The sequence below is a fragment of the Lepisma saccharinum genome, chromosome 26, assembly GCF_977018435.1.
Source record: "Lepisma saccharinum chromosome 26, izLepSacc3.1, whole genome shotgun sequence".
Taxonomy (NCBI): domain Eukaryota; kingdom Metazoa; phylum Arthropoda; class Insecta; order Zygentoma; family Lepismatidae; genus Lepisma; species Lepisma saccharinum.
In genome coordinates, this window is record NC_139254.1 from 32,107,479 (window position 1) to 32,251,657 (window position 144,179).

At 37.8% G+C, this 144,179-nt stretch overlaps 1 protein-coding gene across 1 annotated transcript; it reads right to left on the reverse strand.

Annotated features, from left to right (window-relative positions):
• Positions 1-47,808: 47,808 nt before the first annotated feature.
• LOC145979414 (clavesin-2-like) lies at positions 47,809-106,635 on the reverse strand. The gene is made up of 8 exons (XM_083112297.1): positions 106,510-106,635; positions 93,137-93,335; positions 91,828-91,919; positions 87,858-88,008; positions 82,136-82,332; positions 79,874-79,984; positions 73,339-73,483; positions 47,809-48,472 (listed from the first exon to the last, which is right to left on the reverse strand). Exons 1-8 carry the CDS (start codon positions 106,519-106,521, stop codon positions 48,396-48,398), a joined length of 984 nt encoding a protein of 327 aa, XP_082968423.1. The 5' UTR covers positions 106,522-106,635; the 3' UTR covers positions 47,809-48,395.
• Positions 106,636-144,179: the final 37,544 nt, after the last annotated feature.

Here is a 144,179-nt window from a genome sequence, read left to right on the forward strand (position 1 = left end):
CTAATTATAAAACATAGAAATATGAAAAATGACACAACTACAGTTTGACCAAAGCCTCACGGCGAGCTAGAGAGTTGGTATAGTTCCTTTCTCTTTCCATTAGTGTACCGAAGTTATATAATGTCAAACGTCATTATGAGCAATACAGAGCTTTTTCAACCAATACGAAGGATTAATGAGGCAAGACAAGCTGAGAGAGTTGAAGACAGGATTAAAACAGCAACAAGGTATGTTTACTTAAGTAGCTGAAGAAAGCGAAGCTGCGGTACGCGCAAGCTACGCATTGTCGGAGTTCATAGCTAAACACTCAAAACCTGTTGCTGAAGGAGAGTTTATTAAACGGTGCTTGGTAAAAGCTGCTGAAATAGTTAATCCCGGAAGTGTCAAAGCTTTTCAAGGCATTCCACTATCCTGCAACACGGTTGCTGAAAAAGTAACCGAACTAGCCTGTGATTTGAGTGTTCAAATTAAAACAAAAGTGTAAAGTTTCATTGCTTATTCCATCGCTTGTGATGAGAGTACAGACATCGGTTGTGTAGCTCACTTAGCTGTGTTTCTTCGTGCTTGTGATGAGGAGTTCAACATTTTGGAGAAGCTATTGGACATTGTACCGTTGCATGACACTACTACCGGTGAGGATATATTTATTGCTGTTCGTGAACTTTTGCGGAAGTATGTCAAAGTTATCCTGTGTAGCTACGGATGGTGCCCCTTCAATGACGGGAGAAAACAATGGTTTTGTGACAAAACTGCAAAACGAATAAACACATGTTCCATTATGTGCATTGCATCATTCACAAGGAGGTCTTGTGTTCAAAAGTAATCAACATGGAAAGTGTGATGAAGCCTGTGAAAAAAAGCTATCAACAATTTTCTGCTTTCTTAGCAGATTTAGAAAGCGAATATTCTGGAGTGCCCTACTACACAGAAGTGCGCTGGCTATCGTGTTCTATGGTTCTTGAAAGATTCTGGAACTTGAAAGATGAAACATGCCAATTTTTGGAAATGAAAGAAAAAGACAATAGCCTTTTTAAGCAACCAACGTGGTTGCAAGATCTTTCCTTTCTTGTTGATATAACGAAACACTTGTCGGATTTAAATTTTAAACTGCAAGGAAAAGATCAACTAATCACCAACATGAATGATCAAGTCAAAACATTTGAGCGTAAGTTATTGCTTTGGGAACAACAGTTAACAAACAAAGACTTCAAGCACTTTCCAACTTGTTCTAAATACAGATCAAGTTCAAAGGGCCCTGTTTTGTACAAAAAGTACGCCGAAAAAATTCAGCTCTTGAATACTGAATTCAGGAAAAGGTTCCACGATGTTCATTCTTTCCAAGACAAGATCTCCTTGTTTTCAGCTCTGTTTACGACTGACGTAGAAAAAGTGGCAGCACATTTGCAGATGGAAGTAATTAAAATTCAGTGCGACTCAACTTTGAAGCAAAAGTACAGCGAAGTGGGTATCCCTGACTTTTACAAGTACCTACTTGCCTGCACGTTTTCCAAAAACCCTTAAATTTGCGTGTGAAATAATTTCCATGTTCGGTAGCACTTGTCAGTGTGAAACACTTTTCTCACTCGTGAAAGTAAACAAGTCACCAACGAGATCCAGATTATCAGACGTTCATCTTAGCTGTGTTCTGAAAGTAGCTGCTTTAAATAAGATGTCTCCTGATATTGATAAGTTGGTGGCAGAAAAAAGATGCCAGCTGTCAGGCAAGAAGCAATGATCAAGTTTCAATGAATGTTCAATATACAGGGTTCTTCGCTTTATATCCGACCATTTTTGACGGGTACTCACGTTAAGAGATACCGCGCCGCCACCACCGATCATGTTCTATTGGACCCCCAGCATTGTGGACTATCGCCCGGCATCGCAGTTTCCATTGCAGAAAGCTCCGGCGCAGGACAGGCATGGGAATTCTTTCCCACTCCTCCCTGCAAGATTTCCATGGACCATCCAGGGTGCTCGGGCGGCGATGTTGAAGACGTCGTTTCAACAGTCCAAATGCGCAAAAATCCATTGGACTGGCATCTGGGCTTTTCACAGGAATGTCTTCAAACGGAATGACACGAATTCCTAATTCTTCTGCCATTTCCTGATAAAAACGTAGTGATGTTCTGGCGGTATTACTCGAAGCCTTCTCCATATGGATCATCACCTGGTTCGCGTAAATTCCATACAATTGTGGGATGTCTCTCCGATAGATAGGTGTTAGAATGGAATCTTGGAAGTATCTGGCATTCACCTTCACGTTTTTGTCCACCTTGCGTATCATCAACTTACCCTCATATCCTAATCCCGTCACAACCATAAAGCCACGAGGGAAACTTTCCCTGCACTGACGAACGCCCCTTGCCGTCGATGTCACGGTATGTGATCGCCCGAATGTGACCACCAGTAGTGTCACTTTACTTGCAGCCCTTCTCCTGGTGGTTTTCGTGGGTGATTGTTTCGCAAGGGAGCCTGTTGTGTGTAACAGGCCGCAATAGCTGTCGCAGTAGTCATCCCGAGTGTTAACCCATTCTCCCAACACTGTTTCACAATGCGTACGTATGAAAACTTAGCATGGAAAGGGCCATTACGTAACCCTCCCAATACTGGTTGATTTTCGGCGCCATTTGATAACATTCACTACCAACACTCACGCACCTACAAGGTCAGACACAACACTGCTCCCGCAAACTGACCCATAGTTCCAGCATGATATGCCAGGTGGCAGCACCGAATCAAAAATGGTCTGATATAAAGCGAACAACCTTCTGTACTTTATTAAGTGTTATGTTAGTCATTCTTTAAAATAAAGTATTAAAGATAATTTAATATTTTCCTTGTGGCCCGCCCTATCTAACACTACTGACTCTTTGGCCCAGTTCAGATTTTGAGTTTGACATGCCTGCTCTAGATGATTGGATATTCATCGATATTCATCACCAGATCAAGCCATATCTATCCTCCATTTCTCCTTCACGGTCCAACGAACCACTTGAATCGTTCCTTCCACCCGTTCCTAGAGAATCGATTCCGCTCATCGATTCGCTGAAAAGAGTCCATTCTTCCTAGTGCTGCTGCTTCCATCTCAATAGTTAAGTTCGAGTTTCCACATAAAATCAATTATTTGAATATCACATTGCTCTCATAGCAATTTTTATCCCTGAGATTACAGAAAAAGAACCAATATCCTGTTTAGATTCGGCAAGAAAACCGAAAACCCTTAAGTATGTGAACGGTCGTAATGAACCGCTCCGCTTGATCCCGTACGCTTCTGCCATCCAGGGTGCAAGGTTTGTACTGGTACGCCCACCACAATGATAAACAAGCGTACAGAGGCAGTTTTTAATAAAATTTGCCCAAGAGTGATCATAAATCACTGAAGAAATTTACAATAACTACATAGAAATAAGACCCTTGTGCCATCATTTGTCATAACGTGATTAGCAGAGAAGGAGCAGGCCATTGGCGCCACTCATCCAACGTTTTGCTGAAGATTTATCAGGACGAACAAGTGAGTGTTGTATTCCCGTTAAACAGATAGCAGAGATATTACAATTCATTTACGTCGTCAGGACATAGCTGGATAGTGAAATAAATTTGAAGACTAAAATTGGTAAACGCTGTAAGTGCCACTAGAATTCAAACAACGTTTTCCACGTTAAACTGTGAAATGTGCCATGCATTATAATGTGGTAAACGTGAAATGTGGCTGCTAGCCCTCTAAGTAGTTCAAAGGGCGTCTAAAGAGGTCGCTAGTGCGAACGTTCTTGCGGGCTGATGTGCGAAATGATGAGATTTCCCAACACTTTCGCTTTTGGCACTTACAACGTTTACCACTTTTAGTCCTCGTTTATCACCACAATTTTGTAAGATCTCCTTTAATATAACACGCATTATTTGATAGATCTCACATAGGTAGCAAATAAGAAGTTTTCAAACCCATGCTCTACGAGCTTGACTGTTGCACTTCTATAGTTGCTTTGTATATTCATGGCAGGCTTACCATCTGGTGAGGTTCTGCAAAAAAGTGTAAAAAAATTCATCTGGACGTTGTGGTGTAAGATAGCGCAATATGGAGTGCGGCAAATAGAGCGCTCTTTTATGTCTACATCGACGGTTACGAGATCAGTAAACTGTTCAGAGTCTGATACTATATTTGTAACATACTTAAACCAAATTGTCTACACGTTTCGTAACCTCAGCCTTTACCTGTAGTCCTACTAATGCATTCTTTCCATTTTTTTGCAGAAATATACCCAGAAAGAGAACAACGGAAGGAGCATCTTGGATGGAGGAACGACTTCAAAATGCTGCGCAGCGTGTGATTGACGACAAGATGGAAGTGCGGGAAGCGAGTCAGGATTTCCACATACCGGAGTCTACTCTACGAAGGCAACTTTTTCCCGAGAACTTATGGAATTGCCGAAGGTAAGGCTGCCGGCATATTTCCCCTTGCTGAGTCTGTTATTCCAGGCCATGCATTTGCAATTTCTGATGATTGAAGTGGATGAACCCTCACTCCATCCTCCAACATTACAACCCAGAACATGTAGTGATACTAGAGGGGGAAACGATAATTAACCATTGACTTCAAACAAGCGCTAGTGAATGTGTTGAGTGCTTGGAACTCTACTAAGAGACAACGTCCAGAGCAGATTGGATACAATGCATCACATGCACAAGTTAGAATATGAAACTTGTTCAGATTATACCGATAAGTGCTCTGCGTGTGGAAGAGTGAAAAATATGGAACTACAGGCTACCAAGAAGAAGTTGTGCTGCGCTAAACAATTTTATTCATATTGCATTCTCGCTGCGCAATCTTACCCACCCAGGTGGGACAGATGGTTAGAAACTATTATTTTCTTGCGTTCATATTGTTGCTACGTGGCGATACAGAACTTAGCCTATGTACATTTTTATTGTTCCTAAAGAATTGAAATATGATAAAATTGAAAATAAATAACAAGATTAATGATCAGCTTTTCTTCGTTGACTGAAGACTCTCCCCCCTTGAAATGAAGTTTCCGTTGAATACTATGTTACTATCGTCTATTTAGGTGTGGGCGACTCGAAGTTGCTGACTGGCTGCGAAAGCCATTCCTGGTCAGCTCTGGCGTTGTCAGGTAGCTGATCTATGGTTGAGAGATTATCTAAGATCACTGGCAATAATTGTAATTGTGGTATACAATTGAATATTGTGATTTGGCATTATGTGTGTATTTCTTTTTACATTTCTTCCATAGTATGAAAGATAACTTATTCAAATAAATTGAAGAACATTCGTAAGCAGAACTGACTCTAGGGAGAGGCAACTATTCGCTTCAAGGTGGCCCATGCCACTTGCAAATAATGTTAGTGAAAGGTTTGTTACTAGTTTATAGGACCCTACTGATTTCAATTAAACAAGTATGATTTTTCTTGAAGTCACTGAAATTACTTTCTAAACAAAGAATTACCTGAAAATCGTGTTCAAATATTTCAATCAAAAATAATTATTATGCATTATCCATTTAATTTTAGAATGAATTCATGAAGTGAACATAAAAGACGGTGCAGATATTAAAGCCAATCTCGACAAAATTTGATTTTTCTTTTATTGTTGTATCATATACATTGAAGATTGTATTAATTCATCCAACGTCAGACAGTAGTCTATCTCGCCCCTAATACTCTGAACCTTGTTTTAGAATAGGACAGTCCACAAACTCGCCCTTAATTTTCGGAACGCCTTATTTTAGTTAAACAAAGTAAATTCACTACAGCATCAAAAAATTGAAAAGTAATCAAAAAGAGAATGGTGATAAAGAATGTTATTGGGTATGATCATAATTGCCACTCTAATACGTAAGATAATAATTTTATATAGAACACGCCCAGTTTTGTAATTAAATGTAATGATCGACACACATTGGAAACGAAGAGGAACACTCATTTCGATAATTTGTTAGCCTGCCATAATTCTTCGTTTTATCCTTCAACATGATCTGCTTATTCCTCTTTGATAATAACAAGATATATACAAGTTAATTGTTTATTAATAACAATAATGCTTACATTGAAATTATATGGGTTGCATGTACTTCATACTAACGCACAAAAAGATATGATTTTCCAGACTTCTGAAAAATATTGGTTATAGACACCGAGTATGCTATAGACCACGCACCCAAAAAGGCTGGCCCTGTTCGCATGGATGTGTGTTTTATTTTCGTAACTTTGTTTTTAATATATTATGTATACTCTGTCCCAGCTAAGGAAATCAAGTCTCTCTCGCAAGTAGTGACGCGAGATGGCTCAACCAATGAATACGTGACAGGAACGGAATTCCGTGGAGTGGGGGAAAGCAACTGCCTTCCCAGCAGCGTGCACTGCTTATCTCTGCCCACTCGATTTTACTCGCTTCGCTGACGCTATGGGCATCCTTGCTCCACAGTCAGCTGGGACACACTATAGTTAAAGAATTATGACCTAAGTTCATGTTCTGTGAATATTTGTGCTTCAAATGCAATTGGAATCAAGTTTATAAGTGTAATGGTAATAATTATTTCACCATATATAGGAAGGTTGGTAAAGTTTGCTGACCGCCATTTTTCAATCGATCATTTCGATTTGACTCAGATATGTGATTTTTGGTAAATTTTAGCATGACCTTCCACAAGGTCCAAAGTAACTTTCGGCATTTTTTTAGCTGTACAATATATTTACTAAGCCCTAATTATGAAACACGTAGCAACGATCAGTTAAGTTTATGCTTGCAATTCTTTTTAATTCTTTTTTGTGTAATTCCCGAAATATCAGTAGACAGAAATGGATACCTAAGAGAACACAAACGGGAATATCTGCTCTCTAAAATAGTAAATTCTATTCAATATCTTCACAGAAAGAAATTACATTAAGGAGGGAGTTATGAAAGTGTGCACCAATTTGTAATTGTCCTCAACTGTTACACATTCCTACAGACATTATTGTAAAGTATTATTAATTTTGGACATTAATCTTGAATGTTCAAGCACAAAAATGATGCCAGTTACAAACGTCATAGAAATGGGTATGATAAAGTAATCTATGCTAAGCGATATTAGATTTGTAAACAAATCTATGCTCCAAGAAGTGGTCGACTTAGGATTTGCTTCCCAGGCACGCCACAACAGATATTTTTTTCTATTTTAGCCATATGAGAGTGTTTCTTTGTCCTAATAGGCTACAAACCAATATAAATTAAGAATATAATTTTGAATACATTACCTGGATTATGTTAACAAGAGCTCTCACCAACTTTGGAGTTGCAAGTTTTGCGTGTCGGAGAGAGTAGTTCATGAGATCAACGATCACAACCATTCCAGCAACTTGGGTGATTTGTTCCTGACTCAGCCTCTCTACAGATGTGTTCAACATACTTATGAGGTCATCGTGTATCACATTGTCCATATTAATGTTACCTGGAAGAAGTAATATATTTATGTTAGAAGAGATGCAAAACGATACACTTAGTAATGCTGTTGCTGTGAATATTCAGTATATAATTTAAATTACTGTGATATTTCCCTCATTGCAACAAATTCCAATAATTCATAACCAACTGTATTTTCTTTGTCATATATAACACTTGGAATTCCGAACGTATTACCAATCGCATCACTCTCTACCAAAAACTCATTTCGTTCCTTACCAGTGGCGTTTCTTGAATCTCAATTTAAGGTGTTGGCATGGAAGGAAAGTTTTAACCCCTCCCTCTCTTTTTTGTGACAGAATGTTTGAAATTTTCTCCAAGCAATTATTTACTTTTTCTTTCAGTGTAGTATTAACATGATTCAAATCCGCGTAACCCTTATGTTAATAGTTAATTGATTCATTGATTTATTTGCTTTATTTTACTTCGCTTTTTGTGCCACTTTTGGCTAATTTGCGAAAATAGGGAAGACTGATGATATGATGAAATTGATGAATAGACACTCACAAACATCCATGCTCAGGTCAGAATTCGAACCTGGGACCCTTACGTCGTAGCGCGATGTGCTAACCACCCCGCCACAGCGGCCGTCTATTAAGGACGTTAGAATCCTACCCACTCAGACAAACGAACTGTATGTGAGACCGCTGAACTGGGCTCGGATAATGGTGGTCGTTGAAAACACTGAGAATTATAGAAAAGCCTTTCAAAATCCTTATATTGAAAGAAATATGCGTCTTTTATTATTTAGGTCTCCTTTGGACCTTAATACGTGATTTACACACACACACATATAAAACTCCACTCTTCTTACTGCGGCGGACAATACCAATTCATATTAACACTAACTATTATTATTGAATATTAGATGATAATAATATTTTAAAATATATGTATTAGAAAATGATAGAAGTTCAGAAAAACTGCCATTGGGTCTGTTAGTAAAAATTCACAGGAGATATAGTTTCCTCGCATGATGGATGCAATAATGGCAAAAAATTACATGTGGAGTGTTTTGAAATGTGTAAAATTGTAAATTAGATAGGTGTAATTGTTCGGCAACGCTAAATTCTTTAACAAAATAAATTATTTCCCAATATATTACCAGAGTGTATAGAAGAGAAAGTGTGCACACTTCGGTTTCTTCCCGTAAGCCAAGTGAATAGAGCGGTGTCCCACCGAAACACTGGCAGCACCATCGCTTGCGACGAGCGTCTTCTGCTTGAAGTGCGGCCGCGCTTTATATAGAGCGTTGTGTTTTGTTGTGCTAGAATAACATTGTGTACTTTTATTAATGACAACGTTGTTACGTTATTCTGTTTAGTGTCGTTAGATTTGTGATAGATCTGTTGTGACTAGTTTGTGTTGCGTTCAAAGCATTGTTATTGTGTTTGAGACAGCAGCGAGCGAAAACTGCAAGATGCCTACGTCTTTCGTACCCGGCTGTAGAACTGGATATGACCGCTGTTCTTCAGGTAGTAGACATTTTTTTAGGTCACCTAAGACGGTAATGGTTTCTCAAAATGGCAGAGTGCCATCCCTAGAAAAGATAAAAAACTAAGTCATAATTGCTATGTGTGTGATATTCATTTTTCCACTGACCTTTTAGTGAAAGTGATTCGTTCATAGTGGATGGCGAAACACAAAGGTGGAAAATAAAACCAGAAGCAGTTCCTCATATATTTCGTAATCTGCCCAAATACCTCTCTAAGACAGTTAAGAAGCGAAAATCTCCCATGAAAAGGCAATCCTTGCGGACAGATTATATTGAAGTAAGTACTCGTCGCAATGTATCATTAAGCTTATCAGTAGAGGATGATTTGCTTCACACTGCGGATGCTAGCAATACAATAGCATTGATAAAGAAAAAACTTAAGAATCAGAAACGCAATTTAATTAGAACGCAGAATGAACTAAAGGTCGCACAGGCTAAAATAAATGTGCTTGAAAAAGGTGTTTAAGATGCTAAATTAAAGACAACGGTCATACAGTCAAAACAGTTCGCGTCTCTTAGCAAAAATAAAAAAAAAATGTAATTGCTACAATCTTAAAGAAATCCCAACTGAAAAGTAAGACATAAATGAGATACAGTTCTGAGTTTATACTGGATTTTCTTATTTTAAAAATTAAGTCCCCCAAGGAGTATAGACACTGTTTGTATCACGATTTGCTACCTTTGCCTTCTGAAGCTCGCTTGAGAAAATTGGTGAAGGGTCCTAAATGTCCTTATGGCGTAAATTCCCATGCCATCCACGCTATAACACATCTTTTTAGTGAAAAGAATGAGAATGAGCGTAGTTGAATGCTGATTTTTGATGAAGTTAAACTTAGGTAAGCAATTCAGTTTAACTCGAATTCCTTAAGAATAGACGACTTTGTTGATTTGGGAAATCTTACTCCAGACGATAGCAAGAATCAATTAGCAAATTTTGTTCTTTTTCTGTATAATTGTATTCAACCCATAGCAGTATATGCTAGCAGGAATGCCACCCCTGGTGACATTCTCACAAAAATACTTTTCCAGGTTATCATACATTTGGAGAAAGCAGGGGTCAGAATTTTTGGTTTTATATCTGATGGTAGCCAATCTAACAAAAAGTTATGGAAATGCTTAGGAATTTCCGGAAACAGAATCAATCTTAAGTGCTCTATACCCAATTAAGCTGACTCTAGTAGAAAGCTTTTGGCATTTTCAGACGCACCACATATATTTAAATGCATAAGGAATAACTTCCATGATAAAGTGCAGGTGTACTATAATGGTGATATTGTTGATTATTCATTTTACAGAAAAGTGTATGAACATGATTCATGTACTCAATTTTCCGGTATGAAATATTGCTATATAGTAACCTCTGCTCATTTGGATTCTAATTCATTCCAACGAATGAATGTAAGACTCGCACTGCAGCTGTTAAGCAGATCTGTGGCTAATGGAATAAAATTTTATCGGAGTATTAATGCAGAAGGGTTAGAAGGCAGTGAAACAACGGAAAATTTCACAATGGACTTAAACTGCCTGGTTGACGCATTAAATTCATTCACTCCTGCACAGGGACTATATAAAGGATCAGAAGCACATACAACTTTAATAAAATGGAATGCTGTTCTTAGAGATAATCGAAATTCCTTCGCTTCAGAAAAAACGCTCGAGTCCTTAAGAGTGACTTTAGAAAGTAATTTAGAAGTGTCCGAATATTTGTGGAAGAACAATTACAAGTACGTTTTGACAGGAAAATTTAATCAAGATCCCCTAGAACGCCATTTTGGTATATTGCGGTCATTCACTTGTGATGATCATCCCTCCACTGTGGATTTTCTGCACTTACGTATGCTGCAATCAATTTACGTACCAGCAAAGCTTGCTTTATTTTCGGACGGAAACTGTGAATACAGGACTGAATCTCCTCTGACGTCTTTTGTTAAACAAATGCGAACTCTGGCAAGAGCAATCGAAAATAAAAATCTTTCGGTGAAGAAGAAAGCTGAAAATAAAAAAGAGGGAAAAAATCCGTTGTTGAAGATGAAATTCAAATACCGGACTGGGAAAACAACATACCAAACTTAAATGAACAAAGTTTTGGTAAAGAATACTTAGTGTATCATTTTGCACGATACATAGTGTGGTATATTTCAAAAGAGACAGATTTTAAACTGTGTACAACTTTTCTGCACGCGGAACCAACTAATATACCTGCTTCACTTACGCTAATCTAAGACTATGGTTCGGGCGACGGCTGTAAATACCTTACCTATGCATCGAAAAGTGTTTATAATGTGCTGTTACACGTGGAACAAGTTGTTGCAGAAATATTATTATGTGCTAATAGTTTATGGGGTGATATACTTTTTGAGTGTTTGGACAATTTAATATAATTGCTGTAAGAACTTCGCAATTAGGATGCTGTGAAGATCATGTGCTGGGTACGCTACCTAAACTCGTATTTCACTATCTGAAATGTCGATTTTTCTTCCGCACCAAGGAGATAGGAAAGGAATTAAGTGCCTCGAAGACAGCAAAATCATCTCGGAAATTCTCCAAACTATCCAGCTGCTGAGCTCTTCTCCAAACGTAAGTAACATGCATTTTTGTTTCTTATGTAGTTAGTTATGTAAGCAACGCGAGCATCTTCCGCGACGTCTCAAACGTCACCACTTCCATCTAGGCGGTGGACCACGGCAACTCAGGGAGTGCGCACACTATTATTTCTACACGCTATGATATTACTTTATAAAATTAAAAAAAATGATTTTTTATTAATAATATGTAATAAAACACGATTTTGCAATGTATCTGAAACTCTACTGAAATTGGAGTGAACCTTTGTCATAAAATTACTGAAATACTGCAAAATAAAACATGTCAACAGTATCAATGGGATATAATTCTTAGTTAAGATCTTATATATAATATTATATATTATATATAACTATGTTATATAGTATAATATAATATATATATATATATATATATATATATATATATATATATATATATGATATCATCAGAAAGTATAATTCAAAGAAAAAATTAGTCAACAAATTTGCAAAACAAATCTATCATTCCTGTATTATGTATAAAAATAAGCCAAAAAATACTATTTCCGTGTTAAAAATGTGTAAAAGTTTACCAAATAAATATGTATTTATTAGTTATTTCTTAGTATGCAATCCGTGTTTAACATGTGCACTTACCTTTATCAAAATTTGAATGATGTTAGGAGAATTAATATACAGGGTGGCTCAAAAAGTCACTTAACACCCTCGGTACAAGGACACTACAGCGTGCAACGTGGAAATGCTGATGACAAATCGTTGCCAGGCCAAGGGGGAACCACATTGACGCCATCTGCACGGTCGGCGGCCATCTAGATGTCCGCCATCTTGAATTCAACTTTAGAATTTTAAATGAGAAGGGGGTGATATGATATATCGCATAAGGCTAGAATTTCACGAGAAATGCAATGGTGAACGTTTTTTTGACATCTTTAACCAGTAAAAAGTTATGAGTGAATTCTTGTACCAATTTGCTCCTTTTCGAGGTGTTAGAAAAATGCCTTAAAATTTGTTTACCGCATCGGTAATGCATCAAGATCAAAGTGACGTCTAGGAATAAAAGTTCGCATGGCATTGCACAAGATTTTAATCGGATACATCCATGAAGAGCTGTGCATTATGAATGCTTGTCGCGAACAATTACAGTGTGACGCTTCCATTAAATGAAAAGTCCTTCACAGTGACAAGGCTAATGTATATGTTCATAAGCAAGTTCATAAACAGAATATTCGATGCTTTTTATCTGATAACTCATTTTGGACAGATCAAAACTGAATGGTTAGTGCTGGTAAGTTAATGGTGTGGTGTGCTGTGAGGAACACGATTTGTTACTCAATTTTCCATCAACAGAATCTTAAATGCTTACGGCTACTTTGATTTGTTAAATAAACAGGTATTTTTATCCTTGCTTATGGAAGAAGGTACTTTTTACAGAGTTTTTTTTTCAATAGGGAGGAACACCAGAACACTATGGGAACGTTGTGAAGCAGTTTCTGTCCAAAGTTATTTTATCAGATGACAAGGGTCGCATATTCTGTTTATGAAATTCCTTATGATCATAAACATTAGCCTTGTTACTGTGAAGGACTTTTAATTCAATGGAAGCGTCACACTGTAAATTGTTCGCGACAACCATTCATAATGCGCAGCTCTTCGTGGATCTATCTGATTAAAATCGTGTGCAATGGCATGTGAACTTCAGTACCTAGACATCACTTTGATCTCGATGCATTACCGATGCGCTAAACAAATTTTAAGGCATTTTTCTAACACCTCGAAAAGGAGCAAATTGGTACAAGAATTCAGTCATATCGTTTTTCTGGTTAAAGATCCGTCGAAAAAACCTTCACCATTGCATTTCTCGTGAAACTCTAGCCTGATTTGTTATATCATATCACCCCTTTCCCATTTAAAATTCTGAAGTTGAATTCAAGATAGCGAACGGCGAACATCAAGATGGTCACCGACCGCGCGGCTGGCGTCATTGTGGTTCCCCCTTGGCCTGATAACGATTGGTCATCAGTATTTCCATGTTGCGCGCTGCAATGGCCTTGTACCGTGGGTGTTAAGTGACTTTTTGAGCCACCCTGTGTGTGTGTGTGTGTATATATATATATATATATATATATATATATATATATATATATATATATATCGGGTGTCCATAAAATCCCTTTACAACTTCAAAAATTCACTACAAATGCAAATGATGAGATATTTGAGTGAACTTTTTTATTGTACTCATTTATTATTAAAGTTTGTACTAATAGTCAATTTGTGTATTTCAGGTAACATTGTGAAAAAAGTGAGGTCCTCGAAAGAAAAATGGCTACTCCACAAGAAAAGGCACAATGTGTGGCGTGGTTCATTGAAAAAAAATCTGACACTCAAACTCAGCGAAACTTCAGGACTAGGTATGGGAAACAACCACCAGCACGTCCATCAATTCGTGAATGGCACAGGAAATTCATGGAGACCGGTACAATTTTGGATAAAGCAAGAAGTGGAAGAAAACGAGTTTCAGAGGAAGACATCAAACTTGTAAGGCATGGCTTTGTCAATTCTCCAAAAAATACATTCGCACTGCTGCCAGACAGTTACAGCTAGCACGATCAACAGTGCACAAGGTCCTACACCACAACCTGCGATTGTATGCGTATAAAGTGCAACTGTTGCATGCTATCGAGCCCAATGATAAACCGAAACGCAATGTTCCTCAACCGAGTGTGTTTTGCTGAGGAGGCAACATTTCATGTTTCCGGTAAACTGAACACATACAATGCAAGAATTTGGGGCTCCGAAAACCCCCATGCGGCAATGGACCTCAAACGAGACAGTCCAAAGGTTAATGTCGGGTGTGGACTGATGTTCAATCTAATCATAGGTCCATTTTTCTTTGCGGAGCAAACAATTACTGCAACTGTTTACCTTGACATTTTGACTGAATATGTGACACCAAATCTGGCTGACCTTCAACCAACCGTCCTTTACCAACAGGATGGTGCACCACCACATTGGGGATTAAATGTTCGTGACTTCCTGGACCAAAAATTTCCTGGTAGGTGGATTGGACGGGACGGCCCTATTCCCTGGCCACCTCGTTCACCAGACATAACGCCCCTAGATTTATTTCTATGCGGCTACGTTAAAGACAATGTGTATCGAACAAAGGTACGGAACATTACTGACCTCAAGCAAAGGATCACTGATGACATTGCCACCATTGATGAGGCTATGCTAGAGCGGACATGGCGCGAAATCGATTTTCGCCTTGACGTCCTTCGTGCAACCAATGGTGCCCATATTGAGGTGTATTAAGTTATGGAAAAAAACTTCAATATATACTGCTACTATGTGGCAAATTTAATTTAATTATCTCTTCATACGTGTTTGAAATAAAAGCTTGATTTTGTAAAGAGACTTAATGGACACCCTGTATATATATATATATATATATATATATATATATATATATATATATATATATATATATATATATATATATATATATACAGGGTGAATTCTTAAGCTTGACACAACGAAATATTTCGAAAAGTACGCATCTGATCAAGAAAAAGTTCTGAATGAAATTTGTTCTTCTCGAAGGGGCTCATCCAATGATGCCAAACTCACCCCACCCCACCTCCCGGGGGTGGGACGAGGGGCAACTGTAAAATCTCAAACGGGAACCCTATTTCTTATTGCAGATTCGGATTCTCCAGACAAAAATACGTTAGTTTTGTCTGAAACTGTTTTTTTTCCTGTTTTTTTTTTTTTTTGATTTGTGATAGCTGGCGCTGTAAGCTCAAAAAGTAAGATTTGGGTCAATTCTCGAGAAAAACACTGTCCTCTTCGTCAGGCTTCGTGGCAGATTATGCCGTGTCTGTTTCACCAGGAAACAAGGTGTAATGGTTTGTAAGATAAAAAATGTAATCCTGAAACATGCTCGGCAATCTGTTAAATATGAGGTTAACCAATTATAAAACTGTAAAACGTTGAAGAAAGGTAATGTAGAGAAACGATGGGTAAATATGGTTTAAAAAATGGAAGAAGATAAAAACGAATAGGCTTTAATGTAACGAAAGAAATGACACGAGCGTTCATGATGATAGAGGAGTTTCAAGGCAGGGGGATGACGTAATAATGCAGGAGTAGCGGGGAAAAGGAGGGGTAGGGAGGAAGCAAGTGGGTGGGGCCAGTACCAGCCATTGGCAGCACATCAGCAGCGCATCAGCAGCACCACATTAGCTGTAAAGACGACTAACTCGACGATCCATTCCGCAGAAGTGAGATTGTTAATTATTACATGGTCAAAGGTTTTTACGGAGCTTTGAAATCTTCAACGTTTTACAGTTTTATAAGTGGTTAACAACGTTTTGAACAGATTGCCGAGCATGTTTCAAGACCACATGTTTTCTCCTAAAGACCATTTGACCTTGTTTCCTAGTCAAACAGACACGGCATAATCCGCCACGAAGCCTGAAGAAGAGGACGGAAGTAGTGTTGTTCTTCCTTGACTCCATTAGTGGTTATAATGCAGGCTATAACGGTGCAAGAGAAAATTGAAATGGTGTACATTTATGGAGAAAGTAGCAGGAATATCAATGATGCTGTGATTCTTTACGCTCAACGTTTTCCAGACCGGGTGCGATCGCACGCCTCTTTTCGCAGAGTTGTTCAACAGTTCTGCACCGAGAGAACTGTACAACCAAGAAAAAAAAGTAATTGCTGGAGAAAATAATGAAATTGCTGTATTAGCTGCATTGACTCTTAACCACCACGTTAGTATTCGACAAATAAGTCGTGAATCTGGAATTTCGTAGACTACTGTGTGCCAAATCCTGAAGCGTAGAAAATATCATCCCTTTCATGTTTTGTTGCATCAAGAACTTCATGAAGTGTTTTTCAGAACCGAGTGACATTCTGTTAATGGGCGCTTCAGCAAATACAAGGTGACAAAAATTTCTTTACTCGAGTTTTCTTCTCTGACGAGTCGACTTTTACAAACCACGGTACGATTAATCGACACAACATGCATTATTGAAGTGTCGAAAATCCGCATTGGTTACGCCAAGTTGAACATCAGCTCTCTTGGAATGTAAATGTTTGGTGTTGAATAATTGGCGATAAACTTATTGGTCCATATTTTATCGATGGGAACTTAAATGGTGAGAAATATCGAAACTTCTTGCAGAACGAACTTCCAGTATTGCTTGCAGACCGTTCCTTAGATGTGCGACAAACAATGTGGTTTGAACATGACGGTTGTCCAGCACATTATTCCGTTGCAGCACGGGAAGTATTAGATCGCGTGTACAACCGTCGGTGGATCGGAAGAGGTAGTCCAGTGTCTAGGTCTGCAAGATCGCCAGATCATACTTCGCCTGATTTTTGTTTGTGGGGCTACGTGAAGAGTGAAGTTTATAATGAACTGCCAACAACGCGTGAGAACATGATTGAGCGAATCACCAATGCATGTCGAAAGATTACACCGGGCACGCTTGTCAGTTGTGTCCAATCATTCCAAGTGCGGATAAATCCGTGTATCGATGTGGGTGGTGACATTTTCGAGCACTTATTGTAAAATGATTATTAAAAACAAGCACCCCGATGGTGAGAGGCGAGGGGACTCACCTAAAACAAGCACTCCGATGGTGAGAGGCGAGGAGACTCACCTTAAAAGAGCACGCCGATGGGAACACAATACTGCTATGTCCGCGTCGTTGTTCCTGGGCTATGTTATAAATGCAGTTTCTTATAAAAATGCAACATGCCTCACGTAATTTTGCGATTAAAAGTGCATTTTTTCCCATTTCCGCAATATTTCAATTTTGCGATTACAGCGCCATCTATCATAAATCCACAAACAAGTTTAAGACAAAAATTACGTATTTTTATCTGGAAAATCCGAATCTGCAATACAAAATGGGGGTTCCCATTTGAGATTATAAAGTTGCCCCTCGCCCCGCCCCCAGGAGGTGAAGTGGGGGTGGAGTTTGGCATCATTGGATGAGCCCCTTCGTGACGAACAAATTTCATTCAGAACTTCTTGTTGGTCAGATGCGTACTTTTCGAGATATTTCGTTGTGTCAAGCTAAAAAAACTCACCCGGTATATATTCGGAACGTTATCATTTATACCATCGTATTTTTACTACAAATTTTACCGTATCGTTTTACGCGTACACATCTAGTACATGAATATTTATGCTAAGTAATTTGAATTCTTTACAAGTTGTCTCTAAGACACTGAGATCCGCACTTGTTGTCAGAAAGAAATTAGATGTGCTTGTATAGTCAGATCTTTTCCAAGTTTGAAGAGTTATTGTGCACCTGTCTTCTTGTTGTCTAACATTTTACGAGTTTTTTACACTACAATTTGCAATGTAGTTCCATCACATTGAATGTTCCACCAAAATATGGAATTTTAACATGATAATGTCCCTATATGTATACGTTACTATTGCCTACTTTCGTTAATAATGGTCATACAATTTCCGGGTTTAACGAATGAGAAAATAATTAAGTATGAAGACAATATTCTTAAGTCACTCTATGTTTATGTTTGTAAATACTGCATAAAACACAGTCAAGTTAGGGTACTGGTATGGAAGCTCTAAAAACTGTTGCTGGTGTTCGACCATTAGTGTTTCTGCCTTTGTAAGTCCAGTTAGAAAGAAGTCAATAAAACGTGCAGGAAATTCCAAATTGGAGCAAATGATGAAAGGATCACACATGGGCAAATATCAAATCGTCTTCGAACACGAGGTGTTTTGTATGGTATGTACCTAGGTATATTCTTAGCCTTCTCTGCAATGTGGTAAGATCAATGGGAAGGCGTCGAAACAAGAATAGATGAATCATCCATATTGGATGTTGAAATGTCACATAGTACACCTCCTGTGTGTACCTAATCGTTATAGATGGAAGACAACAGTATAAAAACCTCAGATGTGTGTCATAGGATACGGAGTAGTTTGACAACTCCCACAGAAGAGGACTTTAGCTAGAGCAGTGAGCTTTCCAGGTAAATTTCTTGTCGAATATGATGCTAAGAAATTTAACCTCATTCATGAAACGCAGAGGCGTTCTCCCTATATACAGGCCGGGTTCAAGTGCAAGTGCATTGACGACAAAAATGCACACATGTGAATTTTTCTGGTTAGAACTTGGAACTGGTTTGTATCCATTTTATCTATCAGTTTCCAATAATTAGTTGACGTTTTCATTCAATAAATGACCTATCAACTGATCGAGAATTTTATTTTTGAATCAGGAAGATTGTATTGTACTTCAGTTCATTGCGATCTCTTACATGATGAATTTATCAGTGACGAATTCAACCTCAATTTAAGCGCTAAGAAGATAAATACTGAATGTAAGATCTTTGGTGACCGCTGAATTGATGTCAAAGTACATATTAAGGTTCAAGTAAGTAGTCAAGACAACCATTCTACTTCTTCTTCTACTACTACTACTTATTATTATTATTATTATTTGGTGACACATGTCGGAAAGCCATACGGATATTTTCCTGTGAATATACACGATTGAAATTATTCTCTTTGAACGTAAAATATGTTCATAAAAATGTGATTTCTTAGTTCATACATGATTGGCAAATAAATAATATAATGGATTCTTGATATCAAACGTTGTGACCAAGATGGAGGAGGGAAGGACCCCCAAGCAGTTCTTGGAGGCAAGATACAAAGGAAGAAGGTCCAGCGGCAGAGCAAATAAGACATGTGAAGATATGGTGGAAGAAATAGGAAGATAAAGAGGGAAGGCATTCCAAGAAAAAAAGAAGATGGCCAGGGACAGAGGAGAATGAAAAAAAAAAAATAGGTCGACTTATCCCAGAAGCTGTAATGGCATGAGGGGTAGAGAAAGACGAAGATACGAATCGTAAGAATAATCATAAGATAACAAATGAAGATGCAAAGCATGCTCTAACAATTGGAAGAATGGCAGAACTTATACAAAGAAGGAGTCAGGTTTCAAGAATGGAAGAGAGAGACAGAGAGAGAGAGAGAGAGAGAGAGAGAGAGAGAGAGAGAGAGAGTGAGAGAATCTTGAACAATATGATGCAAAAGACGAGGACGAAAGTGGCACAAATTGGTTCGGCGGTACAAAGAGAAATATAGACAATAAAGAAGGTAAAATTTGCACAGTTAGCGTTTATGTGTGGTATAAGGTTAACCTCTTCGTAAATTTTAATTTTTTTAAACACTAACTTCTAGAGTTTACTGTTACTATTTTCCATACAGGAATATTGGAACGTTAAGAGAGGAGAGTGACATACATATCAAGCAGTCTAAGACCCAGAGAACTTTTATTGGATCACTGTATAAAAACAGACACACAAAATACACCGAAATACGTGAAAGAGGTACAAACCTAGTCTAAGAACAAGAATCCTTCTTCCAAGTGCATCCCTGTGCCTGAAAACATCAACAATTTGATCCTTATACAGCTCGCGGGCGGTGGAAGGTAGCATGGGTATCCACAATTCTGGTAGCTTACTTTTCACGTCAAAGTGTCGCTTGAACTGGAAAACAAACATTTGCAGGTAACGTTAAGAAAAAAAAGGAAAAAAAAACATTACATATATTTGACCATTGGTTTTTAGGTACTTGCATTTATTACTTAACCTGTAGACTTTGTGGCCAAGGGATTGAACTTCGATCTCGCCTCCAATATTCCTGAGTTCGAATCACGGACTGTTCATGGGTGATCAATGCGAGTGTCTCATCATTAATTTCATGTAATTACCCTCGCCGCCGCCACAATTAAAGGAAAGTGTCAGAAAAGCGCCAACAAATTTAAAAACACAAATGTATATTACATACATAAGTACCAATCTGTACATTGCTATACTACAAGGATTACTGATTACATGTTAATCTGATTTCTATTTCTGTTATATTACTTCTGTTTTTCTACCTCTTGCATTCGCATTCTGATGACGAGGATTAATTATGAACTAATGAAATAATGATTGAACAAACACTATGAGACACCCATTTTAAAACAAGATATCGAATCTGTGGCCTCTGGCTTCGTAAGGCCTGTCCACTCTGCCATGAAGATCGACGGTTGTACAGTACATTTGTAACAAACTGTTAATGTGACAATGTATATAATAGACTAATGAATTAGCAAAAATTGTTTTTCCAGCACTTATAGGTTCCTCAATAACCAAATCAAAATTTGGATATAAAATATATTCAAATTTGTATTTGTTATAGCTCTTTTCCAATCTTACGGCGGGAGCTCTGGATGCAGGCAAGGGAAGCGGGGAGTGAGGAAGCGACCCACTGAGTGCGATAAGAAACACAGCAGCCTGAAGAACGAGGTTCACGTAGTAGTTCCTCCCCGCGACGTCGTAATTCTCGGCTCCACCCCTGTTACCTGGTTGCTCTGCTGCGTAATCCCAGCTCTCCACTTCCTTTGCCAGCATGTAGAACGCCCGCCGTGAGAGTAGAAAATACTTATAAGAATGGGTTGTTATAATATCAATTGTCTTTAATTTTTGACTCCCATTGGTAGGCAGATAGACAAATCGATCGATCACCTGGCATATAAACAATACAGTATTTTTTTTTTCATCATATGCAATTGTTACCGTGCCATCAAGAGATATCGAACGATTGGAGTGTTGAGATGAACAGACAAATGGACGGATCGATCGGAAAATTGTTACAGAATAATTTGATATTTTATTTATTTGTTTGTCACTTCCATATATCGAGGATTATTTTGTTGATTTTACTTTGTTTAGCTGCAGAGACAATCAGATTCATCAGCTTCATATCACCTTAGATTAGAATTACTTTTGTTACTGTCCACCTAACTTTATGTTTCCATCTGATAAATCTACAAGTATCTATTGATTTCCAAACTTGACTGGAACAAGTAGATGAATAGCATGGATATTGCATCAAGTAGATAATTTTCATTTCTTTCTAATTGCCGAATTTCTAATAGAAAGCTTGGAAAACTTTGTACATATCGCAGAATTGAAAGGTGTTCAGTGTTGACTTTGAATTGTTGAGACCCTATAAACAGACGGCATCCTAGAATAAAAAAATATGTTGTATTAAACAATGATTTACTATGAGATCATTTGCCAAATGAAATTAGACCTTTATATTTTGTAAGTTTCCGACTAATAAATCCAGCAGCCAACTTTGTTATATAAGTGCTGAAATCTTGCATATATTTTTAGAACAACAATAGTATTATATTTTATTATCTTAGAGGCGTGTTCTGTTTGTTATTAATGCTTAATTACTTACAAGTTTAAGAGCTCGGTCTTGATCAAACTTCTTAGCTCTAAGAAAAGACAAGCAAAAGCAGTCGTCTGTGCGGCTTCTTATAGATGTTTCAGCTGAAATAAATTTATAGAGTTAGGTTTATAATACAAGGTGTACAACTTTGCTTCCGCCGTTTTCCGACAGGTGGCAACAACAGGAAGTAGCGGTCGAAAGAACCAGATCGCAAACGTCACGCAGTTAGCTTGGACCTCTGTCAAGATAACCCCATTCAAACATTAGTCGAGTGGTGTGTGCATCGTGAAGTTGTTCGCGATTGAAAATGTCAGTGTACGAGCCAAATTGTCGCCATTTGCGGGAGATTCTACTTTTTTGTTTCAATATGAAGAAAACTGCAGCTGAGGCTCATCGAATGCTCTCCACTACGTATGGTGAGGACGCTATAAGTGAGAGAACCTGTCGTGAGTGGTTTCAACGCTTCAAGAACGGTGACTTTAACGTCGAAGACCGGCATAGTGGTGGAAGACAAAGTTTTCGAAGATGCAGAATTGGAGACATTGCTGAGTGAAGACTCGCGTCAAACTCAAGAAGAATTGGCACAATCATTGAGAGTGACACAGCAAGCCATTTCAAAACGTCTGAAAGCCATGGGTATGATTCAGCATGACAACGCATAACCCCACGTTGCCAAAGTGGTGAAAACGTACTTGGAAACATTAAGATGGGACGTCCTACCCCACCCACCTTATTCTCCAGACATCGGTCCCTCTGATTATCACCTTTTTAGATCAATGCCTCATGTTCTGGCTGACCAACACTTCCGATCTTATGAAGAAGTCAAAAAGTGGATCGATTCGTGGATCGCCTCCAAAGATGAACAATTTTTTAGACGCGGCATTCGTACGCTGCCCGAAAGATGGGAGAAAGTAGTGGCCAGCGATGGACAATACTTTGAATAATGCGTGGGTAAGCAATGTTTTTCATTCCAGCGTCATATTTTTGGGGAAAAACGGCGGAAGCAAAGTTGTACACCTTGTATATTTTCATATTAAAATGCTAATGTAACGACTGGACCCTATTCACCAATTTCGTGTAATTAGAAAAGAAGAAAAATGTAAGAAATGTGTATGGATTTTTTAAATGAAAGTGTCGTCCCTTGGGACTGAGTGATGATATGGAGTAAGATCTACTTTGAAATCCTATAAGGAATAACTGTGTCTTTGTCCTGTCATCTACTTCCTTCAATGACGGTGATTGGGTACCAAAACCATGTGCAAGGTTCCAAAACTTGGGGCGCCAAGAAAGTATATTTCCATTTGTATATATGATTTAGCATAGTTGGGGGCGAAAGCGGCAAAAAGTAGGGGGGCAACTGCCCCCATAATCGCCACCACTGACTTCATTGGTTTAATTTTTATCCTGGCTATGATTTACATTGAGACCAGTTTCACAGGAAAACGATAAATTTGAAAACAATAACTTACATTAAAGTAGCAGTGTAGAAAAAAATATAGATTTTTTTAAAATCTTGTTTCCACGAAAGATACTAAACCCACCAGGAGAATTTCACATAGATTGTTTAAATATTCTAAAGACTTCGGACACTGAATTTATTTTCTCTTAAATTAAATTTACAAGAAATTTTAAAAGTTGCTTGTGTCAACCATTCCCATTTTATTTATCTAACGTTAGGTATTTAATTTGTTTAAGGTTAGTAAGCGAATCAATTACATCAAATATGATTATGTTACAAAAGAGTTGTATGTACATAGTTTGAGCATACATAAATATGTTTACCTTCAATTCTTTCCCTGAATATTTTAATAGCTTCATGGATAGTCTCTGGATCTTCTCCTAACTCCGATCTTGCTATGCTTACCCATTCCGATGGAAGGTCGTATTGGTATTTCTTGGAGTCGAACACGGAATATTTCCTTTCCTTTTCAAAGTTATGGAAGTTCCGTCCCATATCGAAGTCTGTAAGAGTTAAAAATATATTTACTTGTAATGTAACATTACTGTAGCCTTCGTTGCACCTGTACTCAATTTGCATTTATATTTCTAATCTGCAACTGACTGTATTGCAATAATATTCTAAGCGAAATATTGGATCGAAGTGTCATAATAAATTTTAGTAACACCCAGGGTCATCCACTTGTCACTATAGAATAATATATATTTATATTTTAAAGGTAATTCACATAAAGCACATGGTGACATTATTTTCTGCTAAATTTTTATTATGAAAATTATTTATTATTTTATTTTAAAACAAACTAAAAAACATTAACGTTTGCATTAATTTGTACATTATGTTAAATTCAATTCATTTCATACTCTTTTATTTCCTTATTCAGAGGCCTCCCAGATGCCATAGGTGTAACGTCGTCCCGGGGTAAAATAAGGGGTCTCGGGTATTGATTGATTCATTTGATTAATTTGCTTCATTTTACTTCGCTTTTGTACCACTTTTGGCAAATTGCGAAAATGGGGATGAGTGAGGATATGATGAAATTTATGAATGGGCACTCCCGGGTTCGGATTCCACTTTAAACTGTAGGTCCAGTTCCGATTAACCTATCTGTGCAAAAAGTGAACTTAAAACAACATATCAGTCTATCAATCAATCCTTATTTACAATGGAGGTGTTGCGATTTTTTTCTAATCAATTATATTTCTATTGTGGAAAAGAATAATATGATTTTCAAGTATTGGTTATAAAGCCTATAAATGTTGAAATGTACCTTACTTACACTTACCTCCACATATAACAAACGATTTAAAGAAATATTGAAATGAAAACTAACAAAATAATAATTGACTAAAATTAATGGCACACACTTAAACACTGTTAAACATCCATGCCGACAATCAGTTGCGGTGATAAGATGGTTTTGGTGGGCAGTTGTCCCCCCTTTTTGCCTCCATACTATGGCCTCTTAATGCTGTATTTCTACTATGAGAAAGTAAAGTGTCGTTAGTACCCCCAATCGCTTTGACACCCAATCGTTGTTACTACCCACAATATTAAATGTAAGATGATATACAAATGGGAATAAATATACCTACCACAACATCGCACACACATTTGTAAATACACATTTTAACACATGACGTAGGTACATGAACCTTTACACTACATACAAAGATATCTGTGATATTTCACTGTAAATTGCGAAGAAATACCATCAAATTGTTATTTTTCAATGTTCTTAAGTACTTTTAAAAAAGTAATTTTTTAATTTCTTTATTGGAACGAGCCGGCAGAAGAAGAATTTCTGAGACAGTTGGGCTCGTCGTTCCACGATCTAGGTCTTTTCAGTTCTTACGGCGGACGCTCTAGAAACTGGCAAAGGAAGTGGGAAGCGGGAAGCGGGGAAGCGACCAATTAAGAAGGATGAGAAACGCCTGTAGAACGAGGTTCACGTAGTACTTATTTCCGCCAACGTCGTATCTCTCGGCGTCACCACTGTTGTCTGGTGAGTCTACGACGAATTCTCCGCTCCCCGCTTCCCCTGCCAGCTTCTACAGCGCCCGCCGTAAGAATTGAAAAGAGCTAAAATTCCTTCAGAATTTTGAGTTCATGGTACTGCACTACAGTGAAGAAGTACATCGAGGAATACTCTCTACTTCGTATGAAACAGTTTCATCACTGGCTAAAAACACATCTCCGGAACAGCAAACATCAAACATTTTTTGAAAGCGAAACCGTTCTATTTTGTCCTATAAAAAACCACTACATACTTTACTCTTCTGATGCAGGTCTGATGCAGTGTCGTAGTGAAACGATAACTGATGTTTCTAGTTCTTTCATCTGTGTTGCAGATCTATTGAGGTTATGTTGTTCTGACGTAAAGCACTCTTGTTTTTCAAAGATATGAGGTCAATGTAACTGTGTCAGCGTAATATTTTCTATGATAGAGTTCATTTAAACATGAAGTAAACCAGGTTTGTAAGTCAGTAGCTGGGAACTATGCTATTTATCTGCTTGATCTTCTTTATGGATGAAGGAAAGAACATATCTACCTACCATCAACAGGCTACAACGTGTCCGAAATAATGCCTCAAAACAATATCCACGCTTCTGTCACGAAGCACATACACAAGAATGGTGAATGATTAAGAATACGTACACCGTAATGCAAACTATAAGAAACAACACTCAAGATTAAAACGATACAATTATTCTGCATTTTTTGCAATCAACTAGTGCAATGAATTATTGATTGATTGATAACTTTGTAAAATATATTATGTATTTTCAGGTGTATTCCACTGTGAGCTGACATCGTACTGTTGAAGGCAATTTTGGCCATAGTTGAGGTGGTGTCATCAGGCCTAAATTCCTGCCCTTTTTACCTTTATCACAGTGCTTACTAGAACCGATTTAGTAGTAATTAGTGCTCTACGTCGTTTTTTTGTATTTTAGTATGTTCTGTTCTCCGATTAACCTGTATTTAAGATTTCATTCAATCTTGTTGCTTAGCTGTGGGAACTTTTCACCAATACAAAAGTATTCGTCTGAAACAGCCATAACTGCAAGGTACTTTTGAGAAATTGTTGCTTGCACGAAATTTGTATTTTTATATAATTTCAAAATGAAAATATAATTTTAAAAATAACACTGTTCGGCAAAATTAAACTTTTTGTCGCTCCCATGAACCAAAATAGGTGATTCTTATAGATTTCGAGCTCCTGAATTCGAATCCGCAACCCGTTTTTCTCCAGGAAGTACCAGTTTTGAGGGAGGGGTTGGGGGCGGGTTTCAATGACCACGCAAAGGTGCTATACTCCCCGCATATAAATTTCCAGGCTATCAACAGAATTTCCATATAAAACAAGCAGATACAATTTTACATAAAGAGTAAAATTTCAGCACTTACATGTCAATTGTTGTTCCTGCTCCTCTTGTAATTTGTACAGGGTGTCTCGCGTGTCGCATTCCAACAGAAGTCTGCCAACATATTCACACTACATTTCCCACTGTAGCGCCTCTCCATGGTAGCTATTTGTTGATGAAACCTTTCACCGTGTTCATCGGAGACCTCCCCCAAGCTGTACTGTTGAGGGAGGAAATCCGAGTGGCAATGCAGGAAATGTAACGTGAGGGACATATTACATCCCATGGTACGAAATGAAGTAATTAACCTTCCCACAATGTCTTTGTACTTAGGTGACTTATGATTCCCGAGAAAATTACTGCACACGTCTCGAAAGGCCTCCCAAGCCTCACGTTCCACATCACTCAGCTTAGAAAGAAATGTAGGATCCTTCAAAACGTCTCTGATTTGAGGCCCTGTAAAAACACCTTTTTTCACCTTGGCCTCGCTAAGTCTTGGGAACAGTTTTCTGAGATGAGTAAATGCTTCACCATCTCGCTTCAGGCCTTTGACAAATACCTTCATTAGACCTAATTTTATATGGAGAGGTGGTAAGAATACTTTCTCCGGATCCACAAGAGGTTCATTAGCCACGTTCATCTCTCCTGGGACCAGTTGGTTCCATGGTGGCCATTTTGTGATGGTGTACTGCTCTTTGGCTCGACTGTCCCAATGACACAAGAAACAGCAGTGTTTGGTGTAACCACCTTGTAAACCGGTGAGGATGGCAATAACCTTAAGGTCAGCACATACACACCACTTAAACTGTTCGTAATTTAATTTCTGTAGTAGGTTCCGCATATTCTCGTATGTTTCTTTCATATGCACAGCATAAGCAACAGGGATGGCAGGATATTGATTGCCATTGTGTAGTAACACTGCCTTTAGGCTAGTCCGCGACGAATCTACGAACAGTCTATATTCTTCAGTGATGTAGTCAAATTTCAGTTGTTCCATAAGCGACGGAATGTCACTGCAATACACTCAATCACCATCCTTTGTAAAATTAGGAACTAGGCTCACCTCTCTTTTTCTGTACATCGATATATTCACATCTCGGTCAAGTAGATTCCATTGTTGAAGTCATGTTGCAAGCAACATGGCCTTGGTCTTCGGAAGGTTTAAGTCTCTGATCAGATCATTCAGTTCTTCCTGACTTATCACATGTGGTTCCTTAGTGTCAGACACTGGGGCGTAATTGGGATCTGAATGCGTACTCGAAGATTGTGCAACATCCCGACAAGTCGCAGGTTCTTCGTCGGATGAAACACTGCTCAGTGTGTATGAGTCTGTTGGTACGGGTACAGGCAGAACAACATCATGTGGGACAGGTCTCCTCGCGGAATCCAAGTCAGGATACTGTATTTTATACTTCGTGGCTTTTGAGAAACCTGTAATATTGGTCAGGCAGAAGTAACAGTCTGCAACATGATCCCGGGGCTCGCGCCAAACCATAGGTACGGCAAACGGCATCGATGTATGTGTACCTTTCAACCATCCTTTTAGAGTACGCGCACACGAGTTACAACTTTGTTTGGGAGCCCAATCGCGATCCTGGTCGCCGACTTTACAGCCAAAGTACAGGTGGTACGCTGTCTTTAGGAACGGTGACAATGGCCTACTTTGTCCCTTGAAGACCACTTCCCCACATATGTAGCAGAATGAATCTACCGAGTTTTTGCAAGTTCGTGGCATTTTGGTTTAACACAAATGTCAATATTTTACGCAGAAATATTTTTCCTTAACGGTATACACAGACACAGAGTAACGCGTCTTTCTTACACCACGATCACCTCGGAAGTAAAATTTCTGCTTCACGAGACAACGAGGTGGGTGTCTTGGCAACTTTTTCCAACCACATCTGGTTTGTCGTCTAGACAAGGGGGTGCCAACGAATGACCACAAGTTGATTACGATTCCTTTTACCTTGAAGGAGGCCGAGGTGAAGTGTAGGAAGAGTGTAACGAAAATAAAACGTTGAATGTACACAAATAAACCTGTCACACATAGTTAAAAACCGTAAGATACCATTCATTTTAGAGCCAGTCACTTATGGCTGATGGGACATCGTGAAAATATTTCTTCCAGCAGTAATGTTAAAATGCAATATTATTCACTTTTTTTTACATTTATCTGGAATTCTCAAAAAAATGTTCGTTGTGGCCGAATTCACTGTTTTTTGGGGTGGGTGGGGTGTATTTGGTACTTTTTCCTATTTCGGGGGGGGGTTGTGGAGGCAGGGGAAAGAATGTTCCTAGGATATAGTAACAATTCTTGGATTGAGATAAAAAATACACAATTATGCATTCCAAGCATAAAAAACACAATTTAATTAAAAAAATACAATTTTTCGGTAATTTTTTGTGGAAAATGCCCCCTAAAAAAAACTTACGTGCTGGAACTTTTTCAATACGATATTCGTAATCAGCGACTCGAAATCTATAAGGTACACCCTTTGATGCTCGTGGGAGGATTTTCATGCCGATCAGTGTAATTAAATATTTCTGCCCTAAGAACCAATAAACAATGAGAGAGCACACACACACACCTCCCTCACACGCACACAGATGAACACACGAAGTGTGTCTGTATCATTGAAGTATTCGTTCAAAGCATCTAGCGAAATATAAACTTGCTGTTCGATTTTGTTAGTTTGTTCGCCACTTTGCAAAGTTCTTAATTTTTTCTAGATATCATCCGATTTACTCTCATAATTTAAAAGGTCATTTACATTTGTGCCAGGGGCCAAAGGTAAGGTGTTATTTATGTAACGTATCAGTTTCGTAATGTTCTTGGGAAGATACAGCTCGTCAAAAAATAGCATGTCGTGATACGATATTCGAGGTACAGGGGTGTGTCCTTGAATTACTACGCCCGTTTTGTTATATTCCAAGATTAAATAAATCCACTACTTGGAAGTAGGAGTGTGATAATTCAGGTCAAGGAACAGACGGAAAAAGTCAGGATGGCTAATGACGTAGCTTATTTATTCGTCGAGCAAAGATCGACATTAAAGTCTTATAGTATGATGGAGTAGAGTTAGTTTCGAAACAAATCTAGATTGCGTTCTCGAAGTTTCTAAGAAAAGTACAGAAAGTCATTACACTAGCTACTGATTGGTGTTACAAGTAGAATTGAAAGCGGTAGAAAGAAAAACTGAAGGATTTTTTAACGGTTTTGTTGTTTTACATTTTTAAGCCTTTTCTTTCGCTTTTTTTCCACAAAGTGTTTCAAATCAATGAAAATACTTTGTATGTTGCATTTTTATTCTTCCACATCTTTCATTTATCTCTCTACTCCAAAGCAGCCGTGTTGCCAGCTTCGGCCCAATGCCGTAATTTCGGTTCTATCGTCAGTCCTATTGATGCCGGATTATCCAAAATTTGAGGCAAGAGCGACAAAAGACCACTCTATGGCAGCGGTTCTCAAACTTTTATTCTCTTTGTATCCTTTTAGTCGTAGCTAAACGTCTAATGTACCCCCACCATAGGTTTTCTCCGAAATGTGATTTTTGGGGAATTTTGTTTGGCTCCCTTATTGATGGGAAGTTTTTGGTATGTTGCAGACGTGTATCTGCTAAAGAGAAGGATGCCATTCGGGCTGTATGTGGAAAGATGGTAAATCCTGCGTTTATTGTTTTATTGGCTGTTCCTAAGTTTACAATCTTTATGACTAGTTACAAAATTATAAATGTGAAACATATGTATGCTAAGAAGCATATACATATATAAAACTTGTTTTAATATATTTTTCCAGTTAATGAAGAAAAAGTATTGATCAAAAAATATTTTGTAAATAAACTAAACTGTGAATCACAATTTTGGAGACTTTAATATTGTAAATCGAAAGAGTTTCTAGTGAGAAGGATGCGCCTGACAGATTTTTTTTTTTTATCTGTGGTTGTGTACTTTACATTTTCAAACGGAGAATCGGCTCAAAAGTTACCAAATTATAGCTTTCTAAGGATTATTTTAATTAAAAAAATTGTGAAACAAATATAAGATTCTCACTGACAAAATCAGCCTTATTTTCCTGTTCGGTGTTAGAGCTATGATGTCTGAAAATATGAAGTCTGCTCTACAAACCTGCAGCAAAAATGTTGTAAATATTCTCGACATTTTACTTCTGACCTGATCGCGCACAGGCTTCAAGTCGTTCATGTACCCCTGGGGGTACGCGTACCACAGTTTGATTACCACTGATCTTTGAGGATACGAAATGCTAGCGCTGTAATTTTAAATAAAAACGGAATTAACGGCGTTCGGAAATTTTGTGTAAACTTCGAACTTTGGCCTTTTCCCTGCTTCCCCCCCTGGACCCTTATTTGTCCGATGTTACATAAAATGTTGCTTCTTGCTCATTCATATAATTATCATTTAATGTTTTTAAAAAGATGAAGTGGTTTAGCAGTTATAACTCTTTATCTCCAGTTTATCCCTTAGCAACACAATGGAAACAAAGAGCTTTTTAAACGGCGCTTGTTATAATAGTAAAAATGGATATATGGTTTTGTAATCTGTTTATGTAATGCCCTCAGAGGTATTTATTTACTTATTTCCCTTCAACAGAGACAATTCTCCAATTACAGAAAGGTAATATCAAAATATTACATTTTCATTTACAACTTGTATGTACACACGTACACATTCTCCCTCCTTTCTCCTTTACACACACACACACAAACACACACATATTCACAAACATAGACAGATAATACATAATATATATATATATACAGACATCTTGGTGACAGATCATGTTTACTGCTTAACTGTGACAACAGAAATTATCATACATTTACAGATTTCACCTGAATTACACAAAACAAGTATCACAAACACTGGTACAATATATCATTACAACAAACTTCAATATGACAAATCCAATTCTCATAATAAATACATTATTAAGAGAGATACCCCTTTAACATATTCATAAATTTGGTTCGTGTCATGCCGAAATCCAAGTCCACCAAATGATTTGAGATCTTGTTATATTGAAGTGTCATGTTTTGTATTGGTGAACCTTTATACATTTCTGTTCTTGGGATTTTGTATGAGAGTAAACGTATATTACGTAAATGACCCTGTCTCACATTAAACCATATTATCTCTAGTATAGAACTAATATGAATATGTCTATTTATTATTTTATACAGAAACATTTGTTGAGAAATTTCACGTCTATTTGACAGGCTTACAAAATCAAATTCATTTAATAAATCATTGTATGGTATTTTAAGAATTATTGGCGATATTCGATACTTCTTATAATATTAAAATCTGAGAAATTTCTTCTGTATACGTTCAATAATATTTTTCTGGGAGTCACAGCATATTCTAATTTGCTTCTAACTAAACATTTGTAGAGCATACACAAAGAGCATATATCATTTAAACGTTTAGCATTTCTTATTAGAAATCCAAGATTCCTGTAGGCATTCTGGGTAATGCAAGAAATATGCTCAGTAAAAGTCATATTATGGGTAATAATTACTCCTAGGTCTTTAATTGAATACACTCTTTTTACAAATTCGCCGTTAATAACATACTTATCATTTCGCACATTATTTCGTGCTCTAGTAAATATCATGTATGAAAATTTTTTAATATTAAACTTGATATAATTCTCTACACTCCACCTATGAACCATGTTTATATCAGTCTGTATTTCCTAGTATCCGTAATATCCCTAATTTCTCTATATATTTTAACATCATCTGCGTACACTAAACACTTTGAAAATTTGATTGTACCTGGTAAATCATTAATATAAATTGCAAAGAATAGAGGACCCAGATTTGAACCTTGTGGAACCCAGATTTAACATCATAAACAAAAGACTTTGCTTGTTTATAAGTTGCATATTGTTTTCGATTAATAATGTAAGATTTGAAAAGATTTACATATTATGTTGATAACCCAAAACTTGCAAGTTTTCTTAGAAGAATATTATGATTAATTCTGTCAAAAGCTTTTGCGAAATCTATATATATTGCATGTACACTAAGTCTCTCATGGAACGCATCATGTATATCTTGGACAAAATTTATCAGATTTGTTTGTGTTGATCTACTTGGCAAGAAACCATGTTGATTGTCACTTAAGAAACATTTTACATGATTAAATATGCGATTGTATAGGATGGACTCGAATACTTTCGCCGGTGCACAGAGAATCGATATGGGCCTGTAATTTTCTATTTTAGAACTTTCACCAGATTTTAAGATGGGGCATACACGCGTTTCCTTCCAGATATCAGGGAACATTTGTGTTTTCATTATTAAGTTATAAATTCTAAGTAAAGGATACATCAATACCTCAGAGCATCCTTTCAAAATGTAAGGTGGTATTTCATCTGGGCCGCTAGATCGTTTGCCTTTTAACTGTTTTGTATCACTTTCATATTCTTTCTGACTAACTGGCGAAATCGCTAATGTGTATGATATAATGGACCCAGTGCGTTCGTCTATTATACATGGTTCAGATGTTTCAGCATATACGGACCTAAAATATTTATCAAAACCATCAGAAATATCTTCTGAAGAATTTTCTTCAAAATTCATTGTGCTGTTACAAGCACCATTATTACTTTTCTTATTTCTAATAAAACTCCAAAACTCTTTAGTATTTGATTTCAAATTGCTTTCCAATTCCTTTATGTAGTTGTAATAGGCACTACTTCTCATTGTTTTTACCTGCTTTCTAGTTTGTCGAAACAATGACTTATATCCTTTTCTAAATTTTATATTTTTTCTGTAATACTCTTTTAACTTTATCAATTTAATGATATCATTATTAAACAAACATGGGTATTTATTTGTTGTCATTCGTCTTCTTTTATGGGACTGTGGCAAGAAATACTTCATGAACTCTATTACAAAAAAAATTAACCGCCTGATTTACATCAGTCATATTATCTAATGCAGACCAATCTACCACTCCAAGCGAATGATACATCTGCATGAAATTGGCTTTTTTAAAATTGTAAGAATAATAAGTTTCATCTGTTATTACATCAGTAGATTCCCTTACAGTTAGGTGTACAGTCAATACAGGATGATGGTTACCTTCTTTTACAAGTGGCATTTCTTCCCTACATATATTCACATTCTTTGAAATGTTAGTAAGAATAAGATCCGAAGTTCTATCGAGGCAATTTTTAATGTTGTTTACAGAATGAAGGTTATAAAAATTCAAATAAATTAACGAAGCTCTACAAGATGGTCCACCATTCTGTAACTCATAACCTGAACTGGTAATCGTGGGTAAATTGAAATCTCCAATTATAAATATATTCGAGCCATGAAATTCCACGAAAGAATAAAACATATTATAAAATGACAAATATTTTTCTATACTGCATGCAGGCGTAAAATACACTGTAGTAATGTAATAAATCTTATTGCGTGTACTTATTTTAACAACCAATGTATCTACCTCACAATTCAAATTTATTACTTCCGATTTCAGTGATTCCTTTATTCCTATATAACTCCCCCTCCCCTCTTATTTCCAGGTCTATCGCGACGGTACACTTTGTAATTGCCATTAAATAATTCATTACTATTTACACTCTCATGGAGCCAGGTCTCAGTAACAATTATAATATCAAAATTATTACTCAAAACATTAATATAAAAAGGTTTAATTTTTTAAGGGGACGATAAGACCCTATAGATCATTATTTTGTTTTAATAATATTTTGGTTAGATATTATAATTATATATATTATTAATTAATATTTCGTTGGGGTGATGGGAACATAATAATAATTTACTCTTTTTGTTTAATATTCAATAATATTTGTTATTTTGATCCACTATTAGTGATTTAAAGAATAAGTTACCTTAGGGACAACAGCGTAATCTTTCTTGAGAGATCATATCGACAGGAGGGGTTGTGACCTCGATGTTGGATCAAGATATCATTTGGGGGTAGTATTTCACATTTGATGGTCTGTTCGACCTTTAATTTCTTACATGATCTGAGTTCAAACCGGCGTGAGCCAGGTTGGTTTCTATCTCTTAATATTTAGGATATTTTAGTACGAAAGGACCAAATATTTATATTACATAAAATAGTATTGATTAATAATAATTACTATAATGTCAGAGAAGTGCATTGAATTTAGGATTCAAGAAAAAAGATATATTGTTTTTTTTGTAGTAAATGATACTAGATTGATTTATTGGAATAATTTCTTTTATTATTTTGGTTGTATGTGTTTTGATTAAAGTACTAATGAACAAAAGACAGATCGGTGATACATGCATATTATAAAGAAAAGGTAACCAACTTTATAGTCTGTGTGGGTTACCAGGACTACAAGATTTTGTAATATGGATAAGAGGAACCTGGAGTATATTTATACATGAATATGTATTTATTGTGATACGTCATGTGTAAATTTAACACAATGAAACCGGTGTTGTCATCATTCATCGTCCGGTGTTGTACCTGAATACCTTTATTTATCATGCAATTAGTCTTAGCAACGGGGAGCTAGACGACATCATTTATGGTTGAAAGAAACTGAGGTAATATTCCTTTCTTCTGTCTGGACAATAGACGGAACGTGTTGTTGCACTTCTGGGGAAGAAAAACCATCACTCCAACTCATATCTTCTTTGGAAGAGTTATCCCATCTACTAACCATCCATCGAATTTGTACGATTTTATGAGTGCCATCTCACATCTGAATTTCATAGACAAGTGGAACATATTTTGCTGTGTACAACTTCCGGCGAAAAGGCAGGTTACACAAACTTAGGAGATTTTACCCAGACTAAAGCATCTTCTCCATAATCTGGCGACGAGGATGGGATGTTGCTGTAGTATCTTGTGAAGGTGATCTTTGACCGTTCGAACGTATCTCTCTGCCAACCCATTGCTTGGACTGTGGTATGGGGGAATAGTCAAATGTTGTATTCCGCACTGTTGACAGAAAGTCTCCAACTTAAGACTATTAAATGCATGTCCATTTTCAGACTTCAATGATTGAGGCATGCCAATTACCGAACAAGACTGTGGTATCCACCTTATAGTTTCAGAAGAATTGAGAGAATGCACTGGCCACACAATGGATAGCATTTAATAGTCTTAAGTTGGAGACTTTCTGTCAACAGTATGGAATACAACATTTTACTATTCCGCCATACGACAGTCCAAGAAATGGGTTGGCAGAGAGATACGTTCGAATGGTCAAAGATCACCTTCACTACATACTTCAGCAACACCCTCTCTTGACGCCGTTTCAGCTCGATATAAAAATTTTGGAACAGTTACTGCTGTAGCATAATCCAAGATTATGTGAAGAAAAACTCTACCTTCGGCTACATATTTGCATTTATCCCTACAACTTGGTGGACAATAGAGGATAGTTGTGGGAACACTATAAGAGGCGATAATGCTCCATTTCTAAAGTCTAGAAAGTTAGTAATGCTACCAGACGGAGATTATGGAGAAGGTGATTTAGTCTGGGAACAATCTCCTAAATTTGTGCAACCTGCCTTTTCGCCGGGAGTTGTACACAGCAAAATTGGTTCCACTTGTCTCTGTGAAATTCAGATGTTAGATGCCACTCATAAAATCGTACACATGCATTATGATCTCAGCTAATCTTCATGATGTTGAGCAAAGAACAACCACAGGTCCTTTCCCGGTTTAAGATGATGCAAGACATGGTTGTTAGATAGACACGATTGCCCATATGTATTCGAAACACTCATTTGAATATATGATGATAGAGGAAAAGAAGGACACAGGATGTTGTGTGTGACCAGAGACGCAGTCATTTTAAAGTCCGACATCTTTGATTCAAGTTCGCTTTTCTTAGGTGGGCATATGTTATACGAAAACAAGTTCATATGCTTCATGTTCGTGTATAACTTTAATCTTAAAGCTGTTGACAACCCGACTATGTCACATACAATATCCGATTTTCCTCTTTCCCTGTATCGCCCGACCCTGTGGCCGAGCGGTTAGCACATCGCGCTGCGACGCCAAGGGTCCCGGGTTCGAATCCTGGTCGGGCTTGGTTGTTTGTGAATGTCCATTCATCAATTTCATCCTTTCATCACTCATCCTCATCTTCGCAAATTAGCCACGAGGCACAAAACGCGAAGTAAAATAAACTAAATCAATCAATCAAAATCCTTCCCTGTATCATGTATCGCAATGTTTTATTCTTGTTTCACCATACGGCTTTGTTATAAGTTGTGTTTTCATGCCTTTTACTACCCTGTACATAAGGGTGAGTCGTCTGTGATATTACCCCAAATACATACGATATCATGACCTAGAGTGGATCGTGTGAATGTAACAATATCTACATATCATGGAAGAACGAAAGTTGAAAATATGAAGTGAAGCACAAAAATGCTTGTATATTGATATGTGTATGTATTTTTTGTTCGAAATTACTAAAATTCTTTACAGTTCTTTCTTTAAATTGCTGATTTTTAGATAGAAATAAAAGTTGTCAAAATGTGTAATGGAAGGTAAGCATTACAGGTGTGCAGATCCAATATGTTATACCTTTAATAAAACAAAATTACATACATATGGGAGTTTCTTAACTGAAAAGCAAGTAAATACTGTTATATACAGAATAGTACTATAGATTCCAAGGAATACGGACAGGACCGTACCAAAGAGGCTGGCTGCATGGAGTCCATGACCAGCCCTTGAAATATAAAATATTTTAATTAGAATGTATGCAAACTTACGAAAATAGCGTTCATGACGTCAGAGTTTCCAAAATTTTGATATTGTGCTTTCAAAATTGTCCCGCTTCTTTTCATTCTGAAGTAGTGATGCGAAAAATCTCTTTTTTTGGTTATCTCACATTCATACACGTTCTTCACTCTAATTATCAATGCTAAGACGTATCATTTAATTTACAAATGTATTATTTTCTAAACGTAATTTTATGGGATAAGAAAATTAAGGGAAATTTGAAAATCTTATCTATTTTGCGGAATACAGTATCCTTCTAATCAATTATAATATTCGCGTATTACGGATTACTCTATTACTTATAATAGTAGGGGGCAAATGGTAGCTTCTAAGCCAAGGCGAGTAGTGTGAATGCTCCTGTTTTTGCAAGATATTTCGACTGTGCGAGGGGAAGTTCTCTCAGTTGCATGGGTGAAATTGGGGGAATTCATGCGTCAAAAGTGAGTTTCTCATCTCGCCCTTGTCTCGGGTCGAGTACAACTATGAGTATTAAAAATTAAGTAAGTGTTTTGTTTAGTGGCAATTACAAACCCTTATTTTATTTTCTATGATGTGAAAAAAAATAATAAAATTGGTTAGTTTCATGCTTGCCTTACCATCCAGCTTTACCGCACTTTGTGGGCTTTGGCATCCTCTACTAAGCGCCTCGAAGCTTCTCTGTTCTTCGCTCTTCCCCTCCATCCTTGGATCTTCATTGTTTGAAGATCCTAAATTGCATAAGTAAATTATTTTTTTATAGGGGTGCATGTTCTCAACAATGTGATGCATTGTTGGTTGATTTTCCTGCTACATGTTATATTTCCTACTTGTGTTCGAATATTTTGCTTGCTACGTAGCATGGCTAATAAATGCCTTTGATTTAATTATATTTGTACATATTATGTATAGTAGATATTTTTTGATTCAAAATACAATTAGAAAAAAATGTCAGTGTAGGAAAAAAATTAAGTATAAATTATTTAGTATTAGTACGAAATTATTTGATAGCGCAAAGTAGTATGAATAATTGTTACTTTTTGAGGTTTTGGTTATAGTGAAAAAAATGCTGTGTTTTAGTGTTAATTTGTGACATTTTTAAATGGTACAAGAAATAATATGAAAATATTTGGTACTTGCTTTATTTGAAGCAGTTGAGACTAATCATGCAAGTGGATTCCACACAACTTCTGATTTTTTCCACATGTCCTTCTTTCCCCATTTAGAGTCTGGATGTAACAAACTAATAACTTCATTTTGCTTTTGTAGGAGTCAAGCTTGCCTGCATTTTTAACACTGTTCGGTCATCCTTTCGTTCTTGACGTCGTACACGAAAGTTTTCTCCGCGATGAGGATGACGCTACACACGGTTTCGGCGGGCAGGGCGTCGTGGAACTTGCACACACTCTCAATGTTCGTACGATCGTTGACCACCACCTGCTTCTTATTTGACGTGTTGATGATGAACATGGGTCTGCGAGCGATGAACTCGTTGGGGGTGTAGTACACGTCCACGTTGCCAGAGGTCACCCTCTTTTAGGCCGAGTACGCCTCATACAGTTTCAGGTAGTCGTCGTGTGCGATATTTAGGTTATAGTTCTTGCGCGGGAAGATCTTGTTCCTACCGTTTTTGAGGTAGATGTTCTTGATCTTGCAGTTGCCGCACTGGCTGGAATCATTCTCCTGGTTGTCGTCCCTCCCGGTGTGGAAGAGCACGGCCGTAAACTCTGGCATGTCTTACCGTTGTCACGTCGAATTCGAAATGATATGCCGGAAGCAGGTTTCTGCACGTACTGGTAACCGTAAAACTGGATGGGCACTTGGGATCCTTCAGGATGTCAGCTTTGTACTAAGGGCATAGTTGTATTCGTATACCACCACGGGCATGAGCAGTTTAAGGACCTTATGAAGGCATTTGGCAGCATCGGGTAGCGTGTTGGAAAGTTGAGTGGTCCCGTCCGAACCCAAGGTGCTGTAGCGCATCAGCGCGTCGTTGTCGTTGGCAGATCTGCGAAATGTGACGCGCAAACCGCTCTTCCATATGATCTCCGTGTAGTCGGAGAAGAGACCGGGCAGCAGACGCATGGCGCAAACAGAACCGAGTGGCTTTTGGTTTTGATCTTCGACCCCCCCCCTCCCCCGCCTGGTAGTAAGCGGCATCGACCTTGGACAGTTTCAGCGTTCCCCCGGTTGTTGAACTGATACGGGGGTAGTCGACTCGATCGATGACCGTGCCATGCTTCCTGACTTCCACCTGCAAGAACTGGTACGGCATAAAGTTTTCCTCGAGGCTGAGGTTTGCGTTGGAGGGAATGCCTTCCCACTCTCTCTCTTTCTCTTGACCAAGTCGAACTTAACGTGCAGATCGGCTTAAGGGGCTGAACGAAGCCGTCCCCTACGTCCACGTCGAACTCGATCTCTCTGTTCGGTTCGTTGAGGTTCACGAACGTGCGACGGTTGGGAGCGAAGGACTGCAACTCGAAACTATCGATTTGCTCCATGATGGTTATTTATTACACGTTCATCTCCACGACGGCAGTGGTTGTGGCTCCTGGGAAATCCACCACCTCGCCTTTCTCATTGATCACCGCCAACCCTATGTTGTCTATGCGGTTACGAAACACGGGAAAATATATCGGTGACGATGGTGTGTAGATGATTGGCTCCATGAACTCCGAGTTCGGTTTGAACGTGGCGATGATCCCCGTCTGCTTGTGCCTGCCCGGGATGCGTTTCGAGACTTGGTGATCATGCCTTCTGCCACATTGCATTACACTTCAGAGTCTCGATGGCTAGAAATTTAGGAATGTTGATGCTGATGTGCTTGATGCCAGGTTCGAGCTTGGTGCCGTTCTCGAATCCCAGGAGCTCTCCGTCAGTACCCAGGTCCACAGTTTACGTCCCAGACACCAGTTTCATCCTGTAGGTCAGAGTTTTGCGACAGCAACGCGCCTTTCGGCAACTGAGCCTGCAAGGTAGACAGGTTGTACTTGCCGGGGGTGATACTGATTTCTTCGCTGCCGACCTTGATGGTGTTGTAATGCACAGTCACTTTGGATATCAGGTACATGCTGTAGAATGCGCGATGGGCGTTGGATTTAGGATAGATGATCTTGTCGAGCAACACGAGTATCAGGACCGAACTCTCGCTGGTGAGATGGAACATTCCCATCGTGCTTCAGATGCCACAACGCTTTATGGAAATCCTCGATGGTCGGGTTATTTATTCGAGACAGGAAAACGAGCATGGAAACACAGAGATGACCGCAGTTCACTTCAGCGAAACCTTGCATGCGGTGGCACACCGCCGAAAGAATCGAAAACGAAAGCATTGCCGTTTGCTTGCTTATGGTAGCAGATCGCGATGGTAGTGAGGCAGGGCTCCATCTTGCTGCAGGTAAAACAGTTCATCGCCAAACAGGGTTCGGATGGTGGGCAAAATCCTTGACTGAGGCATTTCAAGATACATCTCACCGGTTACGGTACCCTTAAAGAAGAAGGGACCAATCAAACCACGCGATGATATACCACGCCACACGTTAAGCCCCTGTAGATTCACTGCCTTCTCCATATAAACGTGAGGATTGACGGGCGACCAGTAGACACAATTGTGGCGATTTGAATTGCGTCTCGTCAGACCACACAACTCTCCCTGCAAATTCACCATCCTTGCGAACCATGTGCTCAAACCATTCGCAGTATTCGACCCTACGATCCGGATTGTCCTCGTTGATCCCGCGTAGCAGTCTTGGAATGTACACCTTCCACTGTGCACCATTCAGAATGCGTCTTGCGCTAGACCGGCTCACCCCACTTTCGCGCGCTCCCTGGTTTACTGATTTTTGCGGTGATCGGGTGTAATGTTGCAACGTCGCAGCACTGGACTCTGTACTTGTAGCTGTTCGTGGTCGGCCGGATCTTGTCTTGTGCACATCATGATAAATTCCGTCGGATTCGAACTTATCACGAATACGGGCTATTGTTCCACTTGTTGGAGGCCGTATTCCAAACTCATTCTGCCACTGCCTTTAAACGTCTTGAATGTTCTCGAACTTCCAGACCTATTTCAATACAGCCTTGCGTTCCACAAATGATAACCGTATCGCAGCCATTGTTGCTACTCGACTGTCTTCCGGTGTACTGGCGTGATCGTTCAAACACTCGCGCATGCGCGAAGCAAATTTCCAGCGCCACCTACCCGCGACAAATTAAACAGTTACACTACACGTCCACATGAGATTAGTACGTGTAAGTGTGTTTCTTTCGAAATTATTGCACTACAAACAGTGAGTACATTTTTTGGTCCCCTCTGTATTGCGAGAGGGGAAGAGAAAAGTTTTCGCTTCGGACAACACAAGGATGTGACTGATAATATCATTGGTCTCCCTGTTCGACGCGTATCAGTCGTTGGTAGGTAAACTTTCTTCTCCCTTGTCTCCACTCGTCAAGTTCGTCTGATCTGTTGTGTCCAGCTTTCGTCCGGCTGATCGTAAGAGGTTCTCAAGATCGGCACACCTCATTCCGCTTATTTATCAGAGGTGATCCAAAATAATCATATCGACGGCGAGCGGAATACCGGAATTGTTTTGACCAGCAGCTTGACGAGCCTTTTGACATCCTCGTGACCACCGTCGAAAGTGAACTCAAATATCTTGTGCAGCAGTTCGAGTGGTAGGTCGGTTATACTAGTTGCTATTTTCACAGGGTGTTATTTAATTACAGTCCCCACCCCAATTTCCGTCTTGTGTTCATGACGATTGTCGTATCCAAAGGTGCAACCTGTTCACCCAGCGAGGCGTCCCTGCTGAAGAGTCTCCCGAAAGCCGCGTGCTCCAACTTCCTGTCGGTATCGTAACGTGCGTTGAGATCCGTGTGAGTGTTGTAAGCGATGTCGTGATCCTTGCATGCAACATTGAGGGCATTCACACCCTTGCCGCCTCTCTCCAGTTGCTGTTCGAGTTTGGTACCCGGACCGAAGTTCTGGTAACCTGGCAGGTGCATCTCGAAGCGTAGCTTGTTGTTGATGTCGTTCACAAGACCTCGACCCTCGACCACGTTCCAAAATTTCGGAGGCAAAGTGTTGATGATGTTGATAAGGTACCCTTTGCCTTTATTATCGTTCATACACTCACACACGTGCATTATCACACCATTTCATTAGGGAATAATGTGTTTAATCTTAAGACATTACCATTGTGTTAATAGTATCTTTACTGAGCTCCCTTAGGTTCATAGAAAAAAGTCAATCGTCTTATTCTTGGTTAGCAATTTATTATAGCTGGTGCACATTCTCCACAATGGAGATTTCCTTTCAATTTCCTTTTCTAGCCTTCCTTATAAGAAAAACTTCATTCTTGAGTCTAGTTTTCGTCGACGGGATTCGAAAATTAATCTGACAGAGTAGATGTTCAGAATATATCTCGTGATTTAGAAACTTCCACCAAAAAAACTATTTCATGTAACGTTCTTCTCTGACACATCTTTGTAAACTGACATTCATATATTAGGTTTTCGTAGTGTTCAAATGTGGGGTAAACTTCTTGAAATGCGTATTTTAAAAATCTAAGAAATCTTGATTGGACTCTTTCAATTGCTTCACTGTACTTTGATGTGCCTGAATTCCATATAACAGTTGCATATTCGAGTTTTGGTCTAACATATGAATAATACCAAACATTAGTGTCTCAATACTCTTGAAATCCCTCCTCATTCTAAGAATAAACCCAAGGTTCTTGAAAGCTTCACTAATAATTTCTTCTACGTGTTTAACAAAAGTAAGATTTGAATAAAAATTACTCCCCAATCCTTGACTATAAAATGTCTTGCTAGAGTATATTTGTATATTTGATATTGAAATTCAACTGGGGTTTTCTTTCGAGTATATGTTGCAAAATGGTATTTATTGATATTTAGTGTTAAATCATTGTTCATTGTTCATGTTTCTAACTTTGTAATATCATTTTGAAACACTGTCATCTTGTTTGCTTATTTTCCTGTAAAATTTCAAGTCATCTGCAAACAGCAATGTGTGTGAATTTTCAAATGAATCAGGCAAGTCGTTAATAAGTAATGTGAAAAAGAGTGGCCCAAGGTTATACCCCAGAGGTACTCCTGAGGTGACGTTTATCTTAGAAGATGTGTGGCCTTTATACGTCACGTACTGCTTACTGTTCTGCAAATAGGATGCGAACAATTGGAGCATTGGTTCAGAATTATTGAAGCATGCTAATTTACATAATAGGATATCGTGGTTAACCAAGTCGAACGGTTTGCAAAAGTCTGTATATATTCCGTGAACTTGTCCTCCTTCGTCCAAGGCTGAACTTATAAAATGGTAATACTCGTATCGGAGAGATTGGTCAACACTGTTCTACATGGTACAAAGCAATGCTGAAACGATGGTATTACAGATTTTACATGGGTAAATATGTAACAGTGCATGCTTTTTTCGAATATTTTTGCTAGGGTGATCGGAAGTTTTGTACGCCATTAGTGTTATTGCTTTTCGGAAGTGGACATATTGCCGTGGCTTTCCATTTTTCAGGAAATTTGTGTTTTGCAAGAATAAAATTGAAAAGGAGATATAATGAGTATTTCAATATATCACTTCAACCTTTGACTACATAGGGCGGCATCTTGTCTGGTCCGGCTGATTTCTTAGGTTTTAAATTTTTAATTGCTTTTTCTCTGTCTTTAATTCCTATCTCTGTAATATTAAGATTATCCAAATTTTCATATTGTTTATGGTTAGGCAATACTTTCATGTCATATGTAGGGGGATCTTTTGTATACACCGACTGAAAATGCTGTGCAAGAACTCCAACTACTGAACGTCGGTCTGACAACACTTTATCTTTCAACTGTACAGGATCTTTGTTGCTTTTCCTGCGTTTATTTGTAACAAACGACCAAAACTGCGTGTTATCTTTTACAATATTTATTTTCGAATTGGCAAACATGACTGTTGCATGTATCAATAATTTCCTTCCTGACTATTGTTCGAAATTCTCTAAATTTATTGTAGTGGTATCGAAAGTCTCCCGCCTGTTGTTTCAAATTCTTGTGGTGGTAGTGTTTACTACTCATATTTTTAATAATGCTGCTCGTAAACCAACACGGGTACTCTCTTTTGCGAATTTTCTTTAAGGGTGCACATTCATGAAATAATTTATATACAATTTCATAAAAAGAGTCTGTAACTTGATCGACGTCATGCATTGTTTTCAATATATCCCAGTTCGTGTTAAGCAGCTTGTGATAGATGGATGGAAAGTCGGCTTTACTGAAGTTGTACCGTAGCTTATGACATGTTCTATCGTGGGTCTCTTTGACATGATTAATATCTACTAGCAGCGAGGGATGATGTGTCTCTTCAGGAACTAGTGACTGTGTGTTTCGTGTTACTGTTATTCCCTGCTGTTTGCTCGCTTGCATTCCGACCTGTGGGTGGTCCTTCAGGAAACTTCAGGACCGCGTGTGCAGTTGCTTCGCTAATTTTTGGTGCTGACAATATCCTTGCTCGATAAGGTTATTTCTCGCTTTACAGCACGTTTGGCAACATGTGGTGGACCCAACGCTCATTTGTTTCGTCTCGCGAACAATGTTCGGTACCTTGTGACACAAAAACGCCCGATCTCAGTCGAAGAAAATTCAACTGATCGGTGATTCGCTGTTTCCCAGCCGCCAGTTGGAATTGTGTTCGATATAATTGTTGTTGTAGGTTACCACGGCCGTGTTAAGCTACTCACTCTTACACTTTCCGAAATCTCAGGAGAAAAGTTGTTGTGCTTTCCCCCAGTATGGTCTCTGGAGGGGGGTACTTTTAAAGATGACATGTTCAAATAAGTATTTTACAATAAACGATTTGGTAAAAAAAATACAAAGAAAACGGTCCCGGTCATATTTGAATGCCCTAGTATCATACAGAGGAATGCTATTTATTTCATGACACCTTAGTTGTATTTTCACAGTGTAAGGCATGGCGTGACTACAGGTATTCAATATACCTTTGACAATTGGAAACAGTTTTTTTCAATACAAACATAGCATCACGCATCGCGCATACCAAAGAAAGGTATACCCTCCCAATAATATCTGAAGCAAGGGAACGAAAACAAGTAGTGACGAGAGACGGCCCCACCAATGAACAAGTGTGAGGGAACAATATTAAGCCCCTATCACACGGAACTGGATTTCTAGTAGGAATGCTCTAGTTGGCGCTGAACTAACTTTCCAAGTAGCAATCATGGCCGCCTGGCTGACTGATTGACTGGTTTGGAGGAATAGGACATGTTCTAATTGCTACTTGCTTTCCTCGACTGGATTTGGTGGAACAGTCAATCAGAGCAAAGTTTCGCCATGTGAAGATAATCTGTGAGTGTGAAAAAGAGCGCTTTTGTCTGTGGTTTCCAGCAATGTATAACATATACAGCATGAAAGGCGCGTTGAGTTAGACCATCTATGCTGAGTGCACGGTGTTTACATTTGAAAGAACTAAAATATTCTTCCATACGTGTACAGTAAACGTTGTAAAGTATGTATTTAAGCAGCGCCATTGTTTTGTACCTAATAACGTTTTATACGAAACGTTATTCCTCTCGGTTGAATAGTTATGGGCTTTTAAAAATGTGAAGTGACTGTGATACATTGTTTACATCTCACGCGGCCGCCATTACAACTTCCTTCCTATGGTAACAAAAGTCTATCGACAAGTACGCAAAAACTAGCTAATTGGTAGCCAGTGCAGCGCCAACTAGGGCATACCTACTGGAAATCCAGTTCCGTGTGATGCGGGCTTTAGTCCCGATCGGAGGGCGAGACAACTTCAAGTTGGCTTGAGGATCTTACACGTTTAGCATTCGGCGGGAAGAAGTTGACGTCACGTCTTACCAGTCAATGCGTCCGGCCATTCAGACGGCTTATAGCCATCTTGCAGCAGGAGGAAGTCAAGGAAAAGTTGACTCGTTTCGCCTGCACAAGATCTTGCAAGATAGCGGCGTCCGTGGAGATATACGCGATTTGGGATAATGTTATTGCGGAGATGGCTATAGTTATACTTGGCGATGTCTGACAACATTCTCTGTACTCAAGAAAAGTAAAGGATACTTTGAAAATGTTGAAATATTGGTTTGAAGTGAGAGTAGTTCATTGGTTTATATGAAGTTAATGTTCACTGAATATCTCGTCTGCTTCACAGAACGAAGAGTGAGACTTCAACACAAGATTTGAAAAATACAATTAACTTTAACGAATGCTAAGTATATATCCATAATGAGACCTAACGTGGTAATATTTTTTCTACTCAGAACAATTATTTTGATTGAACTAGGAATATTATGAAGCTGAATATGAAAATGAATTCAAAATTGATTTTAATTACTTAAATAGAATTAATCGTGAAAAGATTAATACCATATTTACCCCCTTTCCGAGAATAGTAGCTTTTATATAAATATATCTATTCTCCCTAATTTTCCCCTTTGCAGCATTTATGCTAGTTGTTGCATTGACTAGTTTCATCCACAGACTGCGTGTGACTTTTTTGTCGTCCGGCGATTCAGCTAAGATGATCTTAAGCTGGAAGTTGTTAGTCACGTGTTTCCTCTCAGATACATCTTGCAGTTGTCTGGCTCGCCGAACGGGGACATTAAGTGAAGGGGGGAAGCAACTACCGTTACCAGCCTTCGCAGCAGCGTGTATTGCTTCGATTTCTTCCCCTTCTCTAACGTTTTGCTCCAGAGATAACTGAGACAGGGTGTATCTGAGGTAGGTGTTACTGGTCACTGCTATACTTTGTGTATATACAGCAGTGACCAATAACACCTACTTAAAATACATTGGGGGGGGTAAGAATGACATCGAATATTTTATTGTAAATGATATTGAACAATAAATCATTGATTGAACATGCAACATTTATGTAACTACAAAATAATGTCTAACTTTATTGAGAAATTTGCAATGGTCACAAAGCGTCTGTCCCCTCATGAAAGTAACAATAAAATAGGAAATCGAAACTCTTACAAGACATCAAGCCAGCTAAATTCCAAACTTTGAGAACCAAATGGAAGGCACCAGTAGCGGCGATTTAGTTCCAAAATTATGGGGTACGATGCCAGAACTGGTGGGGGGGCAGCTTACTTTCGCTTGGTAGATAAGGTGGTTTAGCACCTTAGTGGGTAGATGTTGACATACCATTTACACGCCTAAAGGAAAAGTCACGGCTTGTTACCTCAATTAAGAACCGTTTATTCAGTATTAATAAAGTTTGAAGTTCTTCTGCCAATTGGATACGATTTAATTTTAATTTAATTGTATTAATAAGTGTGGATTGCATAGTTACCCACAAGAGAATAATAATTAATATCCTGGTGATGATTATGACCATTTTGTAAGAAAATAATATTATAGTAAATGAATCGAAAACTATTTACACAAACATAATTTATTAAATATATGTCAATTAGAAAGTAGTGCTTATAATGAAGTATGAGAGCATAGAGTTTTATATCAGAGTAATATGTATGAAAATACATTTTCTTAGATTACATTTCAGTTGATACAGTCTTTGTAATATTTGTTTTTTACAACCATTTGATCTACATAGAGAAGTTCTCAAAATTATCAGAACTTGGTTAATTGTAAAATATGAGGTGAATAAGGAAGAAACAGTTTCAGAAATCATCTACATCAAAGCATTTTTCAAATACATACCCACATCACAATTCCACATACACAACTTAAATTGGTGCAATTTTAAACAACAATGTTTCTTAATTATAACAATTTCCCAAAAATTACTTTCCCACAAACTATTGTTCTCTTCAGTAAATAGCTTACGCCATTTTCATACATTTTATACAGATAAGAATTTAATTAACAAATTCTGAATTTCATTCCATCCATGACTGAAAATATGTACTAACTGAAAATTGTTAATCAAACCGTGCAGTGTGTAAGATATTGTGAAGCCAGTCTATATTCGTTAAATAACTAACAGTCTTTTTCATCATGAGTTACTCTTCGGTGCTTGATGTAAGATCTTCATCACTGTCTGGTTCACCTGGAGATTTGTATCCATAAATTCGGATTTCTAAAAGAAAATTATTATGCTTGATTATTCAAATTGATTAAAATAACTTCTTATAAACCACATGTAACTTTTCAATTTCTGATTTATATGATACTTAATATATATTTATAAATATATTATATCTAAATGTCACTACTGTGTTTATGGAAATATATTATTTTGTAAACTGATTATATTTATATATTTATTTCATTTTGACTATCAGATATTTTGTGAGCTTCATTTTCAAATAATATAACAAGAAAATATATTCATTTGTTACATATTGATTGATTAATTGATTGATTTCCTTTATTTACTTTGCTTTTTGTGCCACTTTTGGCTAATTTGAATCTAATATGATGAAATTCGTGATTGGACACTCACAAACATCTATGCCTAGGACGGGATTCGAACCCGGGAGTTATGGCGTCGTAGCGCAATGCGCTAACCACTCCGTCACGGAGGCCGGCATTTGAAATTAATAGGTTGTATATAATGTAATCAAGTGTTCCCGGGTTCGATTCCCGATGCAGGCACATAGTGGTTCTGATCCCACTTTAAACTGTAGGTGCAGTCCCGATTAGCCTTTCTGTGCATAAAGTGGACTTAAAACACCAACTAAATCAACCAAGCAATAGGATGTAAACATCTCATCAATTCTGAAAACATTATCTTCTTTAGATTACAAAAATATTAAATCATTGCAGTTTTATGAAAATTTTCAAAAGTATTTGTCTATTAATATTTTTGTATTTGATATTTGAAATATTTGCAATATTATTAAAGAAACAAATGTTCATTAGCAAATATATCTTGTATATTTAATGTTTTGGTATGCACATTTACGATCACATTATATACACACATTACTGTATAATCAACCTTCTTATACGTACTACTTTACCGGTAACTTAACAACATGTTAGATTTAAGAAACTCCTGGTTACGTACATTCAGAGTATGATGTAATGTATCAGCACACATTGTACTCTATTAATCAATTACAAAATGTAAATTGTACTCTCCACATTATTCTTACTTTGAAAAGTAAACTTGTAAATAACTACGTTGATGGATCAACAATGAAAAATATCGTACTGGAGACTTCTCCTCTTGTTGTTTAAAGGAGGACTGAATAAAAAGAGCCACTGTCGTTAGGGAAGTTAGCAAATTCGGGAACCTGGTACACAGTCTTTAGGTATTTCCATCATTTCTATCCCATGTATAGAACTTTTGAACTGAATAGATCTAGTGGTGTGTACTCAAGAAAGATTGATTGATTTGGTGTTTTAAGTCCACTTTAAGCACAGTAAGGCTAATCGGGACTGGACTTACAGTTAAAAATGGGATTCGAACCACTTGTGGTTTCACCGGGTATCGAACATTCAAGAAAAAGACTCGGACGTCACATTCCAGCTTTCATCGTCCTCCCAGGGGCATGACTAGGCTGGTGTAGTCGATGATGTCTCCCGGGACCCCCGAATTAAGGAGGCCCCTAAAATACCGAAGATTGTAACTGATTTTCCTAACTTGTGTTTTTGTTAGACTTGGCCGCCTCAGGCACATTATAGTGACATGTGAGGCCCAAAGCTGATGGTTTCGTATAGTTGCACGTCTCCATGGGTGTCCGGAAGGGTGGGCAAGGTGGGCCGTGAAAGTCAACCAAAAGTTATGTATTTCGTTTTAGCCACAATAATATGTGTTAATTATTGCATAAACATTATAAATTCAAATTTAAGCAATATTTTGTTAGGGAACAAGACTTTTGTTGGAGAAAATGTGCCTTGTTTACCCCCCTGGAAAAAAATACCTTCCTTGCCCCTCCCTGGAAAAAATCCTGCGGACGTTCATGCACGTCTGCAGTAATTATTCCACGATTTACCACTATGCAAAGCAATGAATGCTGTAGGAGTAAAATTATGGAAGTTTTAAAATAATTAGGTAAGGATCGCAACGCGGCCCTGGAAATCTGTTTACGTAGTACAAAATCGAAATTTGGTTCTTAATGCTGTATAAGGTAACCGGGAAAAAGCCCTGATTTTTGTAAAAGTTCAGAATGTTTATATACTGTACATTTTTAGTGACAGTATTCTGCAATGACAATATTTAAAATATTGAACAAGAAATATGCCCAACCCAACTCTCAAAACACTTAATTCAACATGATAGCCAGTAACATAAGAAGTTGTGTCTGTTCTTAAAGAGACGCTTTTTGATGATTTAAAACTTTATTTCTTATATAATATTAACGAGCAGAAAGCCAAATGAAATAATTTGGGCTATTGGCCTTCAGGGAAAAAGAGTATCTTTCAGTTTCATTTTATTATTGACTGTTCAATGTAAAGTCTTCGAGATGAATATCACTTCCTAGTCATTACAAACAGACTCTCTTCATATGCCTGCATACGATCACTTAGAGTTGACTGAGCTTCGGGGATCATTTGAGTCACTTGTTGAAATGATAAATATATATATGTGCCAAGTAGGAGGATTTCAAGTGAATTCTCTGACAAAACGATCAAAAAGATAAAGAAGCTCTTTGACAAACTCTGTTCAAAGACTTGCCAACGGAGAGAGCTGGTAAAACGTATCAATATTTTACCCGATGATATAAACAATTTGCTCACAAGTTAACAATCGTTTTAAACGTATGAAAGTAGTTGTAGACACATAGAAAGTGATACAACGTTCCAATGACCTTGTAACATATACCTTTTCAATATTCAGTCCTAATCTTCGCATTTTTCCTGGATTTGACGTTCTCTTCTATGTATTTATTTTTAGGAATACTGGGCCAAAGGATGGTTATGACCCGAACAACCCCCCCCCCCCTCCTCACACACACACACTGGTCATGCCACTGCAATCTTCTATTTGTCAAGATCTATAGACACTGATCTTCGCAAAGAACCTGAAAAATTTGCAAAAAAAATCATTTCTAAACCTTTATTTCAGTCATTAATATTAGCAGAAGTTCTTTGAAACACGGACGTGAATGATGTGAAAGAGCTTGCTCATAATATTCTTATGACACAACATATGATAACTTCCAGTTATCCTTATGTGTGAACGGCTTGTTTCATGGACAGTCACTAGCAATAAATGTGGGACAACTAGATCCTGAAATACAGGCTTCTCTGCAATGCGTTATGTGTGTCTACGGCGATCAGACGACTTCTATATCAACTTTATTCTATCGCCGTAGAGATTGAGAACACACACTCCTTAATGTTCCTCTTAGAGTAGCATAGACACAGAGATCGTTTTCTAAATTTAAAATTACTAAAACCTATTTTTGCAGCACTATGAGTCAGGAACTTGTTAATAGTCTGGCTTTAAATAAAACTGAAAATAATAGAACCAAAAAAGTCATGTTTAACAAAACAATCGATGCTTTTGCGTAAGTGATAATAAATTAATCTATATTTTAAGCACTGAAATGAATCATTAATATTAATGTATTAGTGCATAAAGTGATTACACCCCGTATTCTAACACGCATTTTTGTATTCGTAGACCGAGGGGCCCCGTTATAGTAGTCTCACTATTCCCCTGCGTCCCCTTGACTCGGTAAATTAATATGTGAATGTATTAGAGAGCTAATAACCTTATATTTTACGATTGGAAGGTACTCATTGTCTATCTCCAGTTTGTCACTCCCCTTACTACAGCATAGGCTTTCTGCCTCGAAATACCTTATCTTCCCATCTCGATATTCACCTCCACTGTGGCTTCGCTAAGATTAGGAGACAATGGTATGTGTTTTTCCTCATCCTTCACCGTAGGTTTTTCATGCATAAAATTCTAACAAACTCTATGCAATACAAGACCTAACAGAGATTTACAAGCTTGCTTAATTTATCCTCGGAATTTATATCATCTATGTTCTTGTACTAGTCTTATTCTGTCAAAATTCTCTACCAGTAGCACAAAAGAAGAATCCTATCATATCCTATCCCTACGAATTTGACTAGAAAGTGATTGCACAATTTTAAGGCCCTTCTGGAAGCCATTGAATGCACTACACCGTCGTACATCCTTGTAGGGCCCCACCCCGCACGGCCGTTCCTTGGGGGATGCATTTTCAGTAGTTTTCTTCTTTACATTCTATCACTGTCAATTAACCTTAAAGATGCATCAACGGTCAGTGTTAGCTTTATTGAAAGCTTGAAGATTATAAACATTAAAGTAGTCGACTAATTCTAGAAAAGACCCCAAGACTCTGTTACATTTTTATATGTTGGAAATGGTTCAGGGAGTTTGTTTCCAGTAACATAACACACAACGGTGCCCACAGCTATAAGCTACCCAATCTGAAATTGTTCTGTTTCAGAGGATAACCTATACAAGTTAAGTGTCGCTGTACTATTCTCTGTAGACTTTGTGAAATTCTTGTCTTCTATTGTATGTCAGATCTAGGTCTAGGTCAGACACAATTTTCAAATTACCCTCTCTTTGTTATTTCCGTCTAAATTTCAATTGATATTTATCTTCAGAGAGTATATCTTTGGAGTATATACGAATGATTTGACTAGATTCTATGATTCAAAATAAATATTGAATTTTGAAAGCGCAAGTATTGTTAGTAGATTATTATCTAAGTTCCCAAAAATTAAAATTGAACTCCATCTTGATAAATCCTTTTGAAGACTACGGAACCCTTCCAAGCGGCTTTCTGTGGAGTATGATCAGTGAATTGATTGCCATAATCTATCTATATATGACTATCAACACTGAATTCCGTAAATATTTCCTTTAGTAGATCTCAAACTAGCTGTCGATGCCGTTTGACATCATCACAAGATCAACACTACCATCGATTACAACCTCTATACATCTAATGTTCTTGATTCTCGATTGTTCCTCCGATCTCGGCAGGTCAGTAACTGTAAAAATACTTCTGATTGTGCAGTAAAAAGAAAGGAATTCCAGACGAAAGTTGCAGTGAAAATAGATTCAGCCCAAGAAGAAAAAGATGGATAGGTAAATGATAACTGTAGGTTCCAGGTAACCGCAGCGAGGTAATACCTACGGGCGTTCGTACGATATTCAGCATCAGCTTGAGTGTACCCTCCAACGTTTTATTAGCTGAATTCGATGAGTACGAAATCGACCCCGTGACAAGTAAGACCTGTGTGGACTTTGTAAAAAAATCTTATGCGCTAAATAAAATTACGTCCCTAACTTTACGAGGAATAAGCGTGTACTCCAGGCTTTTCTTTCGCCGAGACCAGGTTTTAATGTAGTGTAGTGGAACAAAAACGTTCATAATATGGTTGATATGACGTATACCGCATTTTGTGCTTCCGTTGCATGACCTTCAAGATATCCCCTGCACGCAACAACATCCTTCGATCTCAACACTCTCTGTACCGAGATAGTTAAGGCTGCTTCCACCAGAGACCTTCACTATCCAGTCATACTTAGAGTCCCTGGATGTATGACTTGACGTCATATACGAGTACTCAAGACGTCAAGTCATACATCCAGGGACTCTAGGCATACTCAACACCAGTGACCTATACTGACGCTCCGCCTAAGTTGTCGTCTTCCTCCACTCAGGCCATTAGGCGTTGTTAGCTACCGAACTGAGAATTACGTCAATTCATTTTAATGTAGGGTGGGATTTGAGATGATTAATCTTTCCTTGTGTCTTGAAGAAGCCCAACTTCTCGTTATGAATGACATATGCCCGCAAGGATAATTATTACTAAATATGTTGTAAATATAGACTTCCAGTTTAGTTTAGTTATTTCAGAACCTCATGGCAACATATCAAAATATTGTTAAAATATTTATGGTGGATGTGTAACATATTTAATGTCTTTTAGATGCCGTGAATTCTGTATTTTCCCGGAATTCTACAGAGTATTTCAGAATAAATTTTCCATCGGACACTAAAATTGTGCCTTGTTTTTGACGTATGTTGGGATGCTTCATCATTTAATGCTATTCGAGCGCTTGTTGAGAGCTACAGCGTTTCGTTGTGGAGAAAGAAATGAACTGAGACCCGATGGTTCTCGATCGACTCGCGAAAGGTCCAAGATTAAAAGACTGATACAACATTTGACAAAATAGATATTTGTAGTTAAATTTGCTGCACTTCGCGAAGCTCTACTCGATAAAATTATGACATATTCAATTGGATAATTCTATTCCAATATTTTTTTAAAAAATCACAGGAACGAAGGTCAGTAATACTTATTTGAAGCAAATTTATATGTTATCAGCCAATCGACTACTTCTTAGAAAAGTGTACCCCGACCTATGGAAAGGAGCAATAGGTTGCAGTGTTATTTCTTGAATTAAATGTTGGCTCATTCCATCGTTTCACAGTCATTATAAACAGTTTTAATCTCTTTGGGATGATTTCTGAAAGCACAAGTAAAGTGAAGCAACTATATTCGGTCTCGGGAATCTCTGTAGCTAACAATCGAAAATATGTCTCTGCGCAAGTAATGACTCGAGAGGGCTCGAACAAGAAACGTCATTGCGTGGAGAGGGGAAAGGAACTTCATCTACCAGCCATTTGCAGGAGGGTGTACTGCTTCTATCGGCACACTCGTTTTCTACTCTTCTCTACCGTTATGAGTGACCTTGCTCCAGAGATTCCCGGGATAGAGTTATGGTACCACAATGTAGTGCAATAGGTTTACAGTGGTTTGAATTCTGTAAGTAAGGAACCGATGTGAACATTTTCTTGTGTTGAGCTATTGGAAAATGTGTTCTTTTAACAGCAGCTCCCTGCGGCTGCTAAATTATTTGAAGGTGCGGTACAAGGTGTACAACTCGCATCTACGTATTTAAAGTTGAAATGTACCCCCTTCGAAAATTTAGGGGGTACCTGTGCCCCCAACCGTTCCTGCACCACTGATGGTGTGTAGCATACTCCAACGGATTACAAATATATTGTTATTGGGGTTAAAATTTATATCCAAATACCCTTGATATTTTTCTCTCTGGAGTTCCAGTGCTATCGAATAAACACATAGCTAGGGTTAAGGGTAAACTTTTGACATACGATTAAATGGCGTCTTATCCAGACTAAACTACAACACAGACTATGAAACGTTGCACGACGGAGGCACATAGTGCCTCGGATTTAATTTTAAGCTTTACGTCTAGTCCTCAAAGCCCTTATGTGCCATGAAGTGGACATACAAATTCAAACATCTCGTCACCATTGTTGATGTACATTATACTATACTAGATTTTCTATTCCACTGCAGAGCGTCGCTGTTTTACTTGCGAAAGCAGTGGCGTGCCCCTTCTTTGACCCAGCATTCCTAAGAATAAGAACATGAAAGGCAGGAAAAATGGCAAAATTAGGACTAACTTCCAAATATATATATATATATATATATATATATATATATATATATATATATATATATATATATATACATACACACATAACTCCCTCCCCATTTCAGAAATTCTGGGCACGCTACTGTGCAGAAGGACTACAATAATCATAATAATAAAGCTACAGGCATGAAAGAAATGCTAATTTAATCTACTATTGGAATGTTGTATTCAACTTCTACGTGTAGTTATTGAGAAAATACATGTTTCGAACTTGTTTGGAGGTCTCGCTGAGTGATTGGACACCAATAGTAAATGTTATCTCTTATTAATTAATTTTCTGATAAAACTGATAAAAATTACTATTGTAAAATTAAAGTTTAATTGAAGAAATGTGCTTTAGAAGTACAGTGCAAATACCAAGAGGCCTATAAACTTTGTCAAAATCAATAAGCCGGAAATTGCCGAAAACCAAATATAGTAAAATTGCATTAACAAGATTTAAGTCGTGCCTAAAATAGTTGAAATCTACTCGGATGGATCAGTCTTGAATATTCAGACAATGCAGGAAATTACGTCATATAGAGCCCCTAGATTTTGTGACGATATTTTTTTCATAGCAATAACTGTTTATGTAATCAAATTTGTCATATATACACGTTAACTTGCGTTAATATTTTTTTTAGGAAATGATGTACTCCAGAAGTAACACCAGGTGAACATTCTGAAGCCCTTCGACCTATATCATACGAAAATTGTTGAACATATAGAGGCCGATGAAGGTTGTGTTTCATCCTTTATGAACACAACACAAATGTAGAAATACGGAGCAGAATCTACCTTAGTAGTGTCAATATGTACTTCTGAAAACAACTCTGATTTCTTGACTAAACGACCACAAAAAGTTGAAAAACTCATTTTCTCTCCCTGTTCCGCGCCTCATTTATTACGCTGACGATGTTTCACGGGTGCAAAAAGGCAGTGATGAGTGAAAGAGGAGCTCTCCTCTTCTCCTCCTCTCCTCTTCTCATCTTCTTATTTTCTTATTTTCTTATTTTCTCATCTTCTTATTTTCTCATCTTCTTATTTTCTCATCTTATCATCTTCTTATTTTCTCATCTTCTCATCTTCTTATTTTCTTATTTTCTCATCTTCTCATCTTCTTATTTTTTAAGGACCAAATGTTTGTAGATCGTGATCTTCGTAAACCTCTCTTCTCATCCTCTTATTTTCTCATCCTCTTATTCTCTTATTTTCTTATTCTCTCTATTTTTAGAATATTGTCGTCAATATTAGAGATGAAGTTGGAGTGCTGGAATCAAGGGGGCCAAATGTTTATATATAGTGATCTTCGTAAATTTTTCTCTCGGGGGGGAAGGATGTGGCATATACACACGCGCGCGCTCTCATCTTCTTATTTTCTTATTCTCTTATTCTCTTATTTTTGAAAGATGAGTGTATTTTATCGTAATTTTCCAAGTCCGGGACCAAATGTTTATATATTGCGACCTACGTAAACCTCTCCTCTCATCTTCTCATCTTCTCATTTTGAAAAATGAGTGCACCTTATCGTAATTTTCCAAGTCCGGAGCCAAATGTTTATATATTTCGTGATCTTCGTAAACCTCTCCTCTCATCCTCTTATTTTTGAAAGATGAGTGTACCTTATCGTAATTTTCCAAGTCCGGGACCAAATGTTTATATATATTGCGACCTACGTAAACCTCTCTCTCGGGGAGGGAACGATGTGCCACACACATACGTGCGCGCGTGCGTATGCCTCTTATTATTTTCCGTATTGTGGCGCAAGCAAACAAAATAATAATTGTTGTTTTTTAGGATCCCTGGCCCCTATATAACCTCGCCGGGGGTGCATGGTGGCGACGAAATCATCACGAGTTTAGATTTGTACTGTGAATGTTGTCAAAAATTTAATCAATATTGTTTATTCTCGATGCTAGAATCTTACATAAATTATTCTCTAAAAACAAAAATCGATAATCCTATGCCAAGCCCCCAAGGCATTCAGGCAATTTCTAATGTTCGCGTGGATAGCGACGCTCGGTAGAATTTTTCCTGTCCCACTGTGGAGCAATTGTGTTTCGTCGCCCAATGTAACATTTTCATCACGGACCAAACTATCCACAGCAACCCCTCCCCGAACCCATTCATCTTGCATCCTTTTTCGCCCGAAGAGATTCTATTTTTTTTCAGCTTTCCCACGGTTCTGAATGAAGAATCCATCACATCCCCGATAACAATAGAATCAGAGGGGAATATGACGGAAGCAAACACAGCAGCAACTTCCGCTTTTTGAGTTTTATACTGGGAATTGTTTGTTTCACACACCACACCCTGACGGGGCGTGGAATAGAGGCCGAGGGGAAATGATCGACAATACATACATGGGTGGAACTATCAACGTCCTGTTTATTGTTATTTGTCCCCACAGGATATTGTGCGCATCACAAAATTTTTTGTTGAAAAAAATATAACATGAGTAAATCAGTCAACAAGGGTTTTTATTTGCTAGGATATTGACTATAGCGCTTATTGTGTTTTCACCAAAGAGAGTTGCGTGGAGTAGGAAGGAGAGAAGGAGAAAAAAGGAGAGGAGTTCCTATATAACCTACCAGTTTTTTTGTACGTCATTATCATAGTGAACGTCAATCGTGGCAGTTCAGTATTCTTAATTGTTTATCTGGTAGTATACATATATATCATCGTGGAAGTTTTAGTGAGCTACAAGTTTTATTTTGAAGTTTCTCTATCTCTCTTGAAAGGTGAACGTCAATCGTGGCAGTTCAGTATTCTTAATTGTTTATCTGGCAGTATACATATATATCATCGTGGAAGTTTTAGTGAGCTACAAGTTTTTATTTTGAAGTCTCTCTCCACCTCTCTTGAAAGGTAAGTTTTTATTTTCATGATATATTAATATTTTTGTTTTGCGTCTGACACACACATATTCAGAGGAGTCATAAAAATTGACACACTTACATGTCGTATATTTTTAACCCCCTACAACAGTGCACACACACATACATACATACATACTGTTTGCGTCTAATATATATGTGGAAGGAAAAAATATCTAGCATTTTTCAATTTTTTTTTTCTTCTGTTTCAGTGCGCTTTCCACTACCATTACCACAACCCCCCAAAAAAATTTCTCTGTATATATATAAATAACAGAGAGAAAAAATGGAATCGCAACCAGGTCCCTCCGGTCTTTGCGTTAAAGTGGCATGTCGCAACTGCGGAATATTAATTTCTAAACGTAATATTGCCAGGCATTTGAAAAAATGTCGTCGACCGGATCATGATGTTGTAGTCCCGCCGGCAAAGAAATCTCGCACTGATGGGCATGAATGCGGTGCTTTGAATAAAAGTGCACGCATCATGACCTATAAATCTGGAAGCGATGAAAAGTATGACTCGAGCATCTTCCTCGACAACGTGAAATCTCTGGTAGTCGATAAATTACGTGATTGCCTCGTCAATGTTGCAATTAAAATTCATCTCGTCTTGACCTTGCTGTATGAGAAAGTTGTCTCGTCCGAGTCAAGTACTTTTAGCTTTTACGTAGGGTGTGAAAGCTTACACGATGACAATAACGAGAATCTTGACGAGATAGTGACACGGCTATTTGAGCACTTGACACAAAAACAAGAAGAGTTTGAAGGTAGAGGAAGTGGGTGGAGTCTTTGCGGTCACAACCACATGTTAGAACTTCGAGTCTGCAATTTCAAACCATTACGCAGCGCTCAAAAAAAAACAAAAAAACAAAAAAAACAAAATGCAGTGTTGAACATACAAAGTAATGATCAGAAGAGTTTCCTATGGTCTGTCATCGCTGCATTACACCCAGCAAATAATAACCCCCAACGTCTGTCCAATTACAGAGGATACGAGGGAAGATACGAGAATATGATGAGAGGAATTTCCTATCCTGTGCCCCTGAATAAGATCAATCAAATTTTAAAAAACTATAGAGAGGAAAAAGGAGAAGATATCGATATTTCTGTCTTTGGGGTTGACGATTCCGGCAATATTCGTGTCTTAAGACCTGCTAGAACCCAGAATAATGTAATTCGACTCTTGCTTGTAGATGGCCGTTACAGTTTGATACGGAATTTCTCAGGATTAGTAGGAAGACAGATCACCAAGCATCACGATAAGATCGAAATTTGCGATCGATGTTTGAGAATTTTTCGCGGGGGTAAGAAGATGAGAGAACAGCACAAGTGTTTTGGCTCCGTGAATGCAGAACCCGAAGATGTCATGCCGGAACCCGGAACCAAGATGAAATTTCAGAAACACCAGGCTCTTCTCCACCATCCCGCTGTCCTTTATGCCGACTTTGAAAGCTTCCAAGTTCCCATGACGTCTTGCGACCCTGATCCCTCTACCTCAAGCACGACCCAAATTTTTCACCACGAGCCTTGCAGTTTCTCCATCTACGGAGAAAAATTGAATGATGTCATCTTGTATTGCGGACCCGATGCGGCAAAACATTTTGTTGAGAAGATAGCGGAATGCGCGAGAGAACTTGCACCCAGCCTGAAAGGCTCTTACGTTTCTCCACCTGCCCTCACAACAGAACAACAACAGAGACATGACACGGCGACAAGATGCGAGGAGTGTAACCAGACTTTCACCGCCGAAAATTACAAGGTCGTCCACCATAACCACCAGAATGGATTATTTCTAAGCACCATCTGTAATTCGTGCAATCTCAAGATTAAGGAGTCGCATTTTGTTGCCGTGTTTCTGCACTACACGGAGAAGTACGACACGCATCTCTTCGTCAAAGAGCTCCACAACATAACTTCTCGAATCAGCATCATTCCGAGAACGAGCGAGAAGTATATTACAGTGAGAGTGTGGATCCCTCTCGAAGAAGAAAAAAGTGTGGAAGTGCGAATCCTGGACTCTTACAATTTCCTGTCCTCCAGCCTCGCAAGCCTTGCATCTCAACTTGGCGACGAAGATCTTGTGGCCACCAAGCAAAAATGTTTTTCGGGGAGAGATGAGAATTTGAATCTGTTGCGTCGCAAGGGCGTCTACCCCTACGAGTACGTCAACAATTTCGACAAATTTGACGAGACGGAACTTCCACCCCGGGAGGTATTTTATTCTTCTCTCACGGAGGACGTCTGTTCCGAAGAGGACTACGAACACGCTCGTAGTGTGTGGACGGCATTCAATTGCCAAACTTTTCGCGATTATCACGATCTTTATCTGAAATTGGACGTGACACTTCTGATGGATATTTTCGAATCGTTTCGTAAGAGATGCATCACGATATACAAGTTGGATCCTGCGTATTTCTTCACCACGCCGGGATTGACTTGGGAATCGATGATGAAATACACCAACGTGGAACTAGGACTCATCGCAGAGAAGGAACAGTATGCCTTCATGGAGAGTGCGATACGCGGTGGCATCGTCCAATGTCCCCGACGCCATGCTCAGGCAAACAATCCTCATACGCCTGGTTACGATGCATCGAAGCCCAACACCTACATCGTCTACTGGGATGTCAACAACCTGTACGGCCACTCCATGTCCCAGTGTCTTCCCATCAGCGACTACGCGTGGATGACCGAAGAGGAACTCTCCTGCGAGGATTTTCTCAACTGGAGCGAAGATAACGAATGGGGCTGTTTCTTGGAAGTGGATCTCGATTATCCCGAAACACTTCACGAGAAACATCATGGATTGGCCCTGGCCCCCTCCAAAAAGAAGCCACCTGGAGGATCGGAGCCAAAACTCATACTAAGCATGGAGAACAAGCGGAATTACGTTCTGCACTACCGACTCCTCCAATTTTACATAAGTCACGGCTTGCAGTTGAAGAAAGTTCATAGAGGATTGAAGTTCCGACAGAGCAAGTGGCTCGAACCGTACATAGCCGAGAACACGCGACGCAGAGCGCAATCGACATCGCCTGCAGACAAGGATCTGTACAAACTGTTCAATAACGCCATCTACGGCAAGACGATGGAGAACGTGCGTAATTACATCGACGCAACGTTGGTCACGGACGAAAAGAAATTTGAGAAGATCGTCGCGTCCCCCTACTTCAAAAACTTCACCATTTTCGACGAGAATCTAGTATTCGTCGAGAGGAACAAGAAGCAAGTGATGCTCAACAAGCCGATTGCCATAGGTGCCACCGTCCTTGAACTATCAAAATTACACATGTACCAATCGTACTACGATCAGTTTCAACCCTTTTATGGAGATAACATCCAAATATGTTACATTGACACGGATAGCTTCATTTTTCTAATCCAAAACACACCAAGCCTCGAACATGATCTGACTAAGATGAAGCATCTGTTTGATTTTAGCAACTTACCATCAGGCCATCACTTGCATTCGGCAGAAAACAAAATGACGATTGGAAAATACAAAGATGAAGTTGGCGGGGAGTACATCAGTGAATTTGCGGGGCTTCGTGCCAAAATGTACTGTGTAAAGATTACAGAAGAAAAAGAGATCAAGAAGGCGAAGGGGGTGGGAAAAATAAGTACCAGCAAATTTAGCATGCAAGACTACAAAGAATGCCTTTTTCATGGTAAAAGGCAACTCAGCACCGATCATCGCATTGCAAGTAAATCGCATGATTTGTACACGACGCGCGTAACCAAAGTAGCATTGGATGCAACGGACAATAAGTTACGTGTTCTCGATTGTAAAATCCACACGCGAGAGTGGGGGCACTACAATAAAAGCGATAAATGTGACGTGTGTTAACCGTAACCTCATAGCCATGAAGTCCGCTGTGTCTTTGCCATTCTTCTTCAGACGGAGGAAAAGAATGAAAGAGGGAGCCCTCGGGCGATGAAAAATAAGAGTTGAATTTAATGAGCCTCGTTTTGGAGCGGGCTTAACAGCATAATAACAGGTTGCAACTTTTCATCGCCCGAGGGCTCCCTCTTTCATTCTTTTCCTCCGTCTGAAGAAGAATGGCAAAGGCGCGTGTTAAATAACTAACAAGGACAATGAATCTCTTTGGTTTTCGCAAACAAAACAACATGGAGACTGCATCACCCAATTCCAATAACCTCTTACCTTCCGTGTTATCTAAACTCAATGGTCTACTAATTGTACATCTTAATAGTATATGGACGGAAATAAATAACGATGTGGGCAAGATGTTTTATGTTTTTAATAACAATTTACATTTCTATGAAATTCCGATCGACGGGAAACTTCAAATCACCGTAAATCCGGAGGACACAGGCGAAATCAAAATTTCTACCGGGAAGAACATTTTTCGAATGAAGCACGACAAGATACTTTCTAACATTACGTACGATGTGTCTGCAGGAGATTACCTGTACGTGGAACTCCTCGGAGACTACGACAAACTTATTCCTCTCTTCGTAGAATTACGAATCGTCTATCCTATTATAAATAACCGTTAACCAAAAATGCCTAACGACATTTTCGGCAACACCAAGCGTGTAGACCATGCAGAAGAGATTCTCATGTTGGACGTTCGTGTTAAGAAGTTGAGGACTGATTTGATCGCTTTGCAGGAGACCTTAAACAAAAGTTTAGAGTCTGAGATCGCTACGCTCCAAACGCAATGTCTCGATCCCATTCTGAAAATCGATTCCGAACTGAAAACACTGATAAAAAATTATGTCGACGTACCTTCTTACGACAACATTCAAAATATACAGTTGAGCATGGATTCGCTTCAAAATGATTTGGCCAAATTACAGCAATTTCAATCGAAAAATGAAGATTTGGAAAAATTGAAACTCGAAATCGAAGAGCGAACTTCCGCAATAGAAAAGAATTTCTCTGAACTTCAAACCGTCGTGAATGATATTGATATAGAACGCTTGCAGGTCGTTGTTTCTAAATTACAAGAAGAATTCACCGGCACGTTGGAAGAAATCAAATCCAAGTTGCAGACTTTGGAAGATACAATGACGAACCTACCATCGTCGGACGAACTGCAGGTCATCGGTAAAAGCGTCGCGAACATAAAAATTCAACTGGAGGCTTATCAAGATTTCGAACACATTCAAACCACCATCGCTACGCTTCAGGCGTCTCTGGAGTTGATCAACGAAGAAATTAAAAATATTCACGCTGAAGCAAGTGTGTTGACGAGTATTCAGGACACGTTAAGCACAGTTCAGCAGAAGATCCAATATTTGGAAAATTTGAACGTCGAATCCAATCTTACTCATTTTCATCACGTACTGGACAACATACAGGGTGACTTGGAATCGTTACGAACGAGCGTGCCTTCGAGCGAAGATTTGGAAAAATTGAAAACGGCGGTGACGGCACTATCTGATTCGAGTGACATCAAAAGTTCGTTGAGCGATCTCGAGAGTAAAGTGGCCAATCTCCCTACCTCCAAAGAATTACACGCTTTGAAAAGGAGCATATCACGTATGCTGAAACGACTGGAAACGGAAACGACGAACGTGGAACAGATTCGAGACGAACTTGCTTCGCTGGTGTCGACGCTACCCACTTCGCAGAGCGTCGCCGACCTTCACACGCAGTTTACAGAGATGCGAAGCATCGTGAACGATCTTACCGAGAAGAGCTCGAAATTGAATCAAGTCGAGAACCTTCAGAACATTGTGGTCAACATCAGAGATCAAGTTGGAGTGTTGGAATCAACGCAGGAATCAACGCTGGCCTCTTTCGGTGCCAAGTTGCAAGAACTCAACGAAAGCTACAAGCAGTTGAACGTGGAAGTGAAAATCAAACCGTCATTTTCTACCGTAACGGATACCATAGTCGAGCATTTGGTGCCCGTACAAAACACACTGGGTCAGCTTCACAGCAACCTCGTTAGCATCGATACTAAATTCGCTAAACTGCATTCTCTGCAAGCCATCGAAATCAACAGCGTACCCAATCAACAGAGAATCTCCACGTTCGTCGAAGGTAACAAACTGTACATGCTACATCCTTATCATCCGTACTACAAGTTTCTCCTCGATGGTACGATTCAGATAAACGAATTTTCGTACTGGTCTCACGGTAGAAAAGCTAGCGTTCCTACCATGACTTTGATATCGAATCGTGGTGTCCAGAAAGCAGGAAACATTCCTCTGGCACGTTGGAACGAAACGCGCAACATATATGAAATACACGAAGACGAAGATCTCACCGTTTTCGACGTGAGTGCCGGCGATAAGCTGATCATTCAAAACACGAGCGAAGTGCCACCCTCTTTGAATCCCATCACGCTGGTGCTTCTCTTCAAACGTAATCTCTAAAAATAATAAAAATGTCTAGGCAAGCTATCGTCCAAGAATTGCATAAACCTGCACGCCGCAACTACAAACGTTTGGCCGTGGTAACCAAGGGAATCGACGACCTCTGGGAAAGCGACCTCGTGGAGATGAGTAGCGGCAAGTTAAAAAACGTACATAAATTGAACAAGGGCAACAAGTACCTCCTCACCGTCATAGACACGTTTTCGAAATTCGCATGGGCTCTACCTTTGAAGGCGAAAACGGGGACATGCGTCACGGAAGCATTCAAGACAATTTTTCGCGAAAGCGGCGGCAGACGACCTCGGTTTCTGCACACGGACAAAGGGAAGGAATTTTACAATGCCGTATTCCAAAAGTTTATTCGGAAACACAACGTTCAACATTACTCGACCTTCAGTGACGTCAAGGCCAGCATCGTGGAAAGATTCAATCGCACTCTGAAATCGCGCATGTGGTCACGCTTCACGCTTCAGGGAAGCTACAAGTGGGTCACTATTCTTCCGGAACTTGTTAACGACTATAATCACACACGGCACGCAACGATAGGCATGAAGCCAGCTGACGTTACCAAGTCTGACGAGCAACGTTTAATTTCTAGCGTTTACTGTCCAAAATACACGCCCACGACAAAAAAGGCTAAATACAAAATTGGAGAACAGGTGAGGGTCAGTAAATTGAAGCGAACGTTCGACAGGGGTTTCACACGAAACTGGAGCACCGAACTTTTTACCGTGGTTCGAGTTCTACCCGGGAACCGTCACACGTATATAATAAAGGACAGTGGCGGTGAAATTTTATTGGGGCGCTTCTATGAAGAGGAACTCTCTAAAACTAAATACCCCGACACGTACCTTATTGAAAAAGTTTTGCGCAAGAGAGGCAACAAACTTTTGGTGAAATGGCTGGGACTTCCGGAAACAAGTTGGATCGATTCAAACAAAGTGATTCTATGAGTACGTGGAATGTTGTGAAACGTTTACCTAATTCGGAAAGTGGAAGGAAGAAAAAGAACGGCGAATTGCTTCCCGACAGCATCCGCTGTCTGATCGTAGGTCCTTCGGGGTGTGGGAAAACAACACTGCTCGTGGACAATTTTCTCCTCGCACCGAATTGGTTAGATTGGAAGAACAGGCATCTGTACGTGTTCTCGAAAAGTTTGGAGCAATCCAAATACCAGCAACTGATGAAACTGTACGATGGTCTGGACATTGCAACGTTCGCCTCGGAAATAAAACCACTTGACGATTGCCGTGAAAATTCAGTTGTTGTGTTCGACGACGCCATCCTGGAAAATCAAAATGAAATTCGCAACTTTTTCACGCAAGGTCGTCACAAAGGAATGGATTGCTTTTACCTAGCTCAAACGTTTTCCAAAATTCCAAAACAGTTAGTACGCGACAATGCTAATTTCATATGTTTGTTTCGTCAAGATCACACCAACCTCAAGCACGCGTACGATGACTACGTAGGCGGAGACATGAACTACAATCAATTTTCGGAAGGCTGCTCTTCTTGCTGGAACGCTGACGATTTCGGATTCGTGACGATCGACATGACGAGGAAACCCAACGACGGAAAATACAGAAACAAAATCAACGACTTTCTAAACGTTGCAACGTTGTGAGAAACGACGTATATAAATAACGTCATGACGAAACGAAAAATCGAAGACGAAAATCTCAAGCTTCGCGATTACCTCGCGAAACGCTTTAAAGGTTGGAAATCCGAGAATCGCGGATTCTACGAAGAGAAGAAACGTCAGGATCAACCTGTGATCGATGCCATCAGCGGTCTAGGTAAAGAAATTAAAAGTGTCACGGAACAAAATAAAAATTTGATTAATGAACTCGTACCGCTCGCAGCTAAAAGTTATGCTGTACCCACGCCCATTTCGAGCATTCCTTCGACACCGTTCGAACTGAAGGATGCACCGGTACGACGTCGAGCCATTGGTAGCACGTCGTCTTCGGATAAAATCGAGTTGGGACCTTTGGCACGAGACTACCTGAGCACGGGGAAGTTCGACAAGGATGAAGTGTTCGGATTGTATCCCAGCATGGAAACTAACGAAGGCGGCGGTGTGGTGTGGAAGATTGGGAAATCGAAGGTAACCTTCGAAGGCAACGACATTAAAGTCAATTTAGGCGACAAGGATAGTTGGACCAGGTATCCGGGTACGGTGGGACTGTGGGAACTCGTCGCCAAAAAGCAGCCGAAAGATTACACCGACGAAGATTACCAAAGTTACAAGGAAATTCTGATCATGACGGATGCCTTGTACCAGAACAACGACGCCTCGCAGAATAGGGTGAAATCGAGCAGCGGCGAGAAGTACAGGAATCTCATCAAACCGATTTGGAACCAGGTCAAAACAGGCAGCGGCGTCAAACGCTACAACACGTTACCCAAAGAATTCGTTTGGGTGGACGACGTTAGGAAACTCGTGGACCGATTGTTGGTGATAGCCGGCGAAGAGAATGCAGGCAACCGTAATTTCTACAACGAGAAGGTTGGCATCGTGGACATGATCAGCACGAAACTTTCCAACTTCATCGTGAACGATGACAAGGGCATAGGTTACCTGATCAAAATCATCAACACGCTGCCTCCTAAATTTTGGAACGTGGCCGAAGGAAAGGGGCTTGTGAACGACATCATCAACAAGTTACCTTTCGAGATGCATTTACCTGGCTACCAGTACTGCGGACCGGGTACCAAACTCGAGAAAAGATTGGAGAGAGGAGACAAGGGTGTGAATCCGTTGGACGCAGCATGCAAAGATCACGACATCGCCTACAACACCACGCAGACGGATCTGAATGCACGTCACGAAGCAGACAGAAAGTTAGAGCACGCAGCTTTCGAAAGGTTCGTGAGCAGAGACGCATCGCTGGGTGAACGGGTCGCCGCACTGGGTACCACCATCGCCATGAACACGAAACAAAAATTGGGGTGGGGTATATAAATAACATACAGTAAAAAAAAACAACATGGCTTGCATAACTGATTTGCCGCACGAACTACTATCTAAAATATTCAAAAAGATAGTAAACGGAGATGTTAATAAACTTGTAATCATAGCAAGAACGACGCCGGAATTTCGCATCCCTTGTGAAATGGTTCTCAAGGACCTTCTTCGGGAGATCAGCGGCCTGAGGTGCGGTGATCTCAACATTCTGCTTTCGGCTGCAGGGGAGAAATTGAACGATAGGTCGGACGAACTGTACGAGGCAAGGCAGGGAAGAAGACGGTATACTGATGATTGGTACAAGTCTATGCAGGAGACGGAAGATATCACTACGCACATCATCGCATTTTCCGAAGCACGGACTTTCTTCCTCTGTTAAAAAATAATAATATATATATACGTGTCAAAAAAACTTGATATATAAATAACACACATCGTGAAAAAAAATAATCTTCGGTATATATAAATAACACACATCGTGAAAAAAACAATTAAATTTCTCTAACACACACACTGAAATTTTTCTCTTCTTCGATATGACAACTGAAAAAATGAGTGATCTCCAAGCATTAAAACAAATGCTAAATTTGTCATTTGAGTATGTAAAAATTCGGGAATTGGAAGTCGACAAATCTTACACGATAACTTCCGGTTCAATCGTTTCTACCCAGTATGGCCCCAAGGTACGCCTGTTGCTCAACGCACAATACAGTTTATTTTTACCAGATCGATATGTTAATATGTTATCGGACGAGAAGCTATCTATTTTAATCGAGAACAAAACTCGAATCGTGTACAAGGGGACAAAGGAACTTTTTGGCAAGAAAACAAAGCACGTAATAGAATTTGTGTAGCGACTGCGGGGCCGTGAAAAAAATCTTAGAATATTTATATATAAATAACATACCGTAAAAAAACTACACAAGAAAAAATCTCAGAATATATATAAATAACATACCGCGAAAATAACACATAGAGCATCAACATGAAGCCCAAGGGTGTCGTGTACCAGATACCATATTCGAATCTAAAAAATCTAGGTACCCCCGATGGGTTACTCACCAAGAAACAACGCGAGAAGAAACGTTCTTGCTTGTCGAAAGGACATGGAATGAAATTGCTGCTCAGCACACCTCAATTGAAAAGGTTGCAGCGTTCGCGGAAACAGCAAAAGATTGGAGGTTTCATATTCAGCATCCCGGCCATCCTGGCAGCATTGGGGGCCGTTGGAAGTTTGGCCGGCGGAAGTGCCGCCATTGCGAAAACCGTCATCGACTCGAAGAAGAACAAGGCGGAATTGGAAGAACAGAAACGTCACAACCTGGCCATGGAGAAGAAGGGGAAAGGTATAACCAAAAAACAAAAAAGCAACCTCGATGCTTTGAAGAAATATAAAAAAAAGAAACAGAAGCACTCACCAACCGAGACATTGAATCTCTGATCGAACCGTTACAAATCAAACACTTCAGAGGAGTTTTCATGTCCGACTCGTTACCTTCAAGCGTCAAAAGAAGAGAATGCGGAGTAGTCAACTTGGACGGCCAAGAAAATCCAGGCACGCATTGGATATGTTACCACAAAAACGATAATGATAAAGCATTCGTTTTCGATTCTTTCGGAGGTGTTCCACCTACAAATTTAGTTTATTATCTGAAAACAAGCAAAACCTCCATATACTACAACGACGAACGCATTCAAGATTTCGGAGACGTGAACTGCGGTCATCTCTGCCTCTCCGTGCTCGCGTTTCTCTCTAAAATAAATAACCCTACGATCGAGGATTTCCAGAAAGCATTGTGGAACCTCAAACAGCATCACTAGGATGGGCGTGTTCCATCTCACGAGCGAATCTTCAATCTTGAAACTCACGCTGCACGACGACATTGTCTATCCTAAATCCGTGGCTCTGCGTGCATTCTACAGCATGTACCTCATACCTAATGTTACGCAGCACAACAACAAAATTAGCGTCGGAAGCGAACACATCGTCGTCACGCCAGGACAATACAATCTTTCCACTTTGCAAGCTCAGTTACCCAAAGGCACGTACCTTTCTCAAAATTCGGTCACGCACAGAGTGGAAATCCTGTCGGCGACGGAGACCGTGGACCTGGGCACCATAGGAGAACTTTTAGGTTTCGAGAACAACACAAAACTCGAAGCTGGCATCAAGCACGTGGCAACAAACATTCCTAAATTTTTGGCCATAGAGACTCTGAACGTACACTGCAACGTGGCAGAAGGTATGATCACGAAATCCTCGGACGGATTGTTAGGAAGTCACAAGCAGACGGGAATCATAGCCACTTTCAAACCAAGTTCTGAGTTCATGGAACCGATCATCTACACGCCCTCTTCGCCGATCTATTTTCCAGTATGTCGCAACCGCATAGACGACATAGAGTTGGTGGTGACGAACGAGAAAGGAGACGTGGTGGATTTCGCAGGTGCAACAACTACTGCCATCGTGGAGATCAACGTATAATAAATAACCATACATGTAAAATGGAGCAAATCGAAAGTTACGAATTGCAATCTTTCCCTCCCAACCGTCGCACGTTCGCCAATCTCAACGAGGCGAACAGGGAGATCGAATACGACGTGGACGTAGGCGATGGGTTCATTCATCCTCACAGAGCAGACCTCTACCTTCAATTCGACGTGGTGAAGAAAGAAAGCGGAGACACGTTTCCCGCAGCAGCAAACTTGATACTCGTAGACAACTTCGTGCCTCACCTGTTCTCGCAGGTGGAGGTGAGGAAACACAACACCGTCATCGACAGAATAGATTATCCAGGCATCACGTCGACGGCAGTGGGAACTTTGAAATTATCCAAAACGGACGCAGCATACTATCAAGCGGGAGGATTCGAAGCCGGGACCAAAATATCGACGAGAAGTCACACAGTGCTCTTTCCCATGCGTCTGCTTCCAGGATTCTTCTCCGATTACAAGGAGATCATGTGGAAGGGAGGACTAAGAGTCACGTTTCGAAGAGCGGCCAACGACAACAACGCACTGATGCGATACGCTACTTTGGGTCCGGACGGCACCACGCCGATAGCCAACACTTTACCCGAAGCAGCAAAATGTGTCATCCAAAGCATGGAATTGAGAATGCCGGTGGTGGAATACGAAACGAACTACGCCCTCAAGTACAAAGCGGAGATCTTGAAAAGTCCGCAGGTACCGATTCACTTTCACGGTTACCAGTGCGTGCAAAAGATGGCGTCGGGAAGTCACATGGAATTCGACGTGACGACGCAGTTCAACAACATACAGTTCGACATGCCAGATTTCGTCGTAGTGCTCTTTCAGACCGGGAGGGACAAGAATCAGGAAAAAGATTCCAGCAAGTTCGACGACTGCAAGATCAAGAACGTTTATCTGAAGAATGGACGCAACGAAGTGTTCCCGCGCGAGAATTACAATCTTGACGTGACCAAAAATGATTACCTCAAACTTTACGAAGCGTTTTCGGCTTACAAACGCGTGACCGAGGGAAGCGTGGACATGTACTACACGCCTAGCGAATTCAAAGCACGGAGACCCATGACCGTCATCAACACATCTAAGAGAAAGCAGGTTGTGGTCAACGATCGAACCAACATCAAGGTCGTCTGCGAGTTCCACGATGCCTTGCCCGAGGATACCCTATGCAGTGTCATCCTGATTGCAGAGAAGTCCTTCGCCTACGACGTGAAGAACGAGAGGGTCACAGAGCAGTTTTAACAAGTTTTTTAACATCTTTTCTTGCACAATAAGTAATTTTCTGCACTAGCACAATCAGTTACAATGGCACAATACGAATTTCACTAGTTCAGATCAGTTACAAATGTCAATTTCATTAGCTATCAGCTACAATATCTTTTTTGCACTATAGCACGAGACAATCAGAAAATTTGCACAAAAAAATTTGTTGTTTTTTACACGTGAAAATTAACAATAAAATTTCTTTTTTTTATCGTTTCAGATGCTGTCGAAACATCAAAAACATATACACACACACACTAGAAAATAAGCATGCAACTTTATTTGTAACACACACACATACATTCTCCATCTTCATCAAGAAAATATTATAATAAACATAATTATTTTTATCTATCTCATAATAAAACTCTATATCCAAAAAATATCACAACATCAAATAACACTAGAGTCGTTAGTACACGTTGCATGCATTACGGAGGTCCTCTGTAGGGTTTCATGGAAGTTTGGGGAAAAAAAAAACACGTGAAACTCTACAGAGGTGCGGTAATCTATAACCGCAGCCATTAGAAAACTTTTACATTTTTGGTTGGGCACCACGCACCCTGGCGAGGTTATAGGGGCCAGGGATCCTAAAAAACAACAATTATTATTTTGTTTGCTTGCGCCACAATACGGAAAATAATAAGAGGCATACGCACGCGCGCACGTATGTGTGTGGCACATCGTTCCCTCCCCGAGAGAGAGGTTTACGTAGGTCGCAATATATATAAACATTTGGTCCCGGACTTGGAAAATTACGATAAGGTACACTCATCTTTCAAAAATAAGAGGATGAGAGGAGAGGTTTACGAAGATCACGAAATATATAAACATTTGGCTCCGGACTTGGAAAATTACGATAAGGTGCACTCATTTTTCAAAATGAGAAGATGAGAAGATGAGAGGAGAGGTTTACGTAGGTCGCAATATATAAACATTTGGTCCCGGACTTGGAAAATTACGATAAAATACACTCATCTTTCAAAAATAAGAGAATAAGAGAATAAGAAAATAAGAAGATGAGAGCGCGCGCGTGTGTATATGCCACATCCTTCCCCCCCGAGAGAAAAATTTACGAAGATCACTATATATAAACATTTGGCCCCCTTGATTCCAGCACTCCAACTTCATCTCTAATATTGACGACAATATTCTAAAAATAGAGAGAATAAGAAAATAAGAGAATAAGAGGATGAGAAAATAAGAGGATGAGAAGAGAGGTTTACGAAGATCACGATCTACAAACATTTGGTCCTTAAAAAATAAGAAGATGAGAAGATGAGAAAATAAGAAAATAAGAAGATGAGAAGATGAGAAAATAAGAAGATGAGAAGATGAGAAAATAAGAAGATGAGAAAATAAGAAGATGAGAAAATAAGAAAATAAGAAAATAAGAAGATGAGAAGAGGAGAGGAGGAGAAGAGGAGAGCTCCTCTTTCACTCATCACTGCCTTTTTGCACCCGTGAAACATCGTCAGCGTAATAAATGAGGCGCGGAACAGGGAGAGAAAATGAGTTTTTCAACTTTTTGTGGTCGTTTAGTCAAGAAATCAGAGTTGTTTTCAGAAGTACATATTGACACTACTTACCTTTAAACATATCCTCTTCTTTCTTCAACACTTCGTACCACCACGTGTTGTCAAATTTCGGCTGCAAACCGCCGTAATCTGCCGGTAGTATTTCCCTTGGTATGTGGGCTGCTAGAGAATCCCAATCTGAACCATGCACACACACCTATAAATAATTCAAAATGTAAACACCACTGCAAAAGATTTGCAACAGTATGTGAAATTAATAATTGCAAATACATTGATTGTATTAGCGGAACACTGCTTAATAAATTACTACACTGCGCATTTGAACTTCCATTTCTCCTTTCTGTATGTGGGTGTTTATTTCTGAGTTTATTCACGGACACAGCAGGACACACATATGACATTGCAATACCTTTTTGTAGGTGGTGACTTCTTTAAAACTTCCTCTGCATAAAGAAAAAGCAGGTATACGCACCATAGGCGTAGCTTAGTAAGGGCTATGAGGACTTAGTAACACCCCCCCCCCCCGCCCGCCCGCCAAACGACATGCGATACATTCATAAAATAATTAAGGCAAGATAAATTGCACAAAAGTTTAAAAATGTATCATGTAACTTTCATGTGTTACTCTAGTAGTGTGCAAACAAAACTTACGGGAAAAAATTGAAATCATGTTTTGATACAGACTGCAGCAGAAGTTAGGTGCAAGGTGAGATTTGTAAGGGAGTGGGGGATCTCTCCCGTTTTGTGCCATTGAACTCTCTGGTTCTGAATGAGCATTCGAATCAGGATAATTATTTCTCAACGACGGAGTGTATTAACTTTATAATTTAACTTATTATACCATCACCAATATTGAATTACCGTGATGTCTTATAATTCTTTAATTGCATTTTTTTTCAGATTTACGAATAAATATTGCTATTATGATACTATTTTTTTCTCTGTGTACGTTTTAGTTCATTTTATGGAATCATATCAACCGCACAAAGTTCCAAAGAAATTATATCAGTGTTACATCTTGATATTCCACCTTGGAATGCATGTTAAACAACATTGTCACTCTCAAACAATCGTAAGGTCGTAACATAAGTGGAACCTTTCAAAAATGAGTTCCAACAATTGTGTTTTTCTGAACATTATAAAGAGAAACAAGCTATCATTGACAAACTTGACTAGAATGAAGTTTTGGTTGGAAATAGGCATCAGAAGAAAGAAGTGAAGTTAGTTCCTGTCGATTTTTATTACATACGGGGCATGTAAAGACGTACACCTAAATGTCGCATGAATATAAAAGTGTCGTGATCGTATAGAAGCAATTCAATCACACGTAATCACTTTATTAAATTGTAACCACTACAGTTCACTAGTGAAAACACTCTTTTTCTAACTTTAATAACATTTCGAAGTTTTGCCAAACGCATGAAATAAAATTGGACATGCCTATGAGCTCATGAAAAATAACATGAGAAGACCCACCTAAATTAAAGAGTTTGCTATGTTAGCAACCACTGGAGCAACAGAGTATGAAGAGAAAACCAGAAAAGAAGTTAAAGTGCTGGCGGGGGACTGTGTATTGCATAATTCAAGATGCCGTCACCAATCACTTCGAAATACGTTTTTCAGAAGACAGGTTATTCTTTCATCGTGCTTCAGACAATTTCATGAAACTTGATTACGTTAGTTAAACAGCTTTTTTCCGCAACATACTTGGAACTTTTCAATATCGAGAAATATATCTCATAGCCGATGTATTTGTGGCGAAATACTGTACATTTTTTCAATTAGAATATCATGTTGAACATTGCACAGAGTCTATCAGTGTCTTCGGACACAGCTGAACACTATTTTTTTCCAAAGAGACGTGTTAAAACGTCGCTACGGTCAACCATCTACAAGACAGATTTTTCGTTAGCACTATTAAAAATAGAATGTGAAATTGTATTTGGAGAAATTTAAAATTATTCAGGAATGTTTGCAGATGTAATGTGTAGAGTTTCTCAGTTGTAGTGAAATTCAGAAAAATGAGACGTTGCATTTCATTACTTATGTAGATAGCATTTTAAAATTGCTTGCACCATTATAATTTCTTCGCTGCCATAAACGCAGGATTACCCGTTAGTATGATACATTTTAATTATAGTTTTTAATCCTAAATATCAAATGTGTTATTTTATTCTTTCTTCAGAGTGAGACTCGACTTCAGCACAATTCCATTTCTTTTGGATAAGATAATGTGGGGATCAAATGTTCCCAAGAAGAATGCCTGTCATAATTTTCTTAATGGATAAAAGTATAAATAATGTTAGCCTCAATTAGCCCATTTATTAGAGACTGGGTGAACCTCAATACTGTTTCTTGCTGGAAAATTTACCACCGTAATCATCAAATCCTGGAATATATCTTAAACTAACCACTAGAAAATTATAAGAATATTAAGAAAATGATTTCATATTTATACCAATCTAGGATATAGCAATAATTTTCTGCTATACCAAGGCAATTTCAGACTAGTTTGTCGCCTTGTCCGAATCTATGTTTGGGAAAGGCGGCCCCAAAAACCAACATGTTGTTTACAGAAAGAATGGAGTGTAGTACCAATCACATCAACTCCAAAAATAGCCAAGATCGAGAATGTGCGTGGGATCTACCCCCCCTCCCCCCATATATCGTAAATGTACTTTCATGGTACGATGCTTGCTATGTGCATGGGGAACATTATCTTTTTATGCAATGATATCACACTTCCAAGCTCGGCTAAATAATTCCTCACATATTTTATAATTTTATAAAGTGAAATCTTTACTTAGAAAAATATCTTATCTACTGCTTTGCATCTCATAACGTCTAAGGTGTTCTTATGTATATGAATTATAATTTTTAATGTGCTGAAGACCAAGAGAAAACAGAAGAAAAAGTATAATAAAAATATATGTTTAGCACAAAGACAAGGTATGCTAACTTAGAGTATTATATCATGTAAATTATAGCCTACTCGGAACTGGACCTACAGTTTACAGTCTGTACATTTTGTGTGAATTTTTTCGGAATTTCTCTGATTCCGACACCAGTTCTTTACCATTACGGAAGGACTTATGAAATTCACATCCCCTTACATTAACCCAGCAAAACACGGCTTTCTTCCAATCTGTCTTGTATGCAATCCTATGCCATAAACGCTATTACTAATCGTAATCAGTTGGATGTTGTGTACTTTGATCTGTCCAAATCTTTTGACTCAGTGGATCATCATTATCTACTTAAAAAATTCGCTAACACATTTAACATAACTGGAAACACGTTAAAAATAGTGAAAGACTATCTATTAAATGGACAACAACGCTTTATACTTTCTGGAACTCATTCTAACTGGCTTCCTGTTATATCTGGTGTGCCTCAAGGAAGCGTTCTAAGCCCTCTCATATTTTATTATATCTGGATGATCTCACAGACCTCTTTAATTCCCTCATCTCAAGCACAACTCTAACGTTCACCAATGATTGCAAGATTGTTAGAAATAAAACAGCCATAAGACATGCAACTTCTCCAAAATGACATAAACAGTGAATGGTGTAAGAGATGGAACTGTCCATAAACCCTTGTAAATGCTCTTACATAACACTTTCATTGAAACAAAACATTATTGAAGGTACACTCACCGACCTCCCTCTAACAATAGAAGTACATACCGACGTCTAGGTACCCTCGTAGATTCAAAACTAACTTTCGAAAATCACATATCAACTATCACAAACATGGCAATGTGTATGGTAGGTCTACTCTACAGATTCACCGAAATCACTAATCCAAAAGCATTTTCCATTTACTTCAAAACATTTGCGTCCCACATTCTAGAATACTGTTCACCAATCTGGAACATGGCTGCCCATTCTCATAGCTCCAAGATCGAGAGTGTTCTCAGCTTTTTCCTCTCCATCGTTCCATATAGAGTGCATATCCTGAGACAACTGTCTAAGGGACATCTGATTGTAAATTAGCATATTTATAATCCAGAAATTCGTACATACGTTGCAGATATTAAATTGCTATACAAGATCATAAATGGAAACATCAGATGCAGTATTCCACTTCACGAACTCTCACTCAGAGTGCCCTGACATAAAACACGGAGCAAGAAAACTTTCCACACTGCAACTCCCAGACTCTCACTCATACAACGTTCATTATTCCAGTTCAACATCATCTCACACCAATTAGATAAATTCAGTTCACTTTTGTATTTTATCATCAACATGGAAAAATTGTACATAAGTAATGCATTGTGAAAATGACCTTTTTACCTTGGTACTGTTTGGCTTGTGTATTTTTGTATATTTTATTTTATATTATTTTGTGTGTTTTTCTTAACACTAGTCTACTGTTTTACTTTTGTTTCTTTCAAGTTTAAAATGGCTTCTGCTGTACTGGAAACTTCAATAAATGAATTAATTACCTGACACACCTCTTCCACAGTGTCATGAGAGTATATTAATATCGCTGGAAATTTATAAAGGGGTCAGATATACATTTTCCCTTGTCCTTAGGTTCAAACAAATTGAATATTAATGGTAAACACGAAATGACATGAGCCTTACAACTGGAGTTTGTTGTCAATTCGAAACATTATCCTTGGAGGTGGATAATATGCGATTTCATTATCCTGTTTCTACCGATATGTTTACAATTGTTCCACAGGAACATTTCTCAAAATCAACCAAGTCTCTAACCTCGATGGCTTTTCTACCATTGGCGGTTCTTGGACGCAGAATTAGCGTAACGATCTCTTCGGATCTACCCTCAACATAAGATATTCCGAAATCTGACAACAAGATCCTAGCAAAACAAGGGAGGGAGGAGCGGTCTAGCACATCTCTTTGCGCAGCAGGCCACTAGATATTATGATGAGTTCTCTTAATAATTCGTATATGCAAAATAATCAAAAAGAAATTTGGGAATTTTAACAAGGGTTAACTTACACCAAACGCTATTTTCCACATCTCACATGAATCAGTTTAGCCAGCCATAAATGGCCTAAAAAACGAAGATTCGAGAGACAAGCTCTCCCCATTGAACAACGATTTCTCTCGACAACGAAGATCCTCCCTGATCTCTTAACGTAATACCTGCTCTGCTCTCCCTGTAACCTAAAAATGACGCTTTTATAGGAGCCCGGTTGGTTGTGGATGTTCCCTTCCCACATCTGAAATTTTCTATTGCAACGGGTCTCTATTTTCCACGCTACCAAATATATTATTCTGAACGTAGAATCAATTACATAATACATATTTGGAATCACATTTAATAATATATCAATTAACTTTAATACCCAATTGTTGGACATTTCTTAACCCTAGCTTACCCGAGGGTGTGGTCGTTTTTAAAGTGTTAAAAAGTTTTATAAAAAAATAAATTGCATTTTTCCTTACGGTCTTCTCAATATTTCTGTATTACTCTTGTTCAGTAACATACATATGGAGTAAAATTCCCTTGGTGGGCTTCTCAGATACCGCCTTTGAATTAGTGTTATTCTAGACACTAATTCCAGTAACAGTATAATATTGGTTGGCAATAATGGCAATTATTGTAATTATTATAACTTATATGTAGCTGCGCCTATGTAAACAAAATAAGAGTTGTAAAAATTGTAATATAATTTTTGCCTGTTTTAGTGATTGATAAAATATGTGCGTGACATTCATTGAAATAATGGGTTAATATTTTTTATTAAATATGGTAATGTTCATAATTGTTATAATTAATAAAGAACGAGACTGATGTAAACAAGAAAGGAAGCAATAATTCTATACCAACATGATTTCTTGAATTTTAGTGATGAAAAGAATGGTGTGCCTCTGAACCCTTACACCTAGGCACGGGAAGCCTAGGATTAATTGCATACAATAAAAAACAATAAACATCAATCCCGATCATTACAACGTACGGTTTTATTCCGTTCCAGCTACCCTACCTTTTCACTTAACATATTATTTTTCTGCATTATAAGAACGTCACCTTTTGAATGTAATGACTCGGTACAATATTTGAAAAGCTTACGAACCATAATATTATTATCAATTTAGGCAAGAAACTATTCAAGTCCATGAAAATAACGTTTTATTTGCACACTGCATCGCACTCCATTGTATAGATTACGATAACGAAATGACTAAGGAAATTCTCTTAGAAAAAAACATTAGTTCTGGGGGCACCGCCACCGGGATAGTTTGGCAATGAACATCACATTGATTTATTACTAATACACTGTATGCATAACTTAACTCATTCTCTACATTGAATGCATGTGTAAGTATATAAATTGAATTGTATCACATTTTATTAGCTTAATCAACTTTCGTCGTACAATATGGTATTTGTCTACAAAACAAAAAAATATACATCCCTGCTTTTATTTTTTTAAAATATTCCTGGAATATTATAATTAGCATATAATTGTAAAGTAAGATACTGCTAAATTGTCGCTGATTGAACTGTAGGGAGATGATAAATAAGTAACATATTTCTTGCCTTATACAAACTAATAATAAAGATTGATAATCTAAATTTACATTAATAAATGCAGGCTACTTACTCTGCTCCTCATTTTCTCCGTCATGACAACTTTGAAGAGAGCATACAAAGCGTCGAAATAAATGGGTGTATTTACGACGTGAATTTTCCCGAATCTCATCGGGAACGTTTCCTATAAAAAAGAAATGCATCATCTTATATTTGTAGGAAATATAGGAATTTCTAACTTAGTTCGCAATGTATGATTACAAAAGTTAGAACAAATTGTCAATTTATCAACTTTTGTTCATTCTAAATAGAGTTCAAATAATTTGATTTGATTCATTGAATTAAAAGTTTTGGCACTTTAGGCCATTTTGCACACTTCAAAGTACGCTGGGAAATATCCCCTAACTTAAAATGCTAACATAAAACAGTTAAAACAACGGATGTAGAAAGCCTCTTTGAGAAAAATAGAAGTGCAAGACTGTACACGGACCTGCACAAGACAAACATAACACACTAAAAAGTCAGAATATACTAAAAGCTTCCTCACATGCAATGAAAGATACCAGCTCTTCGCAAGAATCCTAAAATACTGTTGTCAGGGATGATACAGGGATGACAAACAGCTGGGAAAGTTAAAATCCTATCTGTGGAAATCAAATATTCAATAAGAATATGCCGAATATTTAAAACGGCGTTACAAACAAAATATGCACCAGTGAAACAGAAAGTAAAATTCGTGTGGGTATTAATATGTCTGACAAATTTACAATTCATGATGGGTTAAAACAAGGAGATGCATTATCTCCATTGCTCTTTAATTTTGCCTTAGAATATGCTGTTAGGAAGGTAAAAGAAACTAAAGAAGGACTAAAATTAAATGGTGTGACTCAGTTGTTAGCATATGCAGATGATGTAGACTTATTGGGGGATGATGTGAATACAATTAAGAATAATGCTAAAATATTTTTCAAAACTGCTAAAGAGATAGGTTTGGAAGTTAACAAAGAGAAAACTAAATATATGCTTACAGGCCGAAACCAAGTGTTAGATAATAATCAAAATCTAATTATTGATAACAACTCGTTAGAACCAGTTTCCAAATTCAAATACTTAGGAGTAATATTAACAAATGAAAATTATATTAAAGAGGAAGGCTTAATTCAGGAAATGCATGTTACTTCTCTCTTCATAAACTTTTGTCTTCTCGTTTAATATCTAAGAAACTAAAAGTTAAAATATACAAAACAGTAACTTTGCCTGTAGTATTATATGGGTGTGAAACTTGGTCCCTTACATTGAAAGAAGAACATAAATTGAGAGTATTTGAAAATAAGATCCTTAGGAAAATCTTTGGACCTAAAAGGGACGAGGAGACAGGTGAGTGGAGAAGGTTACATAATTTAGAACTACATAATTTGTATTCATGTCCAGATATTATTAGAATAATTAAATCAGGAAGACTTAGGTGGACAGGGCATGTGGCACGAATGGGAGAGGAAATTGGAGTTTACAGGATTCTTGTTGGGAAACCTGATGGTAAGAGACCTGTAGGAAGGCCAAGACGAAGATGGAGGGACAACGTTGAGATGGACCTAAAGGAAATCGGTAGGGATGGGAAAGAGTATATAGAACTTGCTCAAGACAGGGAAAGATGGAAGGCCTGTGTTGCTGCAGCCATGAACCTTCGGGTTTAAGAAGGCTAGGGAGTTAGTTAGTTAGTTAGTTAGTTACAAACGCGACACATCGCAGGGCCCAGCCCTTGCAGCAAGTGACCATGCGTTAGATGGCTGTGCCTAATACGAAGACGGGTAAGAAGTAAGTGACTAAAGGTTACATGTTCCAGCTTCTTTGCAGACATCGATATGGGTATTTTATACACATGGAAAACACATCATATTTTCAAAGGAATAATTTGGCATGTCCGATTGTTTGATTGACATTATTATTGCCAAGTAACAATGTGCAATATCAAAAAAATAATTGAAGGCACTATTGTCAAAATTTGTTTTGCGTCCATATTATTCAGCAATAACCTAATCGGATGAGGCCTACGATTTAAAATGGAAACCGAAACGTTCTTCAATATATTTCATCGAGGATCCAAGCAGGAATTCTTGATTACAAAGTGACGACTACTATGACAGCAGGGAAGCCTTAGTATATTATTGATATAATAAATGTTTAATTTTTAAAATTTAAACTTAAACGCATAACATTATTATAATAAAAGACAAACATGCTACGAAACGTTAAACAAAAAAACACAATTAAAAGGTGTTATAGAAAACAAAAAGTATTAAAGAAAATATTCCTTTACCAGAAGCGAGTACCGTACCTGTATTATGTTAACGAGTGTGCCAACGTTTTTTCTAGATGCAAGTTTCGCTGCATGCCTTAAGGAGAAGTCCAGTAGGTCGATTATGACAACCATCCCAACTACTTGAGTAATTTGATCCTGAGCCATTTTCTCCATGGTTGTATTTAATGTGCCGAATAAATGGTCTATACTGAAGTTATTCACATGAATTTGACCTGTAAAAAACATGTATGTGTAATATATTAATACCGTGCGTTCATTTCGATCTGCAGCCGAGAGATCGGGAGAAGCGTGGCGGGCGGCGCTGACGGAGATGCCGACATTTGCGGCCTGTAATGCCCGCTTATTTTTATAGACATATGCAGACATTTATATAAATATTGCAAAACGATCACTAACCTGTGTTATAACACGCAAAAGTTCTTCTGTAATTCATCCAAGTTCTGCTCTTATATACACAAAAAAATACGCTTTAGAAACGATGTTAAGAGCCACAGATAATAAAACATTTTAATCATAGTTTTGACCAGTAACGTCCTGGTTAAGTTTATATCCTTGAAAGAGTTTTGTGCCGATGGGGATCGTTTGGAGGTTTTGAATGTGCAACACTGTATCAAGATTACGCTGTAGAAGAAACCGTTAAAAGTCAATAGTGTTCGTGAGCTTCCTTGCAATCCGAAATCTCCGAGCTCGAGTTTTTTGTTCCTTCGCGACTAGATGAAGACAGAGTTGTAAATATAGTGGCGAGCAATGTAAACCAAGAGCGTGTTAATTTCGTACTGTGCGCAAGAGTGTTATTCTTGGTTACTTGCAGTTACTTGTTTGTGTTATTGTAGTGTGTATGTGTGACGTGTCAGTGAGACGATTGGAATGCCAGCCGCAAGATTCACGTTAGAACAAAGATTTTTTATGTATGACACGTACCTACGTGAAAACAAACTCGTGTCGAGACGTGTATTTAATTTGTACAGAAATTCCCATGCGTTTCAACTCCACACAGAGATACGGTTAGACATCTTGTCCTTAAATTACGAGAAACTGTATCGTTAAATTTTAAAACACCTAAGCAAAAACGACGGATTCTAACCGAAGCAAAACTCGATGATATTGGTGCAGCGTTAGAACGTTCTCCAAACAAACCTCTACGCCGTGTTTCACAAGAGGTGGGCGTGTCAAAATCATCGGCACATACAGTCACTAAGCTACTAAAATTAAAACCATACTCTTATAACACAGGTTAGTGCTCGTTTTGCAATATTTATATAAATGTCTGCATATGTCCATAAAAATAAGCTGGCATTTCAGGCCGCAAATGTCGGCATCTCCGTCAGTGCCGCCCGCCACGCTTCTCCCGATCTCTCGGTTGCAGATCGAAATGGACGCACGGTATATATATATATATATATATATACTTTGTTCTAGCAGTAACGCTTTTAATTTAGTAATTATGCTCCTGAACAATTAATTGTTTCCATTACATTTAATAGAATATTAAATGTAGAAAAGAAAATCAGTGAGAAGCAACTTGTAAGCAAATAATGATTTAAATGAAAAATCTTGTTTCTTTCTTAACACATTTGCGACTAAGAACATAATTTCTTAAGAAGCATGCTATTACAATTTTCAATTTGAACAAACGCTTCCATTATCATAAAACATGAATATAAAATTACCTTCATGTATTTGTGCTGAAATGGTATCTACATTGCCATCTATGACGATAATTTTGTTCAAAACATAGTGTGTACCTCCAAATAATAGTATAAAATCATTCTGATATACTCTACTTCTGTATATATATATATATATATATATATATATATATATATATATATATATACAGACAAGTAAAAACAAGGAAAAAATGCCATGTGAAAAAATGTCGAAATCGGCACCGTTTGCGAGTGACAGGCGTGCGAAAATCGCCTCACACCATGTGTAAAGTACAATAACTCAAGAAGGAAGAAAGATATCAATGTCGGATTAAAAGAATACAAAGAAAGTCGTGCCTGACGAATACAATGGTGCATCAATTGAGTTTGGTTTGAGTTGCTGTTTTAAGTCCACTTTATGCACAGTTTGGCTAATTGGGACTGGACCTACAGTTTAAAGTGGGATCCGAACCACTTGTGCCTCCACCGGGTATCGAACCCGGGACCTTGATTCCAAGGCAAGGACGCTACCACTGCGCCATCGGGGAGGCTGCATCAATTGAGGCCCAGTGTAAATTGCGCTAGGGGACTCTCAAAGAAAGTGGGGAATCCCCTGATGGAAAATATAGGAAATTTACTACTATTTTCTACATAATGTTGAGATCGCAATGTAGGCAGTAAAAAATGGCGACGTATGTCCACATGTCCCACTACTGCTGGGACACCGTCCGACACTCGGGAAATAGAAAATTCACTCGAAAATGATGCTATGCCGTCAAATTACGCTCAGATTGATTTCAGATAATTGATACAGAAAGCCCCACTAGAGGCGCTGTGAGTGTAGGTCAACTGTTACGTATTAGTGTTGGTGGATACTACGTAGAGAGTGTAGTCGACCGTTGTTTTACCTGTCTTGTTCTGCGTCTCGCAGCGTGGAGTTTAGTCTGGCGTGGGTGTATGGTTGAATTGCGCCAAGGAATATTGTACGTAGAGTACGTATTCCCGTGTTCTTTCTCGGTTTGCAACAACTGCGTGGACACCTGTGTGACATTACGTGGGTGCTAATCACGGTAGTTGTGATCCGTCACTCGGAGGGAAAGTGCCCCTGTTGCTGGGCAGTTCTCGAACAGGACAATGGTGGAGTACTCTACCCACGAGCTTGCTGATATGCATCTCGTTTATGGAGAGGCAAACCGAAACAGCCGTGAAGCACGGCGTTTGTATCACGATCGTTTTCCCAATAGGCGGTTACCAGCACATGCACTCTTTCAAAGACTTGATGCTCGACTGCGTGAAACTGGATCTCTACTACCCCGTAGGTGGGATTGTGGAAGACCCCTCACTGTGCGCACTGTGCAATTTGAAGAGGAAGGGTTGGACGCGATACGAGACCATCCTGACACCAGCACACGTGTCATTGCTCGTACTCAACGAACCCACCATAGCAATGTGTTCCGCGTTCTTCAGGAGGAGGGATTGCACCCATACAAATTGCATAAGGTGCACCACATACTGCCCACGGACTTTCCCCTACGCATGGATTTCTGCCAATGGTACGTGCAACAAACTCTTGCCATTCCAGATTTCCCAACAAGAGTTTTGTGGACCGATGAGGCAATATTCACCAGGGACGGCATGTTCAATAGCCACAACAGCCACGTCTGGGATATGGACAATCCGCATGCAGTCATTGTGCGCATTCATCAACATAGGTTCGCAGTGAATGTGTGGTGTGGCGTAGTAGGTGACCCCTTGATAGGCCCGTACATTTTGCCCTCTACTTTGTGTGGTGGTAATTATCGGGTGTTTCTACATGACGTATTACCTGAACTTCTTGAAAACGTGTCACTGGCAGGTAGACACCCGTATCTGGTTTCAACACGACGGCGCCCCCACGCATTTCGACCGGGGAGCCAGGGCCTTAATCAACGATATTTTCGGCGATAGTTGGATTGGCAGGGTGGAGCTTTACCGTGGCCACCTCGTTCCCCCGACCTCAAACCACTGGATTTCTTTGTGTGGGGAAAAATGAAAAGGCTCGTGTATGAAAGGGTGAATCTCAAGAATGATACATCATAAACAATAGATGAAATATGATCTCCCGTTGTCAAAAGGTATTAATTATTATAATCTCGGTATTACTTACATAGCGTTTCTCGGCCTGTCTGATCAAAATTTTATGTTAGTCCTACGATGAAGTTGAATAATGCCAACAGAATTTAGCAGAAGAACGAATCTTCTTGAAAGCAGCTTTATTCTTCATCAACCGTTTATAAATCTCCCCGAAATCTTTACCCCACATATCAGATACACAACTCTAGATATTTCTTTTGAGTTTGTGTTAAGACACCGAAACTTTAAAATTTATCTGCATGCTTAATTTGCTCTATAAGTAACGGAACGCAAACAAATCAATGCATCTTTTTAGCATGAAATGTGTCCCAAATTTAGACAATTTAGACTTTGCGTTCAAGGTAACACCTAGACTTTTATAAAACGGGACAAATAGTGGCGTTTAAATAATGTGGACGGGACGACAGGAACACGTCTCTGAAACGGGAATAAATGTCGCGGTTAAAACGGGACGTATAGTCGCAATACACAGAACACAAGTAAGTGAAAGAATCGTTTACCTATTATAGTGAGGCCATGAATTTTTGACTTTCAAAGAAAGCAGGAAAGGCAACCCTTAATATACAGACAATTAATATACTAAAATAATTTATACTGATAGGACTGAAGTACCTTCACACACACAAACAGAAACAAATATGGAACAGATTTAAGATTCCTTCTTATTAATAACATTGTTAAAATTATGGATGTTATTCCAATAATTTATAGTATGCTGAGAAGAAAAATAATAATTAAAGAAGCGAAGGATGCATGTAATGTATAAAAAAATAAATATACATCCGCCTGTGTATGATGCGCCATGTGGTTTGATGCCGTTGGAGATAGTTTAATTCTTTCAGATGCAAAATAATAACAATATGGTTTAATTTTATGTATATTTTACCTTATTATTGGACTATTAAAACAATTAAATCATTACAAATGACAAAACCTGAAGGGAGCAGTGTGATGCTTGCCCACTTCCGTTATTGGAGCAGCACACTCCACAATTTTAATTACAAAAATAAAGAAATATATATAAGTTTACTACAGTACATATAACATTGAAGTCATACAAATTTTCTGCACCTTATGTGACGTTACGCGTGTCCAAATGTACTCCAGTCTCCAATACACCCTCTGCGTAATGTAGCTATAATTTCTTTATTACCTTTCATAAAGCATAATAACAATTTTTGTTATTGCTTTACATTGTAAGTTGCTTATATAAATAGAAATTATGAGGTACATTCTGATTATGATATATATCAGAACTTCTGAAAATTTTGATCAGTTTTCACTTGTGTTAATTTTATATCTTGTTTCTAAGTACTTCTCATTCCACGATGAAAACCTTTCGCTGGTGCATCCACTGAGCTTAACTCCACCAAAACCACCGTATCTAAATATGGATATCACGAAAAATGTCTAACTGTAATTTGAGACATAAGAGAGGAAGGAGAAAGGATAGGAATGGGTTCTCTGCTAGATATTAATATGCCTTGGAGTGAAAAAAATAACAAAAAAATACTTACAGAATACAGTGCAATGAGCATTAATAGGTGAAAAATGGATTTCGTTTTTAGAATGTACTATACCGCGTTTGTTACAACCTGTCCCCTTTCCCGCGCTAGGGAGCGCTCGACAGTTTCGGTGCCAATGAGTAACGAGGAAAAAATCGTCTGCTGGGCAGCGAGGAGCGAATGGAAGCCAGAAGAGAGGCGCTTACGTAGACGTTGTTGCGACGTTGCGTATTATAATTGGCTGCCTGGCTTTGACTTTCCCCAGCACCGAGAAAAACCAGGGAGCAACTAGCGCGGGAACCGGGACAGGTTGTAACAAACGCGGTATAGTTCGAGAAATTTCCAACATATCCTACATTCGACATTAATGCATTCACATACCTTCACCCAAATTTAGTATGCATCTTTCAAAAGGTAAAGTAAGTGTCACAATTCTAGGATTAAACTAACCTAATCTGAGAACAATTGTTTTCCTTCCCAAAGGATCTCTGTCCTTGAAAATGTGGTGAATCTGTTGTTGGTACACGTACTGCGTTTCTGATGGTAGCATGGGGTACCAAAAGGTTGGAGTCTTCTTTTTTATGTCAAAGTATCTCCTCAGCTGAAAAATATAAAATAAGGTTTACCTTAAGGTGTTTTCTTTTTCAGATACCATTTGAACTGAGGATTCAAAGATCTCCGAAAACTCATTAAATTTTGTTTGTATATGTGTGTAGTATGTATGTGTACACACACACACACAAACACATACTCACACACACACACAAATATATATATACAGGGTGGCGCATATTATATCTACCTTATATTAGTTGGCAACCCTGTCGGAACACCGGTACCATGAGCAGAAGTCTCTCATGCTTAGGCAGCTTCAAGTCTGGGAATTCTTGGACCAATGAGCATTTTCCGGTACGGACACGAATCGTGGCAGTGGAGGCGTTAATTCGTACGGATTCCATTTATTAGATGCTGCATGCACTGCGACGACGGTCAAATTAGGTTGTCATCTACTTTTACCAGACCGTCACAGCATGATACGATAGGTCAGACAATAAAAATCGAAAAAAGTCTTTGCTCCTATTCTCTCTTCAGCCAATATAATAAACATGCAGGTAAATCAAAATATAGGAACTGTTCTGTGTATTACATTTTATACTTTTGAAAATTGTGGGTCCAAATGGCTAGGATTATAGTATTTCAGGTACGTTTTCTCCCATGTTATCTGGTTTACTGCTAGTACACCAATTTTAGAAATTGCCCCAAAATTTAAAGTTGTAGCTTTGTTTTTGTTTTACTTGCATGTTGCATTGATGCTTTACTTCTAATTAATAGATAACAAATACAGGGTACGTAATACGGCAAACTAACACAGTTGAAAGTACACGATAATAGAAGCAAACAAGCCTGAGTAAATATGGGTCTGTAAACGAGCATTTTTCGAGAGAATTGCGAATGAGAGTATCGTAATTGGTCTGTAAGTTGGAATTATAGATTTGTCTGATGTTTTTGGTATGGGACAAATTTGCGACAATTTTCATTTATCTGGAAATTTCGATGTTTGTATTAGTACAAGATTGACGAGTATATGTAGCTGATAGTTTAGACTTTCCTCAAACCCATGATTATGTAGGGAGTATAAGATCAGGCCCTGCCATTCTTTAAGGTTTAAGGTTCTATTTTGCTGTTTTTACTTCAGCGATTAATAGATCTTGTAAATTTAAAGATGATAGATGGACGACGGTTTCAGACAGGGGGTTGGTGGTTCGTAAGAAGATGGTTCCTGTAAGTAAACAGAGACGTCCCATTCGTGCCACATGGCCTGCTCACCTAAATCTTCTTGATTTAATCATTGTAATAATATCTGGACATGAACACAAATTATGTACTTCTAAATTATGTAACCTTCTCCACTGAGCTATCTCCTCATCCCTTTTAGGCACAAATATTTTCCTAAGTATATTTATATTTATACATATTTACCATTAATCAGATTCATTTCATTAGCTTTACATATAACTACCAAAGAAGCTGTTGTATACTTAGCGTGTCGGGACTACCTGAAACCCCTTATGATTAATTTAAATCTATTTTAATCTATAGTCTTCAAGGATAACGGACAGTGGGATGAAACTTTGAGGTAGAATGTGTGGAGTATTTACGTGCAATAAATGTAAAATAGGTTTAGTACCAGAGACATATGTTTATTTTTTACCCTTAAAAGCAATGGGTGAATTATCACAATATGGGCTTCTAACGCTCTCCCTGTAATGGCCGAAATATCCTAGATGTTGGGGTTAAATTTCATATCTGTAAGTGGGGTAATTTTCAAATCCCTTCCAAACATTTCTTATCATTCATTTTCCAAGTGTAAAAATTAAGCAAAATCATTTTATTCAAGTGTACAAACGCTGACAATACATCTAAGTACTGAAAAATTAAAGATATATGAATATGGAGCTTGTGATCAAGAACATCTCAACAATTTTAGTTGATGTTGACTAAAACATAGAAGCGTTCTAATAAATGTTTAAGGAATGAACATGTAAACGCGAAATTCAAAACAATTTCCGCCAGGGGTCCCGGTGTCGAATCCTGTACTGGGCAATAGTGTTCTTTGTGAGTCTCCCTTCAAAAATTTCATCATATCATCACTCATCCTCATCTTCGCATTTTGACAAAAGTGTCACAAAACAGACAATCAACAATTCGAAATCATTGTAAGGCTTCTCATTATTTGCACAAAAAATGAGCTTTTCTCGCTAATTCATATGGATCAAAAATAAATAATTTTATTTTAATTATTTTTATTTGAAAACGTGGTCTGAAAATTGCTTTCGGAACAAGAATATGCAAGGAATTCATGCTGCAAAATTCAATTACATTTCTTGAATAAATAAAGACAGCCAAAAGTAAGAGTACGGAAAATATGTGTGACGAATTTAATGAGTCATTATGAGGTTTCCAATGCAATGTTTTTTGTTCTATTTAGAGTGTTAACACTACCAACAATAACAACAATAAGAAAGCCTATTTACCTCTTTCAAAAAGATTATCCATATAGTTACATTTATGGTTGTAGCATTAATGAAATATTTAATTTTTCTTTATAGTGATTAAACGTGTATTACTAAATTATTCAACACAATATTGCATGTGTCCTTTCCAAGTAGGGTGTTCCACTCGTAACTCTTGTACACACACCTTAAAGGTAGTGTGTACAAGAACAAACCACGCACCAGCAACGAGTTACGTGAGAACATCCACCGTGAAATCCAGGCAGTCACGCCGAATACTCTGGCAGCAACATTCACGAACATGCTGCGCCGTGTTGAACTGTGTATACAGGTGGGGGGAGGTCACTTCCAGCACTTCTTGTAATGTACCTTCATTTCTCAACCATAAAGGTATGTCATGTAAAAATTTGGTTTCATATCATCTTTCATCAAGTTTTTTATAACACTTTTTCCGGAGCCCCTTACGAGTGGGACACCCTGTACTTAAATTCAGTGTCAAGCACATGACAAATGACGTATGAGATTGTGTGGAGATGTTGAACAATAAAAGATTTTAGTTAGTACAAGAAAAATATATGGTTTTAATTAGTGATCCCTTGTAGATATCAACATTTATGACTAATAACTGCACATCTAAGAGTATATGGCAATCACCAAGCACAAAAGCTTAATACGCACATTGTTTACAAGCAGTGAACTGATCGAGAAAAATTGTGTGGTATTGTTGCACAACGAAATATGTCTACCAGTCTGCTACGTGCCGGCCTTCGTGGCGAAGTGGTAAACACAGAGTACTACGACGCCAGGGATTCCGGGTTCGATTCCCGGCCCGGCCAGGTGCTCCTTGTGAGTGTCCCTTCATTAATTTCATCGTAGCATCACTCGTCCTCATCCTTGTAGTTAGACAAAAGTGGCAGAAATGAGAAGATAAATAAAAGAAATCTGTCAATCAATCAATCAGTCTACTATACTCTCTCCCCGGGTTCTTTGGAGGCAGGCCGTGCATAGCGGCAGAAAAGAGGAGGGGGAGATCGAGTGAGCAGCAAAGCTGTACACGCTTCTGTGTAGGCTAGTGACTGTAGTCGTCTTCTCCCTCTCACGCAATCCCTTTCTCTCTCACGTGTTGATTTGTGTAGCCGTCTGGCTTCACTGCTTGCGGAGATACTTGTTTTCGTTCGCTTGCTCCAGAGATAGTCGGGACGGAGTATATGTGAATGTTGTGTTGCTTTCTCCATTAATTTCTGAGATATCTGATATTGGAAAACTCTTGAACGCACCAGAAGACCATTGTTTTCAGTTTGCTTAATGGTTGTAACATAAAATACGACATTATATATATCGTACATTATATATTCACATTACAATCTAAATGTACATAATAATGAAGATGACTCAATTTGACTTACCAGCCTAAATGCTCTATCATGATCATACTTCTTGGCTCTAAGGAAGGCGAGACAGAAACAATCATCTAATCTTGATCTTATAGATTTTTCAGCTGCAAAGCAAGAACAAAATAGTGCTTGAAACATGCTCGTGGTGTTAGAATCAATTTAATGTTAATGATAATAGACGTCTCCAAACTTTCATTATAAGAGAACCACTTTCCCAAGTATAATAAATTCTGCATTAATACGAATCTAAGTTATTGATACATGCAACTAAAAACATAAATACTTTCTGAATATTAATATTGTGTGCTTTCATTCCACATCACTTCAATACATTGGAAAGTAAATGTTATAATAAAAATATGGCAGATAAAGCACATATTAATGGGTTGTCTTCAATTAACAAATTTAGATTTTCTTCCATGATATTTTGATTTAACAATAAATTAAATATTATTATATTAAAGGAATTATTATCATTGTCAAATCATTCTTTCTGCAATTTTTAAGCATGAATTGCCACTATAATTATGTGTACGTGTGTGCATAATATATAGTATTAATCTCCTCATTAAAACTCGCACATTTTTAAAACTAGTAATCTTAAAGAATTGTATGATATTTATTTACAGCTCAGAGGAAGAAATTCTCTCGATAGATCTAAATATATGGAATAAAGTGTGAAGTCATTAATTACCAAGCAGGAAAATTAGTTGTGGATTCCATTAGATACTGCAAATAAGAAAGTGATACCTTTCCAATCACTAATGTGTTCATTTGATACACTGATAAAAGGAAATCAAAAACAGTTGTCACACGTGTTCATCTGCATTAAAGTTGGGATTCATCTAGCTATACAAATTCAAATTTTCTTTATTAAATGGCGAGGTTCAGCCTGTAGGTGTTCTCCCGCTTATTCGAAGCTGGACTCTTCTTTTTAGGTGTAATTCAGTCTTAACAAACGTGTTCTAATTTTTGAAATACCAATGCACCTTGATAATGAGGTAATGCCTAACATGTAAGAAACCTCGGTTGTCAAGTCGAAAGTGCGTATCGTGGGATCTTCGGGATCGTTTTCCGGTGAATTTAATATTGGAATTTTTCCATCAATGATCTAGCATAAAGCAGCTGTTGACCAGGTCTGTAACAAATAGGTACCTGGGGCCATCCTTAGAGTAAAAGCGGACGGGGCGTGCATCACTGCCAAAATTGTCGAGGTCGTTAATATATGAAGCATTAACCTTAAGTTCCTTTATGGCACGACCCTATCAGCGCCTGCCAACTTCATTTTTGCTTTATTCGATAACTATGAAACTTCACAAACCTTGTATTCTCTCTCTGAACCTTTGAATTTCCTGATGCACTGTGTCAGGATTCTCTCCTAGTTCTTTCCTGGCTCTCTCTATCAATTCATTCGGTAGGTAATACTCGTATTTCTTTGCAGAAAAGTGAGAAATCGCTGGCCTTTTGGACCCTGGTGACTTTGTCTGCTGTTCTATGTTCGTTGAAATTGAAGGTTGTGTCTGAAAAAAATGGATTATGATTGCGTCATAGGAAAATTGCAAGTCATGAATCTAACTTATAATAGGGTTTTAATATATTAATATTTTCAAATCATAATGTTCATAATAATTTATTTTGCTATTAATGAAATATTTTGTGAACACGTTGTTATATACCACAACATGCATTGTGATATGGCAGCTATGGCCAATGTAATAGTCTGTGCATAACAACTATGACGCACCTTGTTTATGAATCTTTATGTATGATTTAATGTGTGCAATTTTTAAAACCTTCGTTTATGTGGAACATGTGTTATGTCTTAATCTTCCTGATATAAAATAAATACACATGTCAAAATGGAACTTTATAAATATACTTATTTAACCAGATAAACTAAGGTTTTGCAAATTGTACACTCATACACATCAAACATTATAATAAAATATGTACTAAATAATTAATGAAATTTTTCAATCGTTCAATATGCAGTGATTTCTATAAATGAATAAACGTATCAACAGGTTATTATTATTAATGAAATTATCGCTTATAGCGTACTTACATTTGGATCCAAACATTTGTGAAATTTTTATCTCCGACTTCAGGATAATTTGAGACTTTACATACATATTTAAAGACTCATTAAGTAATTACTTAATAAAGCCAAGATCTTGTACCAGTTGATTTATCAATTTATCAAATATTTTCATTCTCAAAGCCTTTTTGGTCAAGTAATGTCTAGCAGATTTAGTAATGTTGCTTTCAGTATATTGCTACTTACTGTCTATTGCTACTCGCGAAATGAAAAAAAATAGTCACATTAAACCGTTTACCATTAGGATAACTTCGAACCACAATCCCAGTATATTTGGACTAAAACAGAAATCAAGAACAAAATAAATGTTTGTTTAGTTACCACATTTTGCAAGAAGTAACTAAGAGTAAATAGTATACCAAGAGAAGTACTGTTAGGCCAGTCGGCCTAGATGACAAGCAAGCTTGCATTACTTGTTTGTCAGGTTGTGGATTATTATTTCCGCAAAATATAACCGTTTGTTTCTTTTCTTTTTGTTTTCTTATATTTAGTCGATGTCATTAAAGCAGTAAAACATTAAAAGCAAATCCTATCACCATAAGAAATGGAAACGCGGAATTGGTAATATCAACTTTCATGGTGTACAGTTTGAAAGTCTCGGCAAAATAACCAAAGGGAAAATTGAAAATTCTTACAGGAATTACATATTAGAAACAGTAAATTTTATAAAACTCGATTTTAGACACTTCTGGTCCTTCGTCCAAAATAAAGGAAGAAAAATACGTCCATGCCTCTCAAATACAATTCACTACACTATACGATGACGAGACAATTGCGAACGCCTTCGTTCAGCATTTCATTTCCACCTATAAGAGTACGCCCGCTTATTACGACTGTAATTTAATCGAAGAAAACGAAAAGGTAGACGAAGGTGAAGCATTTGTACTAAACTCAGTCAGTATTGAAGATGTTGTAAAGGCAATAAAAAGTTAAAACCCAAGGAATCCTTTGGCCCTGACGGCATTCCGCCCTACGTGTTTAAGGTTATGCAAACTTATTAGCCATACCCTTAATGAAAATATTCAATCTATCCCTAGCTACGTCTGTATTTCCCACGAAATAGGTAACATCTACAGTGCGTCCTATACCTAAAAATTGTGTCACCTTTAACATTGAAGAGCATAGGCCCATAACATTATTCTTTGCACCCGCAAAAGTTCTCGAATGTATTATTTATCAAAATTGTTGTCACACATATCCCCAGTAATATCTACAAACCAACACGGCTTCGTTCCGGGGAGATCAACTATTACGAACCTATCCCGCCTAAGTCATTTCTTTGCAACTAGTGTAGAAGAAAAAAAAGCAGGTAGATGTCATCTATACAGATATATCCAAGGCTTTCGATAGAGTAAACCACGATATTTTGTTGGTTAAACTCTCATGTTATGACCTCTCCAAACCAGCACTAGATTTATTTGCTTCCTATCTAAGATACCGTAAGGAGAACGTATCTTATAAAGAAATTTTAATAAAAGAGTTACCAAAGTACCTATGTGACTCATACAGACTCTTATACGCGGATGACTTAAAATTCGGTAGGAATATTGTATTATTGATGACTGCAAATCGTTACAAAACGAAATCAATACAGTAACAAAATAGTACAGAATAAATTATCTTAATCTGAACATAGGGAAATGCTGCGAAATGACATACTCGCGCAATAGAAAGCAAATTGAAATGAATTACAAAATAAATAACACAAAAATGAAAAGTGTTAAAGAGATGAAAGATCTAGGAGTTACATTTGATTCAAAACTATAATTTACAACACATATTGAAAGGGTCGTAAATGAGGCACACAGGAATCTAGGGCACGCAATTAGAATGCGTAAAGAGTTTATGAACAAATAGATAATGACAATAATATTTAACGCTTTAGTCCGAAGCAAAATAGAATACGCAGCAGAAATATGGGCTCCTCAGGACAAGAAGTAAACGCAAAAAATATAAATAATACAGTCTAAATTCGTAAGGTACGCCACTTACAAAGAAACAGGCATATATACGTGATACGAATCATACACTTCCCTCTGTAAACACCATAACTTGCCTTCTCTAAGCAAAGAAGGAAGATGCAATTGCTCTCTTTCTTATACAAAATCATGAACCATAATATTCAGATGCATCATCTACTAGAAAAAATACACATACGTGTTCCTATCTCCAAGACACGATCCAGAGGGGGTCGGTCTCTTTTACTGTAGTATCAGAAGATTGAACATCATAAATAAATCATCTATCAGGATAATGTGTGAACTGTACAACAGATGTTCCGAAAGGGAACCAAAATTAGATATGTTTCAAATGCCTATTGAGACCTTCAAAAAGCTATTCTAAGTATGGAAGAATAAATGACAACAATGTAAACTTGAACGCAATTTTTGTAATTATATATTTATTTCGTAGTTTATACTCAATTACATATACGTATATACGTACTTTCTAGAGTGTCAATTATTCAAGGTTTTCTTATTACTTATATAATTAATGTATTTATTCATATCTAAATTACTATAAATGGTCTCACAATTGTTGAATTATGTTCAATATGCAAACGAATAAACAGGCACTGTAAAATTATTCTAGATTTAATTAATAATTCACGAAGAATATTCGCTTCAGTCTCAAAAGTTTCAATCATAATTCACTGCAGTTTAGAAAGTAAATAACTTATATTTTTGATTTTTACAGTGTTTATTTTATGTAATTTATAATGTATTATATTAGTATCTCCTTATATATTTTTTGGTACATGGTGGTAAAGATCTGAAATACTAAGTATAAGGATAAATCCATTGTGAATAGTAATAATTGAAATATTGTATTCATGTAGGTTATTATTGTACATAATAGTCAGATATTTTTTGCATTCTCTTCAATTAACATGTGAAGGGCTCGGTGCAATAAGGAGCTAACCCTCACTTCTGTCAAAATTGAGATACACCGTGCAGTACGTGCGGCATGAACGTCTGCTGCATTCACCAAGAGGTGGTGCTATGCTGTGTCACATTAGCGCGCAATTACATGGTACCCTTCTTCGAAAGGAACGTACGAACGGAAAGTTCTGTGCAACAAGGTGTCAAGCCACAGGAAAATGTCGGATAACGAGGAAGGTCTGCAGAGCACCTCCTCATATAATTGTGATTCTGATGAGGAAAATTGCCCTCTGTGCGGTGACAACAGCTTTGATGACCCAGACTATGTGTGTGGAGTGTCGAGCAGAGAAAGCACCGACTCTGAGGTAACAAAGAAGTTTTTATTTTTGGTATTTTTTTGAAAATGTTGGTTAACACCTTATTGTCTCAGACTTGGGTACGGTGAAAACGGTTGGTAAGTGTGCGTCGTGATGTGCATGTTAATGCGCAAATCAGCTCACTATGCATTCGTCAGGCCTCTTGCAAGTTGGTACAGTAAAATCATGAACTTATTCTGATGACAACTGCTGCTAACATAATGAATGTAGGTTAGCACCATATTGCTGAAATGATTAATCACGAAGATATCGACATGACACACGTACATGGTTCCCTAATAATAACAAATTCTGACAACGTACCATCAAGGACATTGCGATAAATCGTATAGAATAGGAAAGATGGCCTCCCGTCGTCGCCTTGTAATAAAGAGGTCCCGGGTGCAATTCCCGGTGGAGGCACATAGTGGTTCGGATTCCACTTTAAAATGTAGGTCCAGTCCCGATTAGCCTTACTGTACATAAAGTAGACTTAAAACAACAAATCAATCAGTCAATCAACAGGAAAGGTATTGTAGAAATAATGTAAAGATAAATAATCAGAATTGTTTTGTCATTTGCAAAAATGATGTTTCGGAAATTTCTGTTTGTCGAGTGCTTTGGACTGTTATTGCTTCGTGCTAGTTTACATTTTCAAATAAATTTGTTACTCTGATCCATTTCAGAATGACCTTCACATCACAAGAACGACAGAGCGATCTCCTGTGAAACATCCACCAGCTAGAAAGAGACGCTGCGATCAAGATAACTGGGAGAGAGTGAAACGTAAGAGAAGAAGAAATAAAGGGGAGGAGAACACATCCGGGCACACAAAGGATGTTGTTCCAGCCAGGAAGTTAAGTGAGCCACGTGCTTGTCCAAAGAAATGCTCGAACAAAATTAAGGGGGATGCAGAGTTCATTTTTCACACATTCTAGGAATTGGCTGATTATGCAACACAGAACACATACCTCATGCAAAATATTAGAATTCAGAATACGAAACGTTCCTTTACAAAGGGACAATCTTCCAGGAGGTCATTCACATTTTCCTATAATATACAATATACAACAGATGAATGGGCAGATGTGATCAGCAGTGCAAACAGAAAGAAGAAATTTCATGTAACACGCATGCAGCAAACCGACTTCAAGGATCTCGCACCACTTGTGGCATCAATTACCAAGAAAACCACCACAGATGGTAAGGAGCCCCTCAAGTTTAAAGAGGCTGCGGTGTTGATGATGGAATCCGCTAGTCGCCATATTCTGCATGAGAGTTATTCATACCAGAAAGAAGCGCCAGTATGGGCTAGGTGCATCCTAAAGAAAAGAGGCCGTCCACTGCCAGAGGTACCCCTAAGTAATTTTCCATGCAAGTACAAGGAACAGATTCCTATAGATGTCTGGAAATATTCAGACATAATGTCCCTGTTGGAATGTATCCCTCCAATATACTATAATTTTTATCTCAGCCTTGTTCCGAAGGAAGTAGCTGCCGAGGAGAGTGTAGAAATTCTGGATGGGCTTGATGACTGATACATTAGGAGGGCCTGGATCAGTTGAATTCAGAATAGTTTGTGCGACCTGCATTCATATGTCACTATTTGGTGTCAGTGCTGAGAATATTTCGGCTGACACTGCATTTGAATTAAACTTGTATGTCATTTTTTTCTCCCTACAAAATTAACTTTGATTTTTCATTCTTATGTATATTTTTTTGTTCACAATATAATGGTCATGCATTCCTGTTTGTTGTTATTCCACAGAACTGACACCGAAGATTGTGATGCAATAAGGATAACCAACAATGGGAAACAATGAACTGAAAGAAACCTAATTTAATCATCTTTGCAATAATTGAAACACAATTGAATGTGTCCATGTAAACTGGAGACTTCAGACATGCTTTTGAAATCAACTATACGACAATACAAACAAAATTCAGATTTATGGATTTTTTCAAACTTTCAAAAGCTAATATCTCGAAAACAACTTTTTGAGGGTTAGCTCCTTCTTGCACCGAGCCCTTCATATATTATTATTATTATAACTCGCTTTGTAAACTATTGTATACACATTTAATTTAGCGTTGACATGTTTTAGGATTATTTACATATCTGAACAATAATATTCCTTATCAAACAGTAAATTTACAAACTTAAAGCAGAAAATGTAGAACACTGTAATTGAGCATTCGCTTCTAGTTTTCAATAAATAAATAAATAAATAAATTTCAACATCCTTTATTATAGCCCCGAGAGACATAATACTGAAATATAATATTATGGCCGGCCTCCTTAGCGTAGTGGTTAGCACAGCGCGCTATGACGCCATAGGTCCTGCTTCAAAGCAACACTTGGACATGGATATTCATTGTGAATGTCCCTTCGTCAATTCTATTACATCATCACACATTCTCATCTTCGCGAATAGCAATAAGAGGCAGAAATTCGATGGAAAATAAAACAAATCATTCAATAAATATTGTGAACCAAACACTGATATATATGACTTAAATTTATGTTAACGTGACACAGCAAATTAACATTCGTAATGTAGCGCATTATCAATCGGAAAGATTATCGGAAAGACAACATTTTGTTAGGTAAAGTTCATATAAACAACTTCTATTTGAACACCGTTAAAGACAAAGCTAAATTAGAGGTTATTTCGTAATGTTTCTTGTTTCTACTGCAAACTTCGCTTACAATCGGTTGAGGGTAAATGTTTGCGAAGTAGATACCATCATCAATTGCGCAAGTGGGAGAGTACAGCAAACATTGCCCATGAAGAGAATAAGATTATCTAAAGTATCTGCATTGTACAAGTTCTACAACGTTACAAGAAATGCTACAGGAAAAAGGAAGCTTCCGTGGGAACACAGGGACAAAATATCGATTACATATCAGGATGTGCATAAATATGATCGCAGATGGCGTGGAATTGATTAGTTGAACTAATTGTTTACAAAATAATTATAATATGTATTTTATTCCATTTTTCATCCTTCAAATGATACACAACTCTATTTTTCGACTAGAGTGCGCGTTAATCTCCTGCATATGGCGATAGCCAATAGCAGCGCACTGCAGCGGTGCCATGTCGAAATCTCCCACCGAAAAGAGACAGAGTGTTTGAGCGAAACGCCTTGTCACGGAGAGCACGGAACATTAGATAATATAACATATATTAAACTTAATGGGAGAAAAAATCATACTTGATTATGCCAGAGGGACTTCCAGGGGCTCCTCGTCACTCCAACAACTGCCGTCGTTGTCCTCATCGTCACTGACCGCACTACTTTCGCCCTCTGTGTAGTCCTTCAAATTTATTATAATTGGGTCCAAAATTTCATCCTGATCTATCTCCCTTACAAGAACATTTTCCTGTAATTGTTGTGCATGTTTAAAACAAGCGGCCCATTGTTCTTGTGTTACATTGTCAAGTTCTTCGTTAACAAGTTAACAACACATTTTAATGTGTGGTTCTGTTTTACCCATGTCTCGTCAAGGTAAAAGATTGGTCTCGATTCAACAGATACTCATATTTCGTGCATTGTACGAAGGAATTTTACCCTTGACTTAACAATATCACTTCTCTCCATCAGAAATTTACGACCGTCGTTGGTTTTCCTGTACTTGAAGCCTAATTGTTTCAATATTCCCAAGATGGAAGTTGTAGAGCCTTTGTAAGATATTTTGTCCCGTAAATAGTACGTTATCTTTTTGGCAGTAGGAAAGTCGCCACGATCGTAAAATTCAAAGACGGTTCTACGAACTACATATTTTTCAAAGTCATCTAAGTTTGTCGTTCTTTTCGGTACGTTAATGTGCTTTCTAGGTGATTGAAACATTGGAGCTGGCCCCGATCCACATTGTTTTGCCCCCGAACATATCCGAGAAACGTAGCTTGATTCACACCACACGCTTGAGATGTTAGAGCCTGGCACTTCTTACGTTATACAAATACGTTTATAATAGCATTGCTTCTATAGAGGGAACGGTATAAGCTACAATCACGTTTGTTTTTCGTACATACTCGCAAATTCATTATCTTTTTATCTGTTGAACTTATGACACTTGAAATAATATATTTATATCCGAGCGCCAGGTACACGATTTAGTAGCGAGGAGAAACAAGTTCTGAACTAGGCAACGCCGCACGTCTGTGATTCGCTGGTGCTGTTCAGCCGTTCAAGGTCATATGCAGGAGATTTGACGCGCACTCTAGACGTAAATCGCTAGAAAGTAGTATTTCTCCTCCCTCAAGACCTATTTCTCGTATAATGTTTACACATCGTGTGCATCAAACGGACTTAAGATAAACCCTGAAAAATCACTTTATATGCTAATTGGAACGAAACAATCCCAAAAAGTTTATATTGTTCAACCAATTGAACTTAAAATTAATAGTGAACCAATCTCATGTAAGAATTCAGCAATAAATCTTGGCTTGAATGTTGACGATACATTGGACTGGACGGATCACATCAATACACAATGTAAAAAATCATATTTTATTCTGAGAAACCTACACCGTTTCCAAGATCAACTACCTACAGAATGTAAACTCAGACTAGTTCAATCTTTGATTTTGCCATTATTTGATTATTGTGACATTGTGTATGGGTCCAAACGTGCGAGAAAACTCAGTAGGAGAATTCAAATCGCACAAAATGCATGCATCAGATATACTTTTGGCCTGGTTAAACACGATCACATTCTTCCCATCTTAAACAGACATAACATTTTAGCAATGGCCAACAGGAGGCTACTGCACTCTTTTTCGTTCATGATCTGCAAACTGAACGTAAATCTGCATACCTATTTGAAAAATTGTGTAATCGCAACACAATTCACAGATACGGGACACTTAGTCACAACGAACTGAACATTTCTCACCATACGACTACGCTATATACCTCATGTTATTATGTATCTTCCCCGAAAGCATGGAATGCACTACCAACCAATGTTATATCCATAAAAATTCATATGAGTTTCAAAATTAAACTGGTAAAATTGCTTCTGCAGGAACAGCAGCAGAACAATGGCACATACACCTACTACTCGTAGAAGAAAACTGACACTCAACAAACGACAAAACACTTATATTCTGTAACTGTAACTATGGATTTTTTTTACTATCTTAAAATTGTAATAAAAATAATAATTATTATTATTATTTAGTTAAGGGCAACTTTATGTTAACATTCGTATTTGTATTTTTTTATTTTTTGTTCATTCACATTTGTATTATTTTATGACTATATTACTATATTGAGTATATTCGTAATTGTAGGTATATGTGAAATTCATTATTTCTCTTTAGTTTAATCATTCTTTCCATCTGTGTTCATATATTTTCATATTATATTATATATACTTATATATTCATATGTAGCTCATGACAACGGTTAGGTGCTTACGGCTGAACCTCGGCCGGTAAATAAAGGAATTATTATTATTATTATTATAACTACAAAATAAGTTATGCTATTATAGCAGAACAAAAGGATAACTAACAAGAATTACATAGCTCAGAAGCCGTCGGCCTCCGGGGCGGAGTAATTAACACAGCGGTCAACGACTCCAGAGTTTCCGGGTTAGAATCCCAGCCTGGGCATGAGTGTTCTTTGTGAGTTTCCCTTCATAAATGTCATCATCTAATTACTCATCCTCATCTTTGCTATTAGCTAAAACTGTCAGATGTGCGAGGTAAAATAACCAGAGAAATCAAGAAGTATACTGTACCATGCACTAACGAAGTTTGTAATTTTGATGTTCAGTCAGAGACAATTCTGGGTTGCAACGATTTCATTGAAAGTTAACAGGATTGTTGCAAGCCAGAAGTGTCAGTAATTGTACAAGGAAGAGCGCCAAAGAAAAAGGAAAATATCTACTATTTAAAATCTCTACATTGGAACATACGTACATTGTTTTGCTCTACTTTAATACTTTCTAAGTAATCGTAAATCATTACAGTATAAACAGAGCTGTCTGAGAGATTCCTCTACAAAATATGAAACTTTATTATCAGCCAACTTGCACCTGGGTAGAGGGGAAGGTCCTAAATGCCACATGTTACCATTAATGGCGATGTGGCATTGTGTACGGAAAGTATTGTTCAACTATTTCTCTACATCTTAACCTAATAGAGTATAGATGAAGAATAAGTTGCACGAAAATACTCAATTCGCCTCATAAAGAAGCAGCACGATCATCTACATATCTTTTGCCAATAATCAATAAAAATAATCACCTTCACTGCCTTGTAGCTCTCTTAACTCTACACAAAAACCGTAGTTTCAGGAGCCTATGGTGTTCGGTTATACTTAGTTTTCTTCCGTATGTATGTGTAAAGTGATGTTCATCTAACGCTCGATGCGAGAACTGGCGATGGTCGGTACTGTAAGCCGGTACGACCTTCCTATTGTACTACTTAATCGACCACATATTTTCTTCAACTTGACACAGGTCTATCACATGCAGAACTACAGAAAAACTTTTACTGTCGCTGAATTCTATAGACTCTACGCTCAATGTTTGCATGATAGTAAATAGTTACAGCCCACATCATAATTTGGAAAAACGAATATAGGTTCAGTGATATTAGTGTGTTTTGCTGTAAGTCCCTAACAACGGCAACTTTCTCCTTATTGTGATGCTGTCAAATGAAGAACTAGGGTGTAAAACATGGTAAGTGGCATTTTGGTTATTTCTGAGTTCATTAAGAAAAAATGTTATTAGAAGCTATAGGTTACTGTAGATAAATTGTTTTCGTGTTGTGTTTACCAATTTCACATGGCTTCACTGAGTCCAATACAAAATGTATGACATGGCAAATTCACTCAAAAATTCAAGGATGGCATATATTACTTTGTAACACAAAAATAACCAAAAGGTCACTAGCATGTTTTACACCAGAGCCCTTCAAATATGAATGATATGAATGTGCTGTGTGAGTGTGTGTGTGTGTGTAGAGAGAGAGAGACTGATTTATTGATTTGGTGTTTTAAGTCCTCTTTATACACAGTAAAGCTAATCGGGACTGGATCTACAGTTTAAAGTGGGATCCGAACCACTTTTTCATCCACCGGCTATCGAACTTGGGACCCCATATGTAGAGAGATGAAGATTTACTAGGGCCAGTGGCGACCGGCAGCTGCTACATGATCAAGAATTCAAAAAGCATCTCCATTGCGTATGTCATGTAAATAAAATGAGAGATATATTTTAAATGACATTTTGTTTTCTAAAGTTTCAAAAAAATGAGAGTTTCGAAGATTGATTGATTTGTTCATAAATTACTTCGCTTTTCTGTCATTTTTCTCTAATAGCGAAGGTAAGGATGAGTGATGATAAAATGAAATGGATGAAGGGACAGGGACACTCACAAAGAATACCCAAGCCCAGGCAGGGATTTGAACCCGCCACCCCTGGCATCGTAGCACCCTGTGCTAACCAATCCGATACGTAGACACTCTCTCCCTTTCTCGACGTTGTCGACGCCTTTCACCTTGAATACTATTTTTTTTAATATAACCAGTGTTTAAATGAGGCGTAGGCCAGACATGTTGAAAAATTTAATTTATTTTCAATTATTAACGTGCAGGACAGTGTATGTTATAATTCAGTAATAAGATTCATCTTCACTTGCTACCCTACCTTTCACACACTATCGAAGAATTTCACATCACTAAAAACAACACTGAAGAATTTGACACACACACAGCCGAACACAGAATTCTCGCCTTGCTATGTTTACAATTTTCCCACTCTAACCCGGTTCATTTTTACAAAAAAACTAATATGTGATTAGCGCTAAAATCCCACTAATATCTACTAATTGAAATGTGGATCTAAAACGTATAATTCAATACAACAAACTGAATTCACTTTTACCCTGAAGATGAGAGTGACGTTAGCTCTCGAAGGCTTGGAATCTTTTGAACAACTCACCTGGTCGATAGCGAGAGAATATTTTCATCAAACTGAATTCTATTTCCAAGTGAAATTCATATAAATATTTTTGCGTGATTTTTTAAAATATAAAATTAAAACATATCTTTGTCGTTTCATATTTGTTTTACAAAAAAAAATTAGAAAATGTCTACAATATATTTTCGACATCCAATTGCAATACTTGTGTGTCTTATATATGGGGAGGAGTGGGCGAGGGGAAGGGGCATCTTTCCGTAAGGAAGAAATCGATAACGAAAAGTCTGGATGGCCCTTAACATGCACATCTATCTAAATGGTTACATAAACTTGGGAAGATATTAAGTTCGTTCTTCCCAAAATACAAGTAATTTAGATAATGTTTACATGTTCTGACTTCTGAGCAATTACATATTGACACTGAAATTAGTCGCGCGAATTACAACAGTGATCTACTGGTATATTTTCACGTGCTACTACAGTTTAACAACACTAATGACCTCCGCCCCTAAAACCTTCTTAGAACAATCCAGGAACTGTGTTATTTCAAATATATCTATTTTTGACTTGTTATTGAACTCATATTTCAGTGGAGCGCAATTGTTGTCCAAGCGACCATTGACGGTAGTGTATTAGATTACGTAGTATTTCTATGTAGAGTGTAAGTAGCTGATTCTAAAATCTTATATAAAAAGCAGTGGCTGTGTCCAGGCCATAAAGAAACTATGATTTTTGGAAGGAAGGTAAACACCAAATCTAAGACTCTAGGATATGTTTTTTTTCGGTTTTATGACAACCAAATGGAATTCACTGGATTAAAAATGTCTTCCCTCCTGATGTTATAGATTTCGTTTATTTTACTTCGCTTTTCTGCCACTTTTGGCTAATTGCAATGATGAGGAGGAGTGATGATGTGATGATGAAGAATGGACACTCACAAATATCCATTCTCAGGCCATGAATCGAACCCGTGACCCCTGGCGTCGTAGCGCAATGTATGCGTCCTGATGTGTTGTTGAGTGAAAAAACATATATTTTTTAAGTGGACCAGAAAACTTCATAAAGGATATTCTCGCTATTAAACGAAATAGATTTTGACAAATAGTGGTGAAAATGCGATATTATTCTTCGATAGTTTCTTGCCTTGGCGTAAGACGCAGATTTTGTGTGTGTGTCTGATTAGGATCTCGTCGCCGAAGATTTCGGGTTCGAGTCCAGACCTGTGCAAGAGTTCCTTAATAAGCTTCATCTAAGCAATCGTCGTCCCGAATCCAAGATCATAGAAACGCAACGTTAAAAAGCAGAAAAGAGCAAGACTATTGCAAATGTATTCTCACACATTTTAGCTTACTTTTGCAAAATTTGTTTTTATGAAGTTTGTGACTTAAAAAATAAGAATCCTCCACAAACACATACCTTGTTCTTCATGTTTTGGTTTATGAAAACAATGACTGTTCGGCTGGGTTCGAGGATGTCGCAGAGAATCGGATGGACCACAGAGTAAGACACGGGCGTAAGAGGAAGCTGTCGCTCGCGGCGAAATCCCTCTTCATCTGTTGCGACAGGGATTGCAGAACTCTCTTTAAACGTTGCGCGATAACGTTGCATTGACCTTTGTCATTCAAGTGGTAAAGAAATGACCCTATACTTTCGTGTAAATCTTCCGACTTCAGACTACAGGGTGGAATTGAATACACATATTTCCTTTTCTGATAATTTCTTGCATGTTTCAGGAAGGTCAAGAGGATGAGAGGTTTTTCTTTATGTGAAGTCCATGCATGTTTCGCAAAGTATTACAATAAACAAATAGTTTTTTCACTAAGAACCAAAGTTTCATTGCATTTCTTTGAGGCAGGTCAGCACGCCTCGAAAGATCTTAAGAATACTTTTCATCGATTTTCTCCCTCTTAGGCGAATCGCGACGATGATAATGAATGGAGAACGGATGCAATAAGTTGCACTATAAACGCAAGGTACACCTCCACTATAGTGTAGTGGTAACGTCGTCTTGTAATCAAGGGGTTCCGAGCTCGAGACCTGGTGGAAGGTACGAACAGTCACCGGCAATAAAAAATGAGAACCTAAATCCTGTAATCATATCTACCTTGCAAGGCGTTATGTGTATTACCTAACTCTGCGGCGATAAGTGGATTTCAATAGCCAATTTTCAATGGAAACTTCTACCAGCGCCGCAAAGTTAGGCAACGCACATAACGCCTTGCAGGGAAGGGAGTATTTCAGGATATAAGTGTCCCATATTTATTGGCGGTGACTGTACATAGTGGTTTGGATCGCTTATTAAACTGTAGGCCTCTCTGATATGTATACAAAGTGGATTTCAATGCTGAAAAACAGAAGCTACATCCGTACCTAACCAAAGACTGAATCTGAACCACTGTCTTCGTACCGCATTACTCTAACAATTATGCCACGGAGGCCGACATTCATCATGTACAGTTTTGTTTTGTTGGATCCTACACCACCATCGTATATACTTTCCTATTTTGCAAATTTTTCTTCATTTACTTTGTTTTACACCTCTTTAGGTTAATTGAGACTATGAGAATGATAGAGGAGTATTCGAAACAAATGAAAAAGTTGACAGAGCAATAAATACACTGCCCTTGCCAAGGATCGAACTCAGCACCTTCTATGACGTGATCCTGTGTAGATAACTCATCGCTGTTGTTTGCGTTATGTATAAAATACCATCATTTTCCCACATTGTAACCAGCACTTCCGACATCAATATTTAACGAGAATTCAACAACAAATTCCGAACTTTGTGTAGTCCAAGGGCATGTGTAATCCCGTGGATTTTTGAATGAAGAGAAGACATGAGCGTTGCTAGTGTAGTGCATAATCATGTTTTACAAGATGTTTTGTCTGCAATCATGGCATAGTCACATTATGAAGTCACATAGGCCATGCGCCACAATTTCAGGCATAAGAAACGCATCACTGACAGTCACTCCTTCCATTTATATGTCAAATCACAAGAAAAATGTATAAAAAATATATAGCTTAGAATCCTTGCAAAAACGGTACGAAATCGTTTCACGTGAGATATCTCCATAACAGTGAGAGATATGAAAATAAAACCTGTAAATTTAGATTTCTGAACAAATATTGTCTGTGTACAAAATTCTATTCTCAAAATCCAATTTGCCGAACCCTGTGGCCGAGTGGTTAGCACATAGCGCTGCAACGGCAAGGGTCCCGGGTTGGAATCTCGCTTGGGCTTGGTTGTTTGTCAATGTCCATTCATGAATTTCATCATTTCATCACTCATCCCCATCTTCGCAAATTAGCCAAGAGGCACAAGACGCGAAGTAAAATAAACTAAATCAATCAATCAATCAAAATCCAATTTGAAAGGAGCTATGATCGATTTCCTTTGTTAGTGTGTAAAGCGACAACTTGGATTTATGACCTCACACAGGACGTAGGCCATGATTGCAGTCAAGAAAATCTGGTAGTATATGATTGTGTACTGCGCTAGTAACCTATCACTGGTAGTCATTTCTTCCCGTCATTCAAAAACCCACAGACTACCAAATACCCTTGTACTGTAAAGAAAAGACGAGAAAGATAAAAGTATTTAAAAACTGAATAAACCCAACACATGAGAGTAATCAAGTATTTTACAGAGCTAGATAAATTGAAATGTTCGTATTCGGTATAGTTTCATTTCTAACTGAAAGTCTACACTACTAATTCACTTTTCTTCTGCATCTGCACCCGGCCTCCGTGGCAGAGTGTTTAGCACATTGCGCTAGTGGTCCCGGGTTCCAATTCCTACCTGTTCATTGGTGTTCTTTGTGTGTCCCTTCATTATTTTCATCACATCATCAAAATCTTCGCAAATTAGCCAAAAGTGGCACAAACAGTGGAGTAAAATAATGTAAATAAATCAATATAATAAAGGATTTGAGTTTTGGTTTTAAATCCACTTTATGCACAAAAGGCTAATCCGCAGTGAAGCTACAGTTTAAATTGGAATCCGAACTACTACATGCCTCCAACTGGTATCAAACCCTAGCCACTCTGATTATAAGGTGACGACATTAAAACTACGCCATCGGGAAGGTCCAAATGTGGTTTCATATAAATGATTTGCCAAATATGAAATCTCAATGATAAATGAACTAGAAATATGGATAGAATTATTAAGTTTCTTGCATTCGTCATTCACCCTCTAACAAAAATCACAGACACTTCTTGCTGTAACCAGATTTCAGCTGATTCCATGTTTATACAAACCAAGTACTCTATTTTGTACAAATATTAAGGCAATATTTAGGCCTACTGTTAATGTTTTTCTTTGTTTCAGCCATATATTGGAATGCATGAATGAAATAAAAATGTTGGGGGCTATACTGCACAAGCGACCCTTGTGTTTAACCGTTTCAGAGTAAAAAATGTTCACTCGCAGTATAATTCGTGCTTCGAATTGGCACTGTGTATTTTTCACTTGGAAGTTCTTGTTTTGCAAAATAATTTATACTTTCTTACATTACTTACAGCTGCTATCCTGTATCGAAATCCATGTAGTAAACACACAGTATTTCCAGGTCGAACTTTGGCTTTTAACGTGGATGTGGATGCGAATTTCCAATAGGATTCAACAAAGTACTTTATTTCGTGTTTTCATCCGTATGTAGGAGTTTCATTTTATTTTTCGATATTCAACTTTCTATTTGTTAATAACTGGAAATGATTTTCGTTAATTTAAATTGTTTTTCTTCAATTCCTTTGGGAAATAAATGGTTTTTGTTTATTTTATTATTCAAGGTTGTCCTAGCGTTGTGCCATAAGAGCGACTTTGACTTCACTTTTCTCCCTTATCGCACACCGTGAGTACACCCTTGCCTTGTGACGACACTCGAGGAAGGCCTACGTTGTTGGTTAGGTCAGTTAGTTTTTTTTTCTCTTAGCATGAATACACTGTAAATGTATTATTTATGCTAAGGTAACTAAACCCAAGAACCTTTATATAACAATTTGGACATCTAACTTACATCTTCACGCAAATTAGGCTCATTATGTTTATTTATACTGGAGGTTCTTCAAACTCAATACTAACTTTTTTTCCACTTCCAATTGTTTCCTCATCTCATCATAAATCCAACATTTCTAAAATCCTTCATTGATACCCTTTCCGACGATGTATAATACATATTTCTATTAGGAAGGTTCGATTCGATATCCTTACCATTCTGGGTCCTTCGGCACACATGACCATAATGCACCATTCAATGTATACGGGGAAATATTCCCTTATCAAGAATCCTTACCACAATGTTCAGAAAGGGTTGTAAAGATCCGTTGAGAAAGATTGAAAGTTCAAGATTACAAAGCAACCTCTACAGAACAAACACAACACATTAAAAAGGTAAGGCTATTCTGAAAACTTCCTCCAAAACAGCCGTCCCATATAAAATGATAAAAACACGTTCTACTTCAATCAAAGACACATTGAATGGATATTGTGGAATGGTGCACTACAATAGTATTGAGTTTAGTAGATAAAAGTAGTGTTACATATAGACACACCTCGATATTCCCTTGGGCTGAATGCTTTCTATTTATCGATGGTTTTGCGTTTCAATCCCCACATTTAATTTCGTGTTTCATATTGTAGTTTTTTTTCTTATATTTCATGTACTGAATTTAGTTATCTTATGTCAAGAGTAACAAAGTAACGTTCAATAGACACGTACACAAACAGAACAGATTTGAGCATAACTGAATTAAGAATCTTGCAGTGAATAAATTAGTTGCTGGTGCATATTTCAAAATATTCAAGTTTTGTAAGTACGTATTTTCTAGTAGTAAACAAAAATAAAAGAGATCGTACATGAGAGAAATATAATTTATTTCATCCGCCATATATTATGCGTAAATGCTGCTGTGGAACTTATATGTGTACCAGAAATCAATTGAAGAAAATACATATGGTCGTGGTTATTCCTTTTGAGATTGGGTTTATATTATGCATTCCGAACGTGACCGTGGAGGCCAATGTGAACATTTCTACGAAGTACATTTTTTGCCACCTGGAAACATTAAACAGCGTTGAAAGCATCAACATATTTTCTTAGAAAGTGATGCTTACTAAAAGGTAACATAATTAGGACAGACCTGAAACTGGAATCTGTAGGAAATTTGCAGGAACTATTGGGAATTGTTCCAGTACAAGTTAATTCACCGCTAGCTTCTCGCCTCCTTTCAATACGTCTGTATTCCAGGTCATACAAAGTCACATAACAGCCCTGATGGGGTCCAGTGATTGTAATTGTGATTCAACGGCCGATGTAAGACTAAAATAAAGCACGCAAGAAAGTTTCATAATGGGTTGGTGAGATCTAAAAATACTAAAAATAGACTAAATAATACAGAATACACTCTCGTAGAAATATATAAGGGGAATTATTAATTAATACGAAATGATTGCCGTAAAAAATATGTATTTTTTTTAAATATCCAGACCCATCTGTTTATACATCGGCAAGTCTTTGCCATTATTGGAAACAAACCATATGTTTCATGATTCTTCCTTCCTGCAAAACAAGAAAAAAAACATTTCCTTGCATGCTAAGGGATTCAAAACTTAAGTTACACGTCTCAAATTGCTACTTAAGTACCCTACCCTCTCATTTGCTCTCCCAACGAGTGGAATTCCACAAGCCTTAATCGTTGGCCCAAAATGTTTGAACATGTTTAACAATAATTTAATTTTGATGTGAAGTTCCAATTAATTTCTTGGGATTGTAGATTATCTCTCGATGTTTACCGCTGAACTAACTTCAGCAACTTCAACTTCAAAGAACAACACTTCGCACAACTCATTCGTGGAATTGAAAAAATAAGCTTGAACTGCATGTTTTAAAAATTATGGTAATACATCTTCACACACAGCATGGACTTGAAACTGACACTCCTCGATTTAAACATAACAATAAAGTCGTTTCATTAATTCATGAGCTAAAATGCCAAGTCGTGGTAATAGATCAAATATCTGTTTTAATGAGCACAATGGTAAATATATTCGAATAGTTAAACCTACCCCACACTTGTTTCGCTCAGTTCACTCCTCGACAAAGAATTTAGTCCATTCTATTACTTGACATTCATACGATCCCAGTTAGAATACGCTTCTCCTCATGGCTGCGAACATGACGAACTTAATTAACATCCATAATATCTTATTTGAATTTAATCGTAAATGTTCACATGATGTTAGCTCTCAGACACTCCGAAAGATATACAACGTACCTGTAATGTATTCAAGAATTAATTATAATTTGTTGTTAAACTTTTTTCAGGCATTGCACAATAAATATTTTCTGCATGATGAAATAATATTTAGAAACAGTGTATGTAAACACTCGAACCACCAGATCACACAACATAATGTTAGGGAAGTCCCCAAGACTACAAAGCTTTTGATGTAACCTCATTACAAATAATAAATAAATTATAATTAAATATTTATCTTTACACTTCTCGCCTAAAAGACGAAGTTGTATAATAGCCGAAACATTAAATTTGTAATTACAATACCGTAGTGCTCCATTTTTGAACTAAGACAAATTCTTAAATTAATTTCTAAGTGTGCTTGAATTAACATTTCTGCTTGTCTTAAAACCACTGCTTCATGTCTCATACACCAGAAGCATTTCTGAGATTATCATATAATTAGGATATACCAAAGAGCACGTTAGTTAAAGTTGAAGTGGTTAAAAAACAATACTGAATCAACACAAAGAACGTCTCCATTATAACACGCATTGTGGAAATTTTAAATGTTTTCTGGCTTGTTTCTGATTCACTTACAAGTTGCATTTTTGTTGTTTGTGCCCACACGTAATATGCATTATTTACTAATTAATTTGTTACAGTAGTAAGTATACGATTCTTACTAAACCATTTGATCTTCAGTTGCACGTATTACACATTCTGTCCTTGGTACTGACCAAGTGAACTTTCATCTTTTTGTTGATGCGGTAGGATGAAAATTAGTATTACGGCACTGAAAATATGGTTGAATTGCCCCACACGATAGAAGATAAGGTTTTATCTAAACAAGTACATATACCAATATCAAAACGTAAAGAAAAATTAACTCATAAAACAGACGAGATAAAAACTAGCTGAAAAAAATACACCAGAATGAATGATAACCTTTGAGAACTGAGAATTTTCCGTTTCTCCCATACAATCTGGTGGTGGTGTAAATGACCTTCATATACAGAAAGAAGAATAAGACATCAAAGGAAGAGGAGAATCAAGAATATACCAAAATAAACTGAAGAATTAGAAATTACAGTTGTTGTTTAGTCACCGTAGCAACGTAATCCTGTAATGCTGTTACTGTTTTCAAGATACTCTATGCTAAGTGTATTATTTTTCATGTTGCTCAGGAAATTCTTTCCACTAATTTTGCACCTCTGTCTTATATCTATATTTATTTTTATATAAAAATTCCGTAAAGGTTTTACAGTCCTTGAAAATGGTCGTATTAATTTTAGTGCCATTAATTTATTTTACATTAAAATATAAATATATTTTTTTTTAATTTGAGCGAGCAAATTTTTGTCCCAGATTATATACTGTTTGTAGAAAACAATTGTGGAACATTCCGCTTTGTGAAATTATTTCTACATGTGTGAAGGAAGATTACTTGAAAATTGATACTCGTATATTTTCTCATTGAAATCCAAATAGAAATTTCATGGTGTCAATGACCCATCACGTGACACTGAAGTTTTAATTAACTTTAAAATAATGTGTTATGAACCCTGATTTTCTAAAATATGAAACTCATCTCAGTTAACGTGCAAATTGCTATTGATAGGATGTTCCATAGAATTCTTTAAAATTATATTTAATAACAATAATTTGTATAATAAATAGGAGTAAATGTTGTCATTTCTTTACAACTCTGGAACTTAGGTAGAACTAAAAGTAGTGAGAATACCTTTAGAAGACGTGTTGCAGACACAAAGAACATATCTTAGAAGTTAAGTGTTAAATATTTTTGACGCAATTTTCGTAAGACGGAAATGATTTCCGGTTTAATCTCCATATATTCCATACCAACCGGCCGAGACCAGTATTTCAGTTAATATTTCCGTGATTGCCTTTCTAAAATGCGTCGTTTCTTTGAATTCGCAAATATTAATATATCAAGATATTATTGCAGTTTTGACTTATTATCTGGAAGTTCATGACATTAATGAAGCGCGTCATACCTACAGTTGTTAATGCTTCTCCCATAGCAATAACACATCTACCAACAAACAAGTTCGTACAAACGCACACACACATGATAAAAATTACATGCTGACGGGTTGCTCAACCTTTGGCCTTCCAAGCGTTCTGTGGGCTTTCTTCCAAAAAGTAATATTGTAAAATATTTTGATGTTCTTTCCAAAGGTCATATTCCAGATCTCAAAATAAGTTTAACAGTGTGACTACTCAGAAGCAAAATGTAATCATCGAGCGAGGTCAAGTCCAATGCCACACATGTGATTTCATAAAAGGAGAACGTCCTGAATTAAACATTCAGGTTACGTACTCCAAACACAGTCTGGCTGAGGTATTAGGCTACAAATCAACATAACTGAAAAGAAAACCTCATGGGTCAAGTTGTCGGCCCGTCTGTCAGTGTCAACTGTCAGTGTCAACTGTCATCATCTCGCAAACTTTCAAAGCTGTAAAAACAAAAGTTCCATATACTTTTAAATATAGCAAACCGTAATTCAGTACATCCAAATTTAACTAGATGGATGTCAGGCCTTGAGAGGGAAGAATTGAACTTAAGTTGCTTGTCATTAAATCGGATTCCAACAAATATGAAGCTGAAATGTTCTAAAAATTTAAGACCTACCAAATACTATTTTACAAGGATATCTTTTTTCTAAATGTACTAACTTAATTAAGTACATAATTTAAATTTTTTTGGGTCACTTTAGTCTGTCTAAATTAGCAAATTTTTGTTCGATATGTCTGTCTATCTACCTGCGGAAGTTAAAAAAATAAGAGTAACAATCGATATTATTATGACTTTTCCCTAAGAGAACAATAGAAGTACTAAAATTTGTAGTTCGAAATTCTTCTAATATAATAATCCCAAAACATATTAGAGATCTCGTATGTTAAGCAAATTACGCAAATATGAAAAGTTTCTACAATGAAATGTGATTCAAAATGATTAATTATATATAGTATTTATAATAATTATTGCATGTTAGTTTATATTCTGTATTTGGTGAAAAACCTTCTGGGTCATTCCATGTCAAATCAACCAACAAAAATTATTTCTGAACCTTTAGGATTCAGTTTTTTAGATTTATTGTTCATACATTGTACCTATAAAGAGGACAAAAGCTGCCAAATTTCACGGCTCTTAATTTTTGAGCTATTGACTTTCAAGAAAGCAAAAATCCCAAAATTTGACGACATTTTGAAATCTTTAAACAACTGTAGATAAAAAAACTATTTTACCTAAAGAACTGAACTTGGTGTCGTTCTCTTTTGCTCTCAATGAGCTTTAATTTGAAATGCAACATCACTCTGGTATTTGAATTTTGTAATTTTTAGAAAACTTGAAAGATAGTTTCTTTGGAAATCTCAAAAACACCATTTTTAATTTTTTGAAAAATATATGTTTTGAAGACAATAATTGACGGCTCCGTGGTCACATTCTACACCGTCGATTTGGCGCACATTTAAAATATTTTTGTCAAAAAAAATTAGTTTCTTATAACAAAGGGTGTTTCAAAATAGCGCGGAAGGTAATTTTGTAGATCTACGTGCTACTAAACTTACGTTTTTGTAATATTAAACTTCCTTGCGTACGTAACGTCAACACGGTTTTTGAGGACTTCCATCATGGATTCATGTCACAGGCGCACCTCTACACATTTTCTTTTTCTTCTTATGATTGACTTCTGGAATTGGATGATGTATTGGCGGGTTGTAGATTTCAGACATTGGGATTGATTTGTGTGACATTCAATTCACAAACGGAAGACTATTGTGCGCATTTATGTGGGCTACTGCAGGCCGTAAAGAGGAGGGTTGTATTTTCTGAATGACTTGTGGGATGGGATAATTTGCGACTTGTTAGGAATGGAAGGTGAGGGTAGTATTCTGTGGAAAATGACAACAAAGACATTTAACATACAACTTAACTTCGACCCGCAATTCAGTGCGTGAGCTTTGGATAAAGAGGTAAGTAACCTTCTGAGGTTTAATTTATATTTATTCTCTAATGCACACACGACCTTTGTGTTTTTTCGTTTCGATGTTAAAATAATATGTGCTCGTTAATAGTACTAAATTTATGCTTAGGCATTCCACTGCGTATTTTTCGTATTGATGTTCCCGTTCTGTGAAATAACATAAGTTTTCTTACATCACTTATCATAGCTGTTTTCCTGTATCGAATCCATGTTGTAAACACCGGAGACGTGGAACTTTTTAACATGGGCCAATTTGAAGCCCAAAATTTTGAAGCCAGGGGATACTATCATGGTGGTTAGCGTATCTTCATATTTCCACTTGTAACAACTATATTGAAAATTGTGAGTTGTTGCGTCACACATACGATTGCAATTTTCAAGTTTACTAATAAAGATATATCTCTACATTCGGTTCACATGATGAAACCTACAATCGTTCATTTTCCAGGCTCAAATGAAAGTACACATCTCCGCCATATTTCTATCTCCCCGTGCTATAAGCGAACCAAGAGGCACGGCTTCAAACAAAAAAGCATTGCTTCCAGTCTGTTTTTATGTGGATGTATATATTCAAATTTCCACGAGGAATGAACTTTTTTTTATTTCGTGTTTACATCCATACGTATTTATGGTTTTTAAAATAATATATGCTCGCCAGTAGTACTAAATTTATGCATTTTTGGGAAACCTATATCCAACAGTACACTTCCTAGCCAAATTTGGAAGTTCCTTGTAACGTGTTATTTTTATGGTACTTACGTCGCTTCTTTTACTTTAGGTTAGCCCTCGTTACGTTACATTATGTTTCGTTAGGATAGTAAGCTAGATTATATTAGGTTCGGTTAAATTAGATTTGTTTACGTTAGGTTTTCTTATTTTATGTTAGTTTAGGCTAGGTTAGCTTAGCTTAGGTTAGGTTTAGTTAGATTACACTTGCTCTACACTCACTTTCATTATAAAAAGGAGCATTCTGCTGTAAAAGGAAGGTAATTACGTCTCATTTACAATGAAGGTGTCTGACACTTAACCCCCCTACATTTCTGAAATCCTTGATTTATACGCTTTCCAAGGACGTGCTTACATATTTCTATTAGGAAGGGACGGTTCGACATCCTTACCCAAACATTTACTGCAATAAAGTAATGAACTTAATGAAACCAGTCCAGAACGAACGAGGAACTCAGTTTGTTTTGACACGTACAAGTATTCAATGTGTGCACTACTTCTTGCCACACTCGCATCAACATGGGCCTGTTGATAATATCTATCGCTGCAATGATACGCTCTCATAGGGCTACGAAATCACGTGGCATTAGTGAGACGAATACTCTCTCTTTGATGAAGCCCCACAAAACAAAAGTCACACGGTGTAACGATCCGTGATCTTGAGGACCACTGTGAATGCTGTGGGTGTTTGTGTATCGCCTATCAGCATCAATATGGACTCTCGGGTTAACAAAACATACACGCACGAACTGTTTGCGTTCCTCGATCGTTTTGGAATGTTTTCATTAGCATAAGTTCAATAGGTTACTTGCAATTATTTTTGTAACCCTTCAATTATTTATGAAACACCCGGTATTTCCTCATTTAAAGATTATATTATTAACTATTTCATGTGGTAACCGATTTTGTTCCATTGTCATTTCATTGTTTATGAAATTTTTATATGTGCTAAAAAAGATAAAACGCCCAGGTCAATAAAGGAATGTAACGAGTAGAGGTGGGGCTCCAGATATTCTCGATCTCAGTCACATTGGAAGCATTGTAATTAACATTTCCTGCCCACTCTTATAAATTTAGTGTCATTCATACAATAAATTACATTTCTTTAGCTTTTAAGGTGCACATGAGGGATCTGCTTGCATTAAAATTTTATGAAGAAAAGTTGTTTGTTTCGATGATTGTATAGTCTGTGAAAGTATCTTCGTGTTGAAGTATATTGTTAATTTAAATTAACGACTAGTTACGTAGTTACAAAATAATGAATATAGATATCAATGAACAAATAGGAAAATAGTATTTTTCTCTTTTTTCTTTTAAAATCGCTGATCCTGGTAAGTAACATATTGATTGTTCTACGGAAAGTTGTGTCACCCTTATGGTAGTGCTTTTCAGTCGCCCCCAGATGCACTGCGTTCGCCCTACTATCCTAAAGGCTATACTGCATAATCGACCCTTGTATCTTACAGTTTCGGCGTAAAAGAAAATTATGTTCACTCGTAGTACTGGATTCGTGCTTCGATTTGGCACTGTACATTTTTCAATGTTCTGTTCTGTTCTGTGTAATAATATACACTTTCTTACATTACTTACCATAGGAGCTTTCATTTATCGGAATCCATGATCTAAACACACAGTATTGCCAGGTAGAACTTTGGTTTTTAACCTGGATTTTTTGCGAATTTTCACTAGAATTAAACTTTCTATATTTCGTTTTTTCAAACGTATTTATGATTTTCATTTTATTTTAGGATATTGAGTTTTCTATTTTCTAATAGCTGTAAGTTATTTTCGTTATTTTGAATTGTTTGTCTTCAATTTGTTTGAGAAATATGCGGTTTTTGGTGATTTTATTGTGTAACGTTGTCCTAGCGTTGTGCACGAATACAGAGAATTTTGACAAATTTGTTTTAGATATAAATTTACCAGAATTGTGGCATTCAGTTATAGGAGAGGGATTTACCATTGTTTTTGTTTGGTGTTTATATATATTTTTTTCTGGATACACTATAACTATAGAGGATGTCAATATTTCAATCTCACTTGGAGATAATATATTAGCACAAACACTTTTAAAAATTGAATAGAAACTAAACTATGCTTAACTATAACAAGAATAGTAAACTATTTTCGGTATTGATTAGCAAAATACTTTTGGGTACTAGTATTTATATATAGAGAGAGACCATACAAACCAATCTTGACAATATTCAGCTTTAGAGCTTCTACATTGACTAAGATTTTGTGCACCAGTTCTTCATGTAATTTCAACACACAATATTTAATCAGAATGGTATGTGATAGATTTCCAGACCACCCAAAATAGTAGGGTGTTGCAAATAAATCAAATTAGGAACCTAGGTTAGCAATAAAATATCTCAACTTGAGAATTGTTGACAAAATTATTCGAAGTCTCAGAATTTCTCAGTTACAATTAACAATAAAGAAGGCAGATAAATGCTAAGTCTTGTTGGAAGGTATTATTAGAAGATTAGCTTCTATTGCTGAGCGAAAATATTCAGTCTCAGAATTTCTCAGTTAGAATTAACAGTAAGATTTATCTGTTAATATATACACATAGTGTTTTACTGGGAAAAAATATTCAAAGTCCCAGCATTTCTCAGTTAGAATTAATAGTAAAGAAGGCACGAGAAAGAGAGAAATGAAAAGAGATATATATAAGAAGTGACGACCTTCGTAGCGGAGTGGTTGAACACCAAGACGTCATGGGTCCTGGATAGAATGGCAGCCTGGGCATGGATGTTCTTTGTGAGTGTCCATTCATGAATTTAATCATATTATCATCACTCATATTCATTGTTGCAAAAAGCCAAAAGTGACAGAAAAGCGACGTTAAATAACAAAAATCAAATAAAGAAGGAAAAAAGTAAAGAGAATTGTGTAATATTTCCAGAGACACGTAAGCAGTTTGACATTTTGTTTGTCAATGAGAAGGCGGAGCAGGGACGTCGGAACTTATTTTGGAGTGGGGGGCAGGTTTTCAAATACGTCAACCAGATTTTACAATCTCTTCCCCAAATATATATATATATATATATATATATATATATATATATATATATATATATATATAGATATAGATATATAGATATATAGATATATATATAATATCATAGAATAGTAAAGTTATTGAATATATGAATATCCACAGTGGCTAATAAGAGATAAGAGGAGGCCGAGAGACCTCTATTACGGATTATTCTATTACTTATAATTCCATTTAACGGTGCTTAATACAAGAAAACTGAAATATTATGTCTTACGATACGATAATTACAGCAAATTTCCATCCCTGCCTGGTACTTGATCTTCGCATGCAGTTAGGCATGATAGTATTGAAGCATTCCTTCTTTTTCATGATTACTGACATAACTGAAAACGCGCTACTTTTAAAAGTGGACGGAGTGCAGGTGCAAAGGTATTGAGGAAATCCATGTTTCTGAAACTTTCTGATTGATGTGTTGCAAAGAAAGTTGCCCGTGTTCTCATTTACAATTTCATCATTTTATAAATCGTAGAATAATTTTAACAAAAACGTCGCATACTAAATACGTATTACATGAATGAAAGTGTGAGCGAGAAATAAAAGATTTAGTTCATTTTACTTCACTTTCTGCCATTTTTGGCTAATCCCGAAGGCAGTCGATGAGATTGAGGCAATATGGTATATTTTATTTTGTAGGCTCTGTAACATATAGAAACCTGGTAGTTACATAATACAGGCATTGTCTCGAAGTAAGGAAAGACAAAAAAGGCACACACTTTCACACACACATACGTACACTTATCTCGTTCTCAGTTCTTGGAACCTGGTCAAGGTTTTACTCCTTCCTTAGGTTGGTGCAAGTGAACTAGGAAAAACCACAAAACAGGATATCATTGTGGCTTTTGCAATTCCAGGTGTGCTATATGGCCCTGGCCATTCTGGGAATGAACTTTGAAGAAAACAGGATGTCGTCATAAGTGCATCTGTTCTAGGAAGGGTGCCCCAGATGAGTAATAAACACCCATCACTTCCTCCAAAGGTGCAAAGGCATCTGCACATCCTTAATTCCTGGAAAGGACTAACTAAGTATACAAGCCACTCAGTGCAAGTGTCCCTAAGGGGGAGCTAAGGGTAAAACATAGGAAATACACAAATATAGAAAAGGGCAGGAAATAGAATTCGAGAGAGGAGTTGATTCTGAGAGTCCAGAGAGTCGAGAGTGCAGTCCTGACATGCAGGGGAGTTCACCTACATCGATACTCCGAGACGCTGCCAGTCTACTTCGCTCCTCTATACCTTAAGTGTGTAAGACGACGTTCCTTTCTCTCTCTAATACAACTGGTCATTTATTTTGCTAGAGTCATGCTTTAGATTGTTGTACGATGCAACATGACCAATGTTCATAGCAGTATACAATAAACCATATTTAATCTACGTGTGTTGTGTTATGTTCTAGCGAGTAAGATTCCTTCAAGTAACGTTTGTATCCCCATAGCGTTACAGTTTGGTGGAGCTGCGTTACTTTGCTAACGGCAAAGGTTCTATCCATGTCCACTTCATTATGTACTTGTTAAAAATGTTACAGGCATAGGTCAATTTTATTTTATCCTTAGTTCGATATTCATTGTTCGTTTTGTGGTAACTCTGCTTTTTATGATGTTCATGTTAGGGGATCAAACTGATCGTTTTAAGGTTTCATTTTATGTTGATTGTGACATTACACTATGTTCTCTTAATGGTTGTTACACGTCAGCAAACTACTGGTGAACATAAACCCCTTCTTACTGACGTTGTTGCTTGTTCATTACCTGGTTGCTTAAGAGAAGCAATAAATACGCCATTACCCGCTGATAGCGAAGCATTCGAAATGCCAGACCACGCGTCAAATCCTAGTACTTCAGGCGTTACGATGTGTACTTCCTCCAGAACACCGTCAATTCAACCCGACAAATTTGCCGCTCAAATGGGTGAAAATATCACAGATTTTTTTTTATACGTATAGAAGAGTTTCTTCCATATTGGGATGAACGGTATCGCAAAAATTAAAATTTTTGTCTGCTTACTTAAAGAAAAGTACATTAGCATACTGGGATTTGAACCGAACTACCTTGGAAAATCTAGAAGATATCTAGAAGCTTTGACCAAAGTTTTCACCGTTTTACCAGTTGGCCAAGCCTACCTTGACCTAGCAGAGCGGAAGAAATTGCAAGAAGAATCGATAGAAAATTATTTATATGACGTATTGAAACTGTGTAAGAAAACCGACCCTAATATGAACGACGAAGGAAAAATGAACTTCATGTGTAACGGTTTATCGGCAAAGGACGCCGAAAATTTGGTAACTATGAACTATAAACTATGGACGAATTGTTAGCAAATTTACGTCCTTTAGAACGTACGAAACGTCAGTCCGACCTTTCTTCATGTACTTACGCAAAAGTAGTGAGAGGAAATAATGACAGACAACGAGAATCTTACTCCAACACGAGCAATCACACGCGTTATGTCCATACAGTGGATCAATCAAGGAATACTGACCGCCAGGATCAAAATAGGCAGTCGGAGGATAATCATGGTAATCAAAGAAATAATGGTTATAATCGAGGTTCGTCAGCATTTCGTGGGTCTACATCTTACAGAGGCAAGTCAAACAATGCACAAAACAGTAGGAATACGTCGCGACAATGCTTTACGTGTGGATCTACTGGTCACTTTGCAAGAAACTATCCTAGGCGTGCTTCATTTACACACAGGGGAGGATATTCAACTGATCGTGGCCGTGGATCAATTTCGATTCAAGCCAGAAATTCACAGAATAATCTGCGAGGAATTTTCAACGGGAATTACAGTAGAGAAACACGAAGTCATTCTCCCTTGTCTAGAAATGCGAAACCCCCAAACATGTTAAGGGCCAGCGAAACAGGGGTCGTTTTAGCCCAAGGGAAGGAAAACCCCCGAAGAAACGAGCGTATCACGCCTAAACTTATTCGTCATTCTTGTTAAATAATGATCACTCTTCTCAAAGACCTATGATTAATGTTAATATTTTCGGGAAAAATATACCAGCTCTTATAGACACAGTAGTGCTTGTAGTCTATTACATTTTGTAAAGTTGCTTCCGCATTGTAGGATTTATGCACGAGAAACTGGTTCTGTGACCCTATCCACTTTATCAGGGTTGCATCAAGAAACACTCCAGTTTGTAATTTCCATTTCAGAATAGGGCAACATAAATTTACAATGCCATTGGCTATCTGTGGTAATGCTTCATTGCGTAATCGTATTATTTTGGGTCTGATTCCTTTAACTGTTTTGTTAAGTATTTGACTCCAACCGGTGTATTGTTACGCAGATCACGAGATTCATTTAGACCAAACCTAATGGAAATTCAGTTACCAATGAGTACAAACAAGATTCAAATCCGGGACAAGAACGACGATCAATTTAGTCTTGAGACGACAGTATTAGCTGCAGATCGTCACTATTTAAGACCAAGTAAAGATACTATAATGATTCCACGTGTTTTTCATCATCAGCGTAAATTTCTCTCTTTTGCTTTACCAGTTAATCGCGACGAAGTTCCACAGCAGAAAACAACATTTCGGCAAAAGGAAAATAATCCGGACGAAGACGCGGAAACACTCACGGACAATCTTCCTTCCGGAAGAAAGAGTTTCACACTACCGCATTCTAATGGTGTAACAGATAAGACTCTTTTTGGAGAGCTTCCGTTCTGCGACAAGAAGGAAAACGTGAATAATAGAAGAGCAACGTCTAAATTAAAGGTTTCTTTAGCGCATTCAGTAATTTTAGAACCGTATGAATATGTGGAACTAATAGTGACTTTTTCTCAAGCTTTTCCATCTAATTAAGATTTTGTTTTAGAAGTAAATAATGGTCTTTATGACCAATATCGCTCTTTAATGCCAAGATTGCTTATAAATTCGTCAACCACAATGCAAACTCCTATTATAAATATGAACCATTTTCAAGTCTCATTTCCGCAAAACTATGTTCTGGGTGTTTTGTTTAAACCGGAAGTTATTTCTTCTCCTTCGGAAGAAACGACACTTGAATTTATCAACGCAATTCGTGACGATAAATTTAAGAGAGCATTCACGTTTTCAGACAAAGAGTTCAACGTGAAGACAGACTTGGATATTTTAGTAGCAAAAGAAGATGGCAATTGTAGATTTTGTGTGGATTTTCAAGGATTGATTGCGAAGATGAAGGTCCCAAATTACCCTCATCCATTAATTTCGGATATAATACACTATTTGAGTGGTGTAAAATATATGTTACGTTTGATTTGTACTCCGCGTACCATCAATTGAAAACTGCCGAGGAAGATCAATATAAAACAGCTTTAGTTAGTCCGATAGGAACGTATGAGTTCACTAGACTCCCTTTTGGCTTTATAAATGCACCAGCTGCATTTCAGCGATGTATTGATAAAGTTTTTGCTGGACTAAAATGGAACAGTTTGTGCGTATTTTTAGATGACATTATAGTCTTCAGTGATACATGGGAACAATTCATGGAAAGGTTAGAAAATACCTTTATTGCTCTAAGGAAGTCTAATCGCAAAGCAAAGCCATCAAAATGTCACTTCGCCTTTGCGGAAACAGAGATTCTTGGTCATATTATCAGTAGAGATGGGATAGTCACCGATCCGCGTAAGGTTCCAGCAATTCACGATATAGCAATCCCAACTAATCTAATACAAGTTCGTTCCTTTTTGGGATGCTCGAATTTTTTTCGCCGTTTCATCCACAACTTTTCTCTGAAAGCTAAACCGTTAACAGACCTAACAAAGGAAGGTGTACCATTTAACATGGGAGAAAAACAAATTGCTGCATTTAATGAGGTTAAGCACCGTCTATCAAGTGCACTCATTTTACGACATTTCGATCCAAAAATATCGATTGAATTACATTGCGACGCATCTCAGCTTACCTTTGGAGCAATGCTCTGTCACGTCACAATTGACCAAAATAATCAAAAACGACATATCACACAACTTATTGCATTTGTGTCAAAATTGCTCACAGGGGCGCAGGTAAACTGTAGTATCTGTGAGAAAGAGGTCTACTGTTTAGTATTTAGCTTACTACACTTTAGGCAATATTTAACTGATACGCCGTTAAAGGCTGTCGTCGATAGCGCCGGTGCGTGCTGGCTACGCACAGCGAAGGATTTGACAAATCGTTTGGCTCGATGGAGTATTCGGCTTAGTACGTTTCAATGTAATATCCGACATCGTCCGGGAAAAGTACATTGCGCACCGGACTGTCTCTACAGCTCAGCATAAGAACCACTCACAGACCAAGATTGACCATGTGGATTTTATTGATCATGGAGACACGATCTGTATTATCGATCAGCAGAACGATACATCATCAAGTATGCGCTGTTAAGAAATTCGTGAACGCCAATTGCAATATTCAGAGGTAAAAACTCTCATTGAATTAAAAGAAAGGGACCTAACACATCTTTCTGTCCGTTATTACGGCTTAATCAATGGTGTCCTATATAAACGTCATTACGACAGAAATCTACTTGTCATTCCAAACAATATGATACTGGACGTGCTGTCCGAAGTGCATGACTAGCCCTATACCGGAGCGCATAGAGGCCAAATAAAAACTTTGCAAAAAGTAAATGAACGATTTTATTGGAAAACAGATCGACGGGATGTTCAAACTTACGTCCGGACGTGTCAATTATGCCAGAAGATAAACTCTTCTACGGGTGTCAAACAGAGTTTACTACATCGCAATCCTACGGATTATATTTGTGGAAATTGGGCGTCAGACATATTTGGGCCAGTTACTTCTTCACATGGGAAAAAATGTATCCTGTTTGCAATAGATGCTCTATCCTCGTGGGTCGTTGCACAACCATTAAAAGCATATCAGCGAAAAATGTCTCTAACTTTTTAGAAAATAAGGTTTACACGTTGCACGGACCCATTAACACCTTGTTCAGTTTATAAGGCTGCCTTGGTAGAGAACATCTTGGATGAACTTAAAATAAAGCATCTAAACATCTCAGGGTACCATCCGCAATGTAATGGGAAAGCAGAACGCATTAACAGAAGTTTCGCCAATATTTTACGTAAATGTGCGGCACGTAACCAAAAGGATTGGTCCACATTCTTGAATCTAGTCGTATATGCGTATAACGTAAGTCCACTAGACGGCATAAATATTTCTACATACGAGATAATGTACGGTAGGAAGCCAGCATTTCCTATGGAAGTGGGATTAAATTTTAATCTGACGGACCCTTTTTCCATGAAATTTAGAGAAAAGGCAAAATATATCCAGGAATTGGTAAGAAACCTACACGACAAAAGACATTTAGCCTTTAAGCGACGTTACGATAGCAACAGAACAGAACCTACGTATAAGGTAGATGATTTAGTAATGGTTTACATGCCTGCAAAGAAAAGAGGTCTTTCAGATGAACTGCGCAGAAAATACTACGGTCTTAATCGCATTATAGATGTCAGAGGAAATAATGTTTATGATTTACAGAAAGTCAGAGGACAGAAAACACTACGGTTAATATTTCTCGGTTGAAAAAGTATTGGCCTCGACCAGGTCAATCGACAGATTAGATACGATTAACTTATCTTTCAATATACGAACTCAACAAAATAAAACGTATTACTCACAAACGGGACTTAACAGAGCGAACTTCGACAGACGAGATATCAAGGGAACTTCATTTTAATCATCTAAATTAACGAACGAGGAAATTCTTTCCGATAGACAGGTCAGCAGATAGAATAAATGAAAAGGGGTGATTAATTAAGCAGTGTGCTTAATCGGGACGCTGATTACATTGCATACACTATTCAAAATAGCTTAAACACGCAAGGTACTGTGTGAGAATTTTTAATTCAGGTTGTCCGTGTAAGAAACCCGTCTCTCCCTTGATTACCAGTTAATTGTTTCCGTCAGGATTTGTCTCGTATCACGGATGTACAGCTCTAGTAAAAGCAATCCACAACTCGTTTCAAATATTTACGTGATTCTTCTTCGGAATAATTTTTTCCTTCATTTTCTTTACGCTCTTCGGTGGTTTTGGTACGTGAAAATAGGGAAGATGGAATGGCCGAAACCATTTTATTGTCATGACACTAACACCAATCCTGCAGAATTCGTTTTCCGTCAACACTGTTGAGAAGCGAAAACAAAATCCCTCTTCCCTATGAGTTATCTGAATACTGCAGTTGACTCTCTATCTGATTTCCGGTCGACAGCCTGAGTAGCTACGAAAGAACACACAATTGTTATCAATCTTTCGGATATTCTCTATTAACGTGCATATGAAAATAAATTAATTCTTTTCTGTAATTACAATACAAAAGGAGTGCGAATTATTACTATTCTTATTACTTTTTCCCTCTTTTCCTTGATTCAAGCGTTTATACCACGATTCTTAATAGACGTCAGGTATAAAATTATATTACAAATGTACGCGCAGTTGGAACGCTTTATTTCGCTCGAGCTATTAGCATATATTTTAACAATTGTATGTGGGATTCTTATCCTTGTTACTTATCTTTTACTATAGTAATTTCCTTTTTGGTTGCAAGCTTTCGCTCTATGTCGCCTAAAGTTATAGGGAAAATCACAGTGGAAGGATTAAATCTAGCAATTACGAAGGAAGATCCTCAATTTCAATATATTGTAGACGGTTTAGCCTCTCGGCAAAACGATTGCACACCACGAGTTCTAGAACAGTCTAAGGATGAATCAATAAATAAGCATTTCCTCATTCTTTATAAAACACAGACGGCAGATAAATTCTTTGCCAATTGCGCAGAAATTATCAACAATTTCGTAAGGCTCCACATTAAAGCTGGTATATACACGAATTTTCCAAGTACCATAGATACAAGGAAGGACGACAGGGACGCCGTTGATTTGTATACCCAATTCGACGAGATCTTACCTCACAAGGCGCCGTAAGAAATATATTCGGAGAACTCTATCCCATTGTAAATGTATCATTGACCAAGATTTACAACTAAATATTTTATTATTGAAAGGCAAATTTAAGTTTTCTACACTAGTACATTATGTTCAGGAAGAAATAATATGCACAGTCATGAGTATCAACTTAGATCATTGCTTCAATAGGTTAAATACTGAACCCTTTTTTATTCCTGCTATAGGAGATATTCGTGACCACGTATGTGAGTTAATCATTTTTCGAGTTGTTATTATTTGTAAAGTTCATTAATGAATGTGAAGTAGAGGCTCACATTGATACGCTTTGTTTATTTTGGCCATATGTAATAGTTTATTTGTTTTCTGTTAATTTTATAGAAATCTGTTTGATTTATTTGTTAGTTTCAATACTGTTGTTTGTGTTGATTTAAATTTGTAATTTTTGCTGTATATTTGTTACACGCAATATCGGAAGCGGAAGTCATTTCCGGTTTATAAACATTTGTAGAACTGTCCAATCTTTTATTGATTCGGTTGCCAGGACAACAGTGCGTGAAATGGAAAAAGTAAGTTGAGTTGCGTGAGATGATGTTTATTTAGTGAAAAACACTGTTTTATAGGTAAAGCCGCAACTTAATTCAAATGTGATTGCGTTTGTGAATATTATTGTTATTTTGCAGTGATTGTTTAAAGGCAAAATGTGTTATTGAATTTGTAAAATAGCAAGAAGCTATTTTTTTGTTCATACCGTTTCGTCCTGAGAATGCTCATTGTAGCATAACATTAAGGAGAGTCTCATAACTCCGCTGCACAAGGAGATTGGGTAGCTACCGTGACGTAGTAATCCGTGATCCAGTGGCGAACACCAGAAAGGAACGTCACAGGTAAATTTGGCGCCCAACGTGGGGCCATCGATGATGTAAAAGGATAAATTGTAACTGTAATATCGTGTGAAAAAAACGTGTGTTTTGTGCCGTGTGAAGTCATGAGGAAATTGTCGAGCGTTACAAAGTCTGATAACACATAGATGTAAGTCATGTGATCGATTTTGCAGAGATATCAAGGTACGAGCAGGAGAATTTTGCGAAGCCAGAGCAAGAAGAAAATGGATAAATTGATTTGTTGTGATGATAAAGATAAGCCTTTGGACGAAATATTTCAGTGCACGAAATGCGAGGCGTATTTCCATTTAGGGTGTGCAAATTTGCCAATATCCAGAGAATTTATTCCTGATGATGACTTAGTTTGTAAAAATTGCAAATCGCATAGTGCTACTTTAAATATGGAGGTACTTTGTGGATGGTTAAAGAGAATTGAAGAAGGAAGGAAAGAAGATCAGAATGAATTGAGGAAGATCATTGAAGAAGGAAGGAAAGAAGATCAGAATGAAATGATAAAGAGGTTTGAGAAAATGGAAGAAGGAAGGCTAGAAGATAAGAATGAATTAAGGAAGATCATTGAAGAAGGAAGGAAAGAAGATCAGAATGAATTGAGGAAGATCATTGAAGAAGGAAGGAAAGAAGATCAGAATGAAATGATAAAGAGGTTTGAGAAAATGGAAGAAGGAAGGCTAGAAGATAAGAATGAATTAAGGAAGATCATTGAAGAAGGAAGGAAAGAAGATCAGAATGAAATGATAAAGAGGTTTGAGAAAATGGAAGAAGGAAGGCTAGAAGATAAGAATGAATTAAGGAAGATCATTGAAGAAGGAAGGAAAGAAGATCAGAATGAAATGATAAAGAGGTTTGAGAAAATGGAAGAAGGAAGGCTAGAAGATAAGAATGAATTGAGGAAGATGATTGAAGAAGGACGGAAAGAGGATAAGAAGGAGTTGATGAAGATTATTGAAGACGGAAGAAACGAAACTAAGGTAGCTTTCAGAAACTTGGAGGAGGTATTTGGGAATGATAAGGAGGAAATGATGACGAGAATGAAAGCAGACCGAGAAGAATTGAATAAGAAGATTGAGGATGAGCGGAAAGAAGATAAAAATGAAATGATGAGAGTAATAGAAGACAGAAGACAAGAAAACAAAGAAGAATTGGAAGTTGTGCGATGTGATTTGTTAAAACAGATTGATGAAGGGAGAGATGCACTAAATAACATAGAAGAAATCAGGGAAGTAGACAGACGAAAAGTAATGAATGAATTGGACACCGTAAAAGCAAGGATAGAATCCGTCGTGGATCAGCAAAGTACTTCAAGGAATTTGTATATGCAGGACAGTGACAAGATGAATAAAGAAATTAACCAGAAGTTCTATTTTATGGAGGAATTCCTTTTAGGGAAATTGGAGAGATTACATTTAGAATCTGTCCAAGGAAATCCAGGAATGACTGCTGGAAAAACTGACAGATCTGTGGAAAATGTTCGATGGGTAAGAGATGATAATGACCCTTTGATTTCCGGTATATCTTCAACAGAATCTGTATCTTCTGCTGAATTGTTGACTAAAAGGATCCGTAAGAGGAGAAGACGTATCCAAAGTACAAAAGGGATACCCAGAGAAGATATTGATAAATCTCCTGATGTCTCTCATAGTCCATCTCACACTGGACATTTTTTTAGAATGTCGGATATTAACTCTCTGAGCAAATTTACCGGAGAAATAAATTCCATATCAGCGGAGCGTTAATTGGAAGAACTGAAAACGTCCATGGACATAATGAGAATGCCTATGCACTATAGATTAAAGGTGCTTCCTTCTGTAATGAAAGGAAAAGCTAAAGCCTGGTTTATTGCCAACGAGAGAAGGTGGAAGTCCTTTGAACAGTTTTGTGCCGCATTTAAAAAACAGTATGCCTCTGCAGAAGCGAAGCAGAGAGAGATCCAGATTTTAAGAAACAGAAGATATTCCAAATCCTCAGGTCTTTCTATGGAGGATTATTGTTGGGACGTCTACGGGTCATACTGTAACTTGGTCGAACGTGTGGACCAAACAGAAGTGTTAAGTTTAATTATTCATCAGCTCCCATACAGAATACGGCAGCTAGTATTAACAAGAGATCCTCGAAACATTGACGAGTTGACCAACTTCTTGGGGAAGTACGAAGCCTCAGAACAGATAGATGGGTGGAGAGGCGACGGTAATAAAGCAGAAGAAAGGAGACCTAACCAACCTCGAGTTCGCAGAGTACAGATGACAACTTCTACTAATAATCCTGGAGGATCCCGCAGCGCAGAGAGCGGAAATGGGAAGAAACCAATCACCAGAGAAGGACAGCGATTCCCGGGTGGTAGGTGGAAGAATAGAAACTGGACAAGTAACAGACTTTATAGAAGGACTACGCCGTACACAAATAGTTGGAGAAGAGATCAAAGAGCTCCAGAACGAAAAGAGTGTGCAATACAGACGGAAGAGCTACCTTCCAGTAATCTTAGAGTTACAGCGTCGCCATGGGAAATTAACTGCAATGAAGTTCTGGGTTTAGCCCAGCGCCCGTTGTAAGCGGTACTCTTACGCTTGCAATGAAGGGCATGCAAGTAAAAGAAAGCGACGAAAGTGAAGACCCATTCCTAACAGAAGATCCGTTAGAAGTATTGTACTTGAATATCGAAGCCACTCCTCTAAATTATTTAAAAATTAGAAAGACGATAATGGAAGAAGATAGGGATAATGTGAAGAAACCTGAAATTTCAGTCGAGGTATTAGGATTCCAAATAAAATGCACTCTGGACACGGGTAGCGAATGTACCCTTATGAATTATAATATTTGGCTTCAAGTACGAGAGCGATTACCAGGTCTTAAATTGCAGAAGTGTCCAGGCGTAATATTAAAAGATTTTGCTGGAAAAGAAAGATCACGGATAGCTGGTTGCTGGCGAATAAATTTTGAAATTGGCGGTTTTATATTTGAAGATTTGGTATATGTGGTCAAGTGCTTAGAAGCTGACTTATTATTTGGTTATCCTTTCCTTCGAAGATACAAAGCCACTCTGGATGCAGGCGCAGAAAAATTGTATCTGATCAATGACGGACACACAGTAGAGCAACATTTACTTCCTAACGCTGGAGATTCAGAGAAGGGCGAGTCGCTGGAGAAGACAGCCTTAATACAGTGTACGAAAGCGGAGTAAGAAGCTAACGCTGATGAGTGGACTGTAACAGAATCAGACATAAGAGATAAAGCCTTTGCTTCAGATGTTTTGAGAGTTGAGGAAAAGGAGCAGCTATTTAATTTATTGTTGAACTATGGAAGAATATTCGCCGACAAGTCAGGATTATCTAGGAATTCTATCTGTAAAATAAATCTAACCAGTGAAGAACCTGTTTACTCCAATCATTATCCTGTTCCGTTGTCCAAGAGGAAAAAGTTGGAAGGAGAATTATTAAAGTGGCAAGAGAAGAAAGAAATGTTTGATCTATGGAGAAAAAGAAGGAAGAAGATTACAGATCAGAAAACAAAAAGAAACCGCTTGTAAAACTCTTTATCAAATAAGCTTGCACGTGAAGATGTGAAGTAAGAGTTATCAAATTTATATGAAAATCTATCTTTTGTTTGCATTGTGAAGGTTGAATAGTATATTCCATCATAGAAAGTAATCGTCGAGAGTCCTGCACATTCTTTGAAGAAAATGGATAAAGAAGAGTTTATAAAGTCATCTAATTATTCAGATGATGCTTGGCTTGTGTACATGATTTGGATACAACTTGAATTTCATTTCCTGTAATGATTATTATTAAACCGAAAGAGGGCTGACGTTAGGTATAATTCCCAGAAGAATTAGAAGTTCACAATGTTGATAATTTAGTTCCAGGAGACCAATCTGAGAATGAATGGCGAAGTCGAAGGAAAAGGACAGCCATAGTTGAAAATGATAAAGGTCCAATAGGGAACAAATGTATAATTTTATGTGAGACTTCAATGTCAATAATTAAGTTTAAGCCCAGAACAATTACAGAAGTTAAACGTTTGGAAATACAAATGTTTAGGAAATGTATAGTTGTATGAAGAACAAGCTGTTAATGTTAAGAAGCTCTTAGAAGATGTGGAAATGATGGTGAAAGAAAGAAAAGAAGTTCTACACAAAGCAAGAGAACAGATAGTTTGAAGATTTGTTTTTATGATTAAAAAATGTAGGATCATATGAATATTCTTAGAGCGAGTTTGCATGAAGAGTGAAGAGTTCTGAAGTAAGCTCGAAGAAGTTTATTCTATAAAGAAAATTTCCTTCATGTACATTGCGTCAATTTTCTTTGTTTGTATGGGAGGAGAACTTGATACGCTTTGTTTATTTTGGCCATATGTAATAGTTTATTTGTTTTCTGTTAATTTCATAGAAATCTGTTTGATTTATTTGTTAGTTTCAATACTGTTGTTTGTGTTGATTCAAATTTGTAATTTTTGCTGTATATTTGTTACACGCAATATCGGAAGCGGAAGTCATTTCCGGTTTATAAACATTTGTAGAACTGTCCAATCTTTTATTGATTCGGTTGCCAGGACAACAGTGCGTGAAATGGAAAAAGTAAGTTGAGTTGCGTGAGATGATGTTTATTTAGTGAAAAACACTGTTTTATAGGTAAAGCCGCAACTTAATTCAAATGTGATTGCGTTTGTGAATTTTATTGTTATTTTGCAGTGATTGTTTAAAGGCAAAATGTGTTATTAAATTTGTAAAATAGCAAGAAGCTATTTTTTTGTTCATACCGTTTCGTCCTGAGAATGCTCATTGTAGCATAACATTAAGGAGAGTCTCATAACTCCGCCGCACAAGGAGATTGGGTAGCTACCGTGACGTAGTAATCCGTGATCCAGTGGCGAACACCAGAAAGGAACGTCACAACATTAAAGACAACTTTTTGCAAGATTCGTTGCAGAGAATCAAACATTTTGTAGCTAGGTGCTATCGCAACTACGATTTAGATTTCATGTTCGACTGTGAATTTCAGGCTAGAACAGGCACGCTTGACTTACTTGCTTATTAAAGGGCTTATTAGTGAATACTTTTCCTTAAGATTGGCGATGAAAGTCAAGATTCTTTTTCAAGAGTAGGTATATTGTATACATTTAAAATAGTACTTGGTACGAGGCCTATTATTTTTATTAATTTAAGCACAGTGGTAAACCTATTTTGATGATGTTTTTGTCGATTTTATAGTATTGCAACTCTGTGATTTTTCATCTCGTATTTCGTACGAGTGTCATAATTTCTTTCGAGTTAAAGTACGTAACACCCACAGCCACGCACACCTACACTTACACCCACACAAATTTACCTCCGGTCTACTTCCAGTCTACTTCCGGTCTAATTCCGGTTTACTTCCGGTTTACTTCCGGTCTACTTCCTGTCTACTTCCGGTTTACTTCTGGTTTACTTCTGGTTTACTTGACAGACACCAGGGGGTTTTCCAGTTTTTTATAAGTTTTTAAAAGTAGTGGTGATAAGGTATCTTCAAACTCATACTTGGTACAAGGCCTATTATTTTTATTAATTTAAGCACAGTGGTAAACCTATTTTGATGATGTTTTTGTCGATTTTAGAGTATTGCAACTCTGTGATTTTTCATCTCGTATTTCGTACGAGTGTCATAATTTCTTTCGAGTTAAATTACGTAACATTACGCAACATTGCGATTGCTCGTAAGGGTAAATTATTGCATCATGTTATGCAACAAGTTATTACGCAACATTGCGATGGCTCTTAAGGTTGTTGTTTACGCAACAAGTTATTACGCAGAACCTTAACTAACGTGTTGTTGGTTATGACGTAATGGGTATCTTCTGATTGACTTACTGTTTCGGATGTTTTGATCCGCGCTTAGGTTACTTAAAGGGTTTTCGCATTACAGATTAGTCAGTATCGTGAGAGTGCTTGAAGAGTACGGATGTGTTGTGGCAGTGTTAAAAGTTAAGTATTTAATTTATTTTAAAGCTACATACTATTTATTATTTTTAAGTTTAAAAAGTGTATCAAGTGATTTTATTCATAGTAATTTCGATCAGATTGAGTTTCGATGTGATCAGATGCTACTTGTTGTCTCCGGAAATTCTGTATAAATAACATAACTGAAAATTTTATCGTAATAGCTACAATTATTTTATTTTGATGGTGGTTCAAGTAGTTTTTCACACAGATTGAATTTGTATGAATTTGTATTCGTATTGAATTTTGTATTTTTTCCCGAGAAAATTTATATATAAATACCAGAGCTGAAAAAAATTATAATTATAACTATTGTTTTTTAAGTTACATTCTATCATTTATCGTAAGTTTAAAAGTGTTTTTTTTCTAGTAAATAGAATCTTATTGAATTTTGAGTTGATTGTGCGTCTTATTGTTATTTACTTAAAGCATATTAAAAAAAATGTCATCTACCAATTTCATCGAATGTGTTATTTGTGGGAAATTAATCTCCAAAACTAATATTAGCAAGCATATGGCAAGATGTAGCGAAACAGGTTCGAAAATAAATTGTTTGTTACCTACTAAGCCTTGTACTCAATGCGGAAAAATAATTAGCATTACTAATTTAAGTAAACACATGAAAATTTGCAAGGCATCAACCGGACATGGAACATTGAAAAGAAAAATTGATCATCTTGAAGCTGAAGCTTCTACTTCCAAACAAATTAAGATGTCTAATGACCAAAAGCTGATTAGATCTGCATACAACAACCAACTCCTGGATTTTCTTTTTACTTCGAAACCAGGCTGTGATATTTCTAGTTTCTTGAGTGAAATTAAAACATCTATCATAAATGTTTGAAAAATAAACTGGAAAACAACTCCATAAAAGTATATGTTGATCTAATCTGTAAATATGAGAAAACCAATGGTACAAGAATTTTTTTTTTTCACAAAACGAAAAACCAAGTTCTTTATTTGGCAGACATGAATAATTTGAATGTTTTTTATTCTAATCTTACTAGTGAATTTATTAGGAAACACGATGAATTCGAGGCTAAGGGATCAGGTTGGTCTTTAAGTGGAAGTCCTCACAGATTAATCGCTTATGTAAACAAATTTACACCATTTTCTGCTTCGAGATACGTTCCACTTCCGGTAGAAATTCAGCTTAAGAGAGCTGTGCTGAACATTCATAACACTGACAATAAGTGTTTTATGTGGTGCATTTTAGCGGCGCTTCACCCGGTTCATTGTTCAAATACTCCGCAACATTTTAGTCATTACACACAATATGTAGACGAGATTGAATATGCTATGACAGGCATCAAATACCCTGTTGCTATTTCTGGCAACAAAGTTTGAAAACAGGGCACGAGATGGAGAAGGAAAACGATTAGCTATAAATGTTTATTCGTATACTTCAGTTAAGCATTTTGTGCATCCCGTTAGGATAACTAATATTGTTGATGACGAAGCCGTGGAAATCAATCTGCTTCTTATTGCTGACGATGATGTCCATCATTACACGCTAATTCGTTCACTCTCCCGCTTGGTCAGAAGACAAACAACCAAGTTTCATGCACACATCAAAGTTTGTCGAAGGTGTTTAACCGTATTCGACGATCTTGACCGACGCAATTACCAACATTTCAAAAATCAAGAAATTGCCAAACAAAAACCTGCTGAACATAAAGTCTACTGTGGAGTCAACAGACCGGCTCGTATGTTGATGCCCAAAGCAAATGAATTCGAAGAATTTAAAATGTACAAGGCCTTGTTGGATTATCCGGCCATTATCATCGCAGACTTTGAGGCTTTTCTCAAACCATTGTCTTATTGCGATCCGGATCCCGAATTTTCTTCCACAACACCGTACCAGCTTCATGATCCTAATAGTTTTGGATATGTTGTTGTTTGGCAGGATAGGATAGATAAACCATATGTATATCTCGGACCAAATGTTATTGAACTCTTTTTTAAAAAGATGCTAAAGGAGGTTAAGAACATTGTTAGCCTCTTATGCCAATCGAAACCAATGTTTCCATTATCTAGTGATGAACTTCAATCTTACAATAACATTGAAACGTGTCCGGTATGTGATCAACATTTCACGGATGAGAATCGGAAAGTATTTTACCATAATCATTTTACCGGAAACTACATCAGTGGAATCTGTAACACCTGCAACCTTAAAATAGAGAAGCCTAAATTCGTACCAATATTTTTTTCAAAATTTATCCAATTACGGCTTCCATTTTTTAATTAGGAATCTTGGATACTATACGCAAAAAAATAGATATTCTTGCTCAAAACGAAGAACGTTATACAGGGTGTCCCACGAACGGCGCAACTGGGAATTAAGAGTGGCGTTACTTTGTAACCGAAACCTGTACATACATAAGTCATACACCAAATGTTAGCCCTGTCCAAGTAGATATTTTTAAACATAGAAACAACAAACGGGGTGCAGTGTTGTTCATGCAATGTTGCCAAATGTAAGTGAAAGTGTACATTTATTTTTCCACAAAGCATGGAAAATTGCATGTCAAACATTCTTACGGAAATTTGGACGTCAATTTCCACCTTGGGTAGGTGGACTATTTCGCCATCTATAGTTCAGAGAAGAAAACCGATCGTTTTCGCGTATAGCCAATCTTGAAATTCCTCGTAAATGCGTACCGGTCCAAATGGGTGTTTTAAAAAAATTATGAGGTACAGTGGCAACACTGTTAATGTTTGAAGGCAACAAAAGTTGTGTTTAGTGATGGTCTATGACATGGAAATACTGGAAACAGGAAAAAAAGAAAATGAAAATTATGGTGAAAAAAGTGTTACTTACCTACTCCTGGCAACCATGCAATGCGCGTAACAGGCAGTGTAGCTTTACAAAAGATGTTGAAAATGACAACCATTTTCCCTGAGGCATTCATCAACACGTTTTATCATGTTGGAAGCAACTTTATGCAAGGTTGATTGGTTTATATTGTTAATGGCTGTGCAAATGTTTATTTTTAGATCATCAAGTGTTCTTGGGTTATTAATGTAAACTGTTTGTTTCAAATAACCCCACAGAAAAAAATCTGGAGACGTCAGATCCGGGGAGCGACTGGGCCATAAGTTTTTGCTTATAATGTGATCGCCAAAAAACTCTGCCAACATGTCTAAAGTTTCACTAGACGTGTGACATGTTGCGGAGTCTTGTTGAAACCAACAATCACGTTCATCACGTTCCAACAGAGAAATAAACTGTGTGATAAGGTCACGATAAACTATTCCGTCAACTGGCACGTAGGTGCAATTGTTTTTACGCTCGGTGAGTTGTTGTTTTTGATACACCTGACTGTGCAGCAAGTTTACGAACAGATTTCCTGGGAGATTGTGATATTCTCTGCTCCACATCCTGCAGCACACCTTGTGTCAAAACTGGTGGTTGTCTGTGGTAGGGTTCGTCATTAACTGACCCTGTTTCACGAAATCTGGAAACAAGTCAATATATCGTCGAATTTTCTGGAACACTGTTATTCGGATATTTCTCGCGAAACACAGTTTTTACACTAGCGTACGATTTTGAACAAAAATAATAGTAGGGCCAAATAGAGAGTTCACCAACCTCAATTGGGGCTCAGGGGGCTCATGCCTTAATGGATTTCTCTCGTAAGGCATGAGCCCCCTGATCTGGCAGTGTTGCCAGCTGCTTACTCGAAAAAATCACCAAGGTTTTTTTTGGGTCTAACCTAGCCTCAAGCAAGGAGCTGGCAATTTTGCTTGAGGCTCGCCTTAATGGTTTGCTCTTGTAAGGCATAAGCTCTATTTTCTCGCAGTGTTACCAATATGTTACTTGAAAAAATCACCAAGGTTTTTTTTTGGGTCTAACCTAGCCTCACGCAAGGAGCTGGCAATCTTGCTTGAGGCTTGCCTTACAGTGCATAAAGCACCTAACCTAACCTAACCTAACCTAACCTAACCTAACCCAACCTAACCTAACCTAACCTAACCTAACCTAACCCAACCTAACCTAACCCAACCTAACCCAACCTAACCCAACCCAACCCAACCTAACCTAACCTAACCTAACCTAACCTAACCTAGCCTAAAGCAAGGAGCTGGCAACCTTGCTTGAGGCTTGCCTTACAGTGCATAAAGCAAGAAGCTGGCAACCTTGCTTGAGGCTTGCCTTACAGTGCATAAAGCAAAGTTGCCAACCTACTGGTACTTTTGCCATAACCTTTTACAAAAAAAAGAAAGAGGAGAGAGAGAGAGGGAAGAGTTAAACAACCGACAGCTGCCAACACCCACTTACAGCTTTTTTTTTCTTGGTCTAACCTAACCTAAAGCAAGGAGCTGGCAACTTTGCTTGAGGCTTGCCTTACAGTGCATAAAGCAATTTTTGCCAACCTACTGGTATTTTTGCCATAATCTTTTACAAAAAAAGAAAGAGAAGAGAGAGAGGGAAGAGTTAAACAACCGACAGCTGCCAACACTCACCTACAGTTTTTTTTCCTTGGTCTAACCTAGCCTAAAGCAAGGAGCTGGCAACTTTGCTTGAGGCTTGCCTTACAGTGCATAAAGCAATTTTTGCCAACCTACGCACACTAAACAAGGAGAGCCGGCAACAAACACGCACTGCCGTAAAAGAGAGAGAGATGGGTGGATGGCAATACAGTATGTGTGTGCGTGTGTGCGTATAATATGTAGCATTATTAACTAGAGTGTGTTGGCAATTTACTTACAACTAAAAAAAAATAGAGATGCCAACTTTGCTGTAAGATGAAAAAAGAGAGAGAGAGATTTATGGCTGGCAACAGTGGTGAGCGATGTCCTTTTTTTTCTGTGCAATATGACATTATGATGTTACTGTAGTTTTTGACGAGGATTACGAGTTAACTAAAAAACCTGCAACTAGAGAGAGTTGCCAGCACACACACGCTGTTGTAAGAGAGATGGATGACTGGGAGGGGGGCAGCATTTCTGGCTATTCACAGTGGCGGATGTACTTCCTGTTTTTTCAAAAGCTAACAATAATGATGGAATTTCACCTACATATTACTCCTCAACTAATAAAACTAGAAGCTCGAGGGCATTAACATTAGACCGTCACAGATTTTCATATTACCCATCACTGATGCCGCCAGAACCAAGTTTCCTGCTTCTATTCATAAACCAAAAAAAAAAGACGGGGAGAAGAGAGACATGTACACGCTTCCGACGCCATTTTATAACAACTAGGGGGGAGTGGGGCGGGAGGCGGACATGTAGATCACACAAGCGAGCTTCCTCTATTCTGACTAATAAAGCATCATTCTACTCTGTGAGCTGCAAGGAGAATATTGTGAGCTGCAAGAAGAACATTGTGATTGTGATTGAAATTAACTAACGTGAGTAAATTTGTTTGTTAGCTTGCATGAGTTGGCTTTGTGTTATATAAATAGGTGGTGTTGCTTCTGTGAGTTGATTCTGTAATAGCCAAACAAATGTAAAGGAATTGTAGATAAAAGGTAAAACTCTCTACAAAAGCCAAACAATTCTTAAGCATATTGTGGAAGGAATATATACTCGCAAAGCAAGAAAAAAAGAAGAGAGAGAAAATATACAAGTTTTAAGTGTGTTGCATGTATCTCTCTTCTTTTTTTCTTGCTTTTTTTTCATATATATATATTTATTACATATTACTATATACACCAGGCATATGCAAAATAGCAATATGCGGGGTGTAAGAGGGCGATCTTCTGGTAAGGCACCCAACAGTTAACCTCACTTCCACGTAGTACACCCTGGACTGTAGAGTAACGAGGCTCTGGCGTCTGGCAGACCAGTATAATTTTGCGTGTGTTAGCCTGTTTTTTTTTGTGCGTTTGATATTTAGTGGAGGTATATAGTGTTTCGAATTTTATTATTATTTAGTTTTATACACAGAAAAGATATTAAACATAAAATTAAATAAAATATATCTAATTATGTTTTTTTTATCACAACAAGCATTCTTTTTAACGTAATTGCTACGTAAACAAAATGGCCGACTTGCAATGAGTGTGTCAAAGTTTTTTTAAGCCTAATTGCTACGTAAACAAAATGGCCGACTTGCAATGACTGTGTCAAATATGAATAGATTGAGAGATGGAAAGAGAAGTTAAATATGCTTAAATAAAGTGCTCCTTTGTGCATAGCACCATACCATAAAAGCATATAGGAAAACTGCCATGTTTATGCATGAAACTTAAATATACATATAAAATTAAAATATTTGGTGCTGACCACATCACACATTGCTGATTTTGCATTGTACTTTCCTATATTCACATATGCACAGTAAAACTAATCGGGACTAGGCCTACAGTTTTTTAAAGTAGGATCCGAACCACTATGTACTTTTATCGGGTTCGAACCTAGGACCTCTTGATTACAAGGCAACAACACAACCACCGCACTTTCGAGCCCTAGTGAATATGTAGGAAAAAACAACGGTATATACATAATCCAAAGTTGCGTGGTTCTAGGCCCCATAGGAACCAAGAAAATCAATGTCTTGGAAAAACATCTTAAGATATTTGTCTTAATCTTTAAGAAAGTCGACTTCCGGTCTGTCAAGATGTTACTTCCGGTCTGTCAAGAAAATTTTCTTAAGATATTTGTCTTAAGGTGTTTTTCCAAGACATTGATTTTCTTGGTTCCTAATTGACCTAGGATGATGATTTTAGGTTTGTTGGATAGGATTTGACGAAAACTATACGACTAGCAAATAAAATCGATTCCACCCCCTCAAGTTTCGAAAATATAGACATTTTTTTTATTTTTTGAGAAACTTGATTTGCTGGCTTAGTTTTTACCCTATTTCGAAAATTTTAATGACATTTGATAAAAAATTGAATGTGCTCTACAACCTATTGGAAACATAATGATTAGTGCTTACTGTTTTCGAGTTATTTTAAATTTAAATTTCAAGATGTAATTTCTAAGTTGTTTTGTAACTCGTAAACTATGGGTCGTAGAAAACCCATTCTTGTTTTATCTGCTATTGCCCGACAAATACTATAAACACAAATAATGTTTATTGTTTGATTTAAAAAAAAGATCGAAAATAACTTTGTTTTCTGAAAATAAAAAATGTGTGTATGGAAAAAAAAATACGATTGTGTAATTTTTTATGATGTATGTTTGCATGTAAAAAATAAGTATACCTGAAAGTTTTAGAATTTCAAAAATAGCTATATATATATATATTTGCTATTATATCAGCCGAAACAATAGAATATATATAAACAAGTACATTTTCATAGTTTCATACCTCTACTAGATTGGTAGAAAAATATACTAATGGGCAATAAAATCTGAAGAAGATTTGTGTCTAGCAAAAAATAAACTAAATAGAATTACACATGCATACAATATTTATTGTGCTTTTTTCTATCTACAATCATATTTTTCTTATATATTTTTTTAAATTTTTTTACAGGGTTTATTAAAGCACATATTTGAGGAAAACAACGCCACCCATATATAAATAAACCCCTCAAACTAACACTAATTAGAATTAGCCTACAAAATTTTTCTCGTAAGGCATTTTTTTGTAAACACTCTAACACCAACAGATCACATATAAATAAACATACCCCCCCAAAAAATGCGCTCCATGAAAAGTTATCCTGTGTGCAAGAGAACCATATCAAGCAAACGTTTTGCAAGACATTGTCGCACCTGCGTGCCGGGCAAGCATTTGGCTGCCACCGAACCATGTCCCAGGTGCGGTATACATATTACCATTAATAATTTAAAAAGGCATATAACATCATGCAAAATTGTCGTCGGAACACCTGTTCCACAACCGTCGACCAGCTCGACCAAGAGGAAAGCGGAAGCCGACTCGCCACCATCCGCCAAACGCGTCAAGCCTGTGGCGAAAGCTAACCAGTCTGCTTTCCAGCGTTTGTTAGAAGATTTTGTCATCACTTCGGAGGGCTCATGCGACGTGCGTAGTTTTTTGGAGAACGTGCAAGCCAAAATCATTTCCATCCTCGGCGATGCGCTTGCAACGCACTCCACCAAATTCTACGCATCGCTACGTTGCCAGTACAAGAAGCCGTCTGATGAAATTTACAGCTTCTGCCACAACACCAAGGCGAAGACGCTGCATCTGGCGGATGTCGACAACCTCGAGGTCATCTACAACCAGTTTGCCGATGAGCTGGTGGCAAAACAAGAAGAACATCAAGCTAAAGGCTCGGGGGGTTCGCTGTGTGGCGAGCCTCACGAACTGTGCGTCAAACTTTGTAAGTTCGTGCCTCTCTCCGCCTCCAGCTACGTCCCCTTACCACCTACTATTGCGGCAAAGAAGGCCGTCCTGAATATTCAGAACAGTGACGCCAAGTGCTTCGTATGGTGTGTTCTGGCAGCATTGCACCCTGTCCACTGGAAAAACCAACCACACCGAGTTAACCACTACCTACCCTACGAGTCAGAGCTGGAAGTTGCGATGGTTGGGATCGACTATCCCGTAGAGGTCCTGGACATTCAAAAGTTCGAGGCTCGTGCGCGGTTGGCTATCAACGTTTACGGTCTCACTGACAAAAATGCGGTGTACCCTATTTGCGTGAGCGACGTAGACAACAATGATGCTCGAGAAATCCATCTCCTACTTATCAAGAACGAGACCCATCACCACTACACCCTCATTCGCTCGCTCTCCCGGTTGGTGTCGAGCCAAAAAAGCAAGCATCATGGTAGCATAGAAGTTTGTCGAAGGTGCTTGTCAACTTTTGATAATCAAGAACAGCAGGATTATCAGCGCATCAGAGGTCCCAACATCGCTGTCGAGAAGCTCGCTCGCCACAAGTTCTACTGTAGTAACAACGAGCCGGGTGTGGCAGTTTTGCCCGAACCTGGTGCCGTGGAGCGTTTCCGCATGCACGGTGCTATGGTGGAGCACCCTGCTATCATCATCGCGGATTTCGAGGCCTTCCTCAAACCCCTGTCCACTTGCGATCCCGATCCCGAAGTTTCCTCCACCACCCCTTACCAACTCCACGAGGCATCCAGTTTCGCATACGTTGTGGTGCGACGTGACCAGCACATCGCCCCCGAGCCCTACGTGTACCGTGGCCCCGACGCAGCCAAACACTTCCTCGAGAGGATGGTTGTCGAGGACAACGAGATAGGGAAGGTACTGTTGGCCCCCAAGTCTATGCTCCCACTGTCTCCCGACGATCAACGTAGACACGACGAGGCCATCGCTTGCCCTGTCTGCGTCAAGGAGTACACCGCCAACAACCGTAAAGTCCAACACCATGATCACTT

Coding starts and splice junctions, on each gene's coding strand:
- LOC145979414 (XM_083112297.1), bottom strand. Junction 73,484..79,873: donor CGGAGAAAATGAGGAGCAGA/GTAAGTAGCCTG, acceptor AATTATTTATAG/GTGTGTGTGCATGGTTCAGA. Junction 48,473..73,338: donor AGAAGAGGATATGTTTAAAG/GTAAGTAGTGTC, acceptor ATTTTCTTTTAG/AAATCCGAATTTATGGATAC.